General features: G+C 53.4%; 4 protein-coding genes across 8 annotated transcripts in view; 1 reads left to right on the top strand and 3 right to left on the bottom strand.

Moving 5' to 3' along the window:
- Positions 1-29,765: 29,765 nt before the first annotated feature.
- Micall2 (MICAL like 2) lies at positions 29,766-58,200 on the bottom strand. Of its 2 annotated transcripts, none has more exons than XM_036172637.1 (17): positions 57,905-58,200; positions 46,046-46,094; positions 42,237-42,378; positions 41,217-41,410; positions 40,468-40,583; positions 38,636-39,766; positions 36,348-36,610; positions 35,482-35,575; positions 34,739-34,899; positions 33,767-33,919; positions 33,541-33,605; positions 33,342-33,465; positions 32,805-32,895; positions 32,632-32,705; positions 31,990-32,104; positions 30,106-30,152; positions 29,766-29,955 (listed from the first exon to the last, which is right to left on the bottom strand). In XM_036172637.1, the coding sequence occupies exons 1-17, from the start codon at positions 58,045-58,047 to the stop codon at positions 29,882-29,884; spliced, it is 3,036 nt and encodes a 1,011-aa protein (XP_036028530.1). In that variant the 5' UTR covers positions 58,048-58,200; the 3' UTR covers positions 29,766-29,881. The 2 variants fall into 2 exon arrangements, with proteins under 2 accessions (XP_036028530.1, XP_036028532.1); XM_036172639.1 differs by having other exon boundaries at positions 33,767-33,916.
- A 14,746-nt stretch (positions 58,201-72,946) lies between these two features.
- Ints1 (integrator complex subunit 1) lies at positions 72,947-97,703 on the bottom strand. 3 transcript variants are annotated; one of them, XM_036171776.1, is made up of 47 exons: positions 97,369-97,703; positions 96,562-96,852; positions 94,862-95,058; positions 94,626-94,763; positions 94,259-94,418; positions 94,060-94,165; positions 93,780-93,972; positions 93,539-93,684; positions 93,299-93,440; positions 92,320-92,496; positions 91,521-91,629; positions 91,084-91,204; positions 90,629-90,706; positions 89,651-89,808; positions 89,095-89,191; positions 88,596-88,687; positions 88,416-88,476; positions 87,171-87,368; positions 86,795-86,924; positions 86,356-86,535; positions 86,133-86,282; positions 85,194-85,373; positions 85,001-85,105; positions 84,690-84,857; positions 84,338-84,449; positions 83,255-83,416; positions 82,589-82,735; positions 82,016-82,114; positions 81,710-81,834; positions 81,107-81,361; positions 80,197-80,356; positions 79,913-80,053; positions 79,602-79,788; positions 79,399-79,522; positions 78,784-78,914; positions 78,179-78,266; positions 77,876-78,099; positions 77,620-77,743; positions 76,973-77,106; positions 76,690-76,882; positions 75,796-75,923; positions 75,234-75,346; positions 74,380-74,493; positions 73,908-73,978; positions 73,624-73,715; positions 73,365-73,474; positions 72,947-73,283 (listed from the first exon to the last, which is right to left on the bottom strand). In XM_036171776.1, exons 1-47 carry the CDS (start codon positions 97,505-97,507, stop codon positions 73,168-73,170), a joined length of 6,666 nt encoding a protein of 2,221 aa, XP_036027669.1. In that variant the 5' UTR covers positions 97,508-97,703; the 3' UTR covers positions 72,947-73,167. The 3 variants fall into 3 exon arrangements, with proteins under 3 accessions (XP_036027669.1, XP_036027670.1, XP_036027671.1); XM_036171777.1 differs by having other exon boundaries at positions 93,780-93,966; XM_036171778.1 differs by lacking the exons at positions 72,947-73,283; positions 73,365-73,474; positions 73,624-73,715; ... (5 more) ...; positions 76,973-77,106; positions 77,620-77,743 and adding an exon at positions 78,990-79,101 and having other exon boundaries at positions 77,957-78,099; positions 78,784-78,845.
- Positions 97,704-112,913: 15,210 nt separating this feature from the next.
- Positions 112,914-125,678, top strand: Mafk (MAF bZIP transcription factor K). Of its 2 annotated transcripts, none has more exons than XM_036172622.1 (3): positions 112,914-113,106; positions 122,254-122,333; positions 123,229-125,678. In XM_036172622.1, the coding sequence occupies exons 2-3, from the start codon at positions 122,298-122,300 to the stop codon at positions 123,661-123,663; spliced, it is 471 nt and encodes a 156-aa protein (XP_036028515.1). In that variant the 5' UTR covers positions 112,914-113,106; positions 122,254-122,297; the 3' UTR covers positions 123,664-125,678. The 2 variants fall into 2 exon arrangements, with proteins under 2 accessions (XP_036028515.1, XP_036028516.1); XM_036172623.1 differs by lacking the exon at positions 112,914-113,106 and adding an exon at positions 120,187-121,161.
- Positions 125,679-129,020: 3,342 nt separating this feature from the next.
- The window catches only part of Tmem184a (transmembrane protein 184A), a 13,546-nt gene continuing 2,791 nt past the window's right edge, over positions 129,021-139,775 (bottom strand). The window contains exons 3-9 of the mRNA XM_036172643.1: positions 132,428-132,593; positions 132,022-132,112; positions 131,837-131,912; positions 131,654-131,745; positions 130,865-131,034; positions 129,774-129,968; positions 129,021-129,277 (exon numbers count right to left, since the gene is read on the bottom strand). Of these exons, the coding sequence (XP_036028536.1) occupies positions 129,021-129,277; positions 129,774-129,968; positions 130,865-131,034; positions 131,654-131,745; positions 131,837-131,912; positions 132,022-132,112; positions 132,428-132,593 (1,047 nt within the window). The remainder of the gene's footprint in view (positions 129,278-129,773; positions 129,969-130,864; positions 131,035-131,653; positions 131,746-131,836; positions 131,913-132,021; positions 132,113-132,427; positions 132,594-139,775) is intronic.

The raw sequence follows: 139,775 nt of genomic DNA, 5'->3' as shown, positions 1-139,775 counted from the left end.
CCACGGTGTAGAGTGAGCAGAAGAGGGACAGAAAAAGAAGATCTAAACTATGAGTCAGGTAGACCAGAGTGCAACTTCTTTCCCTGCTGTGTGTTTCCAGGAAAGGCACTCAACATCTCTGAACCCAGGTTTTCCTCAAGCCTGATACAGGGTGGAAGATCCTTTATCCAAAGTGCTGGAGACCAGCAGTGTTTCAGATTTCAGAGGTTTTTGTTTGTTTGTTTTTTGGAGAGGTGGTGGGGCGGGGGCGGCGGTGGGGATTCGGAAATGTTTGTATAGATTTTACCGACATCCAGCATCCTGAATCAGGAAGTCCAAAATGCTCTGAAATCCGGAAGTTTTGAGCACTGGTATAAGATTTTAAACATTTTCTGATCCAGGGTGGGCCTGAATAGATGGATCAGTCCATGAAGTCAGACATGTCCGCATAAGGGACAGCATGGGTTCAGTCCTCGGAACTCCTATAAACAAGCCTTGCCTAGAGATGTGCACTTGTAATCCCAAAGCCAGCCTGGCTGCATCTGTGAGTTCCAGGCCAGTGATAGACTTGCCTTAAAAAAGAAAAAAGGGGTGGTGGTGGTGACTGGAGAGATGGCTCAGCGGTTAAGAGCACTGGTTGCTTGTACAGAGGTCCTGAGTTCAATTCCCAGCCACCACATGGTGGCTCACAACATCTAGAGTAGGATCTGATATTGTCTTCCAGCATCAAGTCGTACATGCAGATAGAGCACTCATATACATAAAATAAATAAATCTTTGGAAAAATAAATACACCCCCCCAAAAAAAAAGAAAAAAGAAAAGAAAAAAAGAAAGGGAAATGCTCCTGAGGAACGACATCAGAGGTTGGCCTCAAGGTTGGCCTCTGGCAGGCAAGTGTGCATGTGCATGCACACGTGAGCACATATACACACTTGCTCTGGTTGAGCCATGAGTGGTCCCATTGCTTAGTATCTTCAAGTGAGTTACCAGTGGTGGCTAACCAGAAGCTTCTGAGCTGATGAATTTAGAGGCTTGGGGAGGTACTAGGGCCTAGGAATTCTCAAGGCTGTGTGCTGGGGGGATACATGTCCCTAAGCTGGGCAGATGGCACAGGACACTCAGGACAGTGCCATGCCAGCTTGCCAGCTGAAACCTAGACAGAAAGTCCTGCAGACCTGGTGCCCACAGGCCTCTCTCTGTGTGATCACCCCAAACCCTAGAGATGTCCCAAAACCCAGGCTGGGCCCTGGAGGTGTCAAGATTGTTCAGTCCTGTTTCCCCCCAACCAGCCAAGAACCCTGGTCACTGTGACTGATGGGGTGGGACAATCCTGGAGACTTCCCAGAGGAGATGATTTTTCAGTTTAGATGATCAGTGGCAGGTGTGGCCACTAAGGAACCCAACTTATAGAAGATGAAACAGTGACGAGCCTGTAAAGATTCTAGCAGCTGGTTGCTAATCCTGCCCAGCATACCACACCCCCACTCTCCCTGACACAGTCACTGTGGATCAGAGACCAGGCAAGGCTCAGCCAGGAAGGAACACTACAGGCCAGTCACAACAGCTCTCAGCAGGGGAAGGAGTTCCCTCCATGTTGGTGTAGCTGGGACTAGGTGCCTGTCCTTGCAGCTGGAGAAGAGGACTGGGGACCTGTCTCTTTGGTCGGACAGTCCCACAGCTTCCTGGGCTCTCCTAAGACAAGGAAGTCACCTCTCAATGCCAGTACATGTGTGCTTGCAGAGAGTCTCTCAAAACACCAATGGACCCAGCAATCACATGCAACAGTGGTCCCACATCCTCCAGTTTAGGGGCGAGGCAGGCATCCTGCCCACATCTGAGAGGAGGACATCCCTGCATGATGTGAACTCTGAGAAGCTCGATCCTGGGAGCCCTTGAGGTCTGTCTGCTACAGGGGATTGGCCCAAAGTCACACAGCACAACAGAGCTGGGTTTGCAAGTCTCCAGCTGTGTTTTCTGCCCCCTGGTCAGGGGAGAGGTGAGCCATACACTCAAGTGCTGGAAGGTAAGAGGTGATGAAGGGTGGGTCTAGGGAGTAGCCGTGGGTGTGTGTGTATCAGGCCCCATGCAGGCCGACCACAGTCTTCTGGAAGTTTGGGATGGCCTGGGGTGAGCTGAGGCCTCATCTATGCTCAAAGTCCTGGAAGACAGACCAGAGAGAAGACAGTGTCCCATCACAGGACCTGTAATAGGTTTGTGCCATGTGTTCTTGCCTCACAGGGCAATCTAGAGTGTCTCGTTTATTAATGAAGGCAGAGACTAAAGTCGTATAATGGGCCTCCAACTGTGTGTGTGCATTTCCAATGTTCCCCCATCCCCATAGCCAACCACACTTGAAGGAAGTTTGTGAATTAAATGGTGCAACTGGTTGGTACTGTCCACAGGAACCTGGGACAGAACCCCCCAGGTTGTTGCTGACTGAGGTGTTGGGTAAAATTCAAAAGATGCCATTTCCAGGGACTGGAGAGGCAGCTCAACAGTTACAAATTCATACTGCTCTTCCAGAAGGCCCAAGTTCAGTTCTCAGCACCAACGTTGGGCATACCCACACACCATCTCACACAATTAAAAACTGGAGTTAGCCAGGCATGATGGTTCATCCCTTTAATCCCAGCACTCTGGAGGCAGAGGCAGGCAGATCTCTTTGAGTTCGAGGCCAGCCTGGTCTGCATAGTGAGTTCCAGGACAGCCAGGGCTATGCAGAGAGGCCCTGGATCAAAAATAATAAACAACCAATAAAATAAATAATCAATAAAAAAACTGGATATAATCTTAAATTGTTCTTTTGTTTGTTTGTTTTTAAAGAGGCCATTTCTAGGCAGCATACCCAGAATCCTATAAATAGGTCTGGGGTTCACCTCAGCTGAGGACAACATCAGCAGTCTGGGGAAGAAGGGACCCACATAGAGGTACAGACAGGAAAGCACTCCCCACAGATCAGTCAGGTACTACACGGACAAGCCTGTGACCCCTACCTGGGGCACACTCATCTTCTCTCCCATCTTCTCCTTCCAGGCTCAGTCTCAGGTGAGATTCTGCTGGGAGAGTGGGTAGGAGTGACCCCAGAGGGACCCAGCAGCTCAGAGCTGTGACTAGAGAAATCCATCTTTACCTGGGTCCATGCTGACCAACCCAAAAAGTGCATATCAGAACCTGGTTGCCACAGCAGCAGATTCCTGGACCCAAAGCTAGCCTTTGATCTCCAAACCTAGAAGCCAAGGCCTCAGCATTCATTTTCAAAGTATTTGTTAAACAGTAACTATGGTCTCAACCCTTCAAGATTTTAAAAGTAGAAAGGGTTAGAGGCATGGCTTAGTGGTAAAAACAACTGCCTAGAATCCCCCAGTGAGGGGCTGGGGTGTGGCTCAGTGGTAGAGCACCTGCCTAGAATCCCCCAGTGAGGGGCTGGAGTGTGGCTCAGTGGTAGAGCACCTGCCTAGAATCCCCCAGTGAGGGGCTGGGGTGTGGCTCAGTGGTAGAGCACCTGCCTAGAATCCCCCAGTGAGGGGCTGGAGTGTGGCTCAGTGGTAGAGCACCTGCCTAGAATCCCCCAGTGAGGGGCTGGAGTGTGGCTCAGTGGTAGAGCACCTGCCTAGAACCCCCCAGTGAGGGGCTGGAGTGTGGCTCAGTGGTAGAGCACCTGCCTAGAATCCCCCAGTGAGGGGCTGGAGTGTGGCTCAGTGGTAGAGCACCTGCCTAGAATCCCCCAGTGAGGGGCTGGGGTGTGGCTCAGTGGTAGAGTACCTGCCTAGAATCCCCCAGTGAGGAACTGGGGGTGTGGCTCAATGGTAGAGCCCCTGCCTAGAATCCCCCAGTGAGGGGCTGGGGTGTGGCTCAGTGGTAGAGCACCTGCCTAGAATCCCCCAGTGAGGAACTGGGGGTGTGGCTCAATGGTAGAGCCCCTGCCTAGAATCCCCCAGTGAGGGGCTGGGGTGTGGCTCAGTGGTAGAGTACCTGCCTAGAATCCCCCAGTGAGGAACTGGGGGTGTGGCTCAATGGTAGAGCCCCTGCCTAGAATCCCCCAGTGAGGGGCTGGGGTGTGGCTCAGTGGTAGAGCACCTGCCTAGAATCCCCCAGTGAGGGGCTGGGGGTGTGGCTCAGTGGTAGAGCCCCTGCCTAGAATCCCCCAGTGAGGGACTGGGGGTGTGGCTCAATTGTAGAGCACCTGCCTAGAATCCCCCAGTGAGGGGCTGGGGGTATGGCTTAGTGGTAGAGCACCTGCCTAGAATGCTGCAGTGTGGGGCATTCATTGGTGGATTCTAACACCAGTACTGAATAAAAGAAAAACAGCTGATGTGATGGTGAACCAAACTTGCATCCTCTGGAAGAGCAGCATGCACTCCTCACTGCTGAGTCATCTCTTCATCACTCCTATAAAGCAGCACTTGGAAGTCTGAGGTAGGGGGATTGTTGCGTGATTTAGCGATGAACCTGAGCTACATAGTGAGACCTTGTGTCAAATAATCCATAAGGCAAAAATCACAATCAGTGTCTGCATCTGTGCTAACCTGTGAGGCTCGGGACATTTTGTCACACAGTGGGTCTGACATTCATTCCAATGACCTTGGGACACCCAGATCCCAGGTTACCACCTGTCACTTTAAGGTTAGACCATTGCAAGCTACACCGTTCTGGTTCCTAACCATCCCAACCATTCTTGGCCACAGTGCCAAGGTCAAGCTGACAGATGCTGGCTCACTCCTCTGTCTGTGTATCCATGTTATATATGCTACCCTCCCACTAGTTACTCAGTTCTGGTGCACAGCTATGTGCACAACAGGTCCAAGTAGCATCCTCATTCAGCCCAAGCAGATAGCTCAGAAATGGGACTGTTTCCAGGGACAGAAAAACAGACATCCACTGAGCCCTTGCTGTATGCTTGGAACTGGGTGAGGGCCCAGAATCTGACCATAAACAAACATCTCTTCAACCCTCAAAGTCCAGTCCAGGAGTCACCTCCTCCATGAAGGCTACCCTGACTCAATTCCCAGAGAAGAGTAGCCAGCTCACCACCCTGCCTGATCTCTTGAGTGCCTGTCACCTCAGGGCTCAGATGAAGAAGGGACAGTAAGAAAGGTCTTCCCTTGAAAGCTCCTGAGGATCTGCTAACCCCTGTGCCTGAGTCTCACGATGTAGCCCAGGCTGGCCCCAAACTTAATCCTCCTGCTCAAGCTAGCCCTAGGATCCGGAACCTGCACCAATGCCTGTCACCTCCTTCTTCCACACCCAGCCTCAGTTTCCCCAGATGTTCAACAAACCTTCCCAGCGTCCCTCAGGTAGGTTTGGACCTTGTCCCCCAGCCTCTGCCACCCATGGAGCTGACCTTGACTTGAGCTTGCCGGAAACCCCCAGAGCACAGGGGAGCAGGCCAGGGTGGGGTGCAGCCTGGCACTGACTCCTGCAGCCCGTCTGTTTGTTTATATAAGCAATTCAATATTTAAGAGCCGGCCAGCCGCAAGCTCTCCACTTCCCCCTCTCTTTGTCTCCACTCCCTCCGCCTGCCTTGCGCCCCCTCTGCCACACTGGGAGATCCTGATGGAAAATTCATTAGTGGCCCCGTCCCCCTCCCCTCCCTTCCCCGCCTTCCCAAGCAGCTCAGCGCGTCAGCCTCTCCATCCCCATTATCTAGAGACGCCAATTTCAAAGAGACATCTTAATAGTGATGTCAACGAATTAATTAGATGTGTTAATGAGCTAAAAGCAACCCAAATTAAATTAATGCAGTAATAAGCGCAGACAGCAAAATTAGCTCCAATTTCTCTAAATGGTTCTGAACTGTACACAACACCTCATCTCGCTAGAACATTACCACCCCCAAGCTAATCAAGAACCGGCACAATTAGCTGCTTAATTACAAACAGGCGCGTGCGCAGGCAGGCACACACACACACACACACACACACACACACACACACACTCATACTCAATAAGATGAGAGTGTGGGGAAGGCTTGGCCTGGGGGTGGGGGGGCGTGTGTAGAAAGCTGGGAATGCAGATCCCCTGAAAATAGCTCGGTCACTGTCACCTCCTCCTGCATTTTCACTAATATGCATAGTGGAGAGCTAGGCCCGCAGAGGATGGCCACGGTCCAAGCAGGGCCCGTCTGCTCTGGGCCAGGCCTGGGAGGAAGGAGGATGGAGGATGGAGGAGTACTGCCTGGCATCTGGGTGGGGTTGGTCCAGGTGGAGGAGCAGGAGAAGGAGGAGGAGGGAAGGTACTGGAGAGAGGTTGGGGGCAGGGAGCGCTTGAGTTGTTTACGCATCAGAATCCGACTTGGAACTAAAAAGCTAATTGTCCGGCCCGGTTGATTTCCCACTGGACAGGGAGAGCTGCTAATAGCTTCGTGAGCGGCTCAGGTATCTGATTAGCTGTAATTGCAGAGCCTGAGACAGAGGGGGAGGGGAGGAGGGAGGGGAGGAGAAGGGGGAGTGGAGGAAGGAGGTGAAGGGGGAGAAGAGAGAGGAGGAATGGGGAGGGGAGGAGGGAGGGGAGGGTGGGGTAGGGAGGGGTGGAAAGAGGAGGAGGGAGGGCACAAGCATCAGTCACAGGTCCCCCAAGAAGCCGGGGGTGAGGTGGGGGCAGGTATCAGGCAGCAATGAAGAAGAGAATCAGTGAGCACAGAGGACATGGGGACAGGCCATAGGTGACCGGCAGCCCAGCCACCAGCCTGTTCATACCCAGGAACCTCCATTCTCTAGGTTCATCTGGACTTGGGAACCCAGCCTGTCAGGAGCCAGCCAGAGGTACCCCACCATCAGGACTAAGGTTGGTTGGTGGCAGGGCTCAGCAGCTGCCCCTGGGGACATGAGTCCAGCAGGGAGTGAGGACCAGGAAGTTCCAAGGATGGAGCACCCTCAGGCCCCAGCAAAGTGTCCTGTCTCCTAAGTCAAAGATGGGTCTGTCCCTTTCAGGTGTAAGTTATTGGTGCCAGAGGAAAGGGGGAGGGGCCGGCTTGCCCCTCCTGCACAGCCAGCCCCCAGGACCCCAACCTCTGAGATGGAGCATGGAGTGGGGAGGCACAGGCTGTCCATCATCAATCTAGGAGCACGCTCATGTCCTCGAAGCCTCCCACCCCCTCCCCTGAACCTCTCCTTGTCTTTCCTTCTGCAGTTTCTGTTCACGTGAGCCTTCCCACATCTTCTGTTGAACTTACGACTCAGTAAGCACAGACTGTCTGTTCCTTTTTCCAAGCTAGAAGCAACATGAGGCCCTTCAAGATCCCACCGGCCAAAATCTGCTGCTGCTGGGCAGTCTGCTCCCACCCCTGGGCCCCAAAATGACCAGCTGTTTTTCCTGCCTTTCAGACAGGGCTCCTGGACGCTGGGAGAGCCCCGTGACACTGTATTAATGGTGGGGGACCTGCAACACTCAAGCCCTGTAAGAGAATCTGATGAGAGTCCATGGGGAAGCAGCCTTGCCATGCCCAGATAGGCAGGTGGAGGTGGGGTGCAGGGACATCACGAGGTGGGAGGTCTAGAGATGACCAAGAAATGGTCATGGACTGGAGTGCTCTGAGTCTCTCTGCACTGCAGTCCAGGTCAGATACCCTTTCCTCTTGTGAGTGCTGGAGTGTTGCGTGAGGTCACAGGATCCTGCACGGAAGGGCTTGAGACTTAAGGCCCACTCTACCCTACCCCACATGCCAGGGCTAGCTATGAGCTCCGTGGGACCTCCAGGGTCATACCCACCAAATGGGGAAGTCATCATCCCTCATGCTACCCAGATCACTTGGACAGCAGCATCGATCATGGGTTAGCAGGGCCAGCCTGTCTCTGGGTCTGAATGACTCCATTTCACAGAGGCAAAGAGTGAGGCTGAGACTCCAGGCTGGCCTGGCTCAGAATGCCTGGCCCAGTACAGGCCTTTCTCGTGCTCTCTTGAATGCCAGGCTGGGGTGCCCTGAATGTGCCACACTGTTTTAGGCTCTGAAAATGGAAGGATTGTTTTGCTCAAGAAAGTGCTCCAGGGAGCTGGGCCCTGGGGACAAGCCCTGGACTCCTAAGCTGGGAGTGGGCTCAGAGCCTTTGTCTATCACCTCCTGCCTCCAGCCCCAACACAGGGTCCTTGGCTCATGGAAAGAGCCCAGGCCCATCACTTATGGGCAGGATGTGTGAAGCCCATGGGCAGGTCCAGGCGTAGGGTCACGGGACCCAGAAAATGAAGGACCATGCCACAGGGAGCCCTGTCAGGCTCACACCTGGAGATCCCCAGGCTCTCATGGCCCACGCCAATTACAAACTCACTTTACAGTACTTTAATTTGTCTCTGGGGCTTTGGAAGGAAAATCATACAATTATCATTATTATTATTATTTTGGCTGGAAACTCCGGCGGCTATTATATAAATTACATGTAATTGAATATGTCGGAGGCAGTTTCCTTTAAACAGTCATGTCTCCCTCCCCCCCACCCCCCCCCCCCCCCCCGCCCAACATGGGGGCCAACCGCACCTAACAACTCCATCAGCGCTTCCTCTGAGAACATCCTGGCACTGAGAAGAAGAGAGAGGTGTCGGGGCTGCCCAGTCCACTCCACCCAAGGGAGGAACCCATGAGCAATTCATCATGGGTGCCACTGTTGTGCTGTGTGACATCCAGTAGGTGGTATAACCTCTCTGAGCTTCAGGTTTGTTTTTTTTTTTTTTTTTTCCATCTATTGTAGCCTCTCTCTCAGATAACCTGATACGGCCTCTCAGCTTTAAGGATTTCAAACTTTCCTGTGCCTGCTAGGGACCACGTGCAAGGTGCTAGCTACGTCAGTTCCCTCACACATCAAAAGACACTCCAAGGGAGTCCTCGGCTCCAGGATCCAGCCAGGCCAACTTTTAGTGTCAGCTGATGTGACTTGAACCCAGAGGGTACCAGCAACTGGCCCTGTGGGCACCCGGGCCTCTCAGGCAGTACCAAGATGGACACCCACCATCACCCCAAGATGAGTGTTCACACCTGGGAAGTGAGTGTAAAGAGAAAACTGAGGTCCAGAGGGGGAGGCCCCATGCCTGAGGTCACACAGGAAACGGACAGGAGGAGTAGGCAGCCCACCTACTGCAGGGCCTGGGTCAGAGGCTGCAAGTATCAGAACACAAGAGAAGCAGTCAGTATGGCTCGTTATGGCGGTGAATGCTGAGGACCCCTGGGCCAAACAAGGTTACATGTGGGGAGCACATCCCCTACATGGTATCAGAAAGTGTCACTTTCTGTGTGAGCTTGGACAAGCTCCGGGGCCTCTCCTGGCCTCAGTTTCCCTGTCTGTACTTGGAGAGGTGTCCTGGCAACTTTGTTTGGGGGTACTTTCCCCCACTCATACCCTCAAGTTCATATTCAAAGCCTTCTGCCAATACTAGGGGACAGCAAATGCCTAGAGACCTTCCCTAGTCTGGGGTGGTAGCTTGTAGTGTGTGGGGGGGTGCCCCTAAGGCTGGTCATAACAAGAGTCCTTCCATTGCGGGATGGCAGGCTAAGGCAGCTGGGTGCTCTGCAGTCACTGTGGAGGGACTCTGAGATGGGACTCCCCAGGCCTCCTGTCCCATGCCCCACCCCCAGCAGCCACAGCCCCCAGACTGATGGGTGCTGACATCCAATGGGAAGGAAACATACTTTTCCATTTAAGCCCCACCCTCATTTTTAAGACAGGGTCTCACTATGTAGCCTTGACTGGGCTGGAACTTCCTATGTACATCAGGCCAGTCTTGAACTCACAGAGATCCTCCTGCCTCTACCTCCAGAGTGCTGGGATTAAAGAGGTGTGCCATCACACCCTGCAATCAATTTCTTTTGTACTGTCTTAAAGTAATTTTTTTTTTTTTTTTTGCTATGTACCTATATTGCTTTCTTTCTAAAAAATTGAAGCCAGGTGTGGTACCACATCCCTGTCATCCCAGGATTTGGGAGGCAGAGGCAGAGGGACCAGGAGTTCCATGCCAGCCTGGACTATAGACGAAGACCTTGTCTCAAAAAGACAAAAACTAGGCTATATTTGTGGCTCAGATGGTAGAGTTCTTGCCTCATATACCTGGAGCCCTGGGTTCCATGCCCAGCATGGTATGAACCAAGCATGGTGATGCACACCGAAACCTCAGCATTCAAGAAAAGGCAGGAGGATCGGGAGTTCAAGGTCATCCTTGGCTTCATAGCCTCTTTGAGGCCAGCCTGGGCTGTATAAGGTCCTATCTCAAAAAAGAAAAAAAGAAAAACAAAAAAAAAATAAATTGAAAATAAGGTCACACACACTGGTTATTAGGGCTCAGAGTTTACTGCAGTTACTGTGAATTGCTTAGACATATAACCCCTCCCCAGTCGCACAGGCCTCTGTGGCAGCCAGGCCCTGTCACAGCCTCGAATGCCGCCCTCCTCCCCAGTCTCAGCTCCAGCCAGAGAATCCTTCTCCAAGTAGCTGCTTTCGGGCCTGCCACACGTCCTCCACCCCCAACTTGTAAAGTAACAACCTGTCACGCTACAACCTCTTTGCGCCCAAACCACTCTCTGATCTGTGTAAACTGCGATTGATGCGGCGCCGCTTGATATTAATATCTTTTGTTTGTGTGTCTGGTTCCCAGAATCTAATTAAGGAGCGTCGCTGCGGAGCCGGGTGCTCCAACAGTCCCCTGCACACACCCAGCTGCTGTGCGCACACGCGGCTCTTTTTCCGGCCTGCGTCCCCCCCTGTGCACTTGGGGTGCGCTCCGGGGGCACATTCTGCAAGTCTAGGCCAGTGCTTGTGGGCCTTGCAAGTCCAGGCGTCCTCAGAGTACTGGGCGGGGCTGTCCTGCGCGGTGGGCGGGGCTGTCCTGTGCAATGGGCGAGTCCTCTCTTTGGTGGGGTTGTGTGGAGCCTGCCTGGGAGGTAAGGAGGTCTAGGTTAGGCTCAGTCTAGTCAGATAACAACGCAGGGACAAAGCCTGCCGTCTGTCCAACGGGAAAGCCAAGGTAATCTGCCACCCCATTGGACAGGTAAAGACAATGAGACCAGGGAATGCTCGCCTCCCTACACACAACGGGGCAGTTCTGGGCTCTTCCCTGGCTCTCCAGGCCCCACCACGCACCCCTTAGAAGGAAATCACTTATCCCCAGAGGGACTAAGGAGGACCAAGATCCAGAGTCCTTCTATCTGAGGCCACCAACTGTCCAGTATCTAGGTGAGAACCCACCCCTCTAACCTAGTTACCGGACATAATGTCACCGGGTACCTTCTGAAGTCACCGCTTGAGCCAGCCAGAGATCTCATTGCCCTGTCGGCCTCATCTGTGGACAAGCTAGCCAGTGCCCTCCTGCCAGGCCTCAGGGCAAGCACCCAGCTCTCTCCTGATGCCTTTGGAGCCCAGGACAGCAGCTCGCCAGCTCGGCCCCAGAGGAGGCATGCCAAGCCTGGGGCACAACAGCCTGAAGCAGGTCCTCAGGGTGGCTCAGCCAGGTGCCCCTGGACCGTTGTGCAGACATCCGTGGGTGTGTGGCTGAGGGGAGCGTGCATCTTGCACAAACCCTGGGACACCGGCAGGGCCACCACCCGGCAGAGGCCAGCGCTCTTAGAAACGCCGCAGCGCCACCTGCCGGCCGCGCTCGGCGGTGTTCAGCGGGCTGGACTTGGGGGCTGCTCAGTTAGCCATTCATTCTTCGACTCCATTTAGCTGATGAAGAAACCGAGGCGAGAAAAGGGTAGCTTGAGATGACCTCAGTTGAAAACAACCCTGCCACCCAGCTGCAGAGTCTAACTTACCACTCACCAGTTAAGCAACACTTATTTGCAATGTTTACACCCGTGCCAGCCTCATACCCTGGCAGTATCAGTATCCAGGAAATGGCACAGACAGGTCTCAGTACCCAAGATCCGGAGCTTGTCCAAGAACCTTCCAAGTCTGGGTATTTAGGGGAGGGTTGTAAGAACCTCAGTGTCAGGATACTGAAGGACTAAAGCAAGTGGACGGTCCCAGGCACCACCTTATGGTATCGAACTTGCTGAGTGGCATTCTAAAAGTCCTAGGCATGTGTGCCTCAGTTTCTCCACCTACACTATGTATAGGATAGAGGCTACAATGTCTATTTTCCCATATTCTTCCCCCACCTTGGATGTGTTAAGTGCCAAGCTGGGGCAGGGTCGGGTTTGAGGTGGCCCTGTCCCTCACGGTCCCCCAGAGCTTACGGCTGTTACTGGCAGCAAGTCTAGGGCACCCATCTACTGCTGCCCACAGCCCTCCTATGCCCCTCTAGCCTCACTTCGGGGGGGGGGCATCTCAGATGGAGGGTAAGGGACAGATGGTGCTGATCTGGGTGCCAACCCAGCTGGATCCGGGCAGAGCCTGCTGTTGTTGAGAGCAAGTGCCAAGAACTGTGGCAGGCAGGACTGAACTCTGGCTGCACCTGGTGGGGGAGGAGGGTTGTGTGGGGACCTGGGTTGGTGCTGTGTCTGACAAGCATGACCTTGGACAGCCCCCCCCCTCTTCTTCTGGTCCCCCAGGTCTCTGCTGTCACAACTCTCCCATTCACCTTGCACCCCATCATCTCAGGACCCTGTTACACATGGCTCCCGTCACACTTAGGCAGTGCCACCAACAGACTCTGTGAGCTTAGGCAAGTGGCTGAACTTCTCTGAGCCTTGTGATCTAGGTTTTCATCTGGAAAACCCAGGCCTGGGGCAGGACAATGGAAGGGGGAGCCTCTGGACCAGTTCCCAGCAAAGGCTCAGAGGTCCACAGTACGCTGACATTGTGTTTATCTTGTGCTGTTCTCTCCTCAAAGCCAGCCTTCACATACCCATTTTAAAGACAGGAAAACGGAGGCTTCTGTGAAGACAGTTGGGAAGTGGCTTCCAATCCATGAGTCAGCATAGGCCGGGATTTAAACATGGGTCAGCCATGCCTCATCCTCAGGTCCAGGACCTGGTCATACACTGGGGGGAGGGGCACAGAGCACACAACCCACAGAGCCTTAATTAACACTTGGCTGTGCTACCCCTGAGGGGAGTGGTTCGGCTGGACCCCTCAGTGCATTTGTAGGTCAGCAGTTGAGGCTGAAATGAATCTGGGAGAGCCCTGTGCACCCCCAAAGAACCCAAGAAGCTGCACACATCATGGTAGATGAACCACAACATAACACCAGCCACACCCCAATACCACGTAAGGGCACAGGTCACAGAAGGATCAAGGGGGTAGGGCCTGCTCTTCTCCAGCTCTAGGTGAATGTGGTCAACTCTGTTCACAACTGAGTGTGACGTCCCTGCAGGCTGTGACCATTTACTTGACACTGTCCATACACACACAGAGATGTGCAGGCTCACACTTGCCCACCTTGCCTGCTGGGTGCAGGTGTGTTTGCTGGCTGAGCTCAGTCACACACCTGCACTTGTGTGTTCAGATGCCAGATGACCTATACACAGCTGCTGATGAATGGATAGGAAGATGGAGGAGGAAGGAGGGAAGGAGGATGGAGGACAAGTGGATGATTAGGTGGATGGATGAGTATTGATGGATAGACTGATGGGCAGATGTGCAGGTAGATCGGTGATTGGATGGATGGTCAAAAGATGAGCAAGTAGGTGGATGTTGGGTGGATGAATGAATGACAGATGGGCAGATGGAAGGATGGATGAATGGAAAATGGATAGGTGATGGATGAGTGGATGGTCAGATAGGTGGATGGATAGATAATAGATGATCAATGCATGAATGGATAATGGATAGATGGATGGGTAGATAGATGGAAAGTGGAGCAAGTGGGTGGGTGGGTGGATGGATGGATGGATGGATGGATGGGTGGATGGATGGATGTGTGGATGGGTGGGTGGGTGGGTGGATGGGTAGATGGATGGATGGATGGATGGATGGATGGATGGATGGATGGATGGGGGGTGGATGGATGGATGGATGGATGGATGGATGGATGGATGGATGGATGGGTGGGTGGTTGACATCTGGGTGAGAGGAAAATGAAATAGAATCCTTGAAGGATGTTGTGTGGCTGCACTCGTGACCATTGTTGGCTAGTGAAAATGGGCTCCTCTTGTTCTTACTGAGCCCCATCATGTAGATGGAAAAATTGAGGCAGAAGGCAGGAAGAGACTGTTGTTGAGCTTCTGGAGGGTCCTCAGAAAGGCACCTGCCTGGACCAGGTCAATGGACTGCAGCCATGCAGACCTTGGACTCCACACCTCCAAGCAGGAGCCTCACAGAGAAGGCTGTTGGGGCCCTCCCTCTCCCAAAGTCCATCCAGGGAGCCCCCCCCAATCTCTTGCTGTGCTCTTGGCAGCTCTCCATTACTGTCCCCCAGCACCTTAGGGAGCCAGATGTCCTACCCAATTCACTTCAATCCCTCCTGACTCTGTGGGGCCAGATACTGCGCGCTGTGGATGGTGCAGCATTATATTCAGGCTGTGAAGATCTTTTTTTTTTTTTTTTTTTTTTTTTTTTTTTTAATGGTCAAACAGAGACCTCCTTAGACGTTCCAGCAGGGTCCTGATGACTTCATGGCCAGGCCCTGGGTGATAGCACAGGGGGTGGAGCTAGAGATACCAGTCCCAGGATTGGCCTGCTTCTGGTGATGTCATAGGGGGTGGAGCCACAGGAATCAGCTTTACAGAATGGCCAGGCTCTTCATGAGGTCAGAACAGGATAGACTGTGAACTGAACACGAAGAACTGAGGCTAACCAGACAGAAATGAAACACGGGGTCCTGGACAGCTTGCTTCTGAACAGGTTGAAACTTTCAAAGGCGGAGAAGCGAGGAGACGCTACAGCAGACGCTTGTATGAAAAGCTAAGATGAAAAGCCAGACCTTTGCCACACTTTGATGTGGAAACAGGGTCTTGCTATGTAGCCCAGGCTAACCTTGAAATCCTGATCCCTTTGCCTCTGCCTCCCAAGTGCTGGGCTCACAGGTGGGTGGCACCATACTCCGTGTTTGTGGCGTAGTGCTGGAAACCAAGACTTGGCAAGCTCTCTACCAAGTCAGCCACAGCCACTGCCTGCCTGTGGTTTTCCTTGTCATGAGTCACCTTGTCAGTCTTTGGAAGGGGGATTGACACGAGAGCGCACAGTGAGTGCACGCATGTGCGAGTGAGTGCGTGGGTATGTAGGCCAGAGGTCAAACCTACCTGTCATTCCCCAGGAGCTGTCCACCTTGTGTTTTGAGACAGGGACTCTCATTGGCCTGGATCTCACCATGTAAGTAGTCTTGGCTAACTGGGCATCTTCCTGTGCCTGCCTCTTGCAAAGCTGGGATTATAGAAGCACATCACCAGACTCTATTCTTCACATGCATCCTGGGGATTCGAACTCAGGTCCTCATGCATGTGCAGCAAGCACTTTACCTGCTGAGCCACTTTGGGCAGTCTTGCAGAATCCAAGTCCAGTGTTTTGTGAGATGCCCTGACTCGGTTCTAAGGCAGTGGTTCTCAACCTGGAGGTATCGTGTATATCAGATATTTACATTACAACTCATAACAGTAGCAACACTACAGTTAGGAAGTCACAATGAAATTAAGGTTATGGTTGGGGGGTCGCCACCAACATGAGGAACTGGATTAAAGGGTCACAGCATGAGGAAGGTTGAGATCCAGTGGCCTAAGGATTTTTGTCATGGTTAGACCAAGGGCCTGGATGGAGGGGACCCAAGAGAAAAACTTACCTTGCGGCCTCACTGGGGCTCTGAGATGAACCTGGCCACCCAGAGTGGTGACTGGAGCAGTGGGGTGTGAGAGGTGGGACAGGAGTGATGGGCACATTCCAGCATTTTAAGAGGGGGGAGGGGGAAGGACCTGCTGAGGTGATTCAAGGGCTGGAGAGGAGCAGATGTGAGTGAGGTGGGAGTGTGAGGTGCAGGTAACCCGTCTTAGACCTCTTGGGTTGTAGTCTGCAGTTGTCGGGGTGTATGGTAGATATGAAGAGGACAGGGGGACCTCCACTTCTGGTTTGGGTTGGCAGAGCTGGCCAGGAAAAAGGAGCAGACCTGACTGTAGACAGAGGTGGCTGGGCGCTGTATCTGTTCCTTCACCTGGTGTGGCTCCCCGACATGAAGCCAGGAGAGGACACAGACCTGAAGGTCACTCCTGCATTCTGAACACTGTCCCCACCCTGGGCCAGGGCCCAGAGGCCTCTGTAGAGAGCTGAGGCTCAGTCCATTACCTAGCAGGGTCTAGACTGAAGTCTCCTCCCCATGTGCCCACTTACTCCCAACCCCAACCCCTTCCTATAATCCCTACATCGGCCTGTGCACCCAGCCTGAGTGGAATGAGTTCTCACAGCTGTTTACCCTTTAATCCCATCACTGACTGCCAGATCCCACTGTGGCACTTACCTGGACAAGCCTTGGCAGGTAGTGAGTTTCCCATCCCCAGGAAGAACCAAATGAAGGCTGTGTTGGGCCTAGTGGTGGGAGCAGAGCTTTCTCTAGCCAATGTAGGGATCAGGTTCTGGGCCAAACTAACTAGATGCCCACTCTCTGCCCTATATCCCAGGACTCATCTCCTGCCAACTCCACCAGGCCACTGCTAGCCACAGAAGCCCCCATCCCTCCTCATCCTGCTCCGTGTGACCCTGGAGGCCCCACATAGCCCAAGTGTCAGCTTCTTCCTCTCACAGAGCTTGTGGTGGGGACAGGCCCAGGGACATTGCCAGCCCTGCTTGACAGTCCAGGACAGACGGTGACCCTGTGGCAGGGAAACTGAGACCCGGCAAGAACGATGGACCTTGCCCAGGGCCTCAGGGACAACATAGCTCTCAGCATCTCTTGAAAGCGCATTCTCACCCATAAAGCCCACATACAAGAACATGTAGCATGGATGCACACATACATACTCACGGGTTTGCATACACTAGGACCGGAGAGTCCCAGGCTCCTCCTGGGTCTCTTTTGCTTGTGACACACACGTATATGTGGCATGGCAAATGTGTGACATGCCCCATGGATGCTCTGTGTCCACCACAGAAAATGCACTTTAATACACATCGGTGACACGCCCTTTGCCCCATGGTGCATGGTAGCAGGCCATTCACATGTGTGGCTGCTGAGACCGTGCCTTGCTGAGCCCCAGGAGACAGGGGCTGTGGCAGATCTACCAGTCTGGGAACACGGAAAACATGTTAGTCCACGAGTTTGCCAAGACCTACTGAGTACCAGGCACCAGAACGTAGCAGCAGACAGAAGGGGTAGACCCACTGTGTGGCTGGGACTCATGTTCTGGGGAAGGCCATTGACAACTAATAGCCAAATGCCCAGGGGACTGAGGGGAGGCAAACAAGAGGAGAGGGGACAGGACCCCAGGGTAGAGCCGAGCAGGACCACGGGAAAACTGACAGCCAGGGTGGCAGGAGAACTGAATGGCAGCCCCAGGCATCACAACCAGCCAGTGCAAAGGCCCAGGGGTAGGAGGCTGCTGGCCTATTTGAAACCTGTGTTGCTGGATCAAGGGAGGGAGAGGAGAGAGAGCCTTTGGGCTCTTGTGGCTTCATACGCCGTGACTCAACCTGGGCCTCCAGGTGGCAAGTAACCCAGTTAGACACTCAAGGTCCCAGGTCATGGGAAGCTGGACTTCTGGAATAGGGGGATGTTGTGGTTTGAAATAGGAATGGCCGCCATAGACTCAGAAGTTTGAATGTTTGGTCACCAGAGGTGTGGGCTTCTTGGGGGATGTGTGTCACTGGGGTTGGGCTTTGAGGTTTCAGATGCTCAAGCCAGGCCCAACGTCACTCTCTCTTCCTGCTGCCTGCTGATCTAGATGTAAAACTCTCAGCTATCTCTCTAGCCCTATGTCTGCCTGCATGCCGTCATGCTTCCCAGCATGGTGATAATGAACTAAACCTTTGAACTGTAAGTCAGCCCCAATTAAATGCTTTCCTTTAGAAGAGTTGTCATGGTCATGGTGTCTCTTCACAGCCATAGAACACTAAGACGGGGCATTAGCCAGGACTTGGGAAACCCACTGCAGGAGTCTGGCCCACCAATTTTGGAGGTGCCTATGATTGAGAATGTCTCCACAGGACTGGCTGGTACCATGGAGAGGTAGGGGAAGGAGCAGCCAACAATCTTCAAAGTCCAAGCAACCCAAGCTCACTGCACTTGAGGGAAACTGAGGCTTGGATTGGAGAAGCCCCAGCTTAGGTCCTTCAGGAATGAAGTACTGAAACTATTTTGGTTTGGTTGTTTTGTTGTTGTTTTTTTTTTTTTTTAAGACAGGGTTTCTCTGTTGCTAAAGTTTTCCTGGTCCTGCCTGGCCCACGGTCAGGACAAATCTCTCTCACCCACCAGTCCTGCAGCCACACAGACCCAACCAAGTAAACACACAGAGACTTATATTATTTATAAACTGTATGGCCATGGCAGACTTCTTGCTATCTGTTCTTATATCTTAAATTAACCCATTTCTAGTAATCTATAAGTTGCCACATATATGGCTTGCCGGTATCCTAACATCTTCTCATGGCGGCGGCTGGCAGCGTCTCTCTGCCTCAGCCTTCCACTTCCCAGACCTCTCCTCTCTCTTTGTCCTGCCTATACTTCCTGTCTGGCTACTGGCCAATCAGCGTTTTATTTATCAATCAATCATCCACAGCATTTCTCTGTGTTGTTTTGGTGCCTGTCCTGGATTTCATTCTGTAGACCAGGCTGGCCTCAAACTCACAGAGATCCGCCTGGCTCTGTCTCCCAAGTGCTGGGATTAAAGGCGTGCGCCGCCACCACCTGGCACTCACTCAAACTATTTATTGGGAACCCTGCTGCTCCAACCAGGTATTCCAGGGCATAACCAGAACATTCACAGGGAGGGCCTGACCAAAGCCAGACCACCCCTGACAGAGGTGCTTGCACCTTTTGCAGTGGTTGGAGGAGAGGTAGGACTTACTGAGTCTACTAGAAGCCAGAGCAGACAATCTTATAATCATCTTAAGTAGCCAAGACGGTCAAAGCTAAGGCATTGGGAAAGCCAGCCAGCTTTTAAACAGGGAAGTAAAGAGTGGAGACATTCCTGTGAATCTTGCCCCACTGAGGTCCCGTCTCTTCCCTCCAGCAATTCTGTGACAGCGAGAAACGCATGTCCCGGCCTGGGCCAGATCGCCACCTGGCCTCACCTGCACTGTCCCCATAGGAACCATTTACGTTCCAAAGCCGGTCCAAGATATTAATTAAGATAAATCTCCTTCCATTCTGAGATTCCTTTATCATGTAATTTATCAAAATTATGTTAATTATTTCTTTAAGGCACCAAAATTATTACCTCTTTTGTGTCTGATTTGTGTTAATATTCATAATTTAATAATTCAATATCCTGGCCATCTGGCCAAGGAGCAGGGTACTCTCCCTCCCTCTTGCCCGAGCCAAGACTTTGCCTCCGTCCCATGAGCTCTCAGGGACCTGGCTGCCCTCTTCCCAGTGCTTGAGCCCCTCACCGGGGCCCCCAGGACACTGGCAGGGCCCCTGCTCAGCAGCCCCCAGTCACAGCACACAGGTACGAGGCACCCGCCACTGCGCTTGGCAGGTGAGGCTAGCTGAGTTGACGTTTTCCACACTTTGTGAGTTTTACGCTGTAATTTGACATAATTAATGCCTACATTACTGCTGATAATTTAGCTAGTTAATTAAACTCGGAGGAGATAATTAAGGAAAGGCTACTGCTTGAGTTGCTAATTGTTTCTGTCATTATTTCTAGGGGGCCGACAGCTGCCGGCTGAGTCATCCTATTCCATCAGCTGATGGGGTCATGTGATGCGGGGGGCCTCCCCTGGGACCCCACACACACACACTTCCAGGGGAGGGAGCGCACAGCCAGCTACCTGGCTGTTACCTGGAGCCTTGCCAAATCCAGCAAGGCCTCAGGGCAAAGCTGGCACTGTCCCCTCCCCCTCAGAGTACAAGGTCCCTGCCTGACAGCTCACCCACTGGGGGAGGGGGTTACATAAAGGTTACCACAGAAAGCTGAGAGGCAGAGAACACCCGCACCCCCACACCCCTACATCCCCACTCACCCTCCAACAGAGGCCAGCATTCAAGTCTAAAAGGGATGGAGTGGTCCCTAGCAGCAACACCTCAGTCTTCTGTACTGGTCAGGTAAGAGGAAGAACTTCCCGGGCCCTCCTAATCCTTCCAGAAGCCAGAATAGATGAGAATGACTGAAAGGATTGTAGGAGTGAGCCTAGCCACTCTTGTCTTGGCGAGGTCGAGGATGGCCAGTGTGTTCCCAAACTGAAGCCTCCCTGCTTCACGAGACTGTGGGCCTGGATGACTCCTGGACAGTGTGGAGGGGAACCCAGACAGCCCCAAGTGGCCATGGGATTTTGGGGCTAGAGTCAGGGCTCCATCCCTGGGGAGCTCACAGTCCGAGGACAGAGGACGGCACAACATGGACGGATCCAGCAGGAGCCTAAGCAGCCCATTAGAATTCTCCTGCTAAGAACCTCAAAGAATTCTGGGTTCTTTCCCCTCCAAACCAGAAGTCTGCATGGCAGAAAGTTCCAGGTGACCTCAACCATGCCTCAGGGACATGAACAGGGTATCCACTAAGAGCATCCCTCTTTCTGCCTCACCAGTCTCTGCTTAGGGGCCCCCTTATCCCTCATGGTGCCAATCTGGCTGCTGAGGCTCCTTGAGTCCCTCATCCCACCCAAGCATTCCCCATCCCGGGTGGCCTCCTGCTAAGATAACACGAGGTTTTTAGGACTAGAACATCTAGGCTTCTTGCTCTTACGCCTTTGAGTTCTAACCTCTATTGGCATCAGCTTCCGAACAGACTCACCAAGCCTTTGGCCAGCACAGGTGCCGGTTCGGACAGTGTCCTCATCTGCCAGAGCCTAACTCCTCTAGTGCTCAGAGTGGCTGCCATTGACCAGCTCTCCTTCCTCTCTCCCTCTCCCTGGGCCTTTCTTAAAGCCACAGGAGGCAGCCGATGCAGACCAGCAAGGTTTCCCCAGCCTTGATGAAAAACCAGTGTGGGTTCAGACAGGGGTTACTGCAATCCCACCTGAAGCACAGGGAGTTGTACCCCAAAGTTCTTCCTTGGAAAAGGTTTTTTTGCAGGTGTAATTTAAGTAAGGGCATTAGTAACTTCATGTATCCTCATGACCGAAACACCATAGAGAAATAACCTTAGCAGGGAAAGGATGGATTTGGACTCATGGTTTCTGAGGTTCCCATCTATCGTGGTGGAGGGAGTGAGGGGCAGAGACTGTTCACATCCTATTGGACCAGGAAGCAGAGAGCAAGGCAGGAAGCAGAAGTGAGCATAACTTTCCAAGTCCCGCCCACAGTGATCTACTTCCTGTAGCCAGGCTCCAACTCCTAAAAGCTCTAGGGTCTTCAAAATAGTGCCACCTGTGGGGGACCAGGCTCCCAACCAGGAGCCTCAGGGGGACACTACACATCCCACCCCTAAAAGCAAGGCTGGCTGGCAGGCAGAGGCTGTCTTGGGTACACCAGAGGGAAACTTGGGTACACCAGACCGGCGCAGGGAAGGATGCCCAGTGGGATAAGTGGAAAGAAGATGGGGGAGAGAAGTCCACAGCCAAGAATTCTGCCCACACCAGCAGAAGTAGAATCTCCCGCCATGCCTTCCCTTCCCAGAGCACTTCACCCTGACTCCTACATCTCAGACTTCCGGCTTCTAGAACTCTCCATTCTGAAAAACAAGTTTTTGCTATTTTAAACCCCTAAAGAATACTTTCTTCAGCCGTGGGGCACATGTCTGTCCCCCATGTCTATACCAGCTCTGCTTTCAGAACCAAGCTATCCCTGGCCTGCAGTGAGGGTCACAAGGGACCACCCTCACCAAGTAGAGTAACACAGAGCCATGTGACTAAACTCTGGCCAATGAGAAGAGAGCAGGCTACATAGGCGGGTACTGGGGTCATTTGATTGACACCATCAGGTTTCCATTTCCTCTAAGGGTTCTGTTCCCTCCACAGGGCAGCCAGGACCAGTGTGAGATGAGGCAATAACTCACACACGATCCGGACTGGGTCGGGGCCCTCCTATAGCTGCTCCCATGACCCCTACCCCATCGGTATTAACAGGCCGGCCTCTGTGTCCTGGACAGCAGCACCCCACTCCTCAGAGCTCCCATGATCTCCTCACAGAGCCCCCGAACCCCCAGACTACATGCAATTCCCTTCATACTCATCCATCCTTGATGGCTGGACCTGAGGGCGCCTCTTCTTGTTCGCCACTGGACTCAGACAAATCCTTTGGAATTGAGCATGGCACAGACCTGTTATCCTAGCACCCGGGAGACTGAGGCAGGAGAATCGTGGCTTTGGGGCCAGCCTGTGTTCCATAGTGAAGCTCTACCTTAGAAACAAAAACACAAAATAGAAAGACCTGCTGGAGGGGGGCAGCCGATGGAGGGCAGAAGAAAGAGAAGGGAGTGGGGCGAAGCCACTGACTTTCAGTGACCGGCAGATACAGGACACACTCCCTCGGTGACAAGCTCCCAGGTGGCACAGTGGCCTGGAGGGGACACGCAGCTGTGAAGGTCCATGTGATCCCCTTAACACAAGTGAGGGTCAGGAGACACGAGAAGCCCAGCCCAGGTCATGGGAGGCAGGGCAGGCACACAGGAACATTCAGCAAGCTGTTGCACCAAGTAGGGGATTGAGCCTAGGATGTGTGGGGAAAATCAGGCAGACACCACTCCCAGAGAAGATCTCCAGTGACCCAGTGGAGTCACACAACTTACAGGTATACAATAGGAGCCACAAGGGAAGGGCGTGCGCAGGGTCTGAAATTCTCTCAAAGCCACATTTTTTAAAAAATGAGTAAAGTGGTGGGCCAGATGGTTCGGCCAGTAAAGGTGCTTAATACCACGCCTGCAGATGTGAATGTGACCCTTGAGACCAACAGGGTGGAAGGGGAGAACTGACTCCCCACATCGTCCTCTGACCTCACATGCATGCTGAGCCACTTAAAATACTACCATTTGAATAATTATGATGCAAGGTAGGCGCTAGTGATATGGTGTCTGTTTTTCTCGTTCTCTCTTTTTGGTTTTTTTGAGACAGGGTCTCACTGTGTAGTCCTGACTATCCTGGAATTCACTTTGTAGACCAGGCTGGCCTCAAACTCATTGCAATCTATCTGCCTCTGCTTCCTAGTGCTGGGATTGAAGCTGTGCACCACTATGCCCTGCTGCTGCATGCTTTCTATTGAGTGCTCTCAAAAATCCCACAAATGGGACTGGAGTGCAGCTCAGTGGGAGAGCACCTGCCTAGAATCCCCAGTGAGGGGCTGGGGTGTGACTCAGTGGTAGAGCCCCTGCCTAGAATCCCCCAGTGAGGGGCTGGGGGATATCACTCGGTATTAGAATAGCTGTCCAGAGTACCAGAGGCTTTGGGTACAATCCCCAGCATCACAGAAAAGGAGGCATTTCCTCATATTTAAAGCTCTGGCACACCTTTATTCCTTTGGCCACGATTCAGGTCTCAACAGGCACCTGTGGCCAGTGGCCATTGTAGCATGCTGCTGGGCATTGAGGATTCTGCTTCCCCATCAGCAGTGGTTAACCTGCATGTCTCTTGTCATCTGTCACATGTCAAAAGACAGCCAAGTGCCCTCAGCTGCCAGGACTGAGGTTTGGGGAAACTAGAAGCTAGAGCAATATTTACTTTATGATGCTGTAGTTGGAATACAGGGCAACACCCATGATAGATAGACAGGGGCTCTACCACCAAACCATGCCCACCCCTCACTGGAGGATTCTAAGCAGGTGCTCTACCACTGAGCCACACCCCAGCCCCTCACTGGGGGATTCTAGGCAGGTGCTCTACCACTGAGCCACACCCCAGCCCCTCACTGGGGGATTCTAGGCAGGTGCTCTACCACTGAGCCACACCCCAGCCCCTCACTGGGGAATTCTGGGCAGGTGCTCCACCACTGAGCCACACTCCAGCCCCTCACTGGGGAATTCTGGGCAGGTGCTCTACCATTGAGCTATATATACTCCCACCTTTTTTTTTTTTTTTTACATTTTTTAATGTTAGAATTAATTACATTTATATAATTGTGAGAGATTTTGTGTGTGTCCATGAGCCCATGGTACATGTGTGGAAGTCAGAGGAGACCAACCTGTAGGAGCTGGTTCTTTTCCTTCAGTCACGTGAATCGGGGGATTGAACTCAGGTCTTCTGGCTTGCTAGCAAGCACCTTTACTCCCAGAGCCATCTTACCAGCCCTTCTTTTTATTCAGAGACAAGATTTTACTTACTTGCTCAAGGGAGCTTTAAACCAGTGGCTCTCAACCTTCCTAATTCTGCAACCCTTTAATACAGTTTCTCATGTTGTGGTGACCCTCAACCATAAAATTATTTCCGGTGCTACTTCACAACTAATTTTGCTACTGTTATGAATCGTAATGTAAAGATCTGTATTTTCTTATGGTCTTAGGTGACCCCTGTAAAAGAATCATTTGACCCCCAATGGGGCCGTGACCCACAAGTTGAGAATCACTGCTTTAAACTTGTGGTGTTTCTTCAGCCTCCCTAGTAGCTGGGATGAAAAGCCTGTACCACAAGCCCCTACTCACAGGAAAATTCTTAAAACATCAATGCACCAACCCCTAAATGGTCCCACCGTCCCTCAGCCCCTAACCTCAGCTACCTGACCTCTAGTGACATGACCACATCCATCTCACTGGGCACCAGCCCAGCATTTGACATCTCCATCTACAAACCCACCCGCTCCTTACTGGAAATTTCTTCCCCATAAATAACAAGGCTAGAAATGGTCCACATTGGGTATCTAATGTTTGAAAACCATTGATTAAGTTTTACACGACCGTGTGAAAGCGAACACAAAGATCCTTGCTTTTTAATTTAAGGAGAGAATATGATGTAATTTCAATTTGAGATAAGATAAAGGTGTCCTCCAGGCTGCGCCTTCAATTGGATTACATCGGTGTGTTTTATAAAGTGCCAGCGGCCTCAGATGAAGGTATGGGGATTTTCTTTATTGGAAGTTTAATGGGCCGCACTCGGGCTATCCGTCTCCATCAGCAGCTCCAATCACCTGGGAGACTAGTTAATGCAGAACCCCTGAACTCCATCCAACCTGGGAACGGAGGGATAGCCGTATTTTTTTTTTTTTTTTTTTTTTTTGGTGATGCCCAGCCCGAGGAGAGAGGACAACTCAGTAGACCAGCAACAGGCTCCTGGCACCTGCCACAGGTACCTGGTCAGAGATCTCTGGTGACATATGGTGTGGGTGGTAGGAGAGGGATATCCCAATGCAGACCAGGTCAGTGGGAGCCAAAGCAAGCACTTCAGGAAGAAGCACCTGCCAGACGCAGAACACAGAAGGATCTGGTTGGCAGGTATCAGGACTGGACTCCCTTGGCTGCCCCAGTCCTGGAAGGGTGAAGTCTTCAGGAAGATGGGAGTGACCGTGGAATTCATGTCTGCCTCTCACATGGAACATCTCAGGGCTCTGAACTCCTAAGCACATCCCAGTGACCCCTGTGTGTCTCCCATGGGCCTCCCTCGCTGGGGTACCCACACCCAGCTGTGGCCGAGCATCCATGCCAGCAGGACTGAGGAGAAAGGGATACAGTTAAGCAAGCCCACAGAACCCTCCAGCCCTGGGCTCCAGGTACGGTCCCCAGCTCTGAGATGATCTCAGGGAGTCCTCAGGGGGCTCTAAGTCACTTTCTCTTACCTTTCATGACCCTTCAGTCTCCAGTAGGCTCTAGAGTGCAAGTCTAGGGCCCCACAGCAAGATGATGCACGACTGAGCTCAGCCAGGGTGTCTCTGTGCCGGTGGACACTGGCTGCATTGATATCCTCTGAGGCTGGAAACGCATCTGATGGCTCAAGACACAGGTCTTCCTCTTCATCCATCCATCCATCCATCCATCCATCCATCCATCCATCCATCCATTCATTCAGAAAATATCAGAGGAGCCCCCACTGTGTGTGAGGTACTCTACTGGCACATGGGTTCCACAGTAGGAGAGAAATGAACCCCCCTGACCTCAAGGTCACCCACCTTAGACAACAGGAAACAGAGAAACATCAGAATCTGGTGCTCAGGACCCTCTGTGAGAACAGAAAGGCAGAGTTACCCAGAGACCTGGAAGTAAGGAGCCAGTTGTGAGCCAGAGAGCATGTGCAAAGGTCCCAGGCACAGCAGCCCGGCAGTAGAAGAGGAAGTGAGAAGTCCTATAGGAAGGTGAAGCCCTGTAACGACAAGGACATAACCGTGTGCCCAGACATAGTGTGTGTCTTAGGGTTTCTATTACTGAGACAAAACACCGTGACCAAAAAGCAAATTGGGGGAGGAAAGGGTTTATTTGGCTTAGACTTCCACATCGCTGTTTATCACTGAAGGAAGTCAGGACAGGAACTCGAACAGGGCAGGGTCATGGAGGCAGGAGCTGATGCAGAGGCCACGGAGGGTGCTGCTGTTTACTGGCTTGTTCCAAATGGCTTGCTCAGCCTGCTTTCTTATAGAACCGAGGACCACCAGCCCAGGGATGGCACCACCCATAGTAGTCTGGGCCCTCTCCCATTGATCACTAATTGAGAAATGCTTTACAGCTGGATCTCATGGAGGCATTTCCTCACCTGAAGCTCCTTCCTTTCTGATGACTCTAGCTTGTGTCAAGTTGACACCCCAAACCAGTCAGTACAGTGTGTTACTCCCTACCCTCAGCCTCACCTTCCCCACTTCTCCCTACTACATACAGCCACTGGAGCCCAAAGCCAGGCCCTCACCCCACGTGTTTCCCAAAGCCCAGAACATCTTCAGCATCCTCTGATCCTCAGGGCTGAAGACCGATGTGGACATGAGTGTAGGGGACACACGCCCTCCCCTAAGAACTCCCATACCCAACTCCGTACTCACACAGGAACATTACTGCTCTGGGTTAACTCTGGGAACAGAAATGGCACACATATTAAGCACTAACTGTATACACGGGCAACAAAGAGCATCCAGCTATGACACCTTGGCGCCGACTCCCATGAGGCGTATGTAGGACCCCCTCCATCCTTGTGAGTTACCCCAGTGGTCTGTGGCAGGTGGAGTCTGCAAGGCTGGGGGTGTCAGGTGAAGACAGCTTCATCTGTCCCCAAAGGCCACCCCAATGTTCCACGGACCCTTCATGATCAGTCTCCTGACTGAAGTGTTTGGCATTCAGCTCCTGTGCTCTAAGGATGACTTCCTGGCCCCCTCTGCCATCGTGCCCTGTGGGACAGCAGGCACCAGGCCCCTGGAAAAGAGCAAGGATGCTACACAGGCCGGGGTCAGATCCTGGGCCATGCTGTAACTTACCAAGCACCGAGCATGGCTGACAGTCCCAAGACATCTGAGGTCTATGGAGAGCAGCCTGGATAACAGGTACGGGACCAGGGTCCTGGCCCCTCTTCCACATACATACCCTGCCAGGTAAACATCCCATGGGAATGAAGGATGCCACCAAGAGCCCAGGAGCTCAGAGAGCCAACCTCTGGGTTCCAGTCTCTAAGGCTGACCTGCTGTGTGATTTCCAGGACCTGCAGAGCCTCTCTGAGCCTCGGTGGTCACCCTATCTGTAAAGCTGAGTTGCTCCTGGCACTTTCTGGCAGCCCCAGCCTGCCCTCCCGTATGCCAGTCTGCCTCCCCTGGGGGTCAAGAGGCTGAACTGCAGTGGGTCCCTTGGATGGTTTAAAGTGGGGGAGGGGAGCTGGAGAAATGGCTCAGTGGTTAAGGAAACTGGCTGAGGCTTTGCTGACTCCTCATGGGAGGCCTTTACCTTTTTGGAGGAGAGAGTTGGGGGTGGGTTGGAGAGGAAGGCTGGGGGGGGGAGTGGGAGGAGGGATGAGATGGGGAATCTGTAGTTGGTATGTAAAATGAATAAAAAATTTCTTAATAAAGGGAAAAAAAAAAGAACTGGCTGCTCTTCCAGAGGAGCCAGGTTCAATTCCCAGCAGACACAGGGCAGCTGACAACTGTTTGTAACTCCAGTTTCTGGGGAATCTGACTCCCTCACACAGACACATATGTAAAACACCAATAAATATTAAAAAGGGGGGGTGCAGGAGATGGGGGCGTGGCTAACTCAAGGGTCAGGGACAGGTAGGTCTACCTAGGTCCCTCCAAGCCTTGTGCCCTTAATACACAAGAGGTCCCAGAGTTCCAAGCTCCCAAGACTCAAGGAACAAGGCCACACTGCCTAGGGTTTCTGTCACTGTGGTGAAACACCATGACCAAAGCAACACAGAGGGGAAAGAGTTTATTTGGCTTATACTTCCATATTGTAGCCCATCACTGAAGGAAGTCAGGGCAGGAACTCAAGCAGGACAGGAACCTGGAGGCAGGAGCTGATGCAGAGGCCATGGAGGAGAGCTGCTTACGGCCTGCTCCTCATATCTTAGTCAGCCTGCCAGGACCACCTGCCCAAGAATGGTACCACCCATAATGGACTGTGCTCTCCCACTATGCTATCAATCACTAATTAAGAAAATATCCTGGCGTTGGGGATTTAGCTTAGTGGTAGAGCACAAGGCCCTGGGTTCGAACCTCAGCTCCACATACAAAAAAAAAAAAAAAAAAAGGAAAAAAAAAAAAAAGAAAATATCCTACAGGCTTGCCTACAGCCCAATCTTATAGAGGCATTTTCTTTTATTTATTTATTTGTTGTTTTTTTTTTTTTTTGGAGGATGGGGGCATGTTGAGACTTGGTTTCTGTGTAGACCTGGCTGTCCTGGAACTCAGAGATCTGCCTGCCTCTGCCTCCCAAGTGCTGGGATCAGAGGTGTGCATCACCACACATGGCATGGAGGCATTTTCTTAATTGAAGCCCCCTCCTCTCAGATGACTTCAGCTTGTGTCAAGTTGACATGAAACAAGCCAGCACACTGCCAACACTCAACCACATTGCTACTGAGCCAGTCCCGGCCATCTGTGGTCTGATCCCCACAAGCCTCTTACCCCGTTGGTTTTTCTCAAGCCAGCTTTGAGAATACACCCTTGCAGCTACTCAGGGACCCTATCATAATCTGTAGTCATCCTCTGCCCCAGGCCCACAGGTCACCTGTGTCCAGGGCACAGATCCCAGGCCCACAGGGGCATAATTATTACAGTATCCCACTCTGTCCTCCTGTCCATCTGCACAGACAGGGAGCAACTAACATGTCCAGAGAGGGCGATGCTTAGCTTCAGTTGTCAACTGGACACAGTCTAGAGTGACCTGGGAAGAGTCTCAATGAGGGGCCATCTAGATCAGGTCGGTCTGTAGGCACGTCTGTGGGGGACTGTCTTGATTGCCTCAATGGAAGTGGAAAGACCCAGCCCAAAAGTGGGCAGTGCCATGCCCTGGGGTTGGGACCAGAATGATCTAAAAGTAGAAAAGCAAACTGAGTCAGGTGGTGGTGGCGCATGCCTTTAATCCCAGCACTCAGGAGGCAGAGACAGGCGGATCTCTGTGAGTTCGAGGCCAGCCTGGTCTATAGAGTGAGTGACAGCCAGGGCTACTCAGAGAAACCCTGTCTCAGAAAAAGAAAGGAAAGGAAATTGAGCCCTAAGCGTGCACATATTCATTTCTCTCTGCTTTTGACTGTGGATGTCATGTGATCAGCTGCTCCAAGCCCTGCCCGCTGTGACTTCCCCGCAGTGACAGATTGTAACCTGGAATTGGGAGCTAAAGCAAACTCTTTCATCCTTTAGTTGTCTTGTCTGGATTTTATCACAGCCACAGAGAAGAAATGGTACAGAGAATGAGAGCCCACCCAAAGCTCCTGGTACATGCCCAGGGCTGGGACACAGGTGCCGGGCCCCTGACACAGTGACAGTGACATGCAGAGGCACATGTGGGAGGGTCAATGTCTTTATTGAGGACACAAGGACCCAGAGTAGGAGGCATGGACCCCTGAGCATCTCGTCTGGGGTCACAGCACCAGTCTTTTCCTGAGAAGGGCCAGGGCCCTGGTGCCAGCATTGGACAGCTCATGTCTGCCCACCTTTGCTCTTCGAGGACCAGATCTTGGAAAAGCTGAACCGGGACTTCTTCCTCTGGAGGCCTGAGGGGAAGACAGAGCTGTGAAGCTTCCACTGAGGCTCCTGTGTTTCTTTCCCGGCCACCCCTGGGGCTCCCACTCTCACAAAAAGCCCCGTGCCTCCCAACCTGGGAAGGCCATCCTCCCTGCCCATTGCTGTGTGCCCATAATTACCCAGGTTCTGGATCATGTTCTCCAGCATCTGGTCCTCTTCTTGTTCCCTGGAGTGGAGACAGGGTGACTGTGAGGGACGTGGGCCCTGGAGAGTTACAGGTAACATGTGCGAGCCCACAATCTCTCTCGTGACCTCTCTCTGTCTCTGTCTCTCTCTCTCTGTCTCTGTCTCTGTCTATCTATCTCTCCCTCTCCCCCCGCTTTCCACCCTAACACCAGAGTCAGCCCCACCTGGCCCTGGCTATCTCCCCACAACACAAGAGTCTCCACATGTCCCTCCATCCCCAGGCAACTGTCTGCCTCCGCAGCCTAGCCACTCAACAGTGAGTTGGGGATAACAGATGACCTGTTCACTGGGTAAGCCCCTGTTGGAGTCACACAGAGTTTGGCTTAAGGTCAGCTTTGGGCTGACCCTGTGTGCCCTGGACATGGGGCCTCATCTGACACAAGAGAGCTGAGCGAGCTGAGCACAAGCGTGTTCACATGCATCTCCCTCTGCTCTTGACCGGCTATGATATCACTCTCACTAGCTGTCTCAAGTTCCTGCCACCTTCAGGACCACCGAGAAGCTTGGCAGCCATCAGAAGACACACAGCTACACATACCTGGTTAAAATTAAGTGCTAATCTTAGTTCGATGGTGTAGGCCTATTATCCCAGCTACTTCTGGGATAGCATCCCAGCGAAGTATGGGATAGGAGGATTGAGTTCAAAGTCTACCTGGGCCAAAGAGTGAGTTCAAGGCTTGTAGTGGATAGCCATCCCAGCATTGGCCTGGAAGTTCCAACCCCCATTGAGGCTTCAGTAATGATCACGCCCACAAGGCGGGGCAGAGGAGGGAGCGGAAGACCGAGGATCAAGAGGAGGTCGCTCTCTTGGTTCGGGGACGCTGGACGCAGGAGGTAGACCGAGCAGAGTTCTCCAGAGAACACCGCCGGACTGTGCTATACTTTGCCAGACCCTGCAACCTACCCCTTCATTTGTAAGTTACCCTACAAAATAAACCTCCCTTTTAACTACGTGGAGTGGCCTTAATAATTTCACCAATAAAGGCTAGCCTGGGCAACTTAGTAAGACCATGTAACAACAGTGTTCGGTCTATAGCACAACACTAGAGTCTCCATTGAGGGGCTGGGGCGTGGCTCAATGGTAGAGCCCCTGCCTAGAATCCCCCAGTGAGGGGCTGGGGTGTGGCTCAGTGGTAGAGCCCCTGCCTAGAATCCCCCAGTGAGGTGCTGGGGTGTGGCTCAGTGGTAGAGCCCCTGCCTAGAATCCCTCAGTGAGGGGCTGGGGTGTGGCTCAGTGGTAGAGCACCTGCCTAGTATTCATGAGGCAAAGTTTAATTCCAAGCACCACATATACAAGATAAAGGTAAAAGATGTTTTAGGGGCTGGAGAGAGGGTTCAGCAGTTAAGTGTGCTTATTACTCTTACGGAGGACCCTAGTTCAGTCCCCAGAAGCCACAAAGCAGCTCACAACCACCTGTAACTACAGTTCCAGGGGATCGGATGCCCTCTTCTGGCCTTGTACACATGTGATGCACATAAATTCTTGTAGGCACACAGGCACACATATAAGAACAGTAAATAAGCAAATCACTTTTTAAAGCCATTTTAGGCTCAACTGTTCAGTTTCATAGGCCAAAGGTGGTGGTGTATTAGCCATTCATGGCTGCCACACAGGACAGCATGGATGACAGGCCGCTTCCTTCACTAGCCGTACTGGGCAGTGCTGTCCTTAAAGGCTAGGGTCCTGAGTGAGAAAGACCCCCAAAGGACTAGCCTCCCCAAAGCAGAGTCCTCTTGTGAAATGCAACCTGGGTCACACTGAGTAAGAGTAGCCTGCCAGCCGGGAGCGGCTCTGATCCCAGCCCCATGTCCCTCACCGGAGCCGATCCTCATCCAGGAAGTCAACGATGTCACTGCGGTCATTCACGGTGTTCACATATTGACTCAACAGCTCCTGTTCCCGCTCACGGTCCCGGGGGGACTTCAGACCCTCTGTGGGGACAGCCTGCCATCAGTAGGAGCCCCATTCTGCTCAGGGACAGGGTAGTCACACGTTTGTGTGTTGGATTCCTCTGGAGAGCAATGTGTGATAGAGTTTACAGAGTGGGCCGGATCAGGAAACTGGCCGCACAGCCTGAGTGTGGAGCCTCTGGTATCTATGCCTTTATTATGCAAGGCTGAGGCAGGGGTCCTACAGCCAGGATGTGGTGTGTCTGTCCTCATTGCTCAAAGTGCCCCTCCCATGTCATCCTTTGAATCTCGCACTAGCTGGCTATCAGGGGGCAGGGCAGGGAGCACACTATGAGGTCCTTTGAAGAGCATCAAACTTAGGCCCAGAACAGCTAAGGCTTTTGTCTGAGGTCACACAGCCAGAAGCATAGGAACAAAAGCCAGAAGTCTCATGGCTTAGCCACAACCATATCACCATTAGACTCTCACGGGTCAAGGCAGGGCAAACAGGGAAGTTGGCACACGGGTCTGTGGCTCTCAGGCCAGGCTTCCTGGGGACAGACACATACCTGGCTTGTCCATTAGCCTCCGCAGCTCATCCTGGAGGTCCAGCTGTCTCTCCTCCAGGCACTGGTCCTTGGACCTGCAGGACACACATGACTGAGGCCCAGCCTGACCAGGCTGTCCCCACCACATCCACGGGCTGGTCCCAGCAGGGCACTGCAAGGCTCGGAGGTCTCACTTGTACATGAGTTCCGATTCGAGTCTCAGCAGCAGCTGCTTCTCATGAATAAGCCGGAACCAGTCCACCATGAGGCTATCCTCTGAAGCGTCTGTGGAGAGACACAGCTGGGGTAGAGAAGCCACAGACTGCCTGGCACCTACTCTGGTGCAGAAGGGCAGATTGGGACAGGGTGAAAGCTAGCCAGAGGTACTCAGGAGGGCCTGCAGTCAGCCTGGGCATGGCCAATCTGCAACTAGTGTGGGATGGAGCCAGCTTGCACCAGTAAGGGGCATGGTCAATCTGCAACCAGTAAGGTATGACCAGCCTATAGGAATATGACCTGGGCAATAGGGGTATGGCCAGCTCATGGGCATGGCCAGCTGTAGCATGCGGTCAGCCCATGGCGATGTTGGCCAGCCATTGAGAGTGTGGACAGCCAGTAGGACAGTCATTTAGGAGCATGGAAAGTTGATAGAGTGTGGCCATCAGCCACCAGTGGGTACACGGTCAGCTACGGGGCATGGCCATGGGAGGGACAAGCTCCAATCTGCTTACCTCCCTCGGCTGCCCGCAGCCGCTTCTCCAGCTCTACGCCTCTGAGCTCCAGGATGTCCAGCTGATTCTCAATGTTCTGCAGCTGCTTCTGCAGCTCCTCCTGGGGGATGTAGTTGGGGTGCAGCTGGGGGAACCAATGGAGAGTGAGCACAAGCCCAGGACCAAAGCCCAGCTGTCCCCTGATGCCCAGATGACTCACCCTGACTGGGGAGGTCACAGTCTCACCATGTGGAGCAAGGGCACTGTCCAGGACTGCAGGCCTCTCTAGAAAACAGATGGAGAACTGAGGCTCAGTCTCAGGGCACCAAGCCTAACAGAACCTGGATGTGGCCTGGACATGACTTGCCACATCTATTTTAGGCCATGGGCCCCAGCAGGCATTGCCCCCCTTACCACCTTCCAAACAGAATGGCATCAGAACTGACCTCGTGTCCCCCACGCGGATGTCTTCTCCTCCTTCCGGTTCCTGGCCTGCGCTTCCTGCTTCTTGAGCTCTGGCTGGAGCCAATCAGCAGAAACATCCAGGCTGGGAGGGACAGCTAGTTTCTTACGGTGTGATGGAGCAGGAGAGGAGGCTACTGGCACAAAAGTGGGGGGCAGAGGCATGTGAGGCCTGCTGGCCGGAGCCCTGACACTGAGAGGAGCCGGGTCCTAAGCCCCTGCTCTGTCCCAGGACAGTCAGTGTTACAGCACCACGTACCTCCCAAGGTAGGGCGCCTGTCCTGCCCAGACTGGCCACATCCACCAGGGAGGCAGCATCCAACAGACCCACAAAGCCACTGACATCACAGAGTGTGACCTGGGGAGTGGCTCACTAAGGGCACAGCTGTGCTAAGAGCAAACCTGGCCCAACACACATTCATTCACAGACACACCTAAACATGCATGTGCATACATGCATACATGCCTAACACATACATACACATATATTCAGACTATGCCTGAACATGCCTCACACACATACATCCCATGCATGAACACACATGAATATTCCATGCCTGAACACACGTGGGCATGCAGACTACACCTGAACATGCCTAATACACATATATACCATGCATGAACATATGTGCACACATTTATGAACACAGATATCACACATATCTCTTATATCTAAGCATGCATGTTGACACCCAAATATGTGTGCATACATAAATCCTATGTCTAAACATGCACATATACACATCCCCCATATATGTGTATCATACATGACCATATGTATGCACACACACATCTTGTGCCTGAATACATGAGTACACATGAAGCCCATCCAGGAACACACACGTACACACATCCATACCATATGTAAGCACCCCCTCTGGCTAAGCAGGGCCTCTGCCTGACCCCAGTCAGAGCACATAATCCACACAAGGACACACCTGAGTTCCTGCCATTACCTTCGAGGTTGGGCCCGGAACCAGCCGGGCCTGGTGTCCTCTTGTGCTGAATGGGAGTCAAGATGATGTGGATGCTGGGGTCAGAGCTGCTGGAGGCTTTTTTGGGAGTGTCCCCTGCCCTCGGCTCCACCAGGACTGAAACTTCTTTCTGCTCCAGAGTCCTAGGTGGAAGATAAGATGAGGCCCAGCCCAGATGAGGACAGCCAGGAGTCTGTCTCAAAGCCATACGCCTATGTCCAAGGTCCGCATGGTCTGAAGGAAGCCACCTGGCCAGGCCTGCATCATCCTGGCCTCTAATTCTAGGACCTGTCTGCTTCCACCCCCAGGGCACAGGGCTGTGGGCCCCCACATGCTCCGTGTGGGATGAGGGGTGCCACAGGCTTGCAGGGACCAGACGCACTGACACCCACCCCAAGCCTGGCTCGTGCGAGCTGCCTGCCATGGCACACCTGCTCTGCCTTCACCACATCCCTTAAGCCATCGTACTGGGATGAGGTGTCCCCAACACCTGGCAGGTGACGGGTCCCAGGACACTCAAGCTGGTGTGAACCAACTTTGTCTATGGATACTGAAAGGTCCGAGTGTATACATGCCTTCTGGCCAGAGCTGTGTCAATTTCTGGGTGTATACTGCCATGCTTCCACACGTACTTAATTAGGCACCTGCTGTGTGCTAGGCCAACTCATACTGCAGAGCCACAGGCACAGGTGTGGCCCTGGCAGCCAGCAGCCACCCCTGCTCACCTCCTTACAGAGGTTTTCTTCTCCACTGGCTTCAGGCGGGCCCTCCACCCTTCCGGCCCCTCCTCCTGGCCTTCCTGAGAGGTGGGGCCTGGACCTGAGTGTAAGAAACAGATCAAGTAGGTGAGACAGGTGGGGATGTACCTTTCAACACCCCCAGAGCCAGCCCGGCACACAGGACAGAGGTGGGGCTTCCAGCCTGGCTGTTGTGTACCCCCAGGAATCATTACTCCTTTCCAGGCCTCAATTTCCAATCTGTCAAATGGGTGTTGACATGGAAGGGAAACTCTGTGGACTGAGTTTCTGTGACATGGGCAACATGATGAGCAATGACTGGGCATGGCTACCTATCCATAGTCATTCTTGACTCCTGCCTAACTGTGGATTAAAGAGTGAGCTCGGTCAAAGGGAGTTACAGAAAGACATCTTTGTAGTGCATCCTGAACCCCATTCCCCCAGACATTTACAGACAAGGAAGAGGTATGTAGACCCAGGGTATCTGGAAAGAGTTGCAGGAAGACAGCAGGACCCCAGTGCTAGGCAGAGCCATTGTGAAGGTGGACAAGGCCTCTTTCTGCACCCTGGGGAGCACAGCTAAGGACAGAAGGCAACATGACCTGGGATTACATATGGATCTAGGACAATGGTCATGATGGGACCCTGGGGACACTGGCCACAGCCACACAGAGGCAGCAGATGAAGACCCTCAGAGGACTGTGGGTCCTGAGAGCTGGGCCACAGAACAGCAGACACCCAGAACACCTTTCAAAGACAAAGGCAGCTGGGGCATATAGCAACACCTGGGGAGTGGCCAACCCCAGGGCCCTGTACCTCTCCACCCCTCCCCACCCCTCAGTAGGGACTCTCACCCTTTGCTACTGCCACCTCTGCTTGGGGTCTGGAGCCAGCACTGGTCTTGACAACCCCTGGAGATATACCCGGGCTCTTGTTGCCAATCTGGAGTGATACAGATGCCCATGGGGTATTGCCCACGCTCAGGGGGACTGCAGGCTCCATCTTCGAAGCAGGGCACTGAGGAGTAGTTGGGTGTGAGAGCTTGGCTGAGGGGACCTTTTGTGGCACTTCATTCTTGGGAAGGGTGACTGAGACAGAGGAAGTGGCTGGGGAAGACCTGTGGGGAAGAGAGTGGGCATCAGGTATGGGTGAATCCAGGACTCATCCCCCCACAAGAAGAGAGTTTCCAAGGTGACCCCAATGAACGGAGGACAATCTACCCCAGGCCAGATGGCCCATGGCATCCGCTTGTGGTACGTCCGTGCATTCGGAAGCTGCTTTATGCTATTAAATCTGGTGTGTGTGTGCAGTGGATTAAAATGTTCCCCAAGTATGCCATGCATGGGGTACCAGAGCTGAAGCACCAAGGAGGGAGGGCCCTGGCTGGAGCCACAGGCTGGCCGAAACTTGCCCAGCTCAGTATTAAGTTACTCACAGGCTGGACAGTCCAGCCAGGCATCAGCCCCCACCTGGGCTGCGTGGCTTTGGGTTACCTACATTCCCTTAGGTAATTCACATGCAGGTACACAGAGCCCAGACATGTGGCACCACTCCAAGCCCTGCCAAGCCTATTCTGCAGGGCTAAGACAGAGGCACTTATTACAGTCCAAGAGCAGCAGCGTCTTCTCTTCCTCACCCTAGGACCAGCCTCTGGGCACCAAACAGGTGTGGGTTCAGGCAATTACAAACCAGGAATTTCCCACCCTGAAATCAAAGACCAACCCAGGATAGAACCTCTTGACTCACTACATAGCTGTACTCAACTGAACAGGTACCCTAAAACTCAGACCTACTGGATAACCACTGTTGGGGGAGCTTGAGGTGTTATCTTATTTCAAAAAGGGGGGAAGGTGCTGGGCGGTGGTGGCACACACCTTTATCCCAGCACTCAGGAGGCAGGGGCAGGCAAATATCTGAGTTCAAGGCTAGCCTGGTCTACAGAGGGAGTGCCAGGACAGCCAGGGCTACACAGAGAAACCTTGGCTCAAAAAAGGGGGGGGAGCGTTCAGTAGATGTGACCACACTGTAATGCAGTCACACTAGAGTACAGGGGCCCTCATTCAAAACCACTAACCTTATAAGAGACAGACGACACAAGTGTGGTGGTGCACACCTGTGGTCCCAGAACTGGGGACGCTAAGGCAAGAAGACTTGGAGTTGAAGGCCAGCTTGTAAATCAGATGGCTGGGGATACATGAGACCTTGTCTCAAAAACACAACAACTGGGCTGGCAAGATGGCTCAGTGGATGGAAGTGCTTGCCACGAAAGACTGGCAGCCTGAATCCAACCCCCAGAACCCACATAAAGATGGAAGGAAAAACTGACTCCATAAAATCCGTCTCTCACCTCCACACAGACATTGTGACATATGCACTCCTCCCACACACACATCATACATAATTTAAAAAAAAAAAAAGACCTGGGGTGTGGCTCAGTGGTAGAGCACCTGCCTAGAATCCCCCAGTGAGGGGCTGCGGTGTGGTTCAGTGGTAGAGCACCTGCCTAGAATCCCCCAGTGAGGGGCTGGGGTGTGGCTCACTGTAGAGCCCCTGCCTAGCATGTGGGATCCCCTCAAATTCCATCTCAAGCACTCTACAAAAGAAAAAAGGCAGAAGAGACGGGGAAAGTGGAGCCCAAACAACAATGGAATCAGAGATGGAGGGAGGCTGCCACCAACCAAGGAACGCCAGGACCCTCCCCTGGAGCCCTGGTGGAGTGTGTGGCCTGCCACGGGATATGCTTCTGCCACTGAAGGTGTCCTGCAAGAAGTTAACTGCCCCCTCTATCTGGTCAGTGTCTAGTGGAAGACACTATTGGTGCCAGGCACAAAGAGATGCTCAGAACCCAGCTCTATTCACACAAGTTATCCAAGGCATGGGGCCAGGCAGTGTTGCTTCCAGCTCAACACCTGTTTTCCTGTCCACAAGACAGGCATAAGGGTCCTGGAGTACCAATCTAGTGTGGGCCACCTGCAGCCACTGAAGCCTGTAAGACCATCATGCCCTGCGTCCCTGCTTCTATCCTGTCCCCCACCTCCACTTTCCAGATAAGGAAGCTAAGGCCACACAGTCATGGAGGAACAGAACTTCTCCATGTCCTGGTGGGCAGGTCATAGCCACACCCCACATCCCTCCCACCTACCTGCTTGGAGTCTGGGTACCAGCTCCCGCCAGCCCTGGCAAGGCCTTCCTAAGGACACTTAGTGCTTGCTCTCGACTGCTCTCCTGGGCAGGGGTATCCACAGCAGCGGAGACCTTGCTGGCAGAGGCATTCAGGGCAGCCGGGACCCTACCAGTGGGGGCATTCACTACAGGGGGGACCCTGCCATCAGAGACACTCACTACAGTGGAGACCTTGCTGGTGGGGGCATTCACCATAGTGGTGACCTTGCTGGTGGGGGCATTCACCACAGTGGTGACCTTGCTGGTGGAGATATTCACCACAGTGGACACCCTGCCATTGGGGGTATTCACCACAGAGGGGACCTTGTTGGTGGAAGTATTCACCACAGGGGACACCCTGCCATTGGGGGCATTCACCACAGTGGTGACCTTGCTGGTGGAGGTATTCACCACAGTGGTGACCTTGCTGGCAGGACTGTTACTGGCTGGGGATGGGGCAGGATTCTGAAAAAATTTCTCTCGGGCTTGCTGGGTCCTAGAGGCTGCGGGGGTCCAGGCTGGGGTGGCCGTTGAGTTTGGAGATGCTGTGCTCAAGTTGAGCTGAGTCTTGACACCTTTTGAAGCTGCTTGGCCTTGGGGCACAGACGGGTGAGAGTCCAGAGCACTTGGGTACACCACAGAACGAGAGCCGATGGTTGCCATGCTGCTCTGGGCCGGTGATGACCATCCTGTTGGGGAGCTATTAGTCACGTGGGTGATGGCTTTGCTATTCACAGAAGTAGTGGCCACTGGGCTCGTGGGCAGCCTGGGCCCTGCGGGGCTCCCCACGTGGACACGGGAGGTGGCTGGCTGGTTAAGTTCAGTCTGGACAAAGCCTTTGGCAGCCATGTTGCCTCCAGCAGGCTCCCAGGCTGCTACCCTGGCCCTCAATGGTGTCACCTCTCCCAGCCCGTTTGCTTCCTGAACCTTCCGGGAGGCACTGATGGGCCTGGTGTCTGCGGCAACAGCCCCTGGCTGTCTGGAGGCCAGTTTTGACAACTTGGGGCTCACAGAGGTGACTTCTGAGCTGTGATGAGTACAAACAAAGACGCCCGGCTCTCCCGTGGCACGGTAGGCCCCTGAATGCAGTGTGCTGGAACACTGTTTACACCTGTGGAAGAAAGCCACAGAGACTCAGAGCCTGCACCCTGGCTCGACCACTTATCCATTTCACTCTTCCAATAGCACACATTGCCGTAGTCCTGAATCTACTCATGCGGCCGTTGATTGAGTCAACAAACGCTCATTGATGATTTCAATGAGTTACCGCTTCCGCCAGCACACTTGTCAGGGGTGTGGACACCACAGAAAGGGCTCAAACGTGTCACCAGATGCGTACATAAAGGCTACACCGTGTGCCCCATTTCAGGAGTCCAACCGCCCCCAAGCTCGAAGAAGATGGACATGAGATTCACTCCTTGTCCCCCAAATCTAGAAGCTTCAGGGAGACAAGAAGGAGGTCACTAAGAGTCACAGAGTCAAAAAACTGAACACAACCGGGCGGTGGTGGCGCACGCCTTTAATCCCAGCACTCAGGAGGCAGAGGCAGGCGATCTCTATGAGTTCTAGGTCAGCCTGGGCTACAGCGTGAGGCTACACAGAGAAACCCTGTCTCAAAACAAAACAAAACAAAACAAAACAAAACACAACACACAAAGGGCTGAGACAACAAGGGAAACTGAGTCAGTGTGTTTAGGACACCCTGAGGGGACATTAGGGTTCGGCAGTGCTGTCCCCTACGGAAGGACTGTGGGAGCCGCGGAAGGTGCATGAGCAGGAAATGTGCACCCAGACAAGCAGTGGGGACCATACCTGAAGCAGCTTCGGTGGTAGAGCCGCCCATCAGCCAGGTGCCGCTGCACAAGGTGAACATGTTTGCCACAGACCCCACAGATGCTGCTGACGGAGCTGCCTGCAGTTCCCAGAGCCTGCAGGGAAGTGTCAGGAGCTGCTGAGGGGCAACTGACAGCTCCAGACTCCCACCTCAGCCCAGGGGTGGCTAACAGATCCCACTTTATAGCCTAAAGAACTGAGGCCCTGGGGAGCCACTAGCCAGGCCCTGTTGGGGAGCAGCAGACTGATTTCAGAGATCCTGGGGACCCAATGTGGGGCTAGAGACAAACTAGTACCTTCTGCTACCCTGCCAGGCTCTGGGATCAGGCTAATTCCCCCAGCATCCAGGCCTGTCTTGTTCTGGCTTCATGAAACCTGGAGTAACCACTAAAGAACAGCAGGGGGCACTCAAGCTCAGCACTGTAGGGCTGGCCAGGGATGGACAGTCCAACCCAGTGTCCCTTCCCATCTAGGAAAGAAGACAATCTAAACGAGCCCAGAAAGGTCTACGGTTTCAGCTCCATCCCATCTGGATGACCTCAGTTTACCCATCTGTATTACGGGATTCACAATGCTCTCCACGTTGAAGCCTAGCAGAGCCACCTCAGCGGGTGTACTGGATACAAAGCATGGGGAGGGGTAGTGTACCCTAAGAGACTATCCCACACAGCTCTGTGTTTGGGTATATAGCTGGCCCTACAATGCCCACTCAACCAAGATATGCTTACAGTCTTTGGGGATGGCCTCTCTGAGCCCCCCTCATTCCTCTGAACCACAGGGTTTGTCCTTGCTGGAGACAGTGGTGACCTCTGGGCTGGAGCAGGTGAGGGCAACTTGGAGGCAGGCTGGGACAGGACCTTCTTTCCAGAACGTTCTTCAGTCGAGTCTGATGAGGGTCTCTTCACACCAGCCATGCCTCCAACTGGCATGAGACACAAGAAACGGGGGTTAGGAGGGTCTCACCCAGAGCTTGTACCCTCTAAGAGGTCCCTGAGCCCACAGTGAAAGGCATGGGCCTCCCAGGACAACAGCTGGCGGGGTGCAGAGCTGGGTAAGGACAGCCCCAGGGCACATTCTTTCCAGCAAACCCTGGCCTGGCCCTCACCCCATCTCCCAGCCGACAACCCCATCTGGGGTCATGGAAAGGGACTTTTCTGTTTCCAAACCACCATTCCGGGCTGGCCCTCGGCCCAGGGGGATTCCGGAGATTTCTAAAGCTATAAGAGGAATGTGGTGCATGAAGCCAAACAGCTCCCCACTGGCTGGGTGAAGACCCAGTCTGTCCGCCCTGCCTGGGCCACACAGCTTCCATTGCCACAGTCCACCATGAGTCACCCAAATGATTCTGACAGCTGCCTAAGACCGTGGGGGTTGAGGTGGGCAAAGAGGATAGAAAGACCAGGACAACCGTGCATCTAGAAGCACACAGTAGGCACAAGCAAACTTCCTTAGTGTTCCCCGGCAGGACCAGGTTGGGGAATAAGAGAGCCCAGGGGCCTCACTCTATACTTGTACAAAGGCCTCTGGTTGCCTTGGTAACAGACACAGCTATGAGGACCCACATGAGTAGTCTCCAGAAGATACCCTCCCTGTATCACTGCCCACCCTAGGGCTCAGTGCCGTGGCATGGGGACTGAGGGTGGGCATGGAGCCTGAGAGAGAGAACTGCAGCATGGGCTGGTGGTCCTGATGCGTCGGCAGTCAACCATGCACCCGGCATGGGAGGGCCCTCCTGGACAGGGACTCACTTGGGGACCGGCCATGGAAGTAGTTGTAATACTGTGACACGTAGGTGAGGATGCTCAGCCGGTCTGGAACCTTCAAGGCCACCATGTCCTCAGCGTCTAGCAGGGCTGGGATGCCCAACTGTTCCTCTGCCACTTGGAAGGCCTGGAGAGGGGTTTGAATCAGAAGGGCAGATACTGGAAAGAACTATTGCTGGGCTACCAGCCCAGCTGAACAAGAAGGTACAAAGAAGCCTGGGCTACAAGTCCAAGAACTCCTGCCCAAGTGACCTCCCAGGTTCATCATCTCCACTTGTACAAAGGTTCAATGTTGCAACAGATGTTCCTCAGGAGATCAGACCCAGAGGGCTAGTTTTATGTTGGGGGCAGGTGCTGTGAACCAAGGGCCTCCAACTTGCTAGGCAGGTGCTCTACCACTGAGCCACACCCCAGCCCCTCACTGGGGGATTCTAGGCAGATGCTCTACCACTGAGTCACACCCCAGCCCCTCACTGGGGGATTCTAGGCAGGTGCTCTACCACTGGGCCACACCCCAACCCCTCACTGGGGGATTCTAGGCAGGGGCTCTACCACTAAGCCACACCCCAACCCCTCACTGGGGGATTCTAGGCAGGTGCTCTACCACTGGGCCACACCCCAACCCCTCACTGGGGAATTCTAGGCAGGGGCTCTACCACTAAGCCACACCCCAGCCCCTCACTGGGGGATTCTAGGCAGGGGCTCTACCACTAAGCCACACCCCAGCCCCTCACTGGGGGATTCTAGGCAAGGGCTCTACCACTAAGCCACACCCTAACCCCTCACTGGGGGATTCTAGGCAGGTACCCAACCACTGAGCCACACCCCCAGTGCTAGCACTGGCCCTGGACTCATAATCTTTCTGCCTCAGCCTCCCAAGTGGCTAGGACTAGGTGGTACAGGCTTATCCTAACCAGCCTGACTCCAGGAGGCTCTTGGGGGTAGGTGCTCACCCCACTCCTGGGCTTTATCACTCTAGAAAACAGCTCTGAGCCTCTACAGCCCTGCTGGCCAAATGTCAGCCACTTAGAGCAGCTTGTCCATGGTGTGGCTGATCCCTGTGATGGGGACAGGATGCACTGGGCTGGGAAGGCCAGGAACCCACACATGCAGAGCACTTACTGCAGACCAGCCGGGTAGATTGACAGCTCAGTGCCTCCCTTCACTGGCTGCCGCCCACCTCCAGCACCAAAGCCCCAGGGAGGCTCCAATTACTGACTTACCCACTTGCTTCCCTCACTAAGCAAGCCCTCAGGCTCCCTCTGTATTCCCTGTCCCCATCTGACTCTTGGTCTCACTGAGAGACCCGCCTCAGGTTGCTGGTGACCTCCATCCACTCAAGCCAAGTTTGCAAATTGCCAACTGTGGCTGCAGGCCTATCTCAGCTACTCAGGAGGCTGAGGCAGGATGATTATGAATTCAAGAGTATGCTGGGCTACAGAATGAGCTCAAGGCCAGCCAGGCCTACTTAGGAATACTATCTCAAAATAAAGATTAAAAAGGGGACTGAGAGTATGGCTCAGCCTTAGAGCCCCTGCCTAGAATCCCCCAGTGAGGGGCTGGGGTGTGGCTCAGTGTTAGAGCACCTGCCTAGAATCCCCCAGTGAGGGGCTGGGGTGTGGCTCAGTGGTAGAGCACCTGCCTAGAATCCCCCAGTGAGGGGCTGGGGTGTGGCTCAGTGGTAGAGCACCTGCCTAGAATCCCCCAGTGAGGGGCTGGGGTGTGGCTCAGTGGTAGAGCCCCTGCCTAGAATCCCCCAGTGAGGGGCTGGGGTGTGGCTCAGTGGTAGAGCCCCTGCCTAGAATCCCCCAGTGAGGGGCTGGGGTATGGCTCAGTGGTAAAGCACCTTCCTAGAATCCCCCAGTGAGGGGTTGGGGTGTGGCTCAGTGGTAGAGCACCTGCCTAGAATCCCCCAATGAAGGGCTGGGGTGTGGCTCAGTGGTAAAGCACCTGCCTAGTATGTATGCCCTGGGTTTAAGTCTCAGTACTGAAAAACAAAATACATAAAAAATCTAAAAAATGTAAAACTCCACCAGCTCCATTTAGCCCAGGGCAGAGGTCACTGGTATCCTGGCCCTGGTTCCCTGGTGACTCACAGGGCTCTCTTATAGTTTCCTTCACTGAGGCTCCTTTTCCAGATGCCTGTGTGGCCTCCACGTGGATGCCAAGTTGGGGTCCCTATGCTGTTCCCATGTGTGCAGCCCCTTAGGGTCTCCTTCCACACTCCTACCAAGCCTCAGATCTCCTCTGACCCTCAGAACAGGCTCAGGATCAGGCCATTCCCACTGAAGGCCATGTGTACCCTCTGTATGACCTCCTCCCCAGACATTCCTTTCTCCTGCAGAGTCTGGAGAAGGAGAGCCTCCAGTCCATGCTTCCCAGGGGTCCAGTTTCACTGGCTCGAAGGGAAAGCCCAAAGTCCTTTCTCCACCATGCCCTGCACCTGCCTCAAGACCCCACCCTTCCCTGGCCCCTCAACTGCATGTCCTGCCCAGCACTCTGTCGCCCACACAGTTACTCCACCCAAGATGACTTCCTGAGAGCATCCACAGATCTGCCAAGTTATCCATGCATCCCAGCTTCATCTCCCATCTCACACCCAGTGCTATTAGAGCAGTGTTCTGCAATGCAGCCAACACCCAATGAACTGACTTGTGTGTATGTATGCCTGTGTATGTTCATGTGTGCATGCATACATGCATATGGCACCCAGAGGTCAAGGTCAGATGATTCCTGAAATTGTTCTCTATCTTATGTTTATTTTTTTTATATGCATGGTATGTGGGGTGGGGGTGTATGTGCACGAACATTCAAATGTGCATGGGTGTACATGTCATGCAGTGTGTGTGTATACTATGTGCCCGTGTATGTAGAGGCCGGAGGTTGACACTGATGTCTTCCTGATCACTCCCCACCTTATGTATTGATTCAGGGTCTCTCACTTGAATCCCAAGTTAGCCAACTGGGCTTGTCTGGCTAGACAGCTTGCTCTTGGGGTCCCCTGTCTCCACCGCCCATGCACTGGCATTACAGGCCAGCTGTCACACTCATGTGGGTTTTCCACATTTGTTCCACAAACAGTCTTACTCAATGAGCCCTATCCCAGCCCCCAGTGCTGGGACTAAAGGCATGTGCTACTAGGCTCGGCCCGGAACTGAGTCTTTACCTGTATTTCATACTAATTAAGTTACAGAGGCTGCCCTACCTGGGCAGGTAAAGCATCTCATGTCTATTGTCTCAGTCCTCCCCAGAGATGCCAGTATCAGGGGCCCATGCAGACCCTGCTTGGCTTGGAGTAAGATGTGTGTCAGTTCAAGGGACCACAAGTGGGGCATATTTTGTAGCAGGGTGACTTAGGCTGGCACATGGAAGGGTCTCACAATGGGAGTACAGAGTCGGTCTTAAGTCAAGGGGCCAGGGAAGGTGGTCCTGCCTACCCCCAGGACCTACCCTCCCACAGCTTCCAGGGGCCTTGCTCTGCCCTGGGTAGATCAGCCAGGCCATCCACAAGAAAGGAGGTTGGCTGCTATTCCCTGGGGCCTCACTGTCCCAGTGAGGAAGAGAGGAGTCCATGGGGCCTAGCATCCAAGATCAAATGTTGATCTCAGAACACCGATTGCCCAGCTTGGGACTGGCTGAGGAGCTGTGGGGAGGCCAAATCCCCAGAATGGGAGCCCTGGATAGCCTGGCAGAAGGCTCACTCCACTGAGGTGCAATGGCCCTTCAGATAAGAGCTAGGAGTTTGAAGCAGAGGACTTAGAGGACAGACAACAGGCTTCAGCTAGCCAACTCACCAGCTTGTTGTTCTCGTAAATGTTTTCCTTCCGGAGGGCATTGAAGTTTCTAGAAGATAAAAACACTTATGTCAAGCCGGGTGTGATGGCGCACACCTTTCATCCCAGCACTCAGAAGGCAGAGGCACGTGGATCTCTGTGAGTTCAAGGCTGGCCTGGTCTACATAGCGAGTTTCAGGACAGGCAGGTCTCTATAGGGAGATCTTGTCTCAACAAAACAAAGCATTGATGTCCAAAGCCACTCAACTCTAAGAAGGAAGCAGGGCCTCGGGGCCATCTTGCCCAAATGGGGAAACTGAGGTTGGGAGTGGCGCCATGAATTCAACAGGTCTTGAGCAAAGGCACGATGGCCAGGCTGGTGCCAGGTCTGGTTGGTGACCTCCTCTGACCACAAGGATGTCACGACCTCCTATCGTCTGGGCACTGGTGACCCACAGTGGGCCCCCAGATCGACCCCCACCTCTAACCCCTGAGGAGACTGAGTCCTTGCTCGCCACTCCTGACCCCATCAGAAGCAGCAAGAGACAAATACAGAGAGGTACAGCCACCAGCCCAGGGCAGGCCAGCTAAGACACAGCTCAGAGTAGGCCCCTTCCAACGCAGAAAACATGGGGTGAACATGAGAGGCCCTAATTGGGGAACAAAGCTGACCTACAGAGGGCGGAATGCCACAGGGCTAGCCGGTGACTCTGTCCATATGTCAACCTGGTCACCACTTACAATTCTGTGGCACCTCCTGCAGGGGGCGCTGTTCTGACCAGCTCATAAAAACTTAATTCCTCACCGCCCACAGGTCCTGTGGGCTGAAACACTGTAAACACAGAGAGGCTTGGGGGGCACCTGCAAGACACTCAGCAGGAGGAAGGGTCAACCATTCTATCTTTCATTCATGGGAAGGTGTGACTTGGTATTCCTCAGATGCCCCATCTGGTCCCTGGGAGGGCTTCAGAAATGAGTCCATGTATGACCACCGGGTCCTAGGAAGTACCCCAGGTGGTACCCCAAGCAGCCTGGACAGTAGAGCTTTCCTGGAGAACCCAAGGGTGCCACCCACCCAGCTACCCAGTGGGCCCCATCCATGCACATGCCACAACATGCCCTGACACACCCAACATGACACACCCCGGCCCACCTGAAAGTTGCCATGCCTGGCCCCATGTTGCCAAGACAGGATAGCCAGAGCCTGCTGGCATCTCTGGGGGAGCCGGTTAAAGAGCAATTGTCCATCCATCCACTTGCGGTCTGTGGGTCCCAGGAGGCAGCTGCCTCTGCTTGAGTGACCTAAATTGTTCTGGAAGCTTCCTGGCACAGAGGAAGGGTCTCTGACCAAACACTGTGTCCTGTTTCTTAGTGTCTGCCTCTGGCAGGCCACTTCCCTTGGGACCCCAGTTGCCCTGCCTGTGAGAACAACCAGCTTCAGAGACTGAATTCTCTTTCTTTTCCTTCGTCTTTATTTTTCTATTTACAATATTGATGACATTTTATCTATGTAGTCAGTGTACTTGTGCGTGGGTGTGCCATGCATGTGTGTGGAGGATAGAGTCAGTTCCCTTCTTCACCATGTGAATTCTAATTGAACTCTAGTCATCGGGCTTGGTAGCAGGATCCTTTACCCACTGACTCATTTTTGCCATCCCAAGCCTAAAACTTCTTTTCCTTTTATTTTTTTTTCTTTCTTTTTTTTTCTTTCTGCTGGGAATTGAACTTAGGGCTTCACCCACGCTAAGTAAGCATGACACTACTGTGTTATATTCTCTGTCTTCTATGTATGTGTGTGTGCACACTTATTTGTGCATCGATGCTCGTGGAAGCCAGAGGTCAGTATCATGTGTCTTCCTCAATCACTCTCCACCTGACTTTTTGAGGGTCTCCCAGACCCGAAGCTCACTGATTCTGCCAGGAGGGCTGGAGACTCCAGGGATCCTCCTGTCTCCAACCACCGTAGCCCCAGCCCTGAGATTACAGATGAGTGCCACCACACCTGCCTTTTTCTATGGGTTCTCAACCTCGAACTCAGGGCCTCGTGCATGCACAGCAAATGCTTTCCCAACTCAGCTATCTCCTCAGTCCATCCTCTCCTCTTCCCTTCCCTTTCCCTTCCCCCTCCCTCCCTCTCTCCCTTCCCTTGAGGTTTTTGGGATAGAGTAGGGCCTCACCCATACTAAAAACACCTCTTACTACTGGGCTCCATCCCAGCCCCAAATCTGAGTCTTGTTGGGGACACTGCTTGATCAGATGTGACAGTCAGAGCCCCAATACACAGGCATGTCTTAATGAAGGAGGAAGGTTCTGGGTGCCTACAGCCACCTGACCCGGGACAGCCTAGCTCTGAAGCCAGTCTGCCAGCAGAAATCAGGCCTTGCCGAGTTCTACAACATGAGGTGGACCCACAGAAGCCAGGGCTGCGAGCCCATTTTATAGACCAAGTAAAAGGAGACTGTCCAGACCTGCCACATGGTGGAGTGGGGGGCTGCAGTGGGCCCCCCTCCCTCCTTATAAAACTTCCCCCTTCAGCTTTCAGCCCAGCCAGCCAGCTGCCAGCTGCCCAGCCCTTCAGGAAACTCTCGGCACTTCCGGCCAGGACCACCTCCGGCCGATAACGCGTCCCAGATGCCAAGACCACCCGCACAGTGAGAGGTAAGCCAACAATCGACAAGAGCTGGGAAGGGCGGGTGTCAGGCCCCAGACGTCTGGGTGGCCTCCATGCACCTGTGTGGGCACCATCCACCTGAGCCTGTCCCCAGATGTCCCCAGGTGTTCCTAGACCATCCAAGGACAGGCATGTGAGTGTCCAGCCTGCACCCGACAATCCAGAGTCCTCCAGCCACACGGGTCTCTCCCATCCCCCACCCCTTGGAAAGCACAAGCCCTTCTCCAGAGCCCAGGGTCACTGACCTAAATGGCTACTGCTAGGAGGCTGGACAACAAGCTGTGTTTTGTTTCCAAACAGAGCAGGAAGAGGCCACCAGCTACCAGCCTCCTACTTTCGCCTCTGAACTGGGGCGGAGAGGGGTAGCGCCTCCCTGCAGCTCCATTAGCCCACAGTTCCAGGTACTCCAGAGTCTTCCAGACCCCAACACCGCGGCCGCTCTGAGAAGGGGCATGGTTCATAGACTGAGGCGGCACATTCATTTGCAGCTAATTCCCATGACCAAAGGGAAGCACCCTGGCCAGTCCCTCAGGCACCACAGGCTACTGACACCAGGCCCAGCCTCAAACCAAGTTGTTCCCTGGCTTTGCCTGACACACTGGCCAGGGTCCCCTGAGGACACTCAGGTCCCCAGGTGGACATGTATATATCTTTGCTTTCCCATTCCCTGAGCTCATGTCCCCCTTGGCACGGGGTACAGAAGGTAGCATGTCTGTCCCTCAATTTCTGAGGCCTGAGCTAGCCAACAGGGCAGTCCATCAGGACTACCTTAGAACTCTTTTTCATTATTAGTAGTACTGTGTGTGAACATGATGTGGAGAGCGGAATGTCTGCTTTCTATGTGTGGACATCGGAGGCCAGCTTTTTGGAACTGATTATCTCCTTCATTTGGATGTGGGTTCTGAGATCAAACTCAGGTCACCGGGTTTGTGTAGAAAGCACCTTTACCCACTAAGCCATCTCTCTGGCCCTGGAGTTTCTGTGTAGCTTTATTTATTTATGCTTTAAAATTTTATTTATCTATTGGTTTTGGTTTTTTTGTTTTTGTTTTTGTGTTTTGTTTTTGTTTGTTTGTTGTGTGTGTGTGTGTGTTTGTGTTTTGTTTTCTCTGACAGGGTTTCTCTAGGTAGCAGCCCTGGTTGTCCTGGAACTCACTATATAGACCAGGCTGGCCTCCAACTCACAGAGATCCACCTGCCTCTGCCTCCTGAGTGCTGGGATTAAAGGTATGCACCACCACCATCCAGCCTTATTTTAATATGTATGCCTCTCATGTCATGGGTGTTTTGCCCCCACATGTCTGTGTATGTGTGTGCAGTGTCCTCAGAGGCCAGAAGGCGGCCTTGGATCCTCTGGAACTGGAGTTACAGACAGTTGTTAGCCGCCATGTAGGTGCTAGGAATTGAACTCTGGTTCTTTTTTAACTGATGAGCCGTCTCTCCAGCTCCTACTCAACTCATTTTTGAGATAGGATCTCACGCAGCCCAGGATAGTCTAAAATTCACTTTGTGGCCCAGGATAACCCTGAACTCCTGATCCTGCTACCTCTTCCACCCAAGTGCTAGGATTACAGGTGTGAGCCATGCCTGGAGTTCTGACTGAGCCCATCAAGTAGGGGCTGACCATCCTTGCAGGAAGCCCTTTATGGCCAGCTTCCCAGAAAGCATCAAGCACCCAGCATGGATCCAGCATCATATTCCAAACTGGTTCTTACAGCGGGTGCATCAAAGCTATTGTTTGAGACAGGGTCGGATAGCCAGGCGGGGCTCTCTAGGTCCCTGTGCTAGTTAGTTTTGATGGCTGCTTGACACAGGTGAGGGTCATCTGGGAAGAGGGAACTGAATTGAGAAAATGCCTCCATCAGATTACCTGGAGGCAAGCCTGTGGGACATTTTCTTGATTAATTATTGATGTGGTAGGGCATATCCCATGTGGGCTGTGCACAAACACATACACAGCTTGAGCAGATGACCTGGGTGCTATAAGAAAGCAGGCTGAGGAAGCCATGGGAGCAAGCCAGTCGGCTGCATTCCTCCATGGTGTCTGCTTCAGTTCCTGCCTCTGGGTCCCTGCATTGACTTTCCTCAATGACACAGGGTGAACTGAAAGTATAAGCCAAATGAACTCTTGGTGGTTTGAATGCTTGGTCATTAGAGAGTGGTTACTTCACAGGGATTAGGAGATGTGGCTTGTTGGAGGAGGTGTGTCACTGGTGGAGTGGAATCTGGGGTTTCAAATGCTCACGCCAGGTCCAGTGTCTCTCTTCCTGCCGCCTGTGGATCTAGATGTAGAACTCTCAGCTCACTGAGTACCATGTCTGCCTGTGTGCCGCCATGAGGACCCAAGTTCAATCCCCAGCACCTATGTGGAAAGGCAAGTGTGGTGGTTCACACTGGTAACTCCAGTGCAGGCCAGGTGGAGACAGGAAGATTTCTGGGGCTTTCTGGTCCCCCAGTCTAGCCGATTGGGTGAGCTCCAGGCCAGTGAGAGACTCTGTCTCAAAAAACAAGGTGGGGGCTGCAGAGACGGCTCAGTGGTTGAAAACACTTATTGCTCTTGCAGAGGACCAAATCAGTTCTCAACACTCACATGGTGGCTCACGATGATCTGGAGCTCCAGTTGCAGGGATCCCAAGCCCTCTTCCTACCTCCACAGGCACCAGATACATACACATGGCACACAGACATATATGCATTCAAAATATTCCTGCACATAAAATAAAATTTAAAAATCTTTTTAAAAAATGTGTGCTGGAGAGCTGGCTCAGTGGTTAAGAGCACTGGCTGCTCTGTCAGAGGACCCCGGTTCTATTCCCAGCATCCACATGGAGGCTCACAACTGTAGGTGCACAGACATACATAAAATAAAATAATACATTTATTGCTGGGTGGTGGTGGCACTCAGGAGGCAGAGGCAGGCAGGTCTCTGTAAGTTCAAGGCCAGCCTAGGCTACAGAAGTAAGTTCCAGGAAAGGCTCCAAAGCTACACAGAGAAACCCTGTCTCAAAAAACCAAAACCAATCAATCAATCAATCAATAAATAACAAGGTGGTTAGCGTCCAAGAACTCTTACACACACACACACACACACACACATGTATGTGCAGGGGCACACGTGAAGGCACACATGCATTCATGGTACCCTAGTACCTCCCAGTACTTAGAGACAGGGTCATCACAGAGGTGATCTAGTGAATAAGAGGTCACTGGGGCAGCCTGACCCCAGGTGCCTGTGTCCCAGTGCTGAGGGGAAACTTTGGACAGAGGCACACAGGGAGGGTGGGGGGACATAAGGGACCACAGCAGGCTGTACATGAGCCAACAGAGATAAGCGAAGCTTTCCTCCACAGCCTCCGAAGAACGGGCCCTGCCCATACGCCCATCTCAAACCTCCAATTTCCCTTATCATTCCAGTACCGCAGTCTCTACCACAAAGCTCCACCCCAGCTGTCAGCCTCTGAGTTCACTGAGACTCCCTGAGCAGGCAACGCAACTCAGGCTGGCTTGGAACTTACTCCACCACCCAAACCAACCTGGAACTTGAGATCCTCCTGCCTCAGCCTCTAAGTGCTGGGACCAGCAGCATACAGCACCTCATTTGTTAGATTCCTTTGTTCGAGACATCTTAAGGAAGGTTTTGGCATTCTCTTATCCTTCTTCCCTTTATTTCATGTTTCTGTACGTGGGGGTGGTACAGAAGGGTTCATGTGGGTGCACAAATGTATGAACACATATGGAGGCCGGACATCAACCGGGTTTCATTCCTCAGGAGATGTCCATCCCATTTTTTTGAGACAGGGTCTCTCACTGGGGCCTGGAGCTTGCCAGTTAGAACCAGCTGGCTAACCAGCAAGTCCTGGCAGTCTCCTGTCTCCACCTCCCCAGCACTGGGATTATAAGTGCACACCACTATCCCCGGCTTCTGTACACGGGTGCTGGGGACTGAACTGGGTCCACACCTCCCCAGTCCCTAATGTATTTCATTTCATCACAAACTGAACAAATAAATAAAGCTATGGGGTAAAGAGCTACCCACCAGTGTGTGGATGGCCAAATGGCCTGAAGCATGAACAACCAGGCCACCATCTATCAAACACAATGACACATCCTGGTGTCCCACCCCCTCCCCTGTGAGCTTTAGCTGTGGAGGAAGCCAGCCTCCACACCCCCAGCACCTCCAAGGGGATCCTTAGGAATAGTCACCCCCCTTTCTAGATTCCCACATGGCTGACTTCTCCTTCTTGTGTTTCTTGGAAGAAAACTCAAATATGCAGGGGTAGGCACCAGGCTGGGAGGGGAATTCCCAGCTCAATGTTATCTCTAGGCAAATCCAGCACATCTGGAGTTAATCCCGATGGCAAGAAGGCAAAGAGAAGACACACACACACACACACACACACACACACACACACACACACAGAGCTCCAAAGTGGCGAAGGGCTCAGGGTGAGTGTGAAACCAAGAGGACTGACCAGGATGATGAAGAGAACAGCCTCCCTCCAAGGAGCCTGGGAACCAGGCATAGGGAACAAGGCCTCTGGAAGGCCAGCACCAGGCTGGGTTGTCCCCTGGGAGGGCAGTAGCCCCCTGCCACAATCCTGGACAGTTTTAGCCGGAAGGCAGTGGCAGGGGTCTGGGCAGCCAGCCTCGGGCTGGAGAACAGAAGGCCTCTATGCCCAAGCAGCTTCCTGCTGGCCAAAGTCTTTGTGGGAGGGAAGGAAGCTGGCCTTGCCTGGTCCACTCTCAGCTCTGGCCAGGGAAGCTTTGGGATAGAGCACACACCCTATGAAACCCCTGACCTTCAGCAGGAGAGTCTATAGCCTAGACAGAGTCAAAGGCGCCCACCCACGGGACCCCTGCCAAGGCTGCCTCAGCCACCTGCTGCTTCTAGCAGTGGCCTCAACACTAGTTTCCAGAGCTGCAGGGGCCCTGAGGACCTTCAGGTCACCCCACCCATGACCAAGAGCTGGAAATTTCCACAGAACTCTGGCTTTATAGCATGCATGGCAGTGCATACCTATAATCCCAGCATTCACTGGCTAGGGCAGGAGGATTGACCCAAGTTTGAGCCAGCCTGGGCTATGCAGTGAGCTCTAGACCAGCCTGGACTATTTATCAAGACCCTGTCTCCAAGACCCAGTCTCCAAATAAACAATAGAATGTTATCATTAAGGCTGGGGGTGTGGCTAAATTGGTAGGATACTTGCTTAGAATGCATGAAGCTCTGGGTTCCATTTATCCCCAGCACTGCATAAATTGTGCATAGAGCTGCATATCTGTAATCCCACCACTCAGGAGATGGAGGCAGGGGGATCAGGAGTTCAAGGTCAGCCTTGGCAACATATTGAGTTTAAGGCCAGCCTGGATTACATGAGACCCCCATTTTGGCAAAAGAAAAAGATGCCAGACATGGTAACATGCACCTTAATCCCAGCACTTGGGAGACAAAAGCAGGTGGATTTCTGAGAGTTTAAGACCAGCCTGGTCTACATGGTGAGTTCCCAGCCTTCAGGGCTATATAATGAGACTCTGTCTCAAAAAAAAAGTGTGGTTGGGGGGAGAAAGACAGGTTGGCAAGACTGTTCTTCCATACATGTCTGACAACCTGAGTTCAATTTCAGGATCCCACAGGACTCTCCCACCAGAGGGGAGCTTCCAAGAAACAACTTCCCCACCTCTTGGCTCAGACCCACAGGATACTCTGCCTCTGGCCCCATGGCCCAACTAGAGCCCTATGGTATCTCCGGGTGAGGTTCAAAGGGAAGCTGACCTGCGGCTCCCTACTTTGGGGGCAGGGCTGCTGACCAGAGGTGTGGGCTGGGCTGTTGTGCAGGGTGGCTTCCCAGCCCTCACCTGGCAGCTGCAGGGTGGCTTCATTGCGGAAATGTCCTTGTGGGCAGGCACCCTTAAATTCTGTGGAAAACCCAGGCTCTGGGGCGGAGCAGGGACACGTGGCATTCAGCAGGGAGCTGGCCCAGGTGGCCTCACTGGAAAACCTATTTCCTCAGTCCCGTGGGCCCAGCGACGTGGGAGGGTCAGGGACGTCAGGGACACAACACACGTGAGCTCACTGCCTGCAGCCTGGCCCCACCTGGCTGGCTCCATGCCCAGGCTTGCTCGCTCACAGCTGCGTTCCACCAAGGGCCACAGGAAGCACACTCAGCAGGCAGGAGGAACCTCTGAGGTCAGACAAAGGGAAGGACTTCCTGGTGGCAAAGCTGGAGACAAGGAGACAGGATGTCCACCTTCCTGCTGCCAGAGGGTCTTCAGGGGAAGGAGAAGTGAACTAGAGTACTGGGGTACGGGGGGCCTGCCCCCCACCCCTGCCAAGCCTGACCTCAGGGCTCCTCAGAGAGGACAGGCCCTCTGTACCTGTGGTCCATCACACTTTTCCTGCCCTCCTGATAGTTACGTTGCAGTGAGACATCCCCCACCACCACCTGGGTCAGAGTATGGCAGGACACAGGCTGGGGGCTTTTTTTTTTTTTTTTTTTACGATTTATTTATTATGTATACAGAAGAGGGCGCCAGATCTCATTACAGATGGTTATGCGCCACCATGTGGTTGCTGGGAATTGAACTCAGGACCTCTGGAAGAGCAGTCGGTTCTCTTAACCTCTGAGCCATCTCTCCAGCCCAGGCTAGGGGCTTTTTTACACTTACTTATTTGGAGGAAGAGACACATAAAACACTGTGCACATGAGCAGGTAAAATGACAGTCTTTGGTGAGTCCTGTAGATCCAAGGCCGGTCATCAGGCTTGGAGGCAAGTCCCTTTACCCATTGAGTTGTCTTGCCAGCATACGCTGGGGGATTTTAAGGCTTAGATTCAGATGGTAGTCCCTCCTCCTGTACTCAGCCACACTTTAGAAGAGTGGTCCTTAACCTTCCTAGTGTTGCGACCCTTTAGTACAGTTCCTCATGTTGTAGTGACCCCACACACACACACCATATTTATGAATCGTAATGTAAGTATCTGATAAGCAGGATATCTGATTTGTAGGTATGACCTGTGAAAGGGTCGTTTGACCCACAAAGGGGTCGAGACCCACAGGTTGAGAACCACATCAGCCACTCTGGTTGCTGCCAAAGTCCCCATTCCTTTTCCAGCGCTGCTGTTTCAGATGACCACACCAAGGAATATGTGTCCTCCGATTCCCAAAGGCCGGGTATCTACTGTCAAGGCGGAGCAGGGTCATACTCACTCCAGGGAAGGGTCCTTCTTATCTCTCCCAGCTTCTGGAAGATCCAGGGTGTCCCTTAGCTCATGTCCCCATCTCTGGACTCCCTGGTTCTGTCACTTCTAAACTCTTTCCGTATCCACAGAGGTTCCTCCCAAGCTTCTACCACATCTACTGAGCTCCAGTGGCATGCCCTTATCTGTGGAGCTCTAGCCACCTCCAGCTTCCACACAGCATTAACTAAGAGAACTCCTCCATCATCTGGAGCTGGGACAGACAGCAAGGAAGTCAGGAAAGTGTGAGATAACCCACCCAGAGTGGAACTCAGCAGGCGCCTCTTCCTCCAGCCTCCTTCCTGTCACAGCCCCTTGGTTCCCTGTCGTCACCTTGAACTTCTGTCTCTGAGACCAGGAAGTTGCTCCCTGCACATTGGGGACCAAGGTGATCTTACACAGTATACAGCAGGCACTCAGTAACTGTGAGTTAAACAAGCAAATATTTGACACTTGCTGGTGCCGGCACATGCATGCACACACAAGTACACAGACAAACATCTCTGCCTGTGCACCTCTCCTCTTTGTGGGCACTACTGTATCTCCAAAGGTCCTGTCCCTGTCGAGTTACCAACTGAGGCTGCTGGGCCAGCCAACACCAACACCATCACTCCTCCATCTGAAAATCTGTCATCTAGGCTCCCTGCTCTGGATCAGCATCCAGCCTCCCCCTTCACCACCCGGAGAGACCTGGCTAAGTCCATCTTCCAAGGTCGACATCCCTGGCCCATCATTCATCAAAGCTTTCCACTTGCCATACAGCTGATGGCCCACTGAACTCACACCATCCACCTCCCTGAGAGTAGCTGAATTGCCACGCCTCCCTGAGACTGACTGAGGCCCATGCCACGGGGCCTCCCCAAGCAGCTCAGGGCAGGGGCGGGGGAAGGGGGATGTATTTCACAACCATAGGGCAGAATACTGCTTCTTGCTCAAGATTCCCACTTCCCGAGCAGAGCAAAGCTTGGCACAAGGGAGCCAGGTGGTACCTGGCCTGTCTCTGGTTGCCATGCTGTGTAATCTGAACGAGAGTTTTTGTTTTTGTTTTCTTTTTCTCAGCCTCAGTTTCCCTGTCTGCACAGCAAGAAGCCTGAATAAAGCCGGCTCCACAAGTGCTGCCCAGAGCCTCACTTGGCCTCAAGCCCTCCCTGAGAAACATTCCCAGCCACTGTAACTCTTAGCCACTCTACCATGTCTCAGGACAAAGCTTTCCTCAGAGGAGCATGGGCTACAGGTGATCTTGTCCCATTCCAGGACTCTGGTCACCAGCCTAAGTCCCTAAGTCCCTGTAACAGAGTCTGCCAAAGTGTTTGCTAAGTGAATTACTCACAGACCAGATTCAGCTGTGGGCCAAGGTCCCTCAACAAGACTGAACCCGCTTGCTTCCCAACTTCCTATGCCAAGACTGTTCTCTGGTAGAAGGCTTTAGACCCCATCCCTGCCCATTCCTGCAACTTGCAGGGATGGTGGCCCAGTCTCCATGGTCCCCCCGTAACCCTAAGGTGCTAAAAGGCTTGGACTTCCCTCTTTGATTGCTTTCTCAAAGATTCCTGGACAAGCATGGCGAGAGGCAGTACTCCCACTAGACACCTCAAGTGACCCTGATTTTGGAGCCAAACCTCGGGACAGTACAGGGTCTCAGAAGGCCCCCAGGAGCTGCTCCTTTGCCCTTTCTCAAGGAGCCAGGGGAAGGCGGACGCTACCCTGAGTCACCACTGACTAAGCCGGCTGGACAGCCCACGTCCTGGCCCCTGGCCCAGCTGCACTTGGTGGCCTGCACAGAGGCCACTTGACTGCATCAGACTTGGGGGCCACCGAGTGGGCTATGCCTGCAGTACCCTGTCCTGCCCCGGGTGGCCCATCTGAGAGGGGTGTGTCTGCAAACTCTGACCCGGATCCGAGAGCAGGCGTGGCCTCAGTTTCCCGTTTGCAGCGGCACCTCAGAGGTGCCGGACTGAGGGGTCAAAGAACACTCACATAAGGTCAGGCCGGTGTCGGTGCAAGATCGCGCAGAAGGCCAGGCCATCGCGGAACGAAGTGGTCATGTTGGTGATGCTCACATCTCGGTAGCCCTCGCACTGCTGCCGGCACCACTCTTGTAGGGCCTTGATGGCCGCCATGCGTGCGGCGGGCCGGGCTGGAGACTCGAGGAGCTGGCCACAGGCCCCGCTCGGGCCCGAGAAGCCGACGAGGCCCAGACCCGCCGACCACCAGCCGGGTTGGAAGAAGAGAGCACCACCGGCGCCCTACACTAAAGGCGCCTGCGAGGCCGCCGGTCCCCGCCCCCTGGAGGCCCCGCCCATTCTGGTCCGCCCCCGTATAGCCACGCCCCCTGGAGGCCAAGGCTCGCCAGCCCCAAGCTCCGCATGGGCTCCTCTGTTCCCGCCGCCCCGCCCCAGTTTGCTCAGGCCACACCCGCGCCCTAGAAAAACCACGCCCCCTCCTTCCTGGGACTAGGAGAATAGGGGCTCCGGGTGCTTTGGGCGGCGGCTCCCGCCTTGGCCTTCAGCCATGACTCCCAGCAGAGGCGTCGGGGTTTTCTTTTTTGTTTTCCTTGAGACGGGGACTTCTGCAGCTCAGGCTGGCCTCTAACTTATTATATAAGCAAGGCTGACCTTGCGCTCGTAATTCCCCTGCCTCCACCTCCTTCAGTGCTAAGATGACAGGCATGTGCACCACACCATGCCTGGTTTATATGCAGTGTTGGGGATGGAACCCAGGGCTTCCTGCATGCCACCCGCTGAGCTGCATCCCCAGCCACAGTTTTCTTTCTTTTTCTTTTTAGCTTTTAATTCTGTTTTTTGTGTATGGGCTTTCATCTGCACATGCATCTGTGCCGCTTGTGTGCCTGGTACCCCCAAGAGGCCTGAAGAGGTCCCCTTCTCTGTCTGGAACTGGAGTTAGAGCTTGTCATGCTGCAGTGTGGGTGCTGAAAATTAAACCCCAGGTTCTCTGGAAGAGCACCAAATGCTCTTGACCACTGACTGATCTCTCCAGCCCCAACCCACCACAGTTCTTTTATTAAAAAAAAAAAAAAGAAAGAAAGAAAAGGAAAAGAAAAAAGAAAAAGAAAAAAAGATTAAGATAGAGTCCAAGTCACCCAGGCTGGTCTTGAACTAACTGTTGAACTTGCCATCTCCCTGATTTTGTCTCTGGAGTTGCTGGGATGACAGGCCTGTACCACTAGGCACCTCCCAGCACCCGGTGCAGACGTGGAAGAAGGGCCTCTTCACAAATGGGAAAGCAGAGGCTAGGATAAATGCAACCTTGGAGCAGGAGGCTCCCTGTTTCGGGGTGTACAAAGCTGTCAGGTTTGAGGCTGGGGTGTAGTGTGGTGGGCAGAGTGCTTGCCTGTCATGCATAGTCCTTGTCCCACGTTCAGCACTGCATAAACTGTGTGTGGTGGCACACACCTGGAATCCCAGCACTCAGCGAGTAGGGATCAGAAAGTCAAGCTCATCCTCGGATACATATGGAGTTTGAGGTTGACTTGGGCTACCTGAGACCCTGTCTGAAACATTAAAATGCTGCCTGGTTTCCCTTCACCCTAAGGGGTGCCAAGCCGGCCAGAATAACTTCTCTACATTCACGGAGGAGGAAACAGAGGCTGTGGGGGCCTCTCCAGAGGTCTCTATGGAGACAGGAGAGTCTTGGCCTCCTGCTTTCTTGTTGGGTCTGTTTTCTACTTCAAGCCTCTGTGGATGATAGTGTGATTAAGGAAAATGTCTCTTCCAGATCTCAATTAGCCAGGTGGCTGCCCTCTAAGTTTTTGGGGTTTTGTTTTGTTTGGTTTTAATTTTTGGTTGGTTGGTTGATTGGTTGTTTTATGAGACAGGATTTCTCTGTGTAGCTCTGGCTGTCCTAGAACTCACTCTGTAGACCAGGCTGGCCTGGAACTTAACAGCTATCCTCCTGCCTCTGCATCTAGAGTGCTGGGATTAGAGGCCTGTACCATAACCGCTATGTTTTTCCCCCTCAAGAATCTGTATGTCATCAGATGGACCAGACTGTCCAACAGTGAGGTGACACCTCCCCACTGGGCCCCAAGGCTTGTCTAGGCAGGACCTTTAGGAAGGTAGGTAGTTTCCCAAAAGTGGCATCTGATCTGGAGCCAAGTGGCTTCTGTACACCCTCAACAAGGGGTGAAAACAGGTTTTCCGTGCCCAAGCCATGGGCTGCCATCGAGGAGGCACCTGGGTACAGGCAGCAGATGTGGGACCTGTGAGTGGGCACTGAGGTCCTCATCCCAAAGAGTGCATAAGCCTGTGGCTTGGGATTATAGCCCCAACCCTTGCCCAGTCGAAGCAGCTGATCGGCCTGAGCGTTCTCATTCAGGGAACAAAGTACAGCTTCACGCCCTGTTCAGCCAGAGCCTGGTCCCCAGAACTGGGTTTTCCCAACCCGCAGGGCAGCAGTTACAAGAACTGGAAAAGCTAGTAAGGAAGGCAACTGCCAAGAAGTGGAAGGGTGAGCAAAGGCAGAGAGGACCATGCCAGGGTCTGAGCTCCAAACTCATCTCGAGGGTCACCATGTGACCAACCAGCCTCTGTATGCGTCCCACCCCTAGCTGCCACAATAGCTTGCAGATGGCATTTGTGACAGTCCCCTGGGGCCGCCAATGAAGTCACCACCAGCACCTCACAGAACCTGCCTTTCCAGAGTCCCCCAAGCCAGAACACCCTAACCTGCCCACCATTGCCAGCCTTCCCACATCTCGCCCCAACATCACACCAGCACCTTGCAGACCCCCTTGAATGTTCCAGAAGCCCCTTAGCTCTCTTCTGAGTAAAGTCCAGAAACCTTATCAGGTACTAGAGCCTGCCCGTCCTGCTTATCATGCCTCTGCTGGCCACACCCTGCCATGTTCCCTTTGGGCCTTGGTTCCTTGGCTGACCACACAGAGCATTCTCCAGAGAGCCCACTGTACAGCCCCAGAGAGCCACTGAAGTCTTTTGGGTGCCCCTCTCTGCTCCTTCCTGCCTTCCCTTCAGCCTGCATTCCTCTGCTTATAGCTAGTGATTGCCGATCCTACTGGAAGCCTCCACCACCAGTGCGAATTCTGGCCCCAGTGGCTGTCTGAGAAACACCCCCCCCTCCCCGCAACCCTGTCACCTCTGCCCTAGTGGCACCTAGCCCCAACTCTCACCAAGACAACTTTCATGGGTGATGGCCATCGTCTGGAGTAACAGACCTATAGACCTATCCTGGGAGGCCAGGAAGGTGGGTGTCAAACCCACTGCCTTCCCAAACACCTTCAGCCTCAGTTTCTTCTACTATAAAGGAAAGCATAGCTTTTTTCCCCCCATAAGGGAGCATGCACACAGTAGGCACTCAATAAATGCAGGGTCAGTAGAGATTTTCTGGCTCACATTGATCCCTGGGTGGTGGGCTGTCTGGACCCTGTAAGGCATTTTGCTAATTTCAGTCTGCAAGTAACAGAGACACAGGGGCACACAGAGACAGAGGCAGAAACTCACACAGAGAAAGAGAAAAAGACTCGCCAGATGGTGGTGGTGGTGGTGGTGGTGGTGGTGGTGGTGGTGGTGGTGGTGCACACCTTTAATCCCAGCACTCGGGAGGCAGAGCTAGATGAATCTCTGTGAGTTCAAGGCCAGTTTGGTCTACAGAGCGAGATCCAGGACAGACACCAAAACTACACTGAGAAACCGTGTCTTGAAAAACCAACAGAGAGAGAGAGAGACTAAGAGAGAGAGAGAGAGAGACTAAGAGAGAGAGAGAGAGAGAGAGAGAGAGACTAAGAGAGAGACAGAGAGAGACAGAGATGCTGAGAGAGAAGACTCAGGACAAAGAGAAATGCAGCCTTGAGAGAGAAAGCGCAGAAGACTGACGGAATCCCGGAAAAGGTTAAGAAGAACTTCTATGACTCAGCAGTTAAAGCTTAAAGCGCGTGCTATTCCTGCAGAGAACCCAGATTATGTTTGCAGTACTCACACGGTGATTCACAGCTGTCTGTAACTCCAGTTCCAGGGGATTTGACTTTTTTTTTTTTTTTTTTTTGGTTTTTTTGAGACAGGGTTTCTCTGTGTAGTTTTGGTGCCTTTCCTGGATCTCGCTCTGTAGACCAGGCTGGCCTCAAACTCACAGAGATCCGCCTAGATCTGCTTCCCGAGTGCTGGGATTAAAGGCGTGAACCACCACTGCCACCCAGCTGGATTTGACTTTTTTTAAAAAGTATATTTATTTATTAAAATTTTTTCTATTTTACATATCAACCCAAGTTCTCCTTCCCTCCCCTTCTCCTGCCTCCTCACCTCCCTCCCACTCTACCCCCATCCACTCCTTAGAGTGGGTAAGGCCTCCCATGGTAGTCAACAAAATTTGACATACCAAGTTGAAGGAGAGCCTAGCCCCTCCCCATTGTGTCAAGGCTGAGCAAGATATCCCACCATAGGGAATGGGCTTCAATAAGCCAGTTCATGCATTAACTTTGTTTAAGTATGTAAAATAATAGGAGCTCAGTCGGTAAATGGTGGTGTATGCCTTTAATCCCAGCACTCAGGAGGTAGAGGTAGGTGGATCTCTGTGAGTTCAAGGACAGCCTGGTTCACAGAGTGAGTTCCAGGACAGCCAAGGCTACATAGAGAGACTCTGTCAAAAAGAAAGAAAGAAAGGAAGGAAGAAAGAAAGGAATGAATGAAGGAAGGAAGGAAGGAAGGAAGGAAGGAAGGAAGGAAGGAAGAAAGGAAGAAAGAAAGAAAAAGAGAGAGCGGGAGAGTGAGAGGGGGGGGAAGAGAGAGAGAGAAGGGAGGGAGCTGGAGAGATGGCTCAGTGATTAAGAGTACTGTCTACTCTTCCAAAGGACTTGGATTCGATTTCCAGCACCCACATGGTGGCTCACAATTATCTATAACTCTAGTCCTAGGGGAGCTTGTTATGGGCACTTGTGTGACATCAGTGGGCACTTACTGTGTGGCAAGACTTCCTGAGGAGACACTACACACACACTGCTCACCTTAGGGAGTCCACAACAGACCAAAGTATGGATACCACCAAAGTCCAATTTGATGAACCATTGAGTTTTATTGGGGTTAGTTACAGGAATGTGGGTGAGTAGTTACAGGAGCAGAAATGAATCAAAGGCAGGTGCATCAGCGAAACACACCTCAGTATGGGAAGACGGGTCACCAAAGCTGAGGACCCAGAGCACATGGCACACAGAGCCTGCAGGCAACTCAATAGGCTGAAGAGTGTCCTTTCCAAGTGACTCAGTTAGTCTGCACCTCTTCCAGGCAGCTAGCTGGTCTAGTCTGAGAGTTTCCTTTGCAGCTTGTCTTGTCTCAGAGCAGTGGGAGGGAGGGGCCTAGTGAATCTACTCAGTTTCAGGGACTTCTGGAAGTTGTTGTTTACCTTCTGTCTTAATGTACTTCCCTGTGGGATGGGATGTTTCAGTCTTGGAAGAAACCCTACAGAACAGCACTGAATGCACAAGGTACACATACATACATGTAGGAAAGACACGCAGACACATTTAAAAAGGAGACTGCTGTGGGATGTCCTGTATGCTGTGAATATATGTTGCTTTGATTGATTGATAAATAAAACGCTTATTGGCCAGTAGCCAGGCAGGAAGGATAGTGTAGGTGGGACAAGGAGAGAAGAGAATGCTGGGTGGAAGAAGGCCGAGTCAGGAGTTGCCAGCCGCCAACATGTAAGATACTGGTAAGCCACAAGCCACAAGGCAAGGTATAGATTTATAGAAATGGGTTAATTTAAGATATAAGAACTAGATAGCAAGAAGCCTGCCACGGCCATACAGTTTATAAGTAATATAAGTCTCTGTGTGTTTGCTTGGGTCCGAGCAGCTGCGGGACTGGCGGGTGAGAGTGATTTGTCCTGACCGTGGGCCAGGCAGGACCAGGAAAACTTCAGCTACAGAAGTATCATCACTACAGCTGCAGCAATGTCCGAAGTGAGCCCCACCACCACCACCACCCCACCACACCCTCAGGGATTCCTGGCCCCTGTGCTCCCTGTACTATTTTTACAGGATTTATGTCTTGGGTGGCCAATTTCTAAGGGTTGGGAGAACAAGAAAGCACACCTGTGAATGAGGTAGGCTGAGCCTGGACAGCCTTGAGGCAGTCAGAGATGAATCACAGGGACATGTGCTGAGGAGCACACGGGATCAGCCACAAGGCTGCCCCTGGAGATGTGCAGTGTGCAACCTGTACCACTGTCTACTGTGCTACAGCAGCCCAGACAAGAATGGGGGTGGGGGCAGTGGGGAGCTGAACACAGGTTTTCATCCTACTACACTGTAGGTGTCATGGCACTCAGAAATTGGGAGTCTCTGGAGGAACCCTCAGGAGACTCCTACCTTGTCCCCCTTGTCACAGCATGAGTCCACGGGCTTCACTTATCTCCTGTGACCACCCTGGGCTGTGATGACTCCCCTGTAACCAGACCCTTCCAAGCAGCTCACTCCTTCCAGCTTCCCAGATCTCTGCCTTCTCCCATCTCCACACAGCAGATAAATCCCCTCTCCTCCCTCTCCCTCCATAGCGAGACAAAGCAGTGGACCACATTGTCCCTGTCCCATCTCCATGTGCCCAGGAAGCTGCTGCCCGAGGTCCGATCTCACCACTTCCACAGTCACTCAGGTAAGGCCATCCTGCTTCACTGTAGGCTAGAGCCAGATCCCGAGGCCATTGGTGCCTCTCTTGAGTCTTTCCTATCCCAAACTTGATTGCCTTCCCTCTCTTGCCCTTAGTGTATTCATGACAGGTTCTTTTGCTTGTTTTTGTATGCCTGAGTCCAAGGTCTTGCTGTGGCCGGGTGGTGGTGGTGGTGCACACCTTTAATCCCAGCACTCGGGAGGCAGAGCCGGGCGGATCTCTGTGAGTTCGAGGCCAGCCTGGTCTACAGAGCGAGATCCAGGACAGGCACCGAAACTACACAGAGAAAAACCCTGTCTCAAAAAACCAAAAGGTTTTGCTGTGTGGTCCATGCTAGTCTCAAACTCCTTCTTGGCTCAGCCTTCTGAATACTAGGAAGACAGGTAGGTACCCACCAACAGCTTTAGTTGAACATTCTGGTTTTGTTGGTGGTTTTTAAGCTTTATTTTTAAAGCTGGACATAGTGGCACACATCTTCAATCCCAGCACTCAGGAGGCAGAGGCAGGCAGATCTCTGAGTTCAAGGCCAGCCTGATCTACAGAGGGAGTTCCAGACCAGCCAGAGCTACATAGTTAGACCTTGTCTTGAAAAACAAACAAATGTATTTTTATTTGTTTTCTGATTTTTTTTTTTGTTTTTTTTTGAGCTGAGGATCGAACCCAAGGCCTTGCACTTGCTAGGCAAGCACTCTACCACTGAGCTAAATCCCCAACCCCTATTTGTTTGTTTTGAGACATAGTTTGTGTGTACGATTAGCTGTCCTGGAACTCCCTCTGTAGACCAGACTGGCCTCTGCCTCCTGAGTGCTGGGATTGAAGGTATACACCACCACCGCCTGACTATTTATATTTAAATTATATGTATATCTGAGTGTGAGTTAGTGTGTGTGGTGCAGGGCCCACAGATGCTAGGAGCATGGGAGCCACTGGAACGGGAGTCATGAACGGTAGCTATGAGCCACCTGACTTGGTGTTGGGGACCAAACTCCAGTTCTCTGCGAGAGCAGCAAGCGCTCTTAATGACCAAGTGATCCCTCCAGCTCCTAAGCTCACATTCTTGCTGATGAATCCCAGGCATCTGTCTCTGGCCTGATCCCAGCATCCTGGATGGCTCCAGGCAGCCTCAAGTTCAGTGTTGCTCAAACTGAAGGCCTGACTCTCTGGCCCAGATCCACCCATCTCAGCCCCACATAGCTGAGGCCATTTCTCCTGTCAGCTGCTTGGATGACAGACAGGATGACTCCTGAGTTTTGCCTTCAGCGCCGATCTCTGATCTACCTGCTGCAGATCATCTCAATGGCTCCCCTACTTCTCACCTGGGGTTCTATGGAACCTGCTAAGTGGGGCAGGGTGCCTGTCTGTTTGGACACACCATTTCTGATCCCATCCTGTTCCTAAGTCCCCACCTACCTTGCTCACAGCAGAGCACGGTGCTCTGGTCCAGGCCCTTCATCATCCCCACGCCCCCTCTGCAGCTGGGCCTGGGATGCAGTCAGACATTCCTGCCTCAGGACCTTTGCCCCATGTCTGCTTGGTTTCCCCCTCTCCTCCTGTTGGCTGTTTGCTCAATATCACCTACTTGCCGAGAGCCCACCACCACCCCTGCTTAACACTGAACCCCAAGTTGCCTCTCACTATTTTCCATCCAACCTGTTGTAACAGCAACCCCTTGTGGGAAGGACAGCTATCTGTGGGTTCCCTGTTGTATCCCCATGCACCAGGCATGCTGGAGCTTTTCAGTCAGTGCTCACTAGTGACTGAATCCTCACCAAGAGCAGGTGGGCATTGGCTTTGGTGAAACTACCCTTTTGCTTGGCTCTCTTAGGGCAAGTTAAGCCCTCACTACTAGTCAGTGGCACCTAGGAGACGTGTGTGTGTGTGTGTGTGTGTGTGTGTGTGTGTGTGTGCGCGCGTGCGTGTGCTGTGTTTGTGTATATGTGGTGAGTGATTCCACAGGGCCAGACAGCAAAAACCTTTGGGGACAAAGTGGCTAGGACTGCAGCTGGATCTGTGTTACAACAGGCACACTTGCACATGTGGAAGCAGGACAAGGATCCAGAAGGCTGGAAGACTTCTCCAGGGAGAGGATGTCAGAAGTGAGCCCTGAAGGATATGTGCATCAGCCTCACTTCAGGAGGAGGAAGGGCCAGAGGGCCCGGCTTACAAAGTCCCTGGGCCAGGAATGGGCAGGGGTGCAGCTGGAGGGGACCAGAGGGTGATCTGGGAGAGAGCTAGGGAGCACAGCCAGCCTGCCCTGGCCTCTTCAGCCATCCTCACACCCCATTTTTTCACTCTGCCCCATCCCAATGTGGGGAGGGGTTTGGAGATCCAGCCAGTCCAGTGGTGTCTTTCTCTACATGGCCTCCCTGGTCTGGGGCAGAACTTCCTGGCCAGCCTCAGAGTTTTCCTGCTTCCTGTTTCCGCCTGTGTTGCATCTTCTTAAGGCAGCAGAGGCAGAGCTAGGGACCCGGAAGGGATGGAGAAGGAAGTATCATTCACATCGATTCAAAAGCTAGCATGGGGGCTGGAGACATGGCTCAATTGTAAAGTGCATGCTGCTCTCACAGAGGACCCAGGTCTGGTTCCCCAAACCTATGTGTGGTGGCTTACAACATCCTGTAACTCCAGCTCCAGGGGGTCTGGTGCCCTCTTCTGGCCTCTGCGGGTTCCTGCACAAATACACACACACACACACACACACACACACACACACACACACACACACACACCTCCCTCAGTCTTGTGGTCCACTTCTCCTCTGTAGCCTGTAGAGGATCACACTGTGTGTGGTACCTCACATAGAGCCTGTGGACCTTCAACTGGTGGATGTGCCCCTAAAGTGGTGGTTGGCTCAGGGCTGATGAGGGAGATGACAGGATGGTAGGAGATGATCAGGCACAAAAGAAACAGCGCAGCAAGGCCCAGAATGAGCGTTTCCTGCAGGACTTGTCAGAGCCTTTACATCCTGATGTTGCCCAGAGGTCTTTCTCCAACGTGACTTTGCTCATGGAACTGTGTGGATGGCTGGGGAGGGAGGTATTACTTTGAATCTCATACATCGCAGAATGGCCACAGGAAGTCTCCTCCCCCAGTCTCCAAGGCCACACTGTCTCTATGGCTCCAGGCAGGAGAGGGAGAGCAGACTTTGAATCCTGCTTTTAGGCCCGCTAGCTAATTAATTAGACCCCCATGGAAGAGTCCTGGTCACTGTGGGTACATTAATAGCTTTGAATGGCCTTATGGACATTCTCTCTCACCTCTTTTTGGCCTCCAGGAGTTGGGAGACACTGGCTGCAGCTGGAGCTTCGGCCATGGTCTGCTTCCAACAGCCAAATTTTACATTTCATTACAAATGGCTTTGCCGGGCATGCCTGTAACTTTTACATTTCCATCCACTTTATTATTAATGGTTTTCCTGGACTGTTGCAGGCCAGCGTTGCGCACAATGCGTTATAAATATTTGATCCTGCATCTAGAGTCAGCCATTTATCATTTATAACGGGTTACAAAAACATTATAAAACATTTACCGCACATTTATAGATCATTCTCAGCTACCACAACGATGTGCTATAAATACATTATTAATCCTCCTCATATCATTGATAGGAACCCCTTGTAATAGGGCCCGACCCTCTACACTCACAGCAAACAGGACTTGGTACTGAGGGCAGCAGGACACACAGATGGAGGGAGCTGGCCTGTACTGCTGGCTGTGTGGCCCTGTCAAATCACATCCCCTCTCTGTTCGTTCACATGGCACCAGAAACTGTTCTGCATGCCATGCATATCACACTCTTCTCCACAGCCTCCCTGGGCTCAAAAATGTGCCTGAAGGTCCAGCCAGAGAGAGGAGAGCAGGCCCGAATCCTGGCCAACAACCTCCAAGGTGACCTAGACAACCCTCCAGCTCCTAGAGGGACACACCTCATCCAGCACATCCAGAGGTCTCTATAGGAGCCTTGTGGTCCCCTCATATACTGCCACCATGGATGAGATCAGGGACCAAGCACAGTCCCCAGAACCTCTGTTCCCACGACCCGTAGCCCCAACAGGAGCCAAATGCGGGATCACTGACAGGCAGCCGGAAGCACCCTGCTTAGGGTCTGGTAGGGCCCTGGGCACTGCTGAGGTTCCTGTCCTGGGCCAGCCCCACTCTCCGGTGGCCCTGACTTTGGGCGAGGCCAAGCCTTGCTGAGTGACATCTTCCTATCTCAAGGAGGACATAGCTTCTAGTTGACCTATCTCTCCTCAGGGTCCTTGTCTCCCTCCCTGAAGCTACACGAACCAGACTGCTCCTTGGGCAAGTGAGACTCCCGAGTCCTCAGCAGAAATCAGTGCGTTGATGAACTTTCCTGGAAAACACTTCTTCACCTCCCTTTTCCCGGTTTGTTTGTTTGTCGTTTGCTTGTTTTTTGAGACAGGGTTTCTCTGAGTAACAGCCCTGGGGCTGTCCTAGAACTCTCTTTGTAGCCCAGGCTGGCCTCGAACTCACAGAGATCTGCCTGCTTCTGCTTCCTGAGTGCTGGGATTAAAGGTGCGAGCCACCATGCCCGGCTCCTCTTCCACCCCTTAAGATCCCTTCAACACGCTACTTTCTCATGCTTCCCACTGGGCCGGTGAGCCCAAGGGGACCTAGAGCTGAAAAGCTGTCCTTTTGGATCTACAGCTGTACGGGGTCGAGGGGGAGAAATCCAGGACTCCTATCTGAACCTTCCTGTCCTCCTGTGTGTCTAGTAGATCACCTTCCAGGAGGGAAGGGGCCACAGTCCCGGGAGGCTTCCAAGCATAGCCTCATGTAGATACTTGGCATGACCCCAGCCTACCTGGCCAGGCTAACTGGGTTAGAGTTCCTGGCTGCCCTCAGGAAGAAATGGGAAGGGATATGAGTCCCCAGAGTCTCCCAGGTCTCAGGTGCCTACCCACAAACACAACCTTGAGTCAACATGTGTCTCCCTACTCTTGTCTACCTGGCAGAAGAGATGATTAAGTACCCTGGGCCTTCCGGGGTGAGTGTGGGGTGACCTGAACTCTATCCCTGTGTGAAGGTCATAGCTGCCCAGAGCTGAAAAGGAAACCGAAAGGCTTTTTCATGGCAAGGAGGAAGCAGGTATGCTCATCACCATGACAACACCACACCCAAGTCTAGGCACCAGCCAGCAACCACAAGGAAGCAGGTGGGCTTGGGATGACAGAATGAAAGGCTGAGGGGCTGGCAAGACCTTGGGTCTAGCTTGGGGTTTGGGGGGGGGGGTTTTCTGACTCTGGCAGGGTGCTGGCCCCAGACTCTCCATCCCAGAAAATGGCTGTCCTGTGGTCCATCGGGTGCCCAATAGCAGACCTCTGGGGTTTTCACGGTGGGGAGGAAGCAAAGCCAGGAGTGGGAGCGAGGGGGGAGGGGTGCTTGGGCTGCGCTGGCATCTCTGGCCCTGTGCCCTTCTACATCCATGTGTCTGTCTTTGGCTGGCCTGATACTGTACAGACCCTAATTCCACCAGATAGCCCCTCACTGACAGGGGCCCTGCAGCTACCCCACAACAGACCTGACCATGCACATCTGCCTTTCCATCTCAGCTAGGCTACACAGTGGCCCCCCTGAACTGGGGACACACTAGGCTTTCTGTCCCCCAGGAACTATAGAAGCCATCAGCCTGGTGCAGATAGAGCCAAGAACCCTCCCCAGATCCTGCCCTCAACAGCCTGGCTATCTGGGGCACAGATGGGTATCCTTATTCAGGGAACATGGAGTACAGGGCACCCTTCACATGGCCCCACCCCTCCCCCAGAATATCATGGGTGCAGCTGCTCTGCTCAACCCCACAGCCTTGTGAAAAAGTGTGAACACTACCATTCACAGTATGAGGGGAAACTGAGGCCAGAGTGGCCTAGAAATGACCTCAGCCCCTACCAATTTTCTCTGTATACTAGGAGTACTAGACACTGAGCTGGGCATTAGCTGTCTCTCTCAACTCAGGTTCAAGGCTCCTCTACCCCTTCCAGCAGCCAGGCTCACAACCCCAGGCTGGATCTCATTCCCTCTCCTTGGGTTGGTTCTTGCTTAAGGTCCAGCTTCTGCCACACAGTTGGGCACTGGCCATCTCCCAGCCCTGGGCAGAGAGAGCATGCGAGAATAAAGGACCCAAGGCTGCCTGAGTCATTGGAGCGTGGAATACAGATGCCTTCCTGGGGGAAGAGTTTGGGTTCTGAGGCTAGCGTGTGGCCTACTGCAGGTTCCAGGCTGACATCAGGATCAACCTTCAGGGTTGAGATCAAACCTGGAGACACCAGCCCCTCTACCACCCACATAGCCTTTGTGAGTGACCTGCACACCTTGCACACCCACATCCAGGACTGGAAGCTGCCCACAACCCAGTCTTGTCTCATGAGCCCCAGCACTGGGTGTGGGCAGACCCTTGCCCTCTGCACAAGATACTAGGCTGGGAACCCTGCTGCCTCTAGGCCCCATCTCCCTACACCAGGGGCACCCTGCCCCTGCCACCTAGCCTCTTGTGTATGACAGATGGCAGTAGCTGAGAATGGGCACCCAGCTGTTGTTTGCTGAAGCAGAAAACACTTCCCGAATACCCACTTCTGGGCCTTGGTGTCCATAAGCCATAAGCCCTGGGTCTCTGCTGAATCATGAGTGTGCCATGTAGCCAGGGGGCCTGATCTACAGTGAGTTCTAGGGCAGCCAGGGCTACACAGAGAAACCCAGTCTCAGGGGTGGGGGAGTCCCAGGCTTTGACTGGATGCCCACGTGGGAAGTGCCCTGGACTCCTGTGCCTATCCTCAGAGCCGGCCGCTTGCTATTCAGTGCCCACTGCCCCGCATGATGCGGTGCAACGAGGGCAGAGGCAGTCACAAGCTCCAGTGTCAACTCCCCATCATGGGGTTCCCAAACCTTGGGGGCAGGGAGGCACCAACGACCCTGCCAGGTAACTTGGGTCCAAACGAGAAGCCAGCACTTGGACTGGAAACGAGCATGTGTGCCAAGGGCAGTGACCCAAGGCCAGGTCCAGGCACTAAGCAAGGAGATGGGATGGAGGTGGTGCCGTGGCTGACTCCTGGACACCAGGCTTGGCCCCGCCTCAGCAGGGTAGAAGTACACCACACAGTGGCCTTCACTGGGGGCCAGTGGCCTCCATGCTGTAGACACCCTTCCATTCATTCTCTGCTCTCTCATGCATGGGCGGGACTGGCCCACACTGAGAAGCAGTCACCCAGCTCCAGGGGTCCTTATTTGAGGGCCCCCAAGGGCAGGGCACAGGTGCCATGGACGGGCCTGGAGCTTCTCAGGAGATGTGTGTGGGACCAGGTTTGGGTGGGGCTGGCCCGGAAGAGAAGCCAGAAGGCGAGAGAACAGTGATATAGGGGCTGGGGTGGGGGCAAGGCAAACAGGAACCTCCATGTATCCTGGTGCCCTCAGCCAACCAGGAGGGCCATCACTGCCACCCCGACCTGTACACGGAGACCAGCTCCTGCACATGGGCCTGCTGCTTTGAATGGATGTATGAAGGCCTGGTGAGGACCAGACTACCTGAAGCTGGCTCCTGTTCCTCATTCCTTGCCCAACCCGATCCTCCAAAGCACCCCAGGATCCTCCTGAGGACAAAGCCTGCCTTGGCCCACTGGGGCCCCAACATCAAATCCACATTCTGTGGAAGACTCAAGAGTGAGAGGCAGGCACAGTAGCAAGCAGCAAATGCATTTGGGACGGTGTGTGGGTAGGCAGACCTGGCTCAGCAGCTACGGTGGGACCAGAGATTGTGGGTCTGAGCCTGTGTAGCCCAGGTCATCACCAGAAGCAGCTGGAGCTGGTTTCCTAGGAAACAGTGCCCCCTGGTGGCCAGAGAGAGACAAGCCAACCGCAGGAGCCAACCCTGTGGGGGGGCAGTCTGGGGAGATGGCCTGCACCAGTAGGAAGGCCCTGGCCACCCTGAGACTGGCTCTGACCCTAACCTGGGGGCAGGCGCCATCAGAGGCAAGTGCCACTGCAGAATGGTCCGTCCCACACCAGCTGCAATTCCCGCTAGGGCACCCTGCTGTCCCCTGGTGCATGGGAAGTGGTGGGTCATCTCTGGGGCCATCTACAGAGACTGCCCAGAAGCACAGGCTCCTACGGCCACCACTCTTGCCTGCACCGCGGGGTTCTACCATCTGTCTGGAGTGAGACCACTCTGCATGGCTGATCTTGGGGTAAGAGACCCAGGGCCAAGCAGGCCGTACCACTGGAGACAGCCAGCCAGTGTGGGTAGTCTTCAGGGTGGTCTATTAGGGATGCCGCAGGCTCTGCCTCCCAGGCCTCTGCTCAACTTCTTGCAAGTCTTACCCCAAGTTCAGGAACCAGGCCGCACTGGCCAGGGACAACACAGGACACCAGAGAGCACACGAGGACTCGCTGTTTCATTTAAAGTGGCCCTCAGCGTGCTCTGCTGGTACAACAGCCTCCTCGTTGTCTCTCTCTGGAAAGTACTCAGACTACCAGAACTAGCTGATGGCTGGAGAGAGCTGTTCTCAGCCCTGCCCAGCCTCAAGGGGCTCAGGGATGAGATGAGCACAGAGCAGGCTTGCTGGCACAGCTTGGAATCATGACGACCACAGTGGTTCACATGACAGCCTCCATGTGAAGGATCTTCAGGGCCTCCGAGATCTGGGTGCTGGTGTCAATCTGGCCATACATGCCCACCAGGAAGGCTCGGTGCAGCAGCGCAGCCGCGTGCTCTATGGAAGAGTCGAAGTCAGACAGCCCTGGGCCAGTAGTGCCTCCCCAGGCAGCAGGTGGGTGCTGGGTGGGTGGCTCACCTTGGCAGAGCAGGGTGTACTCTGGCAAGTTCCTGAGGGCCGTCTGTACCACCTCGAAGTCCCGGCTGCCCAGGCAGTACATGAAGGTGGGCAGGAAGTCAGCAGCGATGCTGCAAGAGACGTGCTCAAGTGGGTACTGCCCCACGGCCCAGGTGCCCAGGAGGCCAGGCCAGGCCCGTCTCCCCAGTCTGCACTGGCCTCCCACGGCCTGGCTCGGCTAGCTGGCGGTGACAGAGCCCTAGACTGGGGCTTTACTCACCTGGGGTTGTTCTGGATGGAGCGCAGCGCAAGGCTGAAGGCCAGGTTGCGGCAAGACTCCTCTGCTGAGCTCATCAGCCGCTGCAAGTTGGTCTGTTCGGGTGAGAGAGGAGTGTCACCAGGCAACCACAGAGACTCAGCCTAACGGCAGCTGCAGGACCTGTTCCCAAGGTGCCACCGGGGCACTGGGACAGCCTGCTTGGCTTCCTGCTTCCGTTTGGGGCAGTGCCTGGTTCGCACAGCGGCAGGATGAATGCTACCCTCTAGATCCCGACTTGAGCTCACCGAGAAGAAGCCCAGGACCTCAGGCCTCCGCCGTGACATCTCATCTATGTCGCTCAGAGTCTCGAGCACATCTGAGGGCAAAGGACCAGGATGGGGAGTCTAGGAGGACCTGGGGGAACCTCCTTCCTAGCCCAAGCAAACCAGAGACAGGGACAGTCCCCAGGCATCCCAGTCCTCCAGAGGCTCCCCAAGATCCACCGAACACCATGTGCCATGCACATGGTTGTCCGGACACTACACCCTCCTTCCTCTGGTCTTCAGGGAGGACTTGGCAAGTGGTTCACCAGTGAGACCAGGATAATTGGAGCAGCCCCTTCTATAAATCGCCTGGTTCTCTTCTGAAGACTGAAAGTCTACCAGCCACCCTGCTGGGTCTTCCTTAAGGACTTCAATGCTTTCAGGGGTCCATTGTGCCATCTGAACAAACAGCACAGTGCACTCAGGGTGGTCTAGGAGCAGCTGGCTCACTCACCCTCAACAGCCTGGCCCCGGGAGAGCCTCTTCATGTGCGGAGCCACGTCAGCTACAGTCAGTGGGGTGGAGAGGGAGACGCTGACCAAGGGTAGGGAGCCGGCTGAACGCTCATCTGTGAAAGGTTAGTCAGGGTTAGGCAATGGCTGAACACCAAGGGCTCGGCCAGACCTGCAGTCTCCATGGAAAGACTACCCATCCCAGAGGTACACTGGCCACTACCCAGGATGCAACAGTGCTTGGTACATGTGGTGGTCACAGGGTTGAGGGTTGTTGTGTGGAAGGTGGCATTCAGGATGCTGGGCCACCCTGAGAGACACAGCAATGCTCTCCTTATACCTACAGCCAGCCTAGGCGAGCATTCTCTTGCTTCTGCCCTCAAGGTGGGAAGACTTGGGAGACCGGTGTCTGGACACCGTGTGTCCTCTATGAAATACCTTTTGTGGATTTCAGAGAGCCTGGCCGGTCAATGTGGCCAACACAGGCAGCAGAGCATAGCCATGATCACAGATCACCAAGCCTCCAGGCATCCTTGGCTGAGTCATTACTCATTTGCTAGTGACCAGGTCAGCAAAGGAGAGAGCCCTCCCTGCCTGTGGGGCATGAGCTACCATCAAGCAAGCAAGGTGAAAGACCTTGACCTAAGGACCAGCCTGCCCAGGAAGCACACAGGAAGCATCCAGAAGGTTAATGTCTGACATGGAATCCAGCATTCCCACAGGGCGGCTCTGTTCCTTCAGCTTGGTCACGGCACCACCCATGCACATGCACGAGACAGGTGAGGCGGCTTCAGGTTTCAGCCAGACCTACCAGAACCCTTCCTGCACTCACCAAAGAGCACACCTGCCCCCTCACCTTCACCTTCCTCATCCAGGCCTTGGTCAGTTCTCCCGTCCCGGCTGGGCAGGCTGAGCCCTGCCAGTAAAGACTTCAACATCACCAGGTCACTATTGTCAAAGGACAGGTCACTGTGGAGAGAGCATGGGTTCAGAGCAGCGGTTATCAACCTGTGGGTCACGAGCCCTTTAGCTAACCTCTATCTCCGAAAATATTTACGCTTCACAACAGTAGCAAAATCACAGTTGTGAAGCGGCAATGAAAATGATTGTACAGTTGGGGGTCACCACAGCATGAGAAACTGTATTAAAGGGTTGCAGCATTAGGAAGGTTGAGAATCGCTGCTCTAGAGTGCAGACGGGAAGAAAGGCAGGTGAGGAGAAGCGGCAGGGCAGGAAGGATTGCCTGGGGGGAGGTCTGTGGAAATGGAGAGGTAGGGAGAAGGGGTGAGTGAGGAGGAGCAAGTGGGCATGAGGATGAGGGCTGTAGTTCAGACCAGGACACTCATATCTGGACTGTGCCTCCTGGCTCAGATGTGGGCCACCAGACAAGCACGGCCAGTGCGGAACTCGGAACTCACTGGAGGGGCTCTGCGTGCTTCTGCAGGAAGGCCACTGCTGCTGGTGCACTGCAGGACACATACTTGTGGATGAACTGCACGAACTTGCTGATGAAGGGGGCCAGGTGGCGGGAGGACTTCCGGTAGTTCTGTAGAGAAGGCGGAGCCGCCAGAGGCTTCCTTAGACCCTCTACATGACATTCGACCCCCATGACAGCCTCAGCCCAAGCCAGGCTGACTGGGGCCTGGAGCTCTGGCTTACAGATGTTCTTGTATGAGTGTTTTGCCTGAATGTATGTCTGTGCACATGGGTGTCTGGTACCCAGAGTTCAGAATAGGTGACAGATCCCCTGGAATTGGAGTTTCAAATGGTTGTGAGCCACCATGTGGGTGCTGGGAACCAAACCCAGGCCCTCTGCAAGAGCAGACAGTGCTCTCTAATCACTGAGCCCTAGCTCCAGCCCCTGGGCTTTTTATCCTTTTTTTTTTTTTTTTTTGAGATGGTCTAACCTATATATAGCCTTACAATACTGTAGCCAAGGCTAGTCTAGAACTTGCAATCCTCCTGCCTCAGCCACCCAAATGCTATCTGCAGTTATGTGCTGCTGCTACACCTGGCTGGCTTGGCTTCTGTCTTTGTAATATCACAGCAAAGACATATAGCCTAGGGCATGTCATGCCAACAAACAGCACACACCGGGGCTTAGCACACCAAGCAGGGGATGCTGGGGCTTAGGAGCCTCATTATAGGGCTGGTCTCCAGACAGTGGAGGCAGAAGCAAATGGCGGGTGGCCTGGCTTTAGCCCTCACTCCAGGTTCTCCTCTAGGAGAAGAGGGAAGTGAAGCAGAGACGAGAGGGGGCATGGGAGGCTGTTTGGGCTGAGGGATGTGGGGACCACCTGCCTGGCACCCACCAGGAGCAGACGGATAAAAGAGCGCAGGCAGTCCCACAGCGCCCCCTGGTGCTCGCTCTGGAAGACACGCGGCTGCAGCAGCTCCAGGATACCCAGCACGTGCAGGAAGAAGGCCAGGTGGTTCTGCTGCCGGAACTCCTGGAAGTTCAGGTGTGTGCGGCCATGCAGGAGAGCTGCAATCATGGGCAGGTGCCTGGGGACCAAGAGAAGGGTACTCCTGGTCATGTCTGCCCACCAGACACCCCCACCCGCACAGTGTGCCCACTGCGGTGAGAATGGGCACCTCAGCAGCAGGATGGGGTGGGCCACAGCCAGCTTCCGACAGGCCATGTTGGCATCAGCCACTCGGCTCTCAGAAGACCGCGAGTCACTGGTATCGGCCAGGAGCGTGATGAAGCGATGGATGAGCCCGTCCAGCTAGGGGGGAGGGAAGACATGAGGGAGAACACTTGTCTATGCACTGTCTGAATTCTCCCATCCCACTCACAGCCCTGGACACCACGGAGCAGGAGCATGCTCAGCATGGACTTTTGGAGATCACACCACAGGCAGGACCTCACGTGGCCTCTCACACAAAGCTTCTGAGGATGCAAACTGATCCCCCTGCCGTGGTGCAGTGGAGCTGGCCAGGATGTGTAGGAGGCAGGCAGGTTCAGTGACACTCTGGAGGTGACAGGGCACTAGGGCACCTCCCTCCTGAAGGAGGCCATGGTGTCCACATCACACAACACACATGTGCCGACTCCTGTCTGTCCACCATCTGAGCTCAAAGCGGGGAAGGACAGTGGAAAGCATCCCTATGCACCCAGGCAGCTCTTGTAGGTAAGAGCCTACCACAGCACACCTCAAGGCTCCAGTGAGGTCAGGTGAGGCTGATGGCACAGCCCCCCTTCCTCCTGCTCAGGGGCTATAGCAGGCTGTGTCCCTCACCTTGCAGATGCTGCTGCTGGTGGCACCTTCACTTTGCAGAAGGACCTCAGGCACCGGCACCCGGACCTCCGGCCGCTGCAAGTACAGCTGCAATAGTAGGTCTCGGCAGCGCTGGCCCAGCACGCTGAAAGAGCGGAGGGCAGAGGGATGGGTGACTGGGGTGATGTGGCCAGGAGAGGGCCATGTCAGAAGGAGCCACTCTCAAGTGAGAGCAGTCATCTACAGCAAGGGGACACGGCGGCGGGGACTCAGGTACCTGTCCCCCCACTGCTGAATGCAGCTGGTCAGGTGCTCCGTCACTCTTCCGATGCTCTCGTTGCCACGGCAGCAGCTGAGCAGCAGGGGCAGCCGGGTCTGGATGAGGGTGCGTGCAGCACTGTCCCCATCCTGGCTCCTGGTCTCTGCCTCAGACAGGATCAGTTCCACCAGGCTGAGCAGCTCTGGGCCCTGGACATGGAGCACCAGCTCCTCCCGCCGCTTCTGTAACCAGGTGGCCACAGGTCAACCCCAGGACATGCAGCCACCACCCACAGGTTTGGACTAACTCCTTGAGACCTGCCTGTGGAGTGCGCTGGTCCCGGCCCTGCCAGATCCGGGGAACATGGATGCAGGCCCAGAGGAAGTCCAGGGATGCTGAGGGGTCCAGCCTAGAGGAAGCAAGCACAGTCAGGGCAAACTTCTTGGAAAAGGGCCTCTGTATCAGGCCACTGCTGTCCTTCTGAGGAGTCCCTGGTGCACAATGGCCAGACAACAGGGGACTCCCTGACCCACACACTCCTAGGTCCTGTGTTTGTGAGCTGGGCACCTGATGGTTGCCACGAGAAAACTCAAGCACAGGATGTACCCACACTATGGGCCTGTCACAGCCAAGGGGCCACAAGGCTGGATGGGCAGCTTCTCACAGCCCCTCTGCCTTCCATACCATGGCATGGACTTAAGCCAAATTCTCCACAGGTGAAAATGTGGCAAGATACGAGAGGCTGGACTGTCTACCTCCTGGTAAGGGACTGGGCACCAAAAGCAGGCTCTTGGCCCAGCAGTTCAGAGTATGCAGGTGTCCTAAGGCACTGAGCACCCAGGAGACCCCTCAGGAGGTGCTTGCTGCCCTGAAGCAAGGTGCAGGGACATAATTCTTAGCTCCCAGGGATTTGGGGTTGGCCTCACCTCTGCTCCCGGCTCTTGCCTAGCAGGACACGGATGCAGCGGTGTAGTGTGGCCCAGCTGGCCTGGTGGGTGAGGAGGGCTAGTAAGTAGGGGCGGAAAGACAGCATCTGGACACTTACGTGGCCTTTACCCTGGAGAGGAAAGAGGTCGGGATGGTCTCAACTGGGCCCAGGGACAACCAGTTCTGATGAGTCATGTCAACTCACCATGTTCTGGTGGGGTCGCCCCAGAAACAGCAGCAAAGGGCCAGGCCTGGCACCATCTCATCTCCGCCATGCAGGGCAGGCCCCGGGTTCTGCCCATCTTGTCCGTCTTCCCCTGGGCAAGGGCCGGGCTTAAGTGACACTGAGCAGCCAGTACCCTTCTACCTTCTCATCTTCCCCACACCTCTGACTGACCTGGGTTCCTTAGATTTTACGGTGTGGTGGAACTGTCCTACCCTCACCCCTACTCTAGCCCCAGTCCCAGACATGGCTGCCAACGTCGATCCAAAGAGACATACACCACCAGGGCCAGGAAGCCCAGACCTGGCTAACCCCACCCCTCCTCTGGGGGCTAAAAACCCAAGGTCTGGAGTGGCAGCACTGTTGGGGTGCTGGGCCATGGTCCTGTCACCTTTCTTCGTGAGAAGAGCAGTTTCCTCTGAAGGTCAGGACAACTACTGACCACTTCCGGGTCCAGTGTCTCCAGCCAGTCCACAAGCAGCCCCGACGCTGGTCCCAGGCGCACAGTCTCTGTGCTGTAGGACAGAAGGATCAGAACCGAGAGTGGGCTGCAGAGCCACCACCCTCCCACCCCCTGGCCACACTCCCACCTACCCGGTACCCTCCGTGTCCTGCTTGCTAGGGCCTAGGAGTTCATCCTTTTCCTGTAGCAGCAAGGAGCTCACCACCACAATGGGCCCAGAGGCCGAGCCCGGGCAGGAGGCCTCTGCAGTGGCTGAGAAAAGTGCCGTCAGCAGCTCTTCCAAGTGAGGGGAGCGCACCTCGATGAGGCCACGGAGGACTGTGGGACAGGAGGCTGGCTGAGCTGAGTAGGCCAACAACTGGGGTTCCCCAAGGCAGACACACACCTCAAGAGGTTCCATGTGGGAAACAGGGGGAGGGGACAGTACTGGGCTTGGTGGTACCTTTGCTGATGAGCTCAGGCTCCACGGTGCACTTCTCCCCTGACCTTAGGGTAGCAATGACAGCCCGCACGGTGGAGTTGGCCATCTCCAGGTCATGTCGGAAGCTCAGGGCCTCAGCCAGGTGCTGGAGCCCACTGCCCACTGTGAGCAAAGGGGCAATCCATGTGACCAATAATCATGGCTCTGGTTTGCCCACACACTCAGCCTGCCTCTCTGAAGGCTTGGTTCCACACCACATGAACACCAACCTGCCCCCGCCCATCTGCTTCCCTTAGCATGCTCACCGTCACTGATCCTGCGTCTGGCCGAGTATCGGGTAGCAAACAACTTGAGTTGGGCCTGCAAGGGCCCATCCTCCACAGCGGGACTGTCCAGCCACTGCAGGATCTGCATAAGGACTTTAAGGAAGAGCGAGGAGAAGCCAGTGTCCTGAGGGGCAGCACGCTGTGGGGACAGCCAGCTGTATGTTAGTTAGCACACAGGCACAGGACTGCAAGAGCCCTGACTTGGGAGCAGCCTGTGACCCAGTACCAGAAGCCCAGTGCCAGAGCCAGGACCCAACGTCATCCCACTTGCCACTCAAAAGCAAGTCTCTTAAATGGCAGAGTGACCTTGAAGGAGTTTAAAGACCTGTCCCTTGGGGAGGTGCCTCCACTAACATACAGTGGAAAAGAAACACAGGTGTGCACGCATACACAACACACACACAGATGCACTCACATGCACATGCACACAGGGCACACCCAGACCAGTCTGTGGACAGGATGACAGAGACCTCACTCATTCACCCTCCACTACAGGACCTCCACCCCTGGCCCCTTACTCATTCACCCTCCACTACAGGACCTCCACCCCTGCCCCCTCACTCATTCACCCTCCACTACAGGACCTCCACCCCTGCCCCCTCACTCATTCACCCTCCACTACAGGACCTCCACCCCTGCCCCCTCACTCATTCACCCTCCACTACAGGACCCCCACCCCTGCCCCCAGGTAGCTGGCCTTTTTGTATTTAAGGACAGGGACTCTAGGCCTGCTGAGGAAAGCCTCAGGCATGCTGGGGACAGCATGAGGCCTGAGTCTGGGTTGGGGAGATGCCCAAGGCTGTCTGCATAGGCAGAGGCAGAGTCCATGTGTTCTGGGCCAGCAGTCTCCCGCTGCCCTTCCCTCACACCAGCTCATGTGCCAGAGTACCTGGTACTGGTAGAGCTGGCGCATCAGTGGACAGGACAGGAAGTGGCTGTGGTGCATAGCCAGAGCTAGAGTGCCACCGTGCGGGGAGCTCAGCAGGGTGGCCATGGCCTGCAGGAGACGCACTGTGATGCCTGGCACCTCGGGGTTCCCCTGGCGAACACGAGCCAACTCTTGGCCCAGGGCTTGCTGCAGGGCCAGGGCGAGGGGGCGTGGGCTGGAGCTCTGCCACCGTGGGTCGGGGCTCAGTGGGAAGATCTGAAAACAGAAAGCGTGGGGAGTGCAGAACCCTGAACCCCTGGCTCCCATGTACACCACTTCTCGAGTCCAGCCATTTGGGCTCATCTGCCTGCCTAAGGGACCTGGGGTGTGTGCTGGAAGAGTGACAAGGGACCCTAACACCCCAGGAGTTGCCGTGAAGGTCAGAGGTATTTAGAGCCCACGGGGCCTAGGTGGGAACCCAGAACCAGGCTAATACTGAGAACATGGTGAGTGAGCTCAAGGTAAGTATGCAGCAGTGTTTAGACACACATGCCACGAGAGACGGGGAGGGCACACATGTGCAGGGGGTGCTGCTGGGGGACCCCCTTATCACAGTCCTTTTACCTGTAGGAAGATGCCTGCCAAGTCGTCCTCAGGGCCGAGCACTGGGACCTGTGTCCCTGCCCGAGTCCTGCCCTGGCCTGGTGGGGGCTCAGGGCTGCTTTCTGGCTTAGGAGCCTCTGTGCTGTCTGCAGAGAAACAGGAAGCATGTGGCCTCAAAACTTTCTGACCAGCTTCTGGCCCCATGCTGCCGGGCCCATGTGGAAGGTAGATCCAAAGTAAGAGCCCCACACAAGCCAGGGAACAGCATGCTGGCCAAAAGCAGTTCAGCCAGGACAGTAACATGGCGGGGAGGGGGGGGGCAGTTACCTCGGCGGGGTGGCAGGGAGGCCGTGAGTAGTGAGTGGAAGGTCTGGCCTCCGGAGGCACCTCTCTCGTGCTGTACCTCAACCAGGTGGGCCATGTAATCTGCAAAACAGCAGCCAATGGACCACTGGGGGTGGGTGAAGCCAGCCTGCCTCCCCACAGAACACAGGACCAGGAGATGCCACACCACACCCAGCAAGCTCTCCTAAAACCTCAAGAGCTGGCCGGGCGGTGGTGGTCACACCTTCAATCCCAGCACTGGGAGGCAGAGGCAGGGGAATCTCTGAGTTGGAGGCCAGCCTGGTCTACAGAGTGAGCTCCAGGACAGCCAGGGTTACAGAGAAACCCTGTCTTGGAAAACAAACAAACAAACCAACCGAAGACTGCAGGAACTGAGCTACGATTCCCAGCAAAGGACCTAGGGTTCCCTCCAGCCTCAAAGTCAGTCACGATGGGGGCAGTAAAGTCTCAGAGTTCCAGTACCTGCCGCAAGTGTAGACGCCCACCCAACCTGACAGCCACACAGTCCAGCCCCACAGGGATGCTACCAGCCTCATGGCCCCCAGGGCTTCTTACTCTTGTCCATGATGTTCTGCTCCAGGGTCTGGGGGTCCTGGGCCACTGCCTGGTCCAGGTACTGCAGCAGCTTGCTCATGCTGGACACGGGGATGCCAAAGGACTGTACAAAGAGCAGCAGCTGCTGGGGCTCCAGGTCCTGCAAGGCTGTGGGCAAGGCATGCTCAGCTGCCCACTGGGCCATCTGTCCCCAGCCCAGCAAGGGTAGCCATCACACACCCCATCACAGGGCCTGGCACTGCCGATTTCTACCACATGCGGTCCACTGAGGCATCTATTAGGTAGGAGATTCCATGTCTCCAAAATCCCTATGGCTCACTGGAGTCCTGACTCTTTGATACATCTTCCACTGGGCTTCCCAAGTTCACCCGGTCACTTAATGTTTCCCTCTGTGCCTGGGGTCAGACTGGAAGACCCAAGCTGGGCACATGTGCAGCCCCTGCTGGGATTCTCCTCTGCCCATTGCAGCTTGCCTACAGCTCACATGCCCTCTAAGGACTAACCCAAGAGCCCTGACCCCATCTCTTATGCCTCTAGAGGTCAGGTCTTTTTTCCCCAGGCCTGGTCTCGGAGCCCTCGGAGTTCCCAGAAGGTGTGACAAGAGACAGTTCAGCTCCCAGGCAGCAGGGGAGAGGCCGCCTCTTCCCAAGCCCAGCCTTGCCATACCAGCATCCACTAGCCGGGGAACCTCAGAACGGATCATCCGCAGCTTCAGCCAGTCGGGCAGCAGCAGGGCCTCTTCAGAGGTGTCCACCAGGAAGGCTGTGGGCAGGGGCTTCTTCTCAGGAAACCAGATGTCCAGCAACTCATGGAACTCGCCATCACCAGCTTCAAAGAAGATACAGGGAACATCGGTATCCCCTGAAGAGCCATGAACCCACGAAGGACTGTACTCTTTACAGTGGGGAAGCTGAGGTTTTCGAGAAACAGAGAAGTCTCAAACGCAGATGAGGACTGACAGGGCACGGGCACATTACTTCATGTCACCTGTCTGCTGTATGGTGGCCACAGTATCAGTGAAACATGACTTCTTACCTGAGGTCACCAGACTTGCACTCATGTGGCCACAGGGACCTCAGCAAGCTGCCTATCCTCACAGTACCTTTAGCCTGGGGCATCATGGTCAGCCTGCCCTGCTATCCTTCCTCAGGGCAACATGATGGACACACCAGAGATGACCACCTCTCCTCCAGTATGGCAGTGGAGCCCACCCAATGCCCTGTAATTCCCAGCCAGGGCATCCTGTACCCTTCCACTCTCTTAGGCATAATTGGGAACCTGTGTGGAAGCTGCCACAGTGAGCAGAATAAGAGGGAAGGCCACTGGCCAGAGGTGTTTCAGCCAGCCTGGGTTAGCAGGCTCTGGACTTGGCTACCGAGTTCCCAGGCCACTCTACAGGACCACGGGGATGATGGAAGCTTGACTGTACACAAGACACTCAAAGAATGAGCAGGGAGGCACATTCATACCACACTCAGCGGCTGCGGTGCAGTGGGCAAGGGCACACCCAAGCTAGTCCAGAAGGCTCTTCCCAGGCCAGCCAAACTACACGCTGAGTTAGAGAAGCCCAGGACAGCTGTGCAATGGTATCGCACACCTTTACTCCCAGAATTCAGGAGGCAGAGGCAGGTGGATCTCTGTGAGTTCAAGGCCAGCTTGGTCTACAAAGTAAGTTCCAGGACAGCCAAGGCTACACAGAGAAACCCCGTCTTGAAAAACGAACAGAAAAGCCCAGGATAGATTGCTTACCACGGGGTGGGCCCAATGTTAGCAGGATGACCATGGCATGGACCACAAGGATGTGCATGGTGGCTGTCTCCCCACTGGTCCAGCGTAGGAACACCTGGTCCTGAGACTCCGACTATGAGAGATGGCAGAGAGATAGGCATCAGGTGGCTTAGAGGTAGGACTGACCATGGTGTGACAGTGTACCCCCACCCCTGTGCCCGGCTGCAGCGTCATCCCTACAGAGCTTATCCCCTAGCTATAGACTGCCTCAGTCCACCTCATGCTCCTCACTCCCTGAAGTCCACCCCCTCCTCTCACCCGGCTCGGAATGCCCTGTCCCACTGGCTGGGTTGCTGACCCACTTGGCCCTCACCCAACTGTAGACCTCCTCGCCTTCCTTGTTCTTGCGCATGCGCCGCACATAGCGGGAGAACACGGACAGCAGGGCACTGAGTACAGCGTCGGAGGCGGTGCTGCAGGAGGGCTTTGAGAAGAGGTGTGCCATGATGGTGGAGCGCTCCACTACCAACCGGGCCACATCCTGAGTGGGGATAAGGGCTGTCAGAAACTCCAGAGATTCTGGTCATGAGTGGCCCAACCTTCTTGACTCCCTGTTCACGAGCCCAACAGCTAGCCACAATGTAGGGGACACTGAGCCATCTGGCCCTGCCAGAATTCCCTCACCAGGGCCAGGTCACTGTGTGGGCCCTGCTCCTCCACTGGTGTATGCTGGGACAGGTAGATCAGGTAGGCGCTGATGGTCTGGGGGTCAGTCTCCATGTGGATGGCCTGGGGAGGGTGGGCAGATGTCTGAGATGGATCCTGGGGCAGCGTGCAACCGCCTCTTCCTCCCAGGACTGGCCTGCCCACTCCGCACCTGTTGTAGAGCCAGGGCAGTGGTGGTCCGCACGCTGTCAAACAGGGGCAGCCTGGGCAGGTCCCGCAGCAGCCACTGGTAGCCCTGCAGCGCGTCTGCCTCCACTACATCTTCCTCCATGGGGGGCTCCTTCTCCTCCTTGTCACGAAGGCCACCCTCTGACAGCACCAGTGACAAGCCCTGCGGGTACACACACATGCAGAGCTAAGAATGCCTACCCTGGTCTGCAGCACACCCACCCTGCTCTCAGAAACACGCCTGTCTCCTCAAGCCCCGCACGGAGACACAGCGGCTCCTGAGTTAGGAGATTCGCCAGCTCGCTGCTGTCACCATATTCGAGGAGAAAAGGAACATGAGCTGAGTTCTTCAAACTCCTTACTTGCTTTTGGGGACAGGTCTGACTCTTAGCCCAGCCTGGTCTCAAACTCACTATGTAACCAACTGGCCTGGAAATTCCTGCCTCAGTATCCTGAATGCTGAGATCACTAGGCTGTCTATCACAGCCAGCACAAAACATCTGCTCAAAGCTTTTTGAGCTAGTAATGGCATAGAGAGCTTGAGCCTCACAGCTCAGTGCCCTGCACAACTTTTCTAGATATGACAAGCTGCAGTTTGTTCAACCACAGTCATAGTATGTCACCATCCAGGGAAGGAGTCACAGACAAGAGACAAGGGCTTCAGTTCTTGCAGTCTAGACTAGTTGGCACCGTACCTTCTACCCATGCAAATTAAGAAAGAAGTCTAGGAGAGCCAAGTAGCTATCCAATGCAGACACAGAAAGCCAGGCTGTGGCTCAGTGGTAGAACGCCTGCCACCCACCCAGTGGGGGCTGGGGGCAAGGTTTAATGGTAGAGCACTTAACTAGCACGTGTGAGACTGTTAATCCCCAGGACCCATCCCCGCCACAGCCAAGTCTCTCACACAGCCGGCCACACTCACCTTCATGGCCAACACCCTGGAGGCCACCTGTGAGGAGCCCAGACGCCGGAGGAAGTAGTCAAGCACCTCACATGTGGTCTGCTCATCTGCTTTAGGGCCCAGCAGCAGATCCTGCAGGCGGCCCAGCAGCTGCCGCTGTTTCTGCTGCCTCTGTGGACCAAGAAGAACTGTCAGGGCCACGGCTTGGGTAAATCTGGTAAGGTAGACTGCTATGCACCCTTACCTGTCGCTTCTTGGCCTTCTGCTCCCGGCTTTCGCCCTCATCCTCCTCCTCCCCCGAGGCAGTGGCATCAGCTGCATCGTGCAGCAGGAACTCACATAGGCACTGCACAGGCAGCACATCCAGCGAGCCTTCGCTGGACTGCACCAGATCCGCGAGCCATGGCATGGACTGCGAAGAGGCCTGTGTGAGCAGCAGGGAGACAGCTCATCAACAGAGGCCCAGGCACTATGACCTGAATCCTCTGGGGTACAGATGCTCAGGTGTGCCCTCTGCAGGGCAAGTGGCAACCTGCAGCAGTCTGTGTGCATCTGAACCATCCTAGTGTGTGTGCACCACCAGCATGCATGGACACAGTGCATCCTGACACACTGCCTTTGGGAACACCTCTGGAACCTTCCTGACCTGTGGCCTCCTCCACCATTCTCAAAGCAGGACTTACCTGGCGCTGGATGATGTGCAGGAGGAAGTCGGGGTTACGACTGCGGCACAACAGGTGTCCAAGGCGCAGTGACTGGTTGAGGGCCTTCACCTGGTCCAGGATGTGAGGGGGTGGCCTCCGGGGAGGGCCTCTGTGTGTCATGGGGGACACAAGAGTCAGAAGGCCACACATAAAACACTGAGTGCAAGCGCAGGATAGCCACACCTGGCCCAGCTCTGCTTCCAAAGGATGGACACCTCCACTAACCCCAGGACCCTAAGGCCTAATCCCAGAGATCCACACCATGTGGGGCCGAGTAGACTACTCAAGGTCAGCTCAGCCTGCTCCTTATCTGCTTTCCCCCACACCTGGGAATGGGACAAAGAGGGTGGCATACTGGGGGTCCAGGCTGGTTAGCTGAGACAGGAGGAGACTACTGCTCTCAGTGATGGTCTGCTTGGTGGAGGCGGCGGCCAGGTGGCCCTCGAAGGCCAGGATCTCCTGCTTCTCCCGCTGAGAGATCTGCAGCTCACGGTTGATCATCTCCGTCCGTGTCTCCTCATCCGTCAGCGTGCATGGTGGGTACGAGTAGTTACTGCAGACCAAACATGCAGGCCTAGTACCCACCCCTGCACATGGCACCCAGCAGGCAATGTTCAGGGTCAGGCACACAAGGCTGCTGTTACAGGAGCACAGCCAGAGTGCTAGGCTGACAATAATGCTGTCCACTTAAGCCCCGGCAACTGCAGGCTCCGGGAACCCAGTACAGCCACTTCACACAACATGACAGCCACCTTCAGTATGGAACCCAGCTAGTGTCAGCCTTCCAGTGTCGAGGACACCTACTCTGCCACACTATGTGACACCCTCTCACACTTCATGGGACCCTTGTTCATTATGGAAGGCCCACAAGACACATAGGTTTTGGTGAGGTACAAACACTCCCCATTTTTTTTTACATGCTCAAAAATTTGTCTCCTTGAGGAGTCCCTTCCACAAGGTCCCATGTCCCAGGCCCCATGTCTCCCAGGCATAAACCACATACCCAGTATCCTACACCACAGTCACACATCTGTTCCTCAATGCCATGGCTGTAGACATACCCGTCCCCAATGTCACAGTCACACACAATATCATGGCCTCAATATCACGGCCACACACAAGCCTGATCCCTACAATGTCATGTCCTTGGGCTGCGACCTAAGGCCACTGCTGTGTGTGGTGCCCGTCTGGCTGGGCTGGACCTGTTACAGCAGCAATCCTCGTCCTGACCAATATGGGCTTCCACGAAAAACGAAGAGCCTCCATCGACTGCGCTAACCACTGTGCAGGTCACCGTGGCTGCAGACCTGCTGCATTCCCCAAGCCCATATCCTCTCTGCTCCCATCTGCCTGGTCTGTCCTCTTCCCCATCGGCAGTGTGCCAGCTGACCAGCTTGTGTGCCCAGGTCTTATCACCCTGCCCGTGGGCCCATGGTGATGGCTGGAACCATACTGCCAAGCCCCAGGAAAGGAGCTGAGACCAGTGAACAACAGACTTGGCTTCAGAAACTGCACAAGAGGAGGCAGACACCAGGGAGGTGACATAAATAACATGCCTCTGTGCAGCCCCGCCCTGGGATGAAGGCGGCTCACCACTCACTTGGTCATCACCATCTCCATGAGCATCTTCAGGGTGGGATACTCCTCCCACGCAGCCAGGCCTAGGGGAGGAAACAGGAGGTTACCACCCACGGCATTTTCACCGGCCTCACCTGTACCCCAGCTGGCACCTTGCTAGGCTCTGGCCCACGATCTATCTCCCATGGCCAGGACAACTCACCGATGTTCTCTGGGTTGAAAGCAGCAACAACCAGCAGTAGGGGCCAGGCCTTCCAGTAGAGGGTGGAGATGGCAAGGTTTGGGGGCTGATACCTGGAAGGAAGGGACATTGACAGTGTGAGCTCAGTTCCCTGAACTCAGGCCAGGCCAGTTCTGTTCCACAGAACCCAAGTAAAAAGTAAAAAGTCAGACATGCTGGGCAGTGGTGGCACATGCCTTTAATTCCAGCACTTGGGAGGCAGAGGCAGGTGGATCTCTGAGTTTGAAGCCAGCCTGGTCTATAGAATGAGTTCCAGGACAGCTAGGGCTACACAGAGAAATCCTATCTTAAAAAACCAAAAAAAAAAGAAAAGAAAGAAAGAAAAGACAAGACCCCAAAGTCAGGAGAAGGAACCGCTCACACAGGAATAGTGGTTAGCACCTGTGGGCCCTGGGAGCCAGCTCCACCTCAGCCTTGCTAATGCAAGGCCAGCCTTCCGGGAGCAGGGCTGCAGCCTTACCCTGGTGGTAGCTGGATATTCTCAGGGTGGTGGTAGGTGCACAGGTTCAGAACCGCATCTATCAGCTGGATCCGCTCCACCTTCAGAACTTCCACATCTGAAACCCAAAGGCGCCTGGGTTCCAGAGTCTGGCCCTGCCCTCAGTGGGCAGTGGGGAATAAGCGGGAAGAGAGACTGGGACTTTGCTCCAGGTGAGGCATGTGTGTGACTGGTACCACAGCATGGTGGGCCAAACCAGGGAAACCCGACAGCAGCCACTTGCCCCTCCCTGGGGGTTTGAGGAGAGGTGCTGTGAGACCCCAGAATCAGAAGCACCATGCTCGGGATCATTCCACCTCCCCCAGAGAGGGGAGGACAGCCAAGTCCCTGCCTGGTCCACCTTGTGGGAAGATGGGTGAATTAAAAGCCTGCCAGGGAACAGAGGGACCACTAGGTCCTCTATCTGGGTCCCCAACCTCCCGGAGAGCAGTCACAGCTGCACAGAGGGTGTGGGATCCAGCTGGGGTGTGGCACCTCGGGGCTTTGTGGCTTGACGGGCAAAGCACCAGGGTGTTACCATCGGCTTGCACAGCTGCAGCCCGCTTCACAAGGTGGTCGGCCAGTTCCATGGCATCTGCAGGGCCGAGAGGCAGCTCTCGGGACAGCCCGATGACCAGGATCCTCATCAGGGTGTCCTCCAGAATGGGGACCTCTGAGCAGAGGCGCAGGAAAAAACTGCAGGTGATGTTGGGAGACGGGTGGTGAGGGGCCACGAGGGCCTCCTATGACCAGTGGCCAGACTCCAGTCCATCTTCCACAGATGTAATCTTTGTTAGTCTAGTGGGCTGTGCAGGGGATGCACCCTAGATCCTGGCCCTTAATGGCTAGGGAGAGAGTGGGAGACCACTGCCTCCTCTACCTGTGGTCACTCATTCACGAGTGGATGGAAAGCAGCTTGGAAACGTAGCAGTGAGGGTAGGACGAGTGCTTGGGGTATGACAGGAGAGCAGCGTCTACTAGCTGGACGGGATAGCAGGAGGAAGAGGCAGAAATGCAGGTGACAGCGGTCAGAGGGGGATCAGCCAAGGAAGGGCAGACTGGGAGTGGGAGGGACTCCTGGGGGTGTGGCCAGGGAATGGAGAAGAGGCAGGAATTTGGGGCAGACTCCACCGCAGGTGAAGAACAGGACAGGGTTTGCAGGGCGGACCAACCCCCCAGCACCCGCTCAGCAGGTGCCCCAGGCTGCCCTGCCCACCCCAGGGTGCCCAGCTGGTCCTAGGCTGCCCTGCCCGCCCCAGGCTGTGCTCCCTGCCCGCCCCAGGCTGTGCTCCCTGCCCGCCCCAGGCTGCGCTCCCTGCCCGCCCCAGGCTGTGCTCCCTGCCCGCCCCAGGCTGCCCTGCCTGCCCACCCCAGGCTGCCCTGCTGCCCGCCCCAGGCTGCCCTGCCCGCCCCAGGCTGCCCTGCCTGACCGCCCCAGGCTGCGCTCCCTGCCCGCCCCAGGCTGCCCTGCCTGCCCGTCCCAGGCTGCCCTGCCCGCCCCAGGCTGTGCTCTCACTTGCGGTCGCTCTCCGGTGGCCAGTTGTCCCACTTGTAGTAGGTCTCAGGCTGCTCGGTGAAGAGCACCTTGTGGAGGCTGCAGGGACAGGGTCAGTCAGGATACAGCTGGGAAGGGCATCTCCACCCCAGCATGCCCCACAGGGACAACGCTGGCAAAAGCTGGTGATGGGAAAGTGCTTGGGGCTTCCTAACTCTGAGCCACCTGCTCACAGTGGCCACTAGTGACCAAGTGAGGCTGAAAGGGACTCTGTGAGGAATGGAGACCCACACGTGGCTCTCCCTGGTGCTCAGGATCCTTCTGTTGTCAAATGTCGGGGCTCTAAGGGTCTGCAGTCTAAGGGTCTGCAGTCTAAGGGTCTGCAGTCAGTGGCTGCAGCAGAGGTCACATGCTCCTACTCGAAGTGGCGCCCAAGTAGGTGGCACTGTGAAGCTGAAAGATGACCTGGTTCTTACCAATGCACATAGTCCTTGGGGGCAAGTTTGCTGATGGAGGGGACGACGGTGTGAAGCCACCATACTGCGTCACGCTGAATGGCTGCAATCTGGTTCTGGAACGTGCGTAGCACCTCGAGGTCTAGGGAGGTGAGCAGGGTCAGGGGTGCCCTGCAGCCATGGCCTCAAGCAGGCCAAGCCACTATGGAGACTACCCCTACTCCCTGTTATGGGGATATCCCCCCTGCCTTGCTTTGGGGCTCAAAAAATCAACAGGATACCTGCAGTGAGCAGGTTGCAAGCACAGACCCAGGCAGATTTCCTCTAGAAACCATGCCGACTAACCGCCCACCCTCCCGCTTCAGTCTCAGGAGTCATCTCGGCTTCAGGAGTGCTCAATTACTCAAGGCTTGGTTCTCTGTCCTTGTCTGAAGACCCCCAGCCCAGCAGGGTCTTACTTCTCTTCTCTCCTTTGTCCCAGGCGATGCCAGCCTCTTTCACCTGGGCTGTAATGCCCAGCATCATGGACACCGCCAGCACATCCGTGATGTGAACCACAAACCGCTCCTACAGGCATACAGAGCAGCAAGGCTGGCATGGCCAACAACGGCCCCTCCCACAGGTCCCACACGGCATAGGGACACCTGTGTGCATGTGCACAGTGGACACGGACACACAGGCAACGTGGCGAGGGAGCCAGCATGTCCCACACCTAAAGATCACCACGTTAGGATAAGAACTAGCAGAAGCAGGTCTTGGGGTCCCGGAGTTGGCCAGGCTAAGCCAGGTCTCGATCAAGCTACTAGGGAAGGACTCAACCCACAGAGCTAGACAAAAATCCTCTCCCCAATGGCAGACTGCCACCATGGTACACTGCCGTCCTGCCCAGGGCCTTGGAGATCCCCCAGACTCCCTGCTTTGTTCTGCTCAGCAGCACCTCCTCCCATCTCTTGCTCTGCACCCCCAACCAAGCAGACCTCTTACTAGGGTGCCCTGTCCATCCTCCCGGGCACTCCACAGTCCTGCCAGCTGCAATGTCCACGTCCATGCTGGGGTCACCAGCTCCCCACCTTGGTCAGGCCCTCCCCATCCTTATGAGGGATGGAGCAACACTGCTGACCTCACACTTGAATGTGTGGACCACTGAGCCCATGTCTGCACACAAGTCTGGCATGTGGCCATCCCTCTATCAAAGGTAATCCTGCCAGGGCCAGGAAACTGCAAAGTGGGAGGTGGTGAGCAGGGGCCCCTTGGCACCTTAAATTCCATTTCCAGGTACTGGGGCTCCTTGCGCTCTTGCATGAGACCCAGGCAGAAAGCTTGGAAGTTGATTTCATGCTTGGTCTGCTTGATGATCTCTCGCAGCAGAGCCCTTGAGGCACGGAGGTAGTCATCCTTATTGGTCAGCAGGTCCTGGAACACCATGGCTAGGAACTGAGGCAGAGAGAAGCCACAAGGAGCTGGGGTCGATGGCCATCCAGGTACATGCCTTTGCCATATACCCATCAACCTGGCAGGATCTCACTGGGACCAGCAGAAAGTCTTTGCCAGGAGAACAGGACCTCCTCCAAAAAACTAAGCAAGTAATGTGGTAGGATTGTGTAAAGTCCCACAGCACATCCTGGGCTGCCTGTCCTGTGAGGAGGAGCCAGTCTTCCCTTTGTGGTACTGGCAAGAGGGCGGCCAGTCCTTTTCTGACCAGGGAAAAGGTTAACTGGCAGATGGGGATGAGGATGCTGCACAGACCAGATACCTCAGCCCATCCCACCCGACCCACCTGGGCTCAAAGAATACCAAACATCTTCCTTGGTCCACAACTAGCCAATTATCTTAAAAACACTGAGCTAAGAAGGCAACCGTCAGGCGTGGCCATATGCTGGCACAGTAGCTAACAGCCTGGCTCCTGATAAGCGCAGCAGTGCTTCTTGGGTCTAGAGAGACGCCAGACCTGCACCCACAAGCTAGGACTCCAGGCCAGGGCTGGAGGTCTGTGGAGATGCCTGCTTGGTTTAGAGAGACCCCCAACCAAGGAGGCTGCACCAGGCTGGAGCTGGGGCAGTTGGGAGGCTCACTCAACACCCAATGCTCCCTCCTCCACAGCGTTAGCTTACAGGATGGTTTAGAAACCAGGAGCCAATGGGTCTTCCCACCCCATGCCAGGAGTTCCTCCCTGTGCGGTTCTACAAGGCCCCAGCCTCATCCAGACATAAGTCCAGGGGCTGGTAAGTGTCCCCACCTTGGGCGCCAGCTCAGAGCTGTGCTGCAGCACAGTGTAGAGAATCTGCATGTTGTTGGGATTGCGAGCATTGGAGAGCTCGTTGAAGATCACAAACTTGATGGTGGTACCCAGGTTGTCCTTGTGTGCATTCAGCAGCTCCCTGGACACAAGAGCCAAGCAGGTGAGGGGGCACAGGCCAGGCTGCCCCTGCTGCCCACTGGCCTGTCTCATCGCCCACTGCCCCAGCCGGCCACACACCTGATGCAGAGCATATAGTGGTTGAGGAGCACCTTGGGCTTGAGGCGGATCTTGATCAGGTGAGAGATGGCATCCATGTCTTCTGGTCCATGGGAGTTGCAGTTCATGCACACAGACATCAACAGGTCCTGTGCCGGCCTGGTTAACTGCAGGGAGACCAGGAAGACCATTGAGCATGCAACCACAACTGCCTGGACCCCCAGTAAGGCCCCTCATGAGCTGTTTCACTGGTACAGCGCACCTTGGGGTTCTGCAGCCACATCTCTAGCCGCTGCACGGCCAGCAGCCGCACCTCCTTGTAGCCACAGGTGGCCGTGAGCAGCCGCAGGAGGTTCCTGGACACGTTATCAATGGGCTGGCGCCGGTTCAGCTGGTCACGAAGCATGTCCAGAACATACTCTTCTACGCTCTCTGTGAGTTCATCGTACCTAGGCCAGAGGGGGGAAAGGGAGGCCAGGAAGGATGCCAGCTCTAGTGCCCCCACTTGCATCTCCTGAGACTGGGGCTGTCAGCACACCTACCTTGGCATGAGCTGCCCCTCCTGCTCAGGACTCAGCTTCTCCTCAGCAATCAGCAGTTCCGTCTGACTGTCCTCCTCTTCTGTCAGTGAGGGATGGGGGCTGCTGCCTGCAGGCCACCATGGGAGCCAATGGATGCCTTCTCCCGGGCATATGGAGGGTGGTGCCCTCAGCCCCCACCCGACACCCTGACATCTCTCACCTGCACCAAGGTCACCTCCACTGCGCGCCCCCTCCCCCTGCAGCAGCACGCTCTTTGGGGGCATCTTGGTGTTGAAGGCTGTCTGGATGTTATCCACGAAGGTGCGGCAGTGAGGGCTGTCCACCCAGATACGCTCACCCAGCGAGTCCTCAATGTACACCTACAGTGAGTCATGTGTGGACCCTGCCTGATGCTGGCCCGGTACCCAGAGCAGGGGCATCCAAGAGGCCCCGGTCAACACCCATGGAGGAGGGAATAGCATCCTGGGGACCTCCATTCGCTTCTCTCTCTCCCTCATACTGGTCTCCAGCACCCTCTATTCCCCAGCAGGGGCTCTGCTCGCTGAGTCCCTGGAGGGATGACTCACCTTCACGAAGATCTCAGGCCAGTTCTCATCCTCCTCGTACGCGGCCATGAGAAGGTTGCAAGCCAGGACCGACACTAGGCTGTTCCCTTTGGCCTTGAAGTTGACAGAGGCATCCCTCCGCAAGAGGCTGCACAGGGCCTGCGAGGAAGGTAGTTACCGCTGTCAGGAGTCGCCTCACACCACACGAGACAGCGGCAGGTCCCGGGAGCATGGGGAGGACAGGCTGCCAGTCTCACCTCAATGACACCCTCCGTGGCGAAGATGTTGGGCTTGATCTTGGCCAGGTACATGAGGCTCAGGTAGAGGGTGCTATCAGGCTTGGCCCGGGTCACCTTCAGCTGCTTCACTGCCCCGCACAGCACTCCCTCTATCCTGTCGTCATTGCCCTCCAGCTCAGCGGCTTCGATCTCGTCCAGCAGCACGGTGGGAAGAACTGACCACACGGGAGGTTCCAGTTAGAGCGGGGCTGGGAGCAGATGTCACACCCAGAGCCACAGGGATGAGCAGACGACTAGAGGCAACGCAGCTGCATCTCACCAGCACATGGAGTTTCTGAGCTCCCAGGAACCACACACCTAGGGTGCGGGTTAGTGCCTTTCTTCCCAACCCATGGCCTCAGAAATGCTAGGCAGGTGCTCTCTCACTGAGCCACACCCCACCCCTCACTGGGGGATTCTAGGCAGGTGCTCTACCAATGAGCCACACCCTAGCCCCTCACTGGGGGATTCTAGGCAGGGGCTCTTCCACTGAGCCACACCCCAACCCCTCACTGGGGGAGTCTAGGCAGGTGTTCTACCACTGAGCCACACCCCAGCCCCTCACTGGGGGAGTCTAGGCAGGTGCTCTCCCACTGAGCCACACCCCAGCCCCTCACTGGGGGAGTCTAGGCAGGTGCTCCACCACTGAGCCACACCCCAGCCCCTCACTGGGGGAGTCTAGGTAGGGGCTCTACCACTGAACTACACTCATAATCTTCAATTTACTTTTTACTGTGAGACAAGGTCTTGCTAAGTGGCTGAGGCTTACCTGCCTCAGTCTCCCAAGCAGTTGAAGTGAATGAACCTACACCACCACACCTGGCTACCCTCTGAGCCTTTCAAATGACGGCTCAGTATCAAGGGGTAATGTAGCTACAGCTCCATTAAAGTCTGCAGAACAGGATGCTTGTCCTTCTGGCTCTCATACAGACGCCTCCTAGAAAATGCTCTCAGCAGGCATGCAGACAGCGGTGTCTGCTACCAGAGTGCTAGGCGCTCAGAGGCTGACACGGAGCTAGGGTGACAGGTCTATGCTACAGGCATCATGGAGCTGCTATGAGTCACCGAGCGGGGCTGGGCTATAGTTCAGTGATAAGACACTTGCTTTGCGTGCATCAGGACCTCAGCTCAATCCTGGCACTGTCAAAGAAGTCACTGGTAAGTGACAAAAAAGCACGGGAACGTTAAACAGCTACACAACCATGAACGCTAGTCGGAGCAACAGGCTAGTGGCAATAGTTATGTCCCCACTAAGGTCTCTTCAGTGCTTTCGGGACCTGTTTTCCACCTGGAAAATGGCACCGAAATGTTCCCCATCCCCGAGGGAGAAACAGCGTGCAAAAGATCTCCTCCCACTGAGCTCCAGGCTAGGACCACCTGGGTGCCACCACACTTGGTGCACCTCGCCCAGCAGGACAGTGCTGTTACAGAGGAGCATGCCACAGACACGCCAGAAGAGTGATGGAATGATGAGCCTTGAGCAGTGTGGGGCTGGGAGGTGCATCTGTGGGCCATGTCAGGAAACAAAGCCATAGGGAGCCAAGAGCTCATCACATCCGTTCCTGCAGAAGACGACCCTGCTGTGCTAACAGAACCAGGCTGGAAGCGGCCCCAGAGGGCACTGGGGTGCTGGATAGGATGAGGGAAGCTCTCTGGGGAAGCTGCCAGTCTGACCTTACCTTCAATGGGGACCACAGACGGCTCTTTAATCGAAGGAGAAATGGTCCGTTTTTCTGCAACTGCGGCCTCCGCCAGACGTCCCAGGGCACTCAACGGGGGGGTGGAGGGCAGTTTGGGGCGCTTAGTAAGGCCAGTGAGCGCAGAGGCACCAGTCAGAGAGGCTGCAGCATCCCTCTTGCGCTCCGAAGGCAGCCCAGAAGGGGCCGGCTTCAGCAGCGTGGAGGCTGTCTTTGATTCGTTGGCCTGACCCTTGGACCCCAGAGCGATGAAGTCTCCAGGAGGAGGATGTCCTGCAGAAGAAAGAACACCCCCCCTCTGTGATACTCACTCTCAGAGCAGATAAACGACACCCAGAGGAGACAAAAGTTGAGCCTGAGATTGCTCTGCAAGACCCTGGCAGAGCCAGTGGTGGCTGACAGTGATCCAGTGCCAACTAGAAACGAAGCCATCTCTTAACTCACAAGTACTGGTCTACTTAACTCTCAACGGGTTTCTTCAAAAGGAGCATGCACCTCACTTTACAAATAGACACAGAGGTTAGGTCATGTGTCCAGTGTCACAGCGTGAGCAAGGAGAAACTCCAGGACCCCAGCCTACATCATCCGGCCTCAGAGGCTGTGATTCTGCTCCATGTACCCGGTGCTTCCGCAGAGCATGAATGGCTTTGTCCCTCAGGAGCCCCCAGGGTAGCTATGTCTGCAGGAACCCTGGATTGGGTGACCCTGTCCTGCAGGAATGCTGTGTTGGAGGACCATTCCCTACAGTACCCCTAGGTTAACTGTGTCCCGCCGCGCGCGGGGACGCACCTGAGGGCTTGGCGGCCGCGCTGGGCCTCCGTACGGTGGTGGGTTTGGCTCGGTTCATCCTGCCCGCGGCCCTGGCGCCCCTCGACGAAGCGCCGTCACCTGGGAGGAGGCGACGGGAGTCACTCGCTCGCTCAGTCATTCATCCCTCGCGCCGTGGCCACTGGGCCGAGTGCCCAGAGCCGCCCACCGGGTCACGGAACGGGGCCAAGCGCAGTGCACACGCGGCCGGGCGCGGAGACGGATGTCACCGCAGGGAGCGGAGCTCACGCAGGTGCACGGACTTCTCACCACCTGTACATCATACAGCCGGACCGCAACACAGCCGCCCCGGAAGTGGAAACTGACCAGCGTTCGCTCCCAGCGCTGATTTTTCCACATAACCGGAAGTAAAACAGACCCGAAAGAGAGGAAGAGAGAAGAGAGGACCGCAGAGCGCGCACAGTGTGTGCACCGCCCCCAAGTGGCTGGAGGCTGAATAGACAGTCCCCGCGCCTGTCTGGAAGTTCCGCTAAAGGGGCATAAACTATTGCTGCCTGGTTTTGGAGAGGAGGCTGATCCTAGCTCAAGAAGTCAGAATCCTGCTTTTCTATTGGTCCATCAGTGACACGCTCTGAAGTCAGGGATGCTGAAGGACTCCTGCACTGGCCTCTGGATTTGACCTGCTTTGGGCACCTCCCTCTACATAGAGACCAGAGCCCAAAGTCTCCCTCAGGATAGCGGCTGTCAGCTCCCTACCTCCGTGGAAGTTCCAAGATCTGACCATGTTTTCTTCCCAGTGCTGAGTGCCTGGGCAGGCTGCCCAGATACTGGGACAAGGACATAATTCCAGATCTTTCTTTGGGACCAACACGGTCCTGAGACCATGTTTATGTGTGTGTGTGTGTGTGTGTGTGTGTGTGTGTGTGTGTGTGTGTCTACATATATATGTATGTATATACACACATTAGATAGATAGGTGGATGGATGGATGGGTGGATGGATGGATGGATGGATGGATGGATGGATGGGTGGGTGGGTGGGTGGGTGGGTGGGTGGATGGATGGGTGGGTGGGTGGGTGGATGGATGGGTGGGTGGGTGGGTGGGTGGGTGGGTGGATGGATGGATGGATGGGTGGGTGGGTGGACGGATGGATATTCCAAGGCAGTAGAATTAGAATTGGGAGCCTAAGACCAGGCACCCTTACTAAGCTGTTCCTGTGATGGCCAGCCTCCTTGATGCCAACAGGCCCAGAGCTGTATAGTAAATGTTTGTGGGCAATGTGAAGGGTGTGTGTGAACACCTTGGCACTGAGCATGCCCCTAGGAACATGCCTCCTGACACCTGCCAATGGCCACAGTTTGGGGTCTTTCTTACTGTCCCCCCAGGGCTGCAATAATAACCAAAGGTCAGCAAGCCTGGTGGCTCGAGTTTAATCCCCAGACACACACAAAGTTACCCTCTGACCTCTACATGTATGTCATGGCATGCATGCCCACACAAACACACCATGCACACACATACCCACAATAACAATAAATAAAGTTTAGATAAAAAAAAAAAAAAAAAGATGAGCCAGTGTGGCGGCGCGAGCCTTTATTCCCAGCACTCAGGAAGCAGAGGCAGGTGAGTTCGAGACCAGCCTGGTCTACACATTGAGTTCCAGGACAGCTGGGGCCATAGAGAGAGACCCTGACTCAAAACAAAAACAAACAAACCACACACAAAAAAGAAAAGTTTGTTTACTCTACTAGACCCCAGTGACAGTGTGGCCCAGCTCAGCCTCTGAGTCCTGCTGAGGACTTACTTGGGGAAGGTTGGATAGAGAGGCCCCAGAACCTAGGTAAGGGCGCTGGGAAACAACACGGAGAAGGCCTGCAGCTGCTGCGGTCTAACTGTCCCAGTGGCAGGAAGCAGCTGTCCCCGTCTGCCAGTCTGGGCCCCCTACTGCTGGGCCTGGCAGTGGACAGTGTCCCCGGGTCTCCAGGGCTCCTGCCATAGGCCTAGTGTCTCCAGCTTAGCTCAGCCTGCTTTACTCACAATTACTCTCCCTCTCTGTGGTACCAGCTTCAACGCCTGCAAAGCCTTCCTTCTCTCCCATCCCTGCTGGAACTCTGTACCATGTGTGGTTCCATATGGCATGCCAAGATAGGCCCTGCCAGATGTCCTCCTAACAGGGCCACCTAGGAGGCTCTGGCATGTAAAAAGCAGATGTCAGGCCTTCCCTAGCATCCATTCGGGGACATGGGAAGTGGGAACACCTGAGGATGAGGAAAGAATTCAGGAAGTCCAGACTTACCTTCTCAGCTGAGAGCCTGGTCTTCATCCATCAAAAGGGAAGCTAACCTCCTCCATCAGGACCACTGATGATCCCTAACCAGTCATACAGTCTCCCCTTCCTTGCTGGAGAGCCAGCTCCCTCTCCCCAAGAAGTTGGAGTTCTCCCAGGAATTTCATGCTAGGAGAAGGAAAAATCTGAGACCTAGTACCAGCTAGAGGAGGCTCTTGTCTCCCAAGAAGTAGATTTCACACAGTTCTGACAATTTATCTGGCCACATTGCAGAAGAAACTGGACCTGAGAAAATGTTGGATTAGTGATGGGCAGTAACCATGTCTTGAATTGGACTGCTTAGCCTGGTCCTCTGTTTAAAGGTAAACTTTGGGACTGAGGACATGGCTCAGCCACTAAAATACCTACAGGGCAAGCCTGAGGACCTGAATTCAGATCCCCAGAACCTGAGTAAAAGCTAACCCAAGAGCTTTTATGGTGGATCTGGGTATGGTGGAGCATGTCTTTAACCCCAGCTTTCAGAAGGCAGAGACACAGGCAGGCTGATCTCTGAGTCTGAAGCCAGCCTGGTTTACACAGCGAGTTCCAGGCCAACCAATGAGACAAGACGGAGGGGCTAGAGAGATGACTTGGTGGATAAAGGTGCTGGTCACTAAGAGTGACCCAAGTTCAATCCCAGGACCCACCTAGTAGGAGGAGAGAACTGTCTTCTGGGGCTGGAGAGATGGCTCAGTGGTTAAGAGCACTGGCTACTCTTGCAGAGGACCTGGGTTCAATTCTCAGCACCCACATGGCAGCTTACAATCTTATGTAAATCCAGCTCTAAGGGATCTGATGCCCTCTTCTGACTTCTGCAGGCACCAGGCACACACGTGACGCACATGCACACATCCAGGCAAACATTCATGCACATAACATAAAATAAATATGTCTCTCAAAAAAAGTAGGAAAGCAACTGGAGAAGGCACGGATCTCTGCCTGTCACCAACATGCATGTGTACCCACACCTATATACGCCTGTGACTTAAACCTCTGAGACATTTCTCCAGCCACTATATACTTGTTTTTGAGATAGAATCTCACACCATAGCCTCAATCTTAGAGTTCTTCTCAGGTTCCAGTGGCTGGTGGGACACAGGCATGCCACCACAACCAGCTTGAAACAATCATTTGATTACTGTCCCCAAGTCACTGGGTCAGTGTGATGGCTATTCTTGGTTGTCAACTTGACTACATCTGGAATGAACTAAACCCCAAGTAACTTGGGTACACCAGTGAGGGACTTTTTTTTCTTAAATAAATCATTCAAAGTTGCCACTTTCAATCCAGTTCTTTCTTTCTTTCTTTCTTTCTTTTTTTTTTTTTCAGGCAGAGTTTCTGGTGTAGACCATGCTAGAATGCAGAGATCTGCCTACCTCTGCCTCTGCCTCCCAAGTGCTGGGATTAAAGGTGTGTGCCACCACCGCCTAGCTTAATCCAGACCTTACGAGATGGGAAACTCCACCTGTAACTTGGACCACAGCTTCTGCCAGCAGCCTATATAAAGGAAACGGAAGAAAGAATCTTTCGCTCTTTGCCTGTTTGCTGTCTTGCTGGCAAGTCCATTCCTTCACTGGCATCAGGGCCTACTTCTCCTGGACTCCAGTATATACAGGAGACCAGCTGAGATATCCAGCCTTGTGGACTGAACAACTCCTGGATTCTTGGACCTTCCGTTGGTAGATAGCTATTGTTGGATGAGCTGGACTACAGCCTGTAAGCCACTCTAATAAATCACTTTATATCTATAAATACATATAGATATATAAATACATAGACTCATTCTTTTTTTTTTTTTTTTTTTGAGACAGGGTTTCTCTGTGTAGTTTTGGTGCCTGTCCCGGATCTCGCTCTGTAGACCAGGCTGGCCTCGAACTCACAGAGATCTGCCTGGCTCTGCCTCCCAAGCTCTGGGATTAAAGGCGTGTGCCAACGCCGCCGCCGCCGCCGCCGCCGCCGCCGCCGCCGCCGCCACCACCTGGCGACTCCTTCTCTCAGTTGTTACTCCAGAGAACCCTGTGTCATACAATCAGGCATGCAGTCACTGGCAGCAAGTATATACTGAATACAGTATATACATACATACATATATATGTATACACAGCACATACACACACACATATACTGATACAGCTGGCGCCAGGGTAGCAGTGGGAATAACCTGGAGGCTGCCTGTAGCTGCCTCCCCTCTGGTAGCTCCACATGGCTATACCCAATACCATTAACCTACTACCCAGGAGAGGACCTGGCTCTTGGGGGCTCATCCAAGGTAGCAGCAAGGCCCAGGCTGTCTGGTGCTGAGGTGGGGCTCATTGGTTACTGGCTGTGGAGTAGTATGCAATGTCTTAGCTAGGGCTGCTATTGCTGTGACAAAACACTATGAGCAAAAAGCAAGCTGGGGAGGAAAGGGTTTATTCAGTTTACACTTCCGCATAGCTGTTCATCACCACAGGAAGTCAAGACAAGAACTCAAGCAGGGCAGGAACCTGGAGGCAGGAGCTCTGATACAGGGACCAGGGAGGGGTGCTGGCCTCAAACTCACAGAGCACTGCCTCCTGAGCACTGGAATTAAAGGCATGTGCCACCACTGCCTGGCTCAGCCTGTTTTTTTTTTTTTTTTATAGAACCCAGGACCACCAGCCCAGGGATGGCACCACTCACAGTGGGCTGGATCCTCCCCCATTGGTCACTAATTGAGAAAATGCCTTACAGCTGGATCTCACAAAGGCATTTCCTCAACTGAGGCTCCTTCCTCTCTGATGACTCCAGCTTGTATTAAGTCAATGCACAAAACCAGTCAAAAACGTGCAAGTTTCGTCTCTGGCCTCAGTTTACTGACCTGTCAAATGGATACTCAGGGGTGTTGCTAAGAAGCTCTCAGAGAAGCCTTCATAGTGAGGCCCTGGATGTGCTGTTCCTTCCCAGCCTCTCTGCCCACTACGTTTAGAATCAGCTTCTCTCCAGGCGGTGGTGATGCACGCCTGTAATCCCAGCACTCGGGAGGCAGAGGCAGGTGGATCGCTGTGAGTTCGAGGCCAACCTGGTCTACAAAGTGAGTTCTAGGACAGGCTCCAAAGCTACAGAGAAACCTTCTCTGTCTAGGAAGCCTCATGCTGACTGGGTCTCAGAGCCATAAACCAGCAACACGTCTGTGTTCCCAGGAGAGCAGTGTGGTGCCCACCTGCAGTCCAGAGAAGTGTCCAGGATTTCCTCTGCAGAAGAATGTTTTTAACAGAAGGAACGAGGTAGGCTAATTAAATTCCCTGCTGCAATGTTCCAGCAACAGTCACAGCAGCAGCAGCTTCAGGAAGCCCATGCGCCTGAGCCAGACATGGTAGTGCATGCCTGTAATCTCAGCACTGAAGGGGCTGAGGAAGGAATATCTTGAGTTCTGAGCCAGCCTGGGCTACATAGCAGGACTTTGTCTGAAAAATCTAAGGGCTGGGATAGGAGGTGCTTAGTTAGAAAAGTGTTTGTCATGGCCTTAGGGTTCACATTCTTTCAGTGTATTTATTTTGTTTGTTTGTTTTTGTTTTTCAAGACAAGGTTTTTCTGTATAACAGCCCTGGCTGTTCTGGAACTTGCTTTGTCGACCAGGCTGGCCTTGAACTCGCAGAGATCCACCTGCCTCTGCCTTCTGAGTGCTGGGATCAAAGGCATGCGCAACCACTGCCCAGCTCAACGTATTTCTTAAATGATGAATATGTTCCCAGTTCTTCATGACTTTAAAAGTAGAGGAGGCTAGGGAGTGTGCTACAGTGGTAGAGCTCCTAGAATCTCCCAGTGAGGGGCTGGGAGTGTGGCTCAGTGGTAGAGCACCTGCCTAGAATCTCCCAGTGAGGGGCTGGGGTGTGGCTCAGTGGTAGAGCACCTGCCTAGAATATGCAAAATCCTGGGTTCGATCCCTAGGACCAGAAATGGGGCCAGGCAGTCATGGCCCAGCAGCTTCAGCACTTGACACCTGAGACCTGTTGGGCAGCTAGCCTCCAGCACTGAGCAAACCCTGACTGGTGAGCGGAAGCCCAGAGAGGCCGCTCTGGCCAGGGATTGAGACCTGCTTTTCAACAATTGTCTGAAAATAGCACAGGCAGTTCACAAGGAAATGAGTCCTCGTCATGGTCACAGGGAGGAACACGGGGACAGGAAGAGTTATTGACGCGGGTAGCATGCAGGGGAGGTACCTCCAGACCTCCTGACCTCAAAAGACTCCTGTGCACTGGTTTGTCAACCCTGGATCCTGGTGATGGCCAGTGGTCTCCTGGGGAGCCTCCAGGAAAGTCAGCCAATGTGTGGCAGGAACTTTCCCTCCAGAGTAGGGGGAAGGACTGGCCAGATCTGGGAGACATTTGGTCCTACCTGACAATGCATCAATCTTTTTAAAAATTTATTTAGGACTGGAGAGATGGCTCAGAGGTTAAGAGCACCAGCTGCTCTTCCAGGGGTCCTGAGTTCAATTCCCAGCACCCACATGGTGGCTCACAACCATTTGTAATGAGATCTGGCGCCCTCTTTTGCATACTAAATAAATAAATTAAAAAAAAAAAAAGTTTAAGGGCCGGGTAGTGGTTGCGCACACCTGTAATCCCAGCACTCGGGAGGCAGAGGCAGGTGGATCTCTGTGAGTTCGTGGCCAGTCTGGTCTACAGAACTAGTCCAGGACAGGCTCCAAAGCTACAGAGAAACCCTGTCTCGAAAAACAACAAAACAACAAAACAACACACAAAAAATTTTATTTATTTATTTGTTTGTTTATTTATTTATTTATTGGTTTTTCAAGATGGGATTTCTCTCTAGTTCTGGCTGTCCTGGAACTCAATTTATAGATCAGGCTGGCCTGAAAATCACAGAGATCTGCCTGCCTCTGCCTCCCCAGTGCTGGGATTAAAGGCAGGCACCACCACCGCCTGGCTACAATGTGTCTATCTTAACTCACCCCCTTTAGGTCTCAGGCTCCCTTTCTGTTCTTTTTTTTTTTTTTAAGACCTACTATTATTTTCTGTATGAGTGTTTGGTCTGTCTGTGTGCCACATGTATGCCTGGTACCCTCAAAGGCCAGAAGAGGGCATCAGATCTTCTGGAACTGGAGTTATAGACAGTTGTACGGCCCCATGTAGGTGCTAAGCACCAAACCAGGGTCCTCTGTGAGAGCATCAAGTGCTCTTAGCTGCTGGGCCATTTCTCTACATCATTCTTTGATTGTCATGTGTTTATGTGTGCACATGTTGGTGTGTGCAGGTGCATGTGTGTACATGTGCTTGTGTGTGCATAGGAATGTAGATGCCAGAGTTCAGTGTTATTCTTTAGGCTTCATCTGCCTTTTTAAATAAAAGATTTATTTATTCATGTATTTTATGTATATGAGTGCTCTGTCTTCATGCACAGCAGAAGAAGGTATCTGATCCCATTACAGATGGTTGTGAATTGAACTCAGGACCTCTGGAAGAGCAGTCAAGTGCTCTTAGCCACTGAGCCATCTCTCCAGCCCTACCCTCCCTTTTTAAAAAAAGGTTTGTTTTGCTGGGTGGTGATGGTGCATGCCTTTAATCCCAGCACTTGGGAGGCAGAGGCAGGTGGATCTCTATGAGTTCAAGGCCACCCTGGTCTATAGAGTGAGTTCCAGGACAGCCAGGACTACAGAGAAACCCTGTCTTGAAAAATGAAAAGAAAAAAGGTTGTTTTTATCATCACCATCATCATCATCATCATCATCACCATCATCATCACCATCATCATCACCATCATCATCATCATCATCATCATCACCATCATCATCATCATCACCATCATCATCACCATCATCATCACCATCATCATCATCATCATCATCATCATCATCTTTTTTTTTTTAGTTATGTGTGTGTGTGTGTGTGTGTGTGTGTGTGTGTGTGTGTGTATGTGTGTGCAGGTGCCCTCAGAGACCAGAGGCATCAGAATCTACTGGAGCTGTTAGAAAATCAAACTCAGGTCCTCTGCAAGTCTGTCCTTAACTGCTGAGCCATCTCTCTAGCTCCCATCTTGTTTGTGGAAAACAGGGTCTTTCACTGGCCAGTGAACCACAGGGGTCTGCCGTCCCTGCCTCCCCAGCACTGGGGATTACGAGCACAAGTCACCGTGCCTATGTTTGAAACATAGAATTCAGGACCAATAGAATTCTCTTTTCAGCCCTCTTTTTTTTTCTTCTTAAAAAAATTATCAGTGTGTGCGTGCGTGCATGCATGTGCGTGCGTGCATGCGCGCGCGCGTGCACATACAGGCATGCATGTGCCATGGGACATGTGTGGAGGTCAGAGGACAGCTCTCTTGAGTCAGTTGTTGGTTTCCATCCTGTTCAGTTTCTGTTGTGTCTGCAGCATTGCATACTCCAGGCTGTTGTGTCTGCAGCATTGCATACTCCAGGCTGTTGTGTCTGCAGCATTGCATATTCCAGGCTGTTGTGTCTGCAGCATTGCATACTCCAGGCTGTTGTGTCTGTAGCATTGCATACTCCAGGCTGTTGTGTCTGCAGCATTGCATACTCCAGGCTGTTGTGTCTGCAGCATTGCATACTCCAGGCTGTTGTCTGCAGCATTGCACACTCCAGGCTACCTGGCCTGGAGCTTTTGGATAACCCTCCTGTCTACTGCTTCCCATCTTTCCATAGGGATGCTGAGACTAAAGAGGTGCACCACCACCTCCAGCTGTTTATGTGGATTCCAGGATTGTTGGGCTTGTATGGGGAGTACTTTAACTGGCAGGGCCATCTCACCAGCCACCTCATTTCTTTTGTTTTGAGACATTCAAATTCAGATCCTATGATGACTATTCTTGGTTGTCAACTTGACTACATCTGGAGTTACCTAAAACCCAAATGAATGAGCACATCTGTAAGAGATTTTTTTTTTCTCCTTAATTAAATCATTTGAACTGGGAAGACCCACTTTTTTTTTTTTTTCAGGGAGGGTTTCGAGGCAGGTTTTCTCTCTGCAGTCCTGGCTGTCCTGGAACTCACTCTGTAGACTAGGCTGGTCTTGAACTCAGAGATCCACCTGCCTCTGCTTCCAGAGTGCTGGGATCAAAGGCATGTGCCACTACTGCCTGGCCCTGGAATACTCACTTCTAGTGGAGATCTTTGGGGTAGGAAGACCCACCTTTAATCTGGACCACACCTTCTGCTGGCAACCTATATAAAGGACACATAAACATCTCCCATACACACACACACACACACACACACACACACACACACACACACACATATATTGTGTAAGCTCTGTTCCTCTAGAGAACCCTAACTAATTCAGGTCCCCTTGCTGTAATGACAAGTTTGGCTCATCACACTGAGCACAGCCTCTTTCAATTCCTAGTGACTCCAAGGCCACGCCACAAGGACAAACAGAAGTTCAGGTCTCGACATGTGGGCTCTGGAAGCTGGAAGGCACCAACATTTAGACCATAGAAGGCTGTGGGGGGATTCCTGCCAATCTGGACCGTGCAGAGACCAGCGCAGCACCCCGGAAGTCAGAGCCAAGCTGGAGAGCTCAGACAGCTTGACTAGAGTCCAGTTAGGAATGGTGGGTGTTGGAGGAACATGTCTGTCATCCCAGCATACAGGAAACCGAGGCAGGACTCTGTCTCAAGAAAAGGGACTGTGGCTGGGGACATAGCCCCATCAGTAGAGTTCTTGCCTGGCATGCACAGGTCTCTGGCATTCCTAGCACTGCATAAACCTAGTGTGACACACACTGTAATCCCAGAGCTTGGTAGGTAGAGGCAAGGGGATCAGAACTAGGCTACATAGTGTGTATGAGGCCAGTTTTCAATCTTTTGTGTGTGGAGAGAAGATTTGACTCGGAAAAATCACCCACCCACAGGGTCCCCAATTACCCCTAGATGAAATCTACTACACTAGGACTCTCTAGACCTTTGACCCTTTGTGGAATAATGAGCAGCGGTGGCTTCCTGTGTCACCTAGGTAATGGGAATGTACCTCACTGACAGGTACCCACTCCAGATACGCTGCTGCCGAGCTACCCAGGGGGAGGGGTGTAGTCTCATAATTGAGACCACCTCTAGCCCACCTCCTCTTTGACTCACAGGGGTTGGGTCACAGGTCTTGGTAGGCGTGAATCTGGGCACTTTGACCTCAGCCACTGAGAAAGTGGTGGCCCTAAACAAGTGACTTACTTTGCTGCTAAGATACTGAGACAGGGCTGGGGACATAGCTCCATCAGTTGAGTTTGTGCCTAGCAAGCATGAAGCCCTGGGATCCATCCCAGCAACATGTAAGCCAAACATGATGGATGGCTAGCACTCATGCTTCCAGCTCTCAGACAGAGAGGCAGTAGGATCAGGAGTTCAAGGTCATCCTTAGCTACACAGAAGTTCCAGGCCAGCCCTACCATAGACCAAAGTAATGATTGCACCAAAGTCCAACTTGTTTAGCTAATCAGTTTTCAGTGGCGTTACTAAGGGGAGTATGGGTGTGTGTATGTGGCAGGGGGCGTGTCTCACGGAGCAGGGATGGCTCAAAAGTGGTTGCATCATGGAAAAGTCCACCTCAACCAACAAAGGAGACAACTCAGGAGAGCAGCGACCCTGGAGCTCTCTGCAAGATGTGTGGGCAGCTCGACAGCCTGCAGATCTCAGCTGGTCCACCATTACCTCACCCAGCAGTTAACTGTTCCTTGTATAAACTGGGGAGGGGTCTTCAAGAGTCTTCCAAGTTTTCACTTTCCTGGACTCCGTGGTGTTGGTTAAGTGGGCGGCGCTCGCTCGTGGCAGGTGGCTGGTGGCTGGCCACCGTGGATCAGAGTGCTGGACGGAAGAATCACAAGCCATAGTTACCTTTCTAGAGCTTTATTGGGAGGGGGGATGAGGCAGAGAGAGGGAGAGAGGGAGACCTCATGGAGGGGGGGTACAGAAGGAAAGAGAGTACGGAAAAAGGGGGCCGCACAGAGAGGATGCCCGCTTTTTAGGCTGGGACTCCGTTGCAGGCTGGTGATGTAATTAAGGACAAAATCCTTACATGTGGCCTTTTGTTTATCTCCATGAGTCTCCTGGAGGGGATGTTTTAATGCCCAGGAAGCTACCATACAATACGTGTAGTGGCTGGCTCCCACGCAGGAGGCTGAGACAGAAGCATTACCTGAAATCACAGTAAAATCCAAGTGATTGTCATCTTAAAGCAGAGGACATTGCCCAGAGATGGCGACTATGTGCCCAAGGCCACACAGCTGGACAAAGGCTCAGGTGCTTTTGAAAACTAAGCTCTGTCCGCCCCCTTCAGGCCTGCCACATTTCCTTCTCTTGCCTATACAGGACTGAGACCCCCTCTTCCGGCAGCCATAGCCAGTCTACCCGCCTTACCCCAGAAGCCATCCTCCTAGTCCTCAGGCAATGCTGGAGATGGGGAGCTCACTCCCCTTACCTTCCTGGGAGGGAACTGGACTCAGAGAAATGTCCCTGAGGGCATAGCCGTGGCTAGACAAGGGAGCCATACCTGCTCACAGTCTCCATCTGTCCGTTCATTGATTTCCCCCTCATGAAGATGAGGGGGCAGTCCTGGCTAACCACTACATCCGTCATTAGAGCAGGAGGCTGCTCTTGTCCTGGCACGAATGTCCATCTGCCGTGACATCCATCTCAAAGGCCTAGGCAGCCGCCACTGCTCTATCAGCACTGGGAGGGCCATGCTCCAGTGTCTAAGGGGACACTGGAGTCTGGCCTCTCCAAGGATCTAGTTTTTCTTTTCAGGGGTCTGAGCTCCCGGAAAGGCGGTGTTTAGGGGACCAATAAGGGTCGATCTGCTACTCTTTCCCGTCAGGCTGGTGCTAGCCCACTCCTGTCTGAAGCCTTGTTGCTTAATGATCTCTGTTGCTAGCCTCAGTTTATCTCCCTTTTTCCAGCTTTGCCAGGGCCATCTGAGTTCTTCCCATCTCCTGCCTCTCTGGAGGAGGGTGGGAGGGCATTTAATCCACCTAGGATGCCCAGCCTCCCTATGAGTGTGGATTTCCCTCCCCCAAGGACCAGCCCAGGACAGCTGGAATGAAGGGCGTGTCCTGCTTTATCTTCAGGCACTGGTGGTTATAGGATCCTTCCCAGGGCAACAAGGGACAGATTACTAGGGTGTAACCCACATCACCTCTGCCATAAAAGCCATCATGAAAGGGAGCATTTACCTGGGCAAGCCAAGCCATGGCCACAGGTCTCCACAGCCACTCAGCAACTGAACCCATGTGAAATGGGTCAGGTGAGGCATCCGATCATAATCCCAGCACTCAGGAGATGGGAATTCCCGAGTTCCAAAATCTTGATACGTAGCTCAGGTTGTTAAACTCACGACCCTCCTGCCTCAGCCTCCCAGGTGTTGGCATTACAGGTGTGTACCACCACAGCCAGTGGTGTGTGTGTGTGTTGATCATGTTGAGGCCAGAGGGAAAGCTGAGGTATTGTGTCTTAGGTGCTACCCACCTTGTTTCTTTTTCTTTTTCTTTTTTCTTTTTTTGGTTTTTTGAGACAGGGTTTCTCTGTGCAGCTTTGCGCCTTTCCTGGAACTCACTTGGTAGCCCAGGCTGGCCTCGAACTCACAGAGATCCGCCTGGCTCTGCCTCCCAAGTGCTGGGATTAAAGGCGTGCGCCACCACCGCCCGGCCGCCCACCTTGTTTCTTCTGACAGTTTCTCACTGGCTTGTCATGTGAGCCCCAGGGACTTGCCTATCTCACTTCTCCAGTACAGGAATAACATACAACTTGTTGTTTCCCCCAATATTTATCTTTTTAAATGTGTATGGTGTTTTGTCTTCATATATATCTGTGTACCACATGTGTGCCTGGTGCCCTCGAGGGCCAGAAAAGGGTGTGTGATTCCCTGGAACTGGAGTTACAGGCAGTTAAGAGCTCCCAGAGCTCGCTATATAGACCAGGTTTAGCCTTGAACTCACAGAGACTCACCTCTGCCTCTGCCTTCCCAGTGCTGGGATTAAAGGTTCGAGTCACCATGCCTAGTTTTTCTGAATCTCTTGCTTTGAAGGAATTAAGAAGAATAAAGCATCCTAACAAAATCTCCATGACCTCTGGGAGAGAGTCCCTCAGAGAGGACCATCTGGGACAGGTCCATGTGCATGGAGTCGTGGCAGCGCTGGTGAGGATGAAGGGAAGCATCCTCCAGATCTTGGGGGTGTGTGTGTGGGGGGGTGGCTCTGAAAATATCCCTGCAAGATATTTTTAATTGCTGTCACTGCTGTTGTAGGCAGGTCATAGCTGACAGACAGGCCTGGATGACTCCCTCTAGTGGTCAGTGCTGGAATAACATTTAGGAGTAGCATAGATGAGAGGCCATTGTCATAGTGTCTGCTGCATACTGGGCTAGGTGGAACTGACCACACAGAAAGCCAAGGGCTTCAGGGTTCTTGCTCCAGTTGTCTCCAACATGTGTCCAGAGTGCCTCATGACTCACTCCAAAAAGTTCTGGGAAGGCCTGGTGTGGGGGTTTGAGAGCCTTGGTCACTGTTGCTAGGGCAGGGGCGTGCCTCCTGTTCACCCAGTTCTCAGCAGCCCTGGACATCACTTAGGTCTGAATGGAGGACGTTGAAATGCATTCTGGGGCTGGAGAGACGCCTCAGAGGTTAAGAGCAACGACTGTTCTTCTTGAGGTCCTGAGTTCAATTCCCACACATGGTGGCTCACAACCATCTGTAATGAGATATGGTGCCCTCTTCTGGCTTGCAGGCATATATGCAGGTAGACCACTGTATACATAATAAATAAATCTGTAAAAAAATGCATTCTGGGCTGTCTTGCCTCCCATCCAAGGGTGGCAGGACCATCACCCTCCAACTCTGTCCTTCCTCTGGGGCAAGATGGCTCCCATCAAAGGACATCCTGGTACTCCTAGGCAAGAGTCTAGGACTCAGACCACTGCATTGGGCTGGAGTAAAGGAGGATCTGAGTTGGACAGTGCTCTTGTCCCCCACCAAGGCCTATTGAGGAGAGCCATACATCAGCACATTGCCACATCGGAGAGAAATGGCTTTCTATCCATTGCTTACTTAAAATAAAATAAAATAAAATAAAATAAAATAAAATAAAATAAAATAAAATAAAATAAAATAAAATAAAATAAAATGAGAAATGAAGGCGGGCATGGTGTTGCATGCTTGGGATTCCAGCACTCAGGAGGTGGAGGTAGGAGAATCAGGAGCTCCAAGCCAATGCCAGTGACATAGCTCAGTGGGTAAAGGTGCCTGCTGCCATGCCTGACCACCTGAGTTCGATCTCTAGAACCCATATGGGACAAATAAAGAACTGACTCCCTAAAGTTGCCTCTGACTTCCACATATGCGAGGTAGCATGTGCACACTAGTCTACATACATACATATACACAAGTTAAAATTATTATTATTATTATTTTGGTTTTTTGAGACAGGGTTTCTCTGTGTAGCTTTGCGCCTTTCCTGGAACTCGCTTTGGAGACCAGGCTGGCCTCGAACTCATAGAGATCCGCCTGCCTCTGCCTCCAGAGTGCTGGGATTAAAGGCGTGCGCCACCACCGCCCGGCATAAGTAAAAATTTTGAAGTTTTATCAGCATTCCAGGCCAGTCTGAGCTGCATAGTGAGACCCTATCTGTATCTGTCTCAGACTGACAGTGTGGGTCAGAAGAGGGCGCTAAGTACCCCTTCCTCCTTTGTAGGGTGCACCTGCCCTGTAGACTATGTGGTGTAACTGACCCACTTCCCAGCGCCCAGCTCACTTCGCCTCCGTGACCTGGACTTGGTGTGATGTCCAGAACATGGTCAACACCCAGTTGGCTTCCATTCCCTCTGCCAAGGAACCGGGAGGATACAGCAGCTGCGGCCTCAGGATCACAGTGGGTAGCACATGGCAGAGAGACATGGTGCCCAGGCTGAAAGGCCTGGGAAACGTGGGGCGCAGACACCCCGGGTGTGAGTCACCCTCGCCTGTCATCCCCCTCCTTAAGAAGGGTGCACTGACCCCGCCCCGGGTGTGCTGGAGAAGGACAGGGCCACGGGTTCAGAATGGAGACAACAGCACGTGGAAGGATCTATGTGGAGTCCAGTGACTAGGGCAAGCAAGGGGCGTGGTCATCAGGGGGCGGGGCGCCGACGCTCGGCCCGAGGGGGCGTGGTTTTAGTGTGCGAAGAGGCGTGAGCAGCAAGAGGCGTGGTCGGATAGGGGCGTGGCCATCGCGGGGGCGGGGCGGTGACGCGCTTCGACGCGCGATCCCGGAAGCGGTGTCAGTACTGGGGAGCCGGCGGCGGGTGGCGGGCTGCGGGCGGCGGGTGGCGGGGACTTGTTGTTGATCGCTGAGTCGGAGCGTGGAGTCCGGAGCGCGCAGGCGGAGGCGGCGACTACGGGGAGAGCGAGAGCAGAGGCGCGCGTGGAGAGTGCGTGCCCACGAGGAGCCGCCGCGCCCGGCCCCGCGCGTGACCCGGGTGAGTGAGGGGCTTCGGGGACTTGGTAGGGGGACTCCCGAGTTCGCGCACCTGAAGTCGGCGCACCCCGAAGGCCGCAGGGCCCAGCCTGGGCCTCGAGCACGTGCCAAGCGGGACCTGGCTTAGGGCCCATGCAGGACCCGCCACGTGCGGGAGAGCGGCTCCCGGGAGCCGTGCGCACCTGGCCACTTCCGTCGGCGTAGGACCACCCCTCGCCCCCCCCTCCCTCCTGCCACAGCCGCGACCCCGCAAGGGCCTGGATAAGTGGTGTCCCCTTTTAATCAGCTGACCGGCCAGCGGTGCCGGATGTGGAAGCTGTGGGTGGGGAGCGAGGCAGGTGACCGTCTTGGCTAGCCTGTCGCTTCCGCCACTTTTCTTCAGGTGTGGTCAGGGACCAAGGTCTCTTCCAACTCTAAAGTGTGAGGTCCTCTTGTAGGGTGAGCGGATAGGTGTGTGGAGTGTGCGACGAGAAATCGGAAGCAAAAATCTAGCAGACCACAGGTGGAGAAAGCTTTATGGGTGCCTGGATTGGGTCCCTTTACAGGAGAGACTCTTCTGGCATACTTACACTCAGAGATGGCAGCCGCTCCAGCCTCCCAGAGCTTGCCCTGTTCACAGGCAGTCGATGTTTACGAGGCCAGGCAGCTTGGTGCTCTTGTTTCTCTTGTGAAGCTAGGCTGTGTCTTGCTTACCACACAGCTCTTAGAGCCAACACGGATGCTGTCTTAATAATTTACCCGCCAACTGACCGACAGTCACTCACCTTTCTCTTGCTCGGTGCCTTCAGTTCCAAGAAGCCAGCTTATGCCACAGCTGGTAGTTAGTTCAGAGCATCCTTTTCTGTGGGATCACCAGAAACAGCCCTGGGACCCCGGGATTGGCGCTGCTGAGGTCCTACTGTGACAACCACATTTCGGAAGGCATCTGGTGGCTTGCATGTGGGTACTGTGATGCCTCAAGCTGACATTTTCAAGCCTGATGTTTTTAGGGTCAGGGAGCTTTAAAAAGTGTGTGTGTGTGGGGGGGGGGGCATTGATATAAAGCTGTTATGTGGGACATAGATAATGACCGCACTCTGGAGTTTAAGGCAGGAAGTCAGCCCAGACGACATAACATAGCTAGTTCAGTACCAGCCTTGGTTACATGGTAAGACTCACCAAAAAAACAAACCAAAAGAAAAGGGTATGGATTTAAGCATGTGGATGGATTCAGGGAAGCTGTAGAAAGGCAGGGCATACCTGTAGCCTGTGTCACTGTGGACAGCCCCTGCTGACAACAAAACCTTCCTTGCTCCTTAGATAAATCAACAGGAGAAATGTTATGAGTTTGACCTTGGTAAAGGAACTAAGTCTAATGTTATAACTTAAAACTAAACTTCTTGTGATTCCAAAACATTTATTAGAAAAAAAAACAAAAACAAAACACCAAGCCAGGCTTCTCTGGAGTACATTCCCCTCTTGTTCTTGAACTGAGCTGGGCTTGTAGGGCCAGGTTCCAAGTTCAGGGCTGTGTACTTTCCAGGTAGTTGCTAAAAATGGTAGTTGGACAGAGGGTCCCTGGAGGCCATGTTTCCCGAGAGTTGGCTCTTTCTGTGCCCTAGCACCCTCTAGGCTTCTGGTGAGACTTTCCAGGTCACTCTATCTCAGGGACCCTCAGTTTTCAGTCCCGGGCTCTGCCGGCCCAGGGTTTGTTTACAGTCCCTGGCAACTCTTGATCGTAGTCTAGACCAAGAAGTTATGTCTGTTTCTGCCCTGGCTGTTCTGAGTCTAAAGGTTTCTTGGAGTGGACTTTCTGGATCTCGGGTCTAGTCCACACGGGAAATGGAAATCAGGCCAGCTGGGAGAATTCTCTGTGTGGCCGATCTCGGGAGCTATAAACAGTGACTCATTCTCCCTCCCCACCCTCCCTGTCCCCCGCTCCGGGAAGATGCCTGGTCGCTCGTATTTACTTTTGCTTTTTATAAGTCACACATGCATTATATTTCCTCTTAACTGCAGTTTCAGGAAACTGAAAGTGTTATCTGAAAATCTGTAGAATTTCACAGAGGTAGACCTGAGCTGAGTGACCACGTGCTGCCTGATATAGGGGAGGGTCTTGCAGCCTACATCACTTGCTTGATGATAGCCTGGCCTAAGGTCAAAGGTCAGGGTTAGAGGCTATGGGCTGTCATGTCTGGTGGCACACCTGCCTGGTCTTCCATAGGGTTGGTTATCTGGTATGGTAGGGGGAAGGCTCACACCCTCTCCTAGGCTTTCTTCCCTGTCTGAATCCCTGCCTCTGCCTATGAAACAGACCTTTTTTAGTGCCTTGATAACCTGAGGGAGTTGGTATCAGTCACACAAGTTCTCTGCTTGACAGGGGCTCATTGTGCAGCAAAAATTTCCAGAACCAGGTCTAGGTCTGACTCCCCAAAGAGAACAGGGCTTTCTGGAAGAAGTGGAAGTTGAGGGTGGCATGGGGACCTTGGGTCCACCACAGCCAGGAGCACTCATCAGCCAGAGCAGGAAGCTGAGGAGGGAACCCCAAGTCCTTTCATCTGTAGGACTAGGACTAAATTTGAGGCACTAAGAGCTGGGTATCTGTTGTACCAAGGAGAGAAGCTGAACCATGCTTGGCTAGGCAGGAGACCTTGGGACTGAGGTTAAGAGCTGGTTCTGTAATTCCAGCTCTTGGGAGGTGGAGGCAGAAGGTGGTCAGTTCCAGGCTAGCCTAGGCTATGTGGACCCTGTGTTAAACAAACAGGTCTGGAGAGATTACTCAGTCAATAAAGTGCTTCCTTGAGCCCACATAAAGATGTTAGGTGTGGTCACACTCTGTTATCCCAGTGTTGGGGAAGTAGAGACTGGAGGATCACTGAGCCTCTCTGGCTGGTCTGCTAGCCTAGCCTTAGTGGTTAGTTCCAGGCCACTGAGAGACCGTATTTCAAAAAAGTGAGGTGTGGCTGGTGAGATGGCTCAGGGGTTAAAGGTGCTTGTCATGAAGCCTGATGGTGTGAGTTCAGTTCCCCAAGACCGGCATCCTGGAAGAACTGACTCCCACAAATTATCCTCTGACCCTCACACACTCACTTTGGCAGAAGTGTGTGTGTGTGTGTGTGTGTGTGTGTGTATCCACGCACACATACAGATGTGTGAGCCTGTGCGCTCCCCCGCCCCCCATCCTTATATAAACCAGGCCAGCCTCAAACTCCTGGAGATCCACCTGCCTCTGGTATCCAAATGCTAGGATTAAAGGTGTGCATCACTGCACTCAGCAAACACAATTTTTAAAAGTTTAAAAAGAGCCAGCTGTACAAGTCTGGGCTTAGCTGTTCTCAGGGGACATCCCCAGCGAAACATGGAGGTTAGAAGGAGGCTGAAGCCCCAGGACCACAGGGACAGGGCAGGACCCCAACAAGGACCTGGTGGCAGAGAGGACCAGTCAGTCAGGGAGAGGAGGTTTGGGTTCCAGGCAAGGGAGGGCAGCCACAGCTGAGAGGGCTGTGCCATGCAGCCTGCTGTCAGCCTGGAAGCTGCCTTAGTCACCTCTGGATGTAGCTGGGATGACACAGCTTCCCGAGATTGCAAATGCAAGGTGACCAGACGTCCTCTAGGCCAGGCAGACAGTGTGGCTTATGGGAGGGCGGCCAGCCAGAGCTGGGCGGAGGTGCCCAGCCCTGCGCTGTGGGAGGACAGCACAGTGAGATCTTAGTGGTCTGTAGTGGGAGGAGGCTCATTTGACCGGCCATGGTGCGGTTTGTCAGCATGTGTCCACTGCGTGCCGGAGATGTGTCAGACCCATGTCCCCTTGGGGTCCTGGAAAGGGGACTTGGCTCTGGGTATTTGTTAAAGGCTCCCGAACAGAGGTGTCCACATCCTCAGTGGCTTTAGGTTGTGGCTCGCAACTGTTAAGAGTGCCCTTGCTGTCTGGGGTTTGAACCTGTTTTCTTGGACAGAGTGGCTCACCCATCCTCATCCTCATCCTCCCTGCTCCCTGCTCTTTTCCCTATTTTGGGAGACCAGGAACCTGAAGAGCACACATCTTTGTCAGCTGGAGTGGGTTGCAGGAGCCAGGGTCCGGGAGCTGCGGTTGCTATCACCCTGTGGGATGGGGGGCATCATCCAGACCCCTCAGTTACAGTTACAGTGTTAACAGTTGCAGCAGAGAGTGAGATGGGTGATCCAGGCTCATTACCTTGGAGAACATGGAGACCCTTTGAGACTGTGGGACCTTCTTTTCTGATCCGCCAGAGGACTAGTAGCAAGGTCCCTGTCTATTTCTCCTTTGGACCTGCACATGGTCCTTCCTGCTGTGTGCTAGGTCTGCCAGGATGGCACACAGGGAGGGAGGTCCAAGGCTGTACATGCCCCCAGTAGTGTAGTCAGGGCAGCGCAGGGCTGAGGGATAACTAATGGGGGTGAAAAGTAAGATAAATGGTATGCCTGGCTCGCTCATATCTAAGAAGGACAGTCTACTGGACTACAGGCTATCTGGATTGCCTGCTGTCCCTGGGTGCCCAGGCTGGATTCTCACGCTCTGCAGTATGCCTCCCTGCTCTTTATGCATAGGGCCTTCTACCTCAGTCCATCTTGAAACAGAAGGGCTCGCTACCCTGTATCCTGCTGACTGGCTGTGTTTATCAGAGGATCTAGGCAGATCTTCCTGGCCAGATGTGCCCTGCTTGGATTGGTGACTTAAAACTGCTGCCCAGGACCCCTGTCTTGACTCCCACTGTTAAATCTCTTGATGGCCTTTTCAAATTTCAAAAGGCAACAGGAATGACAGGACTCAGGTAAGCTGCTTCTGGGGGTTCCTATGGCTCAGCCTGGTGTCCTGTGTGGTTTGACTGTGGCCACTGAACCTCTAACCCAGGCTCAGCAAGGGGACTTTGAGGCCCCCTAAGAGTTACAGAAGCCATTAAGAGTGGTTTGTCCAGCCAGGCGGTGGTGGCTCACGCCTGCAATCCCAGCACTTGGGAGGCAGAGGCAGGTGGATCTCTGTGAGTTCGAGGCCAGCCTGGTCTACAGAGCTAGTCCATGACAGGCTCCAAAGCTACAGAGAGAAACCCTGTCTCGAAAAACAAAGAAAAAGCAAAGTGTGGTTTGTTGTGGCTGGGCGGTGGTAGCACTTCTTTAATCCCAGCTCAGGAGACAGAGGCAGGCGGATTTCTGAGTTTAAGGCCAACCTGGTCTACAGAGCAAATCCCAATACAGCTAGGGCTACACAAGAAACCCTGTCTCGCTGGAGAGATGGCTCAGAGGTTAAGAGCACCTCTGCTCTTCCAGAGGTCCTGAGTTCAATTCCCAGCAACCACATGGTGGCTCACAACCATCTGTAATGAGATCTGGTGCCCTCTTCTGTGCACATAATAAATAAATAAATAAATAAATAAATAAATAAACAAATAAATAAATAAATAAATAAATAAATCTTTAAAGAAAAGAAAAGAAACCTGTCTCAAAAAACAACAAAAAAAGAGTAGCTGATTTGTTTTTGTTTAGACAGGGTCTCCAGTTGCCCAGTCAGGCCAAAGGTGACCTTGAACTCCTAATCATCCTGCCTCTAACTCCCCAGTGCTGTGATGACAGTGTAGCCCCTTTATTTATTTGTTATTGAAACAGGATCTCCCCATGTAGTCCAGGCTGGCTTTGAAATTGCGACCAGCCTCTTGCCTCTGAGCTCCAAGTGCTGTGATGACTGAGTGAGCCACCACCATGTGGCTCAGTGTTTTGATATCACATTTGTCCTACAAATGTCTGTCACAAATACAGGGCTCTTTGGTGCTGGGGCAAGGCTCTCAGTGGCACTCCAAGTCCACAGGAAACCTCCAAACAACACCTTCTTCTCAGGACCCCTTTCCATTCCTTTTATTTTAAGACAGGGTCTCTCTAAGTTGTCTAGCATGGCCTTGAACACACACTGTAGCTCAGGCCAGCCTTCACCTTGTGATTCTCTTACCTCAGCCTCTCAGGTGCTAGGATGACCGGCCTGGCTTGACCTTTGATGGATAGGTTGGGACTGTACCCATGTGCTTGGTGTGCTTGAGGCCAGGGCACCGTCCTAGCCACACACTGAGTTGCTGAAGATCTCTCTGTCCCCAGTTTGTCTCCCATGACTGGCAGCAGGCAACAGGGCACATCTCTGACCCAGGGCCAATCTGGGCCTCACCTTTCACCTGGACAGACTTCTATATTGTTGGCCATACAGGATGAAGTCTGAATTATCTTGATGGGTGTCCAAGTGTCCCTGCTGAACAGGGTTCCAGAGGCAGAAGCCTAGCTGGGACAGGGTAAGCCGGGGGGGAGGGGGGGGTAAACATAGCTCAGCATAAGTGTGTCCCCAGGACTCCTGAATGGGGGCTTCTCCGCCAGGACCACCTGCCGTCTCTGGTGCCTTTTCTCCCATCTTCTTTTTCTGAGGAAGTGACCGGATCATTGGGAGGGGTTGGCATTTGTCCGTGGCCTCTTGGCTTCATGTGTCCTCTTTAAGCCAGCTGAGAACTAAAGAAGGGTCCCTTAACCCAGACCCCAGCAGGAGCCCATGAGGTGGGTGTACATGGAGAGAGCCAGGGAGGAGCCCTTTCTGCTGACCAGGTGGCCTCCATCCAGTGGTCAGTTGATTGTCATGGTGTCACCTGGGGGCAAGCCCCTGCCCTGTGCACATCCTGGCCACCTGGGTGTCACAGCACCATTGTCACGGGAGTGGAAAGATTCCTATCCCAAGCTGAGCCCTGGCCTGTGTATTTCAGCACCCGTGGGTCTGCGGTGAGGTGAGTCCCCTTTATTTCCCAGCACCTTCCTTTCCCGCTGGCAGTGGCCCCTGGGGCCCGTGAGCACGCGGGTGGGAGGGGTGTCCTTGTGTGGGAATGTGAGCCGGCTCTGTAAACAGCCTGTGACTCACCACATAGCTATGTCACTGACGCTGGGGTTGCAAGTTGGAAGAGATACCCAACCCCTCCTCCCTCTTTACGGAAAACTTTCTCAGGGCTCCCGGGGCTCCTAGGCGCCTGGCTCCTGAGAGTTCCTAACGGAGTGGCGGAAGCCTGTGACTTCCCCAGTGCGACTAACCCAGCTGGAGCTGGGGGGGATCTGTGGGTACACACTTTGCCCACATCCCCATGTGGTCTCTTATCTCCATTAGACCACCCCACCAGCTCTAGTCCCACCTCAGGTTCTAGATGGGCAGTGTCGGGGTGCATGCTGGTCTGCTTGAGCCTCCCCTAGGCTGGCTCTGCCCCTGTCTGCTCTGCCTGTTGCCATTGCTGCTGAGCGTGACCAGTGATGTCACCAGGGTGCTGGGTGTCTATGTCAATCCCTTGTCTCTCACTGATGGCTTTTTGGCAGTGAGGGTGGTGGGCAATGGAGACAGGACCCCATCAGAGGTGGGATCACAGGGTAGAGAGATGGGGACTCAGGGCCCCAGGTCTGTGGGGGAGGGGACAGTGGAGGTCACCCACTGTCTTCATGCCTGTCCTCTACACTCTCCTTTGTGTGATTTCCCTGACATCCCTTGTTCTGTGCCTATCGTTGTCAGGGTTTGAAATACAAGAGGTGGGGGTGCACCCCACCAAAGGCCGCCCTGTCCCTCTTACCCCTTCCCCAGTTGTTAGGGAATGAATGGGTTTGTTTACTGCCTGAGAACCTCGTGTTGTCTTCCTGCATAGGCTTGACCCACAAGTCCCAAATGCTTTGGGGCTTCTCCGTTGCCATGGAGACCATGGGGGGTTGGCTACATCCCAAGGTCGCCATGGCAACTATCAGAGGGGAATCATGCTTGGGATGCTTTGGCTGGCTTTTTCATGAATGATGAGGGTGTGTGACACAATGCAGACTGGAGAATGAGAAGGGCGGGCAAGGGGGCTGGCGGGCTGGCCACAGGCACAGGCCCTGCCAGACAGACAGCCCAGTGGGTCTGCCAGGTGGCCGCAGTCTTCTGTCTGTGTCTCTGGCTGCATCCTCTGAACTGCTACCCACCAGTAGCCCCCACCCCACCCATAGGGGCTTTGGGGGTCACTCTGAGGGGCTGGGGTGGCCTGGGAGGAGCGGTGATGTCACAGCTGCAGTGTCCTTCACAGCGGTAGGTGTCCCGTGGGTTGCGGGAGGGTGGGGCTGGGGAGGAGTGGCAGTGTTCTGTACCCATCTGTCTTTGGGGGTGAATGAGGTTTCGGGAGAGGGCCATCCTTCTCCCTGGTGATCCATCAGGAGCTCTTGCTCAGGGACACTGTTCCCAAGACCCTCTTTCAGAGCTGAGTACTGCCGCTTATAGAGCTGGCTCTGTTGCTGGCAGGTCCCTCTGGTCTTGAGGATGCAGCACCTGGTATCCCACAGCTGTAAATATCTTGTCTGAATTTGGGGGGAAGGGGGTAGACGCAGAGCAGGAAGCAACAATTTTTCATGACCCGCAGTTACTCCTCAGTGCTGGGATGGGCTGGGATGGGGAACTGGACAGCAGCCCCCTTTGACCTAGGGGACCTGTCTGCCCTGGGAGACTGATGCTGGAACATGGTGTGGTTGGGTCTCACTTCTGCCTGCTAGGCAGATCCAGCCTAGCCAGGATGCCCATGCCAGATTGCTTAAGACAGTGGTTCTCAACCTGTGGGTCACGACCCCTCTGGGGTTGAATGACCTTTTAACAGGGGTTGCCTAAGGCCATCAGAAAACACAAATATTTACATTATGATTCACAATAGTAGCAAAATTAGTTATGAAGTAACAGTGAAAATATTTTTTTTTTTTGAGCTGAGGATTGAACTCAGGGCCTTGTCCTTGCCAGTCATGTGCTCTACCACTGAGCTAAATCCTCAGCCTGTGAAAATAATGTTATGGTTGGGGGTAACCACAACATGAGGTGCTGTATTAAACGGTCACAGCATTAGAAAGATTTAGGAAGGTTGAGAGCCGTGGTCGTAAGCTCTTGTGAACTGGCTAGGGAACATGTTACTTTGTAACTGAATTGGACTGGTTCTGAAACATGTTGTAGAGTTGCTGGGGAGACATACTAGGACTGGAATGCATCAACTTACATGTGCATTCACTTGGTTTTGGAACTAAGGTTTTATTGTTACCGTCTTGGGTTGTTGAGAGCAGAACTGTTTCCAAGTATTATTATTCAGAGGCAATGTCCTTAGCTTGCTAGGTCCTAACCCACGCTGTTTCTGTGTCTTTCCAGCTACAATTTCCTGGTGGTTCCGTCCTGGTGACAGGGCCCGGGTTATGACGACTAATCCCAAGCCGAACAAGGCATTGAAGGTGAGGCGGGCTGGGCTAGCATAGGCTGTGACTGGCACTGTCCTGGCATGGCACAGGGAAGACTCATCCTGTCCTGGAAGCCCCGCTTTCACAGCACTGCCCCTAGAAAATGAGGTCAGCTTTGTCCTCAGGAATTGGGGAAGGATCCCAGGAGAGGTGGGACAGTGGCCCAGAAGAACCTGGCCTTGATGACCAGGGAGGTAGCTCATAGGTGGAGGGGTGGTAAGGCAGGTACTGAGTAGATTCCAGCCGCTTGGGGCTGCATGCACAGGCCCTTCCTCTGCCCAGGCTCTCCCCCTTGTGCCAGGTGGGCAGAGCGGCATCCTCAGGTAAGCTGGCATCCCTTGTGCTGGCTTAGGCCCTTCCTGCCTTCTGGGCCTTCTCAGCCTCTATCACCAAAGGTGCTTCTGAGTCAGCTACCTTGCCTCACAGGCTCCTGAGTGCTGTGTGCTGAGCTCCCTTGAGTGAGCCCTGACCAGCCAGATTCAGGCTCTGCACCAGTGGGTAGATGTGAGGGAAGGGCAAGGCTACTGTATCATCCCGTCTCTTGCCTAGAAATGCTTGGCCAGAGCATCTGAGGGGAAATATGCCTGTTCCTTGTGTGTGTAGAAAGCTTAAGTGTTGACCAAGGCCTTGCTTCCCGAGCGAATGACTGTCGGGACCTCCCTGTTCAAAGAAGGTTCCGAGCAACAGCAGTGGGGTAGTTTGTGGCACCATGCCATGGGCATAATCTTGGAGTCCCATGCTGGTCCCTTGATGTAGGGTGGGAACACCGGGCAGGTGAGACGCACTGCTGGGCCTTTGTTGTACCGGATCCCAGCCTTTGGTGACCGACCGTACCAGTCCCATGGCCCTGGGTCCCCCTGTGCTGACTCTTGCTCATCCGGCTCCTTAGGTTAAGAAGGAGGCGGGCGAGAACGCCCCTGTGCTTAGTGACGATGAGCTGGTGTCCATGTCGGTGCGGGAGCTGAACCAGCACCTGCGGGGGCTCACCAAGGAGGAGGTGACGCGGCTGAAGCAGCGGCGGCGCACCCTCAAGAACCGAGGCTACGCAGCGAGCTGTCGCATCAAGCGCGTGACGCAGAAGGAGGAGCTGGAGCGGCAGCGTGTAGAGCTGCAGCAGGAAGTGGAGAAGCTGGCCCGGGAGAACAGCAGCATGCGGCTGGAGCTAGATGCCCTGCGCTCCAAGTACGAGGCCCTGCAGACCTTCGCACGCACCGTGGCCCGAGGGCCCGTCACACCCACCAAGGTGGCCACCACCAGTGTCATCACCATCGTCAAATCTGCCGAGCTGTCCTCCACCTCTGTGCCCTTCTCAGCCGCTTCCTAGTGCCTGCCGGGGCCGGGCAGGGCGTGGGCAGTGGCACAGCCCTCACACCTGTCCCGGGCTCCCTGGCACAGATTCCTCATGTCCACTTGCCCACTGTGGACCCTGTGGGGCCGAGGGCAAGGACAGCAGGGACAGGCAGATGCAGGAAAAAAGGGAGGCTCTTATGAGCCAGTGCCTCAAGCAACCCCCACTCCCATCTCTCCTTGGGGGAGGGGGGGGGCGGAGGTGTTTGTAGTTGCTGACAGGAACTGCATGGGCCACCAGGATGAACAATCAGGCCCCTGTGGCAGGGAGTGAAGACTGGTCTTCCTCTTCTCCGGTGCCTGTCTGTCAGCGTCATCGGTGCCATCCCCTGAGGGCCTCCAGCTGGGGTGGATACCATACTGTCGCCTTCTGGGCGCTGGCCTTCTTGTCCTTATCAAAGGGTGCTACAACCTGCGTTAGCCCCTAGGGCCAGGTCCATGTCTGGGAAACAGTTCCCAGTATAGTCACCTGCAGGGGCTAGTTCATGTGTTCCTGTGTGCACACGGGCTGCCATCCCAGCCTGTGATGGCAGGAAGCCGCTGGGCCAGTGGCCACACAGAGCCTGTCCAGTATGTGTGCTGAGGGTTGCCTGGATGTCCTGGAATGTCCCTGGGGGTCTGTTAGCTAGGGAGGCTGCCCGTCATGGTGCAGGCCACTTGTCCACAGAGCCAGCAGACAAGCGGGGCTTGTGTTCTCTGGGGCTTAGTAGAGGAGAGGCTGGAGGGGAGCCCGTGAAGCCTGAGAGATGTTGGGGGATATGGGAATGGCAGTTAAGATGTGTCTTGTTGCTAGGAAAAAATAGGAAAGAGGTGAAGTCCTGGCGGCCCAGGGGATGTGGGAGAGGCCTAAGAAACAGTATGGAGGAGAAAGGGTGCATCTGGAGGAGGGCCTGTGGACACACACCCCTGTGGGTGTCAGCAGGGCCCAGGGCAGAATGGAGGTGCAAGTACTCTGCAGCTTTGGTGCCCAGTTGCTACCTGCCTATTCCTCCTTCATAGAGTTCTGGGTCATTGGCCATCTTGTGCTTTCTTACTGAAGGGATTAAGACCTCCAGGCCCTGAGGAGTATGGTGGACAGGGAGTGGGGGCAGGCCGAGCCAAAGCCAGGCACTTAGAAAGCACTGTTGGAACCATAGCCTTGGTAGGTAATCCATATTGGATATCAATAAGGACCATGGGATATTTAAAGAGAGAGAAGATATATATATATATATAATTATATACACATTTTATCGTACAGATTTTTCATAACAATTTTCTTTCCCAGTTTGATACTGTAGATCTTTATTAATGCAGAGTAGGTTGGATAGTGGGGTGGGGAACTGGCCGTGGATAGAGGCCCAGGGTGCCAACAGCTCCTCAGTCTTTCTGTGGTGGCGCTGGGCATGCTGGGTGAAGCTTGCTCCAGCAGGTGTCACACTGGATGAGTGGTCTCCAGGGTGGGCTACAGTGCTAGGCAAGTGACCACTGGCTGTGGGTTGCCGCCCACTCCTGGCCCATGGTGGCCTCCTGAGCCTTGGAGGCTCCATACTGTTGGCCTTCAGGGTGGACGGGACTTTCATCGATACCTGGAGCACCTGAACAGGGTACCTGCCTGGAGGGGACTGGGAAGGGTGTGGCATGACCCATGCTCTGCGTCACTGAAATGTCATCAATGTCACAATTTAATATATGGATGTTTTTATTTAAGATAAAAGTGAGTTCTCTGTCTTGTTCCTCCAACTTCTCAAAGCAAGCTTTACTTTTTCAAAAGGTGACAGGGCCACATGCTGACCACACAGGGGCCTGGCATCCCCAGCCACCTGCTACTTGGCAGTTTCATTTCAATATTTATTTTTTGTGCTTCCTCCCCCGTGTTATAAATTATTGAGAAGAGATCACAGACTGTTGACCCCCTGTCTGTGCCCCGCCTCATGGCCACCACCTAATTTATTGCTGTACATGTCGCTGTGACTGCTTTTGTATCTTTGCAATAAAGAATTTCCTGTTTGAGATGCTTCCGGTGTGTGGATGGTGATGTGGGAGGGGACCCCGCATTCTGCCCTACAGCTGTGGCTGGCTCTTTCCTGATGAGGCTTAGTTTTTATCCTGCACCTGATCCTCCTGGGAGTCTCCAAGATGTAGGGACTACCATAGGGTAGTCCTGCCCTCCTGACTCCCCTGCAGATACATCTGAATGTCCAGGCGACCCTAGCAAGAGGCCTCTGATGGCCACTTGTGCTTTATAGTTGGGAATCTCAGGGACCTGAGCCACCCCTTCCTCAGGGTGGCCCATATCACCTGCTCGGCCACTGTTGAGCGGGGTCTAGGATGAACACGAGGGACATTGCAAGAGGGGCAGGGTCTAAGTAGGGCACAGGGCAAGGAACGGTCATTGAGGCTAACACAGAATGCTCTATCTTAGACGTCTAAGTCTGACTAGAGCTGAAGACAGTGATTTGATAAACTGGTGGCCTTGTAAGTGCGAGGACCTGGGTTCAATCCCTAGAAACGACACAGAATAGCCGGGTGCACATTTGTAATCTCAGTGTCAGGGAGGCAGAGACCAGTAGACCTCTGGAGCTCACAGGCCAGCTGGCCTTAGGCTACTTGGTGAGTTTCAAGACAGTCTCTGGCTAGGCCAGATTTCTCTCCAGCTGACCCCAGCATCTGGCCCCAGCCTATAGAACCTACTCCTGCCCCTGGGTGGCAGCCAGCCTCTGTGGGCAGAAGGACTATAGAGGGTCCACTCTGGGGCCCTCAGCACAGGGTAGACCACTTCAGATTTTACTTGGGACACCTCACACACGGGGACCAGAGGTCAGGACAGGTTCAAAACGGCAGGAGTCCTTCATCGTGGCTCATGCCTGTAAATCCCAGTAGTTAGGAGGATGAGGTAGTGGGATCACTCCAAGTCTGAGGGTAGCCTTGGCTACATAGTTCCAGGCCAGCTTAGGCTACAGAGTAAGACCCTGTCTCAAGGAGTGGGGGCTAGTGTGATGGATTAGTAAAGTGCCTGCCATGTAAATGTGAGGACCCGAGTTCAGATCCCCAACACCAACACAGAATGCTGTCACGTGTGTAATCCCAGCAATTTTAGGGGTGAAGACAGGCAGATCTTTGGGTTTCACTGACCAGCAAGCCTAGCCAAAATGATGAAGCTCTACGTTTCGTGAGTGATCCTGTCCCAAAAAATTAATGTGGAAAGTTACTAAGGAAGACATCCGGAATTGACCTCTGACCTACTTACAAATGTATACACACATGCATATATGTGAAGCAGAAGGTTGTGCCCAGGGCGAGCCCAGTGACTGCATGGCAAGTGGCCCCCTCTTAGGCCCCGTAGGCGGGACTTGCAATTGGTCCTTTAGCCCGTGGCGATGAGACCAAAGCCTTCTTCCTCTTCCCAGGTATTCCAACCACTCATCATTCTTTGAGCACCTCGGCCTGGCTGGATCCTTCTGACTCAGTCCATAGTCGCATCCTACCAGAGCCCTGGGTGCCATGTTATCCCTGGCCCAGCTTTGCTTTGTGTCAGAATGTAAGTGGGGGGGGGGGGGGGGGGGGAGAGACCCACAGTGACCTCTACTGGCATCATCCCCTACTGGCTCAGTAACCTTAGGCAACTTGTTTAATTTCTTTGGTTGGCACACCTTCCCCCAGTACCAGGGTACAGAGGTTCCTGGTGCGTGTGTCAGGGTTTAGCGATGTTAATTTTTGTTTGTTTGTGTTTCAAGACGGGGTTTCTCTGTAGCTTTGGAGCCTTTCCTGGACTAGCTCTGTAGACCAGGCTGGCCTCGAACTCACAGAGATCCACCTGCCTCTGCCTCCTGAGTGCTGGGATTACAGGCGTCCGCTGCCGCCGCCACCACCCAGCGCGATGTTAATTTTTGCCTCTCTCTAAAGCACAGACCCCAGCTACTGCCCAAGGCCCAGGAACTTTCTTCATATCTGGGCTGGTGGGAGGGGACCCTTCCTAGCTTGTTGCTGCACAGGGCTTTTCCAGGGCAGAGGAAGGCAGCCCCCTGCTGGCCGAGCCCTGAGCCTTCTCTCACATTTGAAGGCCAGCACTGAGCCTGTCACAGCCTCTAGAGTGTAGATCTCTCAGGAGTACAGAGCCCCTCCCAGCCCTGCTGACTGTGTGGGCTGCAGGGCCACCCTGCCGGCCTGCCAGTCCCAGAAGGCAGATAAGTAGGCGTGGGTGGCTTTTTACAGCCAGGTGCAGGGAGGAAGAGCATCTATCTTATCAGCCCAGAAGGGTTAGAGAAGCCACTGGCCTTGGCTCCTCCTGTCTCTGGACCCTGAGAACAAGAAGGCAGGGAAGTGCACCCCTCTGGTCTGATACTGTGAGCTGTGGGATCCAGCAACCGGGCAAGTAATGCTTACTGGGCAGTTCCCACAGGGCATTTGTCTGGGTGCCCGCCTGGGCAGCCGACCGATGATTCCCTACCCCTGCTACCTTTGCCCTCCCTGTTTCCAAGGCCAGTCTAGCCTATCTCAGACACCCTGAGCACTGGACCAGGTACACGGGAAGAGGAAAGAGAGAAGGGGGGCTCCCAGGCCCGAGTCCCTCTACCAGTGCATTCGAGGCTGCGGCGTGAGCCTCAAAAACCGCTTTAGGGTGTGGCCAACCTGTGGTTCAGGGGGAGGTGACTGCTCCTAGTGTGGTACAGAGCTGGTCATCTAGGGGCAAAGTCCATACTTTTGCCCTGTACTGCTTGAGCCACATCATGACATCTGCCTTGGCTGTTTCTGATCCCCAGCCTCCCTCTGTGGGCCCCAGCGAACCCACTACTTAGTGATGCATCGCTCAGAGGACAAGCCCTGCAAGAAAAGAAAACCCAACAGACTCTAGAAAATGCAAGGTGTTTATCTATAAATAAGCAGTTAGTAGCTGGCAGGCTGGCGCACTGGCAACTCTGTTGTGCTAAATAGGCTTGGCTGCCCCTGGGAAGGCCTTGCCAAGTATCTGTGCTAGAATACGGGGCAAGGGGCCTTTTTCTTGCACCCAAGATAGCCACAGCCAGGCCCAGGCTATGTGGCTCCCCAGCCCTGAGTGACTGGGCCCATTCTCCCTGGCCATCTCTCTCCGCAGCGACACAGCCTGGGATCTAACCATCTGTTTCTTCTGCCCCGGGAAGGAAGGGCCAACTCATAGTTCCACCTGCAGGCTGTAACTAAGACACCTTACTGGGTCCTTGGGTTTGTCCAGGTCGCCCAGGTAACTTCACTCTGGGCTATACATGGAATAGAGAGGCCCCCATGCACCCTGCAGTGAGCTCACAGGAGAGGCTGGACCTCTGTCAAGAGATGCTGATGGGTGGTCCTCAGCTAGGCTCCACACACCCCACACCCCTACAGGTCCTCTGAGGGAATCAGCATGCGTTTCTCTATGTTGCGACTCTTCTTACCCCCTCCAGAGCCAGCTGGGCCAGGATGGGTGCTGGGTGATGGGTGCCCACCCTGGCCAGGCCCAGGAGCTTCGTGTGTGGACTGCTGTGTATACTGTTGGTATGCTGGTGAGAAGTTATGAATGGCATCCTGGACGATGTCCTGTGGGCTGATAGTCTCCTTTAAGCCGCTGGATATGCTCTGCATAGGTGCTGGTGGGGCTGGAAGGTAGAACACACGGGCCTGAGTCACAGGTCTTCTGGTCCATGGCACCCCATTTCATCTACTCAGTCCCTCAGCCCTGTCTCTCACAGGCCACCTTGGGCTATCTGGGTTTGGGGATCCTGCATGTCCAGGCCTTGCCATTGGCTAGCAGGTGACCTCGGACCCAAGACCCAGCTTAGTTCCTGCATCTCAGCATTGGTCTATCTCCTGCCCAGGGGAGGCCTTTCACCTTGAGTAGGTGGGAGCCAGGCAGCCACCAGCCATATAGCCAATACAGCACAGTCAACAGAGCAGTCAACCCAGCCCCTCTTGACACCCTCCCCAAGCACCAAGGAGACCTAAGAGAGTGGTTCCCTCTTATCCACATCTTTCAGAGCTCATAATCTCCCTTGCCTGCCTGGCTCACACACCTACAGAGATGTCCTTCTGATCAGTACTGGACATCATGGCTGCACCTTTGCAGGTACCCCCGGTTGCTGGGGCCCAGCTCACCTGGTGAGTTCTTCTTCTCTGAGTACACCTGGCTAGGGAAGGCATAGCGCAGTGCAAGTGAGGCAAACAGCATCTCGATACAGATGAGGAAATTCTGGTAGCCAGCGGCGAGGGTACCAGCCCCCACCCTGGTGCCGTCCACAGCCTGGACCTCGGGGATGACCCCACACCTCTCCAAGATGGCCAGCAGCATCCCTAGAGACAGAGACAACCATCCAGGCCCCATCCTTGGATGGAAGCTGAGATCTGCCAAAGTTCTTACTGAAGCCCAGGGTATGCAGGGAAAAGGGCTAGCCTCATCCCAGGGTTTGTTTGTTTGTTTCTTTCTTTCTTTCTTTCTTTTTTTCTTTTTAAGATTTATTTATTTAGTATGTATACAATGTTCTGCCTGCATGTCTGCAGGCCAGAGGAGGGCACCAGATCTCATTACAGATGGTTGTGAGCCACCATGTGGTTGCTGGGAATTGAACTCAGGACCTCTGGAAGAGCAGTCAGTGCTCTTAACCTCTGAGCCATCTCTCCAGCCCCTCTCTTTTTTTTTTTTTTTTTTTTTTAAGATTTATTTATTTATTATGTACATAGAAGAGGGCGCCAGATCTCATTACAGATGGTTGTAAGCCACCATGTGGGTGCTGGGAATTGAACTCAGGACCCCTGGAAGAGCAGTCGGTGCTCTTAACCTCTGAGCCATCTCTCCAGCCCCCCACGGTTTCTTTACTAATGACCACATTGGTGGAGGGATTATGGTTGAGAAGGGCTGGTTACCTCAAAGTCAAGGTTTCTGTTGCTCTCCCAGACATATCCATCTTGGGCCTGGGGATTCCTGCTCTTATGCTAATGGCTATGGGGACTGAGTTCTCATGGCCTGCTAAGTGCTTAGGGGGGACCTGGGCTCAGGAAGCCAAGGCATAGCCTCCTTCTGCCGACAGATCTCACTGGGTCCCCAGCTCCAGGCTCCGCCAGCTCCAAACTGAGCTTTTGGTAAGGTTAGGGAAGCTGAGGCGCACAGGGCTGGGAGGGAAGTGATATTTGAACCCAGGTTCCAGGGATGCCAGTCCTGGCCCACACCCTCGCCCACTCAGCTCACGTACCCTGCCAGAAGGAGAGGAAGATGATGGCTTTGATGGTGAGAAACTTGAGCACTGGCTCGAAGGGCCTGAGGAGGTCCCTGGTAGCGAAGTAGAAAAGGAACAGAGCGTAGAGAGCCAGGCTAACCGAGGCGTTGTACACGAGGGTCACATACAGGTAGCCGCTGTGGATGCTGGACCGGAGGAGGTGCTGGTTAGAATAGTCCCTGTCCCTCAAACATTCTTTTAGCCTGTCCCCTGGCTGGGCACCACCATCCTAGACAGCGCCACCTAGATCCTCCCTCCAGGGCCTCAGACGGGGCCAAAGGGAGCAGTGGTTGGGGGTCTACAGTTCCCCATCAGAAGCAGGGCATGGTTCAGGTCTCTCCTTGAGTAGTGGCCTGTCCTCCCACAACCTTAGCAATGTCTTTTTTTTTTTTAGGCAGGATCTCATTAAGCCCAAACTCATTATATAGCCAAGGATGACCTCCAGCTTCTTCCTTCCTTCCTTCCTTCCTTCCTTCCTTCCTTCCTTCCTTTTTTTCTTTTGCTGGAGCTGAGGACTGAACCCAGGTCCTTGCACTTGCTAGGCAAGTGCTCGACCACTGAGCTAAATCCCCAACCCCGACCTCCAGCTTTTTAATACTCCTACATCAACCTCCCAAGTGTTGGGATGACATATGTGCACCACCACATCTAGTTTATATGAAGTTGGGGATGGAACCCAGACATCCATGCTAGTTAACACTTTGCCAGCTGAGCGACAGCCCACAGAGGGGGGTGGTGAGGCACCTGCTCAGAGCCCCCTCTTACTTGAAGTCCCCATCATGGTATTTGTCGAAAGCCTGGAGGATGATGGTGATCAAAGCCATGACTGGTTTCACGATGCAGAACTGTAGTGTGGCCTGGGAAGGGGTGGAGGGAGGGAGTCAGGCGGGGGGGGGGGGGGGGACGGGCGGGCGAGGGCATCCAGGTCGGGAGGGCAGGCCCCCTTACCTGTTTGCAGAAACGTAAGAAAGTGATGGAGTAGGACATGCCGCGGAGGCAGCAGGTCCCATAGAAGCAGCTGGACCTGCAGATGAGGAAGAGGTCATTAAGGCCACTAGGAAGGAAGACAGCTGGGGGTTCTTCCGTGTGGCCTGGCTGAGCCCCAGCCAGGGCAGGGCCTGGGGTGGGCTCACCTGATAGGCTTGCCACGGATCTCAGCCATGATGGCGCTCTCTCCCCCCAGATATTGGAAGCACAAGGTCAGGAAACTGTAGATGACAAATGCTGCCGGGGGACAAAGGGGTGACAGTGAGGGTCGGCCGTGGAACCCCTCTGCATGCAGGCACCACCAGGAGAGCCACTCGGCACACCCGGGGAGGGGGGCGTGGCGCCAGCTTACTCGGACTGTGAATCCCAGGCATGGAGGTTGCAAACCGTGCAACCCCTGAAGCAGGTCCCAGATGAGACAGGGCCCCTTGGGGACGGCGGGGGAAGTGTGTGGAGAGGTGTGTGTGTGTGTGTGTGTGTGTGTGTGTGTGTGTGTGTGTGTGTGGCTGAGGGCCCCCGCTGAGCTCCCCCAGGCCCAGCCTGGAATGTCACCTTCGTAGCAGTCTCTCACAGAGTCGAAGTATACATAGTATGGATGGCCCCCGAGGAGGAGGAGGCTGAGCCATGAGTCGAAGGCGTAGATGGGCACAATGAAGAGGAGGCGGATGACGAAGCGCTGCTCTCTCGGGACGGTGTAGGAACGCAAGTGGGAGTAGATCTGTGGCAGAAGAGATTCAGTGGCACCTCTGCCCCCGCTCCTGGCCCTGCTGTCCACTACATGGGTGCCAGCCCGAATGCAAGAGGAACTATAGCCAGACAGAGCTCCAGGCTGCCCTCCCTCTCCCACACCGCCTAACGTTCTACTGAGCACAGTACAGAGAGAGGACGTAATTAGAGGTATGTTGTAGTACATATTTTAGATGAAGAGTCAGCCCTGCTTATGACAGGAGCATCCTGGGCGGGTGCAAGACCAACTTAGCATCCCCGTCTCCAACTAGAAAGTAGGGCTGGGGAGGTGGCTCGGTTGGTAAAACGCTTGCTTTGTAAGCCTAAGTAACTGACTTCAAATCCCCGGAACTTGTAGACAAAAAACTAGGTATAATGATGCACGCCTGGAACCCCAGTTCTGGGGAGGCAGAGACAGGTGGCTGTCTACAACTCACTGGCCAGCCCATACAGCTGAATCAGGGAACTCCAGGTCTCACTGAGAGACTGTCCCTTAAGAACAAGGTAGATGCTGGGCCGTGGTGGTACACACCTTTAATCCCAGCACTTGGGAGGTAGAGCCAGGTAGATCTCTGTGAGTTCGAGGCCAGCCTGGTCTATAGTGTGAGATCCAGGACAAGCACTAAAACTACATGGAGAAACTCTGTCTCAAAAACAAAACAAACAAACAAAAGCAAGGTAGATGGTGCCTGAGGAATGACATTGGAAGCTGACCTCTGTCCTACACACACATATACACACACACCACACAAAGAGGATTGAAGTATGCTTCAGTGGTAGAGCACCTACCTAGTGAAGGGCAGGGAGGGGCATGGCTGAGGTAGAGAGAGTCCTTGCCTAATAAGAACAAGGCTCTGAATTCAATCTCTAGGACATGCCCCCTCTAAATTGAACACATGCTTATTATATATAAATATCTATTAAATTTTTTTTTCTTTTGAGACAGGTGTAGTCTGACTCACTATGCACCCTTGGCTGACCAGGAATTCACTATGTAGACCAGGCTAGCCTTGAAATAATTGGGATTTGCCCTGCCTCTGCTTCCCAAGTGCTAGGATTTAAGGTGTGAGACCCCACTGCCAGTTTTACTCTTTTTTGGGGGGCCGCCACCCAGCTCCCAAATAAATCACACATTGAAGCTTAGTCTTACTTATGAATGCTCAGCCTTAGCTTGGCTTAGTTTCTATCCGGCTTTCTTTATCTTAGATTATCCTGTCTATCTTTTCCTCTGGGTTTTCCCTTTTCTATTCCTGTATACATTTCTTTGTTTCTTATTCCGTGGCTGGCTGTGCAGCTGGGTGGCTGGCCCCTGGAGTCCTCCTCCTTCTCTGGCTGCTAGATTTCTCCTTTGCTTCCAGATTTCTCCTTCTATTTATTCTCTCTGCCTGCCAGCCCCGCCTATTATCCTTTCTCCTGCCTTGCTATTGGCCAGTTCTTTATTAGACCATCAGGTGTTTTAGACAGGCACAGTAACACAGCTTCACAGAGCTAAACAAATGCAACATAAACAAAAGTAACACACCTTAAAATAGTATTCTACTATATTTCCCCCTTTTTGTCTAAATAAAAATGAAAGGGTTTTAACCTAAACACAGTAAGACTATATACAATAACAATTATCAAGTAAAGATTATATTCACAATATTCTGTTCATTTGTAGTTAGCATATTCAGAGAAAATAATGCATTATCTATCCTATCTTAGTGGATCCAAAATTTTACACCTACTTTACTTTCTATCATAACTAAGGAAAGATGAAACTATAACTATCTAGTCTTCAATTCCATCAAAGGCCCGGAAGGATGTAATATTATCTAACAACAGAGACATTTGGCTGTCTGGACAATTACCCAAAGTTCCTCTGCAATGTTGGGGCATCCATCTTCGGCCTACAGGCCTAGAGTATCTGGCAGACTTTTCTATGAAGCAGAAATTTTGGACTGTCCTGCCTTGTTTGGGCAAAGTTCATCAGTCACGTTCCTCTGTGTCTTGCAGACTCTTCGGTAAAGCAGGAATTTTGAAGGACTGCCCTGCCTTGTTTCGGCAAAGTTCAACAGTCTTTTTCCTCTGTGTCCTGCATATCCAGTCTGCACAGCACATTGTCAGCAGTCAAAGACAAGAACCATCTCTTTGCCCAGTGACCAACCTTGCCACAATGAAAGCAAACTCCATAAGGAGTTTCTTCAATGCCCATCATCTTCTCTGAAGTAAATTGGTGCTGCCAGGAGCAGATGTGTCTCATTGTCATGAAAAACTTTAAGTTAACAAAACATTTTAAATGCCATATTCTATAGGTGTTTGAAGTATTTGAAGATCATCTATTTAAAATATAAATATGTTTTAACCTAGAAAACATACCTAACATATCTACAAATTTGTATAAATGAATAACTACTGACCTATGTTTCCTGATTATTCTATATGGTTTTTAGTAATAGCTTTCAAAAACTAGAACTTTAACTAGAACTTTATCTTACAGTCCAAATGAAATGCATAGATACAATACCTCAAACAAAAATAGAAACATACATATAATATGTTGTAACAAAAATAACCTTAAATTTGTACCAATATACAAAAATGCTTTAAACATATATACAGTGTAATAAAAATAACTTTAAATTTGCATTAATGTTCTATATTCCCCTAAATTATAACAAACATCCATAACTCAGCAAATAACCAAAAGTCACCCATACCCCGCCCAACTCTTGGGAATGTGGGCATGGTTTTCTCTATATTTCTTCCTGCTGTCTGTGGAGGAAGTATCTTTAGGGTCCCAGAGAGAAAATTTTAAGATAATGACCAAGTCCTGGAAGACCAGCAGTAACCTTTGCTGATAGATATCACCTGTCAAGTCTCAGGAGGTCTCCCCTGATCAAACCTGATCCATATTAACCCTGAAGGAAACTACAGCCTCCTGTGGGAACAAAACTCCAAAGCATTATTTTTTTTTTAATTTCCATTTGACAAATACATTTTTTGACTTATTTTTTAAAGTTAAGGCATTTCTAAAATATCTAGACTGGTTCGACTTAGCAGTCCAGTTCACAATCCCATGTGTCCTAGCAGCTGTCCTTTGCTTCTCAACAGTCAGAAAATTCAAAATTAACAGGATCCAAACTACCTGTGTATTTCCCATCTTCCGTGGCTTTTTTTTTTTTTACTCTCTCTTTAAAGACTTTATTTTATAAACTATTCATTTTTTTCTATGACTATACTGCTCTTTTCCTTTTCTTTCTTTCTTTTTTTTTTTGGTTTTTCTGTAGCCCAGGTTGGTCTTGAACTCAGAGATCTGCCCGCCTCTGCCTCCCCTGGGAATAAAGAAAGGCATGTGCCGCCACCACCCAGTATCTCTTTTCCTTTTCTTTCTTTTTTTAAAATTATTATTATTATATTTGTGTTTTAATTTTACACATCAGCCATGGGTTTCCCTGTCCTCTCCCCTCCTGCCCCCACCCCCATCTTTCCCCCAGCCCTCCCCTCCATTCCCATCTCCTCCAGGGCCAAGACTCCCCTGGGGATTCATTTAAACCTGGTGGATTCAGTACAGGCAGGTCCAGTCCCCTCCTTCCAGACTGAGCAAAGTGTCCCTGTGTAAGCCCAAGGTTCCAAACAGCCAGTTCATGCACTAAGGATAGGTCCAGGTCCCACAGCCTGGGTGCCTCCCAAGCAGTTCAAGCTATTCCATTGTCTCACTTATCCAGAGTGCCCTCTTTTCCTTTTCTTAAGCCTACACACAATGCTAAATGCACTATAACTGCTTAGGGGCTTTTCCATCTGGACCTCTTTTACTTTTATTGAGTTACCTCCAGCCTTCTTTGACTGCATGAGCAAATTTTTTTTTAAGATTCATTATATATATACAGCATTCTGTCTGCATGTATATCTGCAGGCCAGAAGAGGGCGCCAGATCTCATTACAGATGGTTGTGAGCCACCATGTGGTTGCTGGGATCAAACTCAGGACATCTGGAAGAGCTGCCAGTGCTCTTAACCTCTGAGCCATCTCTCCAGCCCCCCCCCCCCACACTCGGCTCTCAGCTAGCTCCGCCCGCTTCTTGGGTTGGGAAAGCTGAGCCTAAAGCTCACAGCCTGGTCAGAGGTTTGTGACTAAAACTGCATTCAACCTTCCTAGCTGTGGAAGCCAGTGCCTGTGTTACCACGTGCGGTTTTCACTTAGCGCTGCCCACCGAACTGCAGCGCCTCTTAAAGGAGCCGTAACTTTTTTCCCCAACTTTCTCAGGCCCTATGGAAATACGAGCCCCAGGTAGGACACGAAATTGTTGTTTGTTTTTCAATTTTTTTTTTGAGGGGGGGACCCACCACCCAGCTCCCAAATAAATCACATATGGAGGCTTATTCTTACTTATGAATGCTCAGCCTTAGCTTGGCTTAGTTTCTAGCCAGCTTTCCTTATCTTAGATTATCCTGTCTACCTTTTGCCTCTGGGCTTTTATCTTTCTATTCCTGTATACATTTATTTCTTAGTTCTTTCTATTCCTCTATACCTTTCTTTGTTTCTTAGTCTGTGGCTGGCTGTGACTGGCCCCTGGAGTCCTCTTCTTCCTCTGCTAGATTTCTCCTTTGCTTCCAGATTTCTCCTTCTATATATTCTCTCTGCCTGCCAGCCCCGCCCACCCTTTCTCCCGCCTTGCTATTGGCCAGCTCTTTATTAGACCATCAGGTATTTTACACAGGCACAGTAACACAGTTTCACAGAGTTAAACAAATGCAACATAAACAAAAGTAACATACCTTAAAATAATATTCCAGCCAGGGTGTTATTGAATTTAGCCCAAAGCCTCGCACAGGCTAAGCAAGTGGTTTCCCATTGAACCATATCTTCAGCTCTTTAAAACGGTATCAGTGGGCAGAGAGTGTGGCTTAGTGAGGAAGCACTTGTCTAGCATGTCTGAAGCCCCAGGTTCAATCTCCAGTACCACAAAGGAAGAAGGTATTTGCAATTAACAAATGGCAAAGGCTGCATTGAGTACATGCCATATGTGTGGGTGCCTGTGGAGGCCAGAAGAGGGCGTCAGATCTCCTGAAGCTGGGGTTAGAGACAATTGAGAGCCACCCAAATTGGGTGCAGGGTCCTCTGCAAGAGCACCAAGTGCTCTTAACTGCTGAGCCCTTTCTCCAGCCCCTCCTTAGGGAATTTGCAGGCATATGCTCTACCACTGAGTCCTCTCATATTATGGGATGAGATCTCTCACTGAACCTGGAACTCATTGATTAGGGTAAACTTACAGCTGGCTAGTAAGGGGATCTGATTGGTCACCCCTCCTTAGGGTTATAGATGTGTCCCGCTGTGCATTTTTTGTGGGTCCTAGAGATGGAGCTCTGGTGCCCATGCTTGCACAGCAGGTGCATTTGACTAGCTCGGCCATCTCTTGTTTTGATAGACACATAAAAAGCTGAGACCATGGGACTGGAGAGATGGCTCAGAGGGTAAGAGCACTGGCTGCTCTTTCAGAGGTCCTGAGTTCAATTCTTAGCCACTACATGGTGGCTCACAACCATCTGTAATGAGATCTGGTGCCCTCTTCTGACCTGCAGGGATATATGCAGGCAGGACACTGTATATATGATAAATAAATAAATCTTTTTTTCTTTTTCTTTCTTTCTTTTTTTTTGTTTTTTGTTTTTTGAGACAGGGTTTCTCTGTAGCTTTTGGAGGCTGTCCTGGAACTCGCTTTGTAGACCAGGCTGGCCTCAAACTCACAGAGATCCACCTGCCTCTGCCTCCCGAGTGCTGTGATTACAGGCGTGCATCACCACCGCCTGGCAAATAAATAAATCTTAAAAAAAAAGCCAGGCGGTGGTGGCACACGCCTTTAATCCCAGCACTCGGGAGGCAGAGCCAGGCAGATCTCTGTGAGTTCAAGGCCAGCCTGGGCTACCAAGTGAGTTCCAAGAAAGGCGCAAAGCTACACAGAGAAACCCTGTCTCTTGAAAAACAAAAAACAAAAAACAAAAAAAAAGTCTGAGACCAGCCAACCTCATACCTTACTTGCTTCTATGAAGTGGTGTAAAATCTTTAAAAAAAAAAAAAAAAAATCACTATTGTTGCTTTTGAGACAGTCTCGCTATGTAGCCCAAGTTGACCTTGATCCTTCTACCTCAGCGCCCCTAGTGGTGAGGTGACAAACTTGTCCATCATACCCAGCCTAAAATTCATTCCTTAGGCATTTTCAAGCCTGTAATGTATTGTGTTACCCTGTGGGGTCATCTTGAAGAACATTCCAGAAGTCAGGACACTCATTCACTCAAGGCATTCCTGGGTCCTGCTAAGTTTCAGAACTCAGTAAGGAGACCTCAATGTCCCCTGTAGCACAGGTAGGCTCTCAGCTTGGGGACCGTGAAGGCCTCTTGCTCTTTGACCCCTTCTAAGAATCTGTCCCTATCCAGAAACAAAGGGGAAAGAAACTGTGTGCAAAGAGGCCCATCACAGTGAGATACAGGGACAAATGCTGGAGCTACGCTCACCGTGAGAGGCCAGGCTCACACCATGCAGCCTGTGTGCAAAGGAATACTATACAGTCAGAAAAAAATGATGCTCCGCTGCACAGCTCTATGGGAAGTCCTCTGATAGGATGAGGCACCTGAGAGCAGAATAGGAAACCAAGCAGGGTTTCAAATATCAACCATGTCTAACAAAGATGGAAGGAAAGGGCTGGGGATGTGGTTCTGTTGGTAGAGTGCCTGCCTAGCATGAAGGAAGCCCTGGGCTTCATCCTCGATCCATATAAACAGGGAGGTGTGATGCACACCTGTCATCTCAGTACTTGGGAAATGGAAGCAGGAAGATCTGGAGTTCAAGGTTATCCTCTGCTACATAGAGAGTTTGAGGCCATCCTGGGCTACAAGACGCTGTCACAAACAAAACAAAACAAAACAAAAAAACAAACAAACAAAAAAAAACAAAAACAGAGACCGGCTGGAGAGATGGCTCAGAGGTTAAGAGCACCTACTGCTCTTCCAGAGGTCCTGAGTTCAAGTCCCAGCAACCACATGGTGGCTCACAACCATCTGTAATGAGATCTGGTGCCCTACATAATAAATAATAAATAAATCTTTAAAAAAAAACAAAACAAAAAAACAGAAAAAACAAAAACAAAAACCAAAGACCCATCCAGGAAGGTGACTATACTGTTCATCTTCAAGTTTTC

This window comes from Onychomys torridus, chromosome 22 (genome assembly GCF_903995425.1).
Source record: "Onychomys torridus chromosome 22, mOncTor1.1, whole genome shotgun sequence".
Taxonomy (NCBI): domain Eukaryota; kingdom Metazoa; phylum Chordata; class Mammalia; order Rodentia; family Cricetidae; genus Onychomys; species Onychomys torridus.
Note: the sequence above shows the minus strand (reverse complement) of the source record. Positions and strands in the feature narration are given on the sequence as shown.

What these genes read in the sequence shown, in the direction of transcription:
- Ints1 (XM_036171776.1), bottom strand. Translation starts at nt 97,507, where the DNA reads ATGACTGAGCGAGCGAGTGACTCCCGTCGCCTCCTCCCAGGTGACGGC. An exon ending in TGGCAGGCATCTTCCTACAG is followed by an intron (nt 81,362 to 81,709) that starts GTAAAAGGACTG and finishes TTCTGTTTTCAG; the next exon opens with ATCTTCCCACTGAGCCCCGA. An exon ending in GGCAAGAGCCGGGAGCAGAG is followed by an intron (nt 78,267 to 78,783) that starts GTGAGGCCAACC and finishes TGCTTCCTCTAG; the next exon opens with GCTGGACCCCTCAGCATCCC.
- Mafk (XM_036172622.1), top strand. Translation starts at nt 122,298, where the DNA reads ATGACGACTAATCCCAAGCCGAACAAGGCATTGAAG. An exon ending in AGCCGAACAAGGCATTGAAG is followed by an intron (nt 122,334 to 123,228) that starts GTGAGGCGGGCT and finishes CCGGCTCCTTAG; the next exon opens with GTTAAGAAGGAGGCGGGCGA.
- Micall2 (XM_036172637.1), bottom strand. Translation starts at nt 58,047, where the DNA reads ATGGCGGCCATCAAGGCCCTACAAGAGTGGTGCCGGCAGCAGTGCGAG. An exon ending in AGAGGCCATCCCCAAAGACT is followed by an intron (nt 40,584 to 41,216) that starts GTAAGCATATCT and finishes ACTTCCCTGCAG; the next exon opens with GCTCTGGGAACTGCAGGCAG. An exon ending in CTGGATGAGGATCGGCTCCG is followed by an intron (nt 30,153 to 31,989) that starts GTGAGGGACATG and finishes TCTCCACTCCAG; the next exon opens with GGAACAAGAAGAGGACCAGA.